Raw genomic sequence first — 142,959 nt, 5'->3', positions numbered from 1 at the left:
TACACATGAACATGGACACACACCTAGAAACACATGACACACACACAGTATATTCCCCTCCAAGTAACAATAAAGTGTAATGAGATATCACTGTAAATATACAGACATAGAGGTAGATGTGTGTGTATGCGAGTATTATAAATCCATCTTTTTGTATTCTAGAAACCCCCCCATCTCTCCAGGGGCCATGCACCCACACGCACACACACACACACACACACACACACACACACACACACACACACATTTTTGTGTATTTAGGTTTGTTTTGTGCTTATGTTTACATGCAGTTGTTGACCCTGATTGTCTAAGACAGTCACTTGAACATTTTGTTTTGCAAACAAGGTCTGCTATGCAGCTCTGACTGGCCTAGAACTCCTTATGTAGATCAGATAGCTTCGAACTGAGAGATCCACTGCCTCTGCCTCCAAGATCTGGGATTAAAGGTGTGCGCACCACCACACCTGACTCTCAAGTGGCCACTTTCATGAACTTCCAGCCTCAGGCCTCTGCAACCGGGTCCTGAGAACAGGGGAAGACCTTAAACATCAGCGTGTGTTGGATAGAGTCCCAGTGGTGACAGGTGACGTGGACTATGAACTGGAGAAGGTAAGGAATGCTGAGAACTTGAACTCCTTTAACCAGCTGGAAGAACTGTCCTTCTGAAAAGGACACGAACCCTAGAATTTGGGTATGTGCCTTTGACTTTGGGCCTAGCCCTCCCCCTTTGACAACACAGGTATCTGGCTTAGGGGGAGGGTCCAGCCAACAGTACCTGAATGGTTTCTGGAGTTCCACATCCTTGTCTGGATCTCTTGACTGTCCAGGGATTATTATTTGTCACCTGCAATCCCATGAACTCTAGGTCCCAGGTCCCCTGTTGTCCTTCATCTGTTGCAGCCACCCATGGTCTTGCTGCTTCCCTGAGGTGGCCCAGTAACTAGCCATCCAGAGTGAGTAGAGGCATTGTGACATCAGCCGTTGCCAGGCTTCCCTGCCCTGAACCTTCTGCCTTTCCTCCAGGGTTCCATTGGCTTCAGGCAGTCACTAAAGGTGACTCTTAGGGTAACCATCCCTGCCCTAGACAGAAAGCCCGAGGCCAGGCACTCAGCATAAATGACCTCATTTAGGATGTCCAGACTCAGAGAATGAGGAAGACACTGGATTTTATCTCACTTCCAACAAGCAGACACTCTGAAGCAGACCTGACCAGTTCAGAAGACAGGTGAGTTCAGGAGTCCACTTCCTTTGTGCCAGGATCACCTAGAAAGCCAATAAGGATGTGAATAGACCTGGGGTAGAAACAAAAGAGGTGGCCCCATTAATTTTGGGAGAAACTGTAGAGAGAATTTCTATCTTCAAAGACTTTGGACAGCACTTAGGAGACAGGCCAAACTGCTCTACAGTTACTCGTCTAATCCTAGTAATAATTCTGCTAAAAGATCCTCGCCGGGGCCATTCTTTCTCATCTCTTCCCACGGCTCTCGGGCCTATCCTCAGAAGGAATGTGAAGCTGCCCTTCTAAGACTGAAACAAGTACTTGATTTGCCATCAAAGCAAGTGCCCAGCCTCGCTCAGAATCATCAGCATTTTCCAGTGCCGGCTTCTGCTTCCAAAAGCCCATGCAGACCTACCAATGCTCTGCTTCCATGTCTGGACTCTCACCTCCCTGGACTCCAGTCCCTCCTCAGTGCCTTCTCGTTTGGCAGCTCCTGAGTCAGCTACACCATGGACTCACTGAGCTCCCTTTTTTGTGGATCACCATGTCCCCGTCCCATGAATCTTCACTCTGTTTTTCTCTCTTTCTTTCTTTCTTTCTTTCTTTCTTTCTTTCTTTCTTTCTTTCTTTTTGTTTTTTGGGGTTTTGGGGGGGTTGTTTAGTTTTGATATAGGCTTTCACTGTGTAAGATCTCTGGCTGTCCTGGAATTCCTTCTGCAGACCAGGCTGGCCTCAAACTCACAGAGAACCACCTGCCTCTGCCTCCTGAGTGCTGGGATTAAAGGCGTGTGTCACCACTGCCTGTTTTTGTTTGTTTGTTTGTTTTCACTCAGTGTTTCTAACAAGCTCCTTTTCACAGGGTGGCAGAGGGAATATGTTCTGACAAGGGAAGGGTCATGTGAAAAGGCGGGGAACTCAGAGAGGCTCCAATGTTAGGATATGGAAAACATTTATGTCAAGACAAAGAAGGGAGATTTGTGTTGAGCCAGCAAGGCTGGGAAGACAGTGGGCATGCTTGTGTTCAATGGTCCGGCAGAGATTGGGTTACAAGTGCAAAGGACAGGCAGGTAACTACCCTAGCAGTCCCCAAAACTTCAAAAATCACAATCCATAAGCTTCCTGTAGAGTGAGGGGACACTCGGCTGCTTGTATCTGGGTCCAGATGTCTATATAGATACAGACCATGTAAAACGGCCCAGGGCCTAGAGGCAGACAGACCACTAGATAGGCTAGAGCCACTCAGAAAGACACCTGCCTGTGCACATAGGACCTTAGGGAACCATGATGCTCATCTGGTCTGTGTTACCCCTGGCAAGACTCCAAACCAAGAAAAGAACTCTATGGCCTGAGTTGTTTGCCTCCCACGGGCTTGCCCGGCCTTTGACTGCTGGCCCCAGGGAGATGCATTGTTCCTTCCTCTGTGGGCAGCAAATTCCTCACAAGTCAGATGCTGTGTATGTGACCTCACCACACGCTTCTACCAGCTGCGAAAAGGGTCAAGCCCAGTAGGTGTGCACCGTGAACTGGCCTCATCCCTGGCATCTCCAAAAGGCAGGTACTGAGTATGGCCTTTTCCCCTTCACTCCAGGCAGAAGGGATTTGTCATTTAGAGGTTCTAGAGCTTTCTCCAGACTATTCCCCACCAGGAACCACCTTCTCAACCCACCCCACATTAAAACCCAGGAAAACCCTAAAGATCTGCTATCCTGGTTCCCGCTTTACAAGATACTAAAGCTGGGGCACACAAGAATTAAGTTATACATTGTCTTCATTTGTTTTCTGTTGGTATAAGAAAATACTGGAAACTTGGAAACCAATAATTGAAGTTCATTGGCTCTTGGTTCTGGAGACTAGGAAGTTCACGTGCCTAACATTGACATCTGCATGGTCACTGATGAGGTAATCTCCTTGCATCCTAAATGGCAAACCTATGTGAGCAAGCATATAGAGAATGGTCACTCCATAGCAAACCTTGATAGCTCTTTAATGCATTAATCTATGAGTGGACTAGCCCACTCACAAGAGCCAATCCTCATGCCCCAATTACGTCACAAAGATGCCATCTCCAAACACCATTGGGGGATCCAATTTCCAGTGTGTGAGTCCTAGAGAACATATTTCATTAGTAAAAGAACCAACGTGCAAACTGTAGAACGCAAACTATAGCAAGGGGACACCTTCTGGAGTATGTATGTTCCAAATAAGGGCAGGATGATATACAAAGCCATGAAGGGTGGAAAGGCCTTGGGGGTGGAGGTGGGGGTCATGGGAAATGCTCAGGTCAGGGAAAGTTCTACACATGCTCCCCAGACATCTTTAAGCAGCATCTTAGTGTAACCATCCCCAAAATGCACGAAGTCATGCCGAGCCCCCTATTCTACCTCTCCTCCATGCATGGCTCTTCCATCTGCCTCTCTGTGTAGACAGAGTTTCTGTCCTGCCAGGTTCCACAGCCATTTAGTCCCAAATAAACACACAGGGTTTATATTCATTATAAACTAGTCAGCCAGTGGCTCAGACTTCTTATTGGCTAGTTCTCTCTTAATTATTAACCCATTTCTATTAAATTATGTATTGCCATGAGACTGTGGCCTATCCGGAATGCTCTGGCATGCTACTCTTTTGGCAGCTACATGGCATCTCCCTTGCCTCTCCTCCCTGTGTTCCTTTTCCCAGAGTTCTCCTTGTCTGGTAGGCCCACCTATACAAGGCTACCTCCTGGCTGTGCATTGACCAAAACAGTTTTATTCATCAACCAATAAGAGAAGCATATATTTACAGCATAAAGAAGGACATCCCCCATCATCTCTGCCCCTCAAATAATTGACCAAATGGTCTCAGATATATTTCTTTGGTCTCCACACTCAAGTTATATATGAAAGCAGAACAATATCATGCGGAGAATGATTAGGTCCAAAGTTTAACTCAGCAGCTGGCTCAAGACTCAGATCCAGCCTTGGGACGTACATGGGAGCAGCTTCTGGGAAGGTCTCTGAAGACAGAGGATGTGTGACTTGTGTTATCCTTTTCCTTTCTCACTGATGGGACACAGGCTCAATAGCCAGAGCTAGTGCCATCTGTACCATACACTGACTGTGAGAGGAGAAACGTCAGAGAATGTACAGAGCTGAAGTTCTTTCACAAGGAGGGCCAGTCCCACACTGGACCATCGACAGACAGATGTTTACATGAGATAAAGTGAACTTCTGTCTGGCTTCAGCCGGACTTTCTACCACTCATGTGCTGGCTGAGGGAGCGCAGTGCTTTCCTTCCTCACATCTCCAGATCCTCTGCCTACAGTGGGCATGTAAACATTTTCCAAACTAAAGACAGGAACAGAACCCTTAACTCCCAGGATGCTCAGAAACCAATTGTGTGAACGTACCCTGGAACCAGTGCTATTACAGGCATTGGTAAGAAATACCGATTTTACCAGACTGCCAACATCAAGAGAATGGGCACTTCAAATGAAGGGAACCACATAAAACTGAAGGTATGTTGTGGCCTGGCAAAATATTCTCAAGATTCTGGAAATATCCACACTGATCAAGGGGAGGGTTAACAAATGAAATGCCTACATAATGGAAATTCTATGCCTCTTTAGTAAGTCAAAGCTGTCTGTGTGGGAGAGAAAAATGCCATGGCCTTTAAAATACTACAGCTCCTAAGGAAAACCACCTACAAATAAAGCAGATTACAAATGAAGGAAGGTGACAAAACTTGACAACCCTGGAAGCTAGATGATGGCTGTATAAGGACTCATTGTATTGGCCTCTCCATATTTGCATTCCTTTGAGAAAATGTTGGAATTAAAATGAAAATACAAATAAAATAACATGATTCACATGATTTTGAGCCTTGTTTTTAATGTTATGTGTTTTATTTTATAACTTTTTACTAAAAACATTTTCAGAACTGAGTGCACATTTCAGTGGTAAAAGCCCTGCCTAGCCCAAAAGGTTCAGTATTCCATTCTTGGCACTGAAGAAAAAAAAAGTTTCAAAATACTTGCCTTGTGAAAGGAAGGATGGCAAGTATACGTTTAAACGTTGAAATACACTTTTAAATGTGCATTTAGAATGCGTAAGATCCCAACTGTAACTAATGAGGAGGAAATGGAAGACCACCAGAGATGGAGACAGGTTTTTCACCCCGCAGGAATGTTTCCATAAGTCAGTGCAACGTACTCATTATGGAAAAACTAACCCCAAGGAAGAAGTCCCTGAAAAGTGACACCAGACATCTGGTAAGCGTGCACACACTGAAGTCAGTCAGCAAGTGTGAAATCCTCTCCACCCCTGCCTGATGCATTCTGTACCAGCCTTTACGTTCTAGGTTAAAGGTCATTTCCCACACATGGCACAGAACTTAAAGCAATGGTTTAAATATCCCAAACAAGCTGGTTTGAATCATTAAGGGAATGACAGAGGTTTCAATTTGCCTAAAGTGATGAATTTCAAAAGTCTTTGAAAGAGGATCAATAGTGGCCTGGTTGTAGATACCAGCTCTAGCAGCAATCATTAAAAAATAAAAATAAAAATAAAAAAGGTTCCCTCCCATGCAGAACTGAGAGCTCCTGCTGCTGTGCTCCTCAGCCTTTCATCATAGTCCTCTCGTGGACTGACAATGTACTACAGTCATTCATGTGCCTTTGGGGCTTGTAGCTCTTTGAATAATTAATGACCATCATTGCCAGCCTTATGGCAGGGCTATCAGAGGTTGGGCAACAGGCCAAGAGTTTTACAGCCATGCTCTCATTTGGATCTCATGGCATCCTGGAAATAAGCTACGGATTTCTTATCTCTATTTTCTAGTGAGGAGACTGAATCTGAGATGGTAAATAATTTGCTGACAACTATCAATAGGACATGTAGGCAGAACTGGATTTGAATACAGGCAGTCTGGCTCCAGAATCTATCCAGTTGGCCAGCACATTATTCTGGGAAGCCAGGACTGGTGTCCTACACTCTACCATGTGGACAAATCTCACGAACATTAAGCTAGGTGAAATCCTTTCACCAAAACATAGCCTAGGATTCCATTTATATGAAATGATCGATGTAGACACCTCTATAGGGCTGCTGGGACACAGGAATGCTGGTGGATGATGGCCACTGGGTTTACGCTGGGGTAACAAAAATATCCTAAAATTGGTTGTGATGATCATTGCACAACCTGTGAAGATTACAAAAATGTTAAATATAAGTGTTCAGCTGATAAGTATATGGGATGAGAATTTTATCTCGATAAAGCTTTTTAAGAAACCTACTGGGCCATGTTCTAAAATATGCCAAAGTTAAGATGAAACAGGGAATAAGTGAAAGACATCACTGATAAGTAGTGAAAAATAGCTGGTGAGGCCATCCATAGGCGACTGTGGATATTATGTCACTTGTAGGAAAATAGATGACCAGGACATACTGTAAACCAGACTCAGAAATACAAACATAAAATAGGGCATGGGCATGTTCCCTCTCTCTCTCTCTCTCTCTCTCTCTCTCTCTCTCTCTCTCTGTCTGTCTTTCTCTCTCTCTCTCTGTCCCAGTGCCCCCTGTGTGTGTGTGTGAGAGAGAGAGAGAGACAGAGAGACAGAGACAGAGACAGAGACAGAGACAGAGACAGACAGAGAGAGAGAGAGAGAGAGAGAGAGAGAGAGAGAGGGAGGAAGATAGAAGGATACTATGTGGGGGAAAGAAGAGTTCTAAAGTAAGGTAATGAAAATAAAAAGATAATGAGGGAGGCAAAATATTGCATGTTTTCTCTCATATGTGAAACCCAGATTTAAATGTGCATACATACATGTAACATGAAAGCGGAAGGGGAAGCACTCAACGGTGAGGAAGGAGACCTGCAAGAGGTGGGGTGGAGAAATGGGAAGGGCAAGTGAGGGGAGAGATATGAGTGAGGAACAGTGATGGCTATATATGAAAACATCATAATACAACCCATCATCCTTCATACTAACTTCTAAAAAATATTAAGCTACCTATCGGAACTGCAGAGATGGCTCAGCAGTTAAGAACACTTGCTGCCCTTCCAGAGGACCCATGTTTGGTTCCCAGCACCCACAGTGGGCAGCTTACAATGGCCTATAACTCCAAATCCAAGGGGATTCAGCGCCCCTCTTCTGGCCTCTTAGACATTTGCTCACATGTGCACATACATGTATACACATACATATAAATTTTTTTTAACTAGTTAGGTATACAACTGTCTAGATAGAGAGATGGTTGTTAGATTTAAAGACTGATGTTTGTGGATTTCTTTTCTTATGCCCTCCCTTCTATAGCAGCTTGGGAGTTCAGAAGACTATCAACACATCTTGAAGGTGACTACCTTATCAAGACAATAGCAGAGCCACCCCGACATGCACAAGCATTCCTCTGGATGCTTCGCTTTCTCATCAGCCCTGACAGCCCTAATCTTTTGAGTTGTCTGTCACCTCTCTTGGGTATACATCACATCCCCCAGCTTCAAGCTATGTTGTCCTGTTTACAAAGCCAAGTCAGACTCTCCTGACCCAACCCTTAGCTCTCAGCTCCAGAAAGAACACTGTGCTGTCGTTATCCAGAATCGCAGACAATCTCATAGAGCTTCTTTTATCTTTGGAACACATTACATCATTTATTTTGCAAGACAGTCTCATCGCTAATTAATTCCATTTTCCATTGGCAAGTTACTATAAAGTTCCACTCCCAGGACAACTCTGAAGAAAGACACAGAGCACCAAGGCTTGAGGAGTCCAGGAAGTGAGAGAATGTTTGTCCTGGTGTGTCTGCAGACAGCAGGGAATGCAGAGGAAAACACAAGACTGATTTACAGTCGCTTGCACGTAGATTTCAAGGAAGACCCAGGAGATTTTCTTTCTCTTCCCCAAGTCCATAAAGTTGCCATGCAACCACATGTCCAAAAGAGTGTATATCCTCAAAGGAAACAGTTCCCTAGGTCTCGTATCTTGGACTTTTGTCTGGATTTTCTCAGTCCTTCCTTTCAGTGTTGCAGTCTTGTGTTCCCAGTTCCATAAAATGTTCATCCAAATAACAGAGAAAGTTACGAACCCAGATTTCCACAATCTACACCAGGAATGGCTCTTATTAGCTCTGGGGAACAATCTGGGCAGCTTGGTGCTTTTGTTCATTTTTGTTTATGTTTTTATTTTTACTGATAAATAATTGTGTTGCCTGTGGGGTACAAAGTGATCAGTGGCTTTTGCTCTATGTGTACTCTATACAAAAATCCAATCAGCAATTGTCCATCAACATACCTATTTATTTTTTGCAGTAAGAATATCTTTAAATGGGCTAAGGGTCTAAACAGCTATTTCTCAAAAAGAAAGAAGATAGAGGAAGAAAGAAAGAAAGAAAGAAAGAAAGAAAGAAAGAAAGAAAGAAAGAAAGAAAGAAAGAAAGAGAGAGAGAACGGAAGGAAGGAAGGAAGGAAGGAAGGAAGGAAGGAAGGAAGGAAGAAAGAAAGAAAGAAAGAAAGAAAGAAAGAAAGAAAGAAAGATGGCCAGTAAAGATATGAAAGATCATCAAGGAAGTAAAATTAAAGCCATGGTGAGTCACACTTGGCACTGCTGGAATGGCTGTTCCCAAAAACACACATGATAGCTGGCAAAAAGATGTTGGGGAGCCTTGATGATGTTGTAAGCTCTTGATGAAAATGTGCATTAGGACAGCCATTTGGGGAGACAATAATATTCCTCAAAAAACTTAAAACCAAACCACCATATGACCCAGAAATCTCACTCCTGGATACAAAGCCAAACAAAGGAGTTGAAATGGACCTGTGGAAGACATGGCTGTGCTTCTATGTTTACTAAAGCATTACACACATGGGACTTAGGATGCAGAGTCAACCTTAGGAGTCCATCAATGGAAAAAAATATGGCCACACTCATGCAGTGCACGTGCACACGCACGCATGCACGCATGTGCACGCGAGCACACACACACACACACACACACACACACACACACACACACACACACACATTTCCTTTCTACATACATGCACATATGTACATAGAAACACTTTCCTATACAACCCTTAGAAAGAAAGAAATTCTGTCATTCATGGCAAAATGAAGTTGTAAGACATTGTGTTAAATGAAATAAGACAAGCACAGAATGACAAAGTCTATATGATCTCACTTAAATGTGAGACTGAAAAACTAAGACAGTCAATTTCATTCTGTAGAAAGGTGGTTTGGAGTGGAAAGGGGGGAGGAGGAAGGTGAAAGTAGCTAGGAGGGAGGGAGGGAGAGTAAAGGGTACAAGATTTCAGTTAGATGGAGGAACAAATTTTACTGATTTACTAAGTTGCACAGTGATCATAATTAATGATAATATATGCAGCCATGATCTGCATAACATTTAGTCAAAAACAAAGAGGGCACAGAGCAGTGGTTCTATATAATGTCACCTAGTGTATAACAGCATAGCTGTCTTAGTTTGTATTAAGTACACTCCGATATTCATACAATGAAGAAAGTCAGCTAGTGATTCATTCATCCTTGAAGTGTAACCCATAGTCAGAGGCACATGATTGAATTTGAAACTTCTAGAAGACTAAGAAGCTGATTTTGGGTTGATTGATTGGCTAGCTGGTTGGTCGATCTATTAAACTGGACCTTGCTATATACACAAGGTGGTCTTCAATTTGCTACTTGGTTGGGCTGGCCTTGAATGTTCCATCTCATGCCTCTGTGATTAAAAGCCTGGATGCTCTCTTTTTGGGCACCACCAAGAAGTTCAAACTACACAAGCTCCTCTGCCCATATGCCATACCCCAGACTTAGCAATATTCTGTAACCACCATGAAAATGCCAACTTGTCTCCTCTCCCTCTTTCAACCCATTTTGAGCCAGCTTGCAAAGTCTGCCCTCCTCTTCCCAGAAAGCCTCACACTTCCTTCGCATCCCTCGGGGTATGTGTGATGTCAGTGGCCACAACACTGAAACTTAATTTGGGATGGCCACAGCCTCTGACCTCTCACCACTAAGGAAGATTCCCCCCATGGCTGCTGGAGTTCTTTCAAACCCACAGCTTTGCTCTGGGTCCTGCTGTTCTCCACAAAGCTCCTCACCACCTCCTCCCCCAGGAACAGACAGCACCCACACCCCACCTTAATGCAGAAGCCCATCTCATCAGCTTCCCCAGCCTGCAATGCTACTCTCACATGCCCCACACAGCAACCAGGCCACAGGAGTGATGATGAATTGTAAAGTGCTAATTAGTTTATTTCCTGCATATTCCCACAGGATGCTTTTTCATGTAAAGTGGCTCAAAGAAACCACGAAGAAACCAAATCACTTCCACAGTTGAAAAAGAAATCTGGAAGCAAGTCAACAAAGAACATTTTTCTGTCCACCAAGACTAGACTGGAGCCTAGGAAGTAGAAAAGGCCCAGTGGAATGAAAATGAGCAGAGACAGGAAGTGGGGGCGGGGAGCTGATGCTCAAAATGGACAGTTTGGACCCTCCAGTCAAGGCTCTCTTCCCTCTGTGGCCTTCTCAGATTCTGTCGGCACAGCTGACCTGCCCGTCAGGGAGTTTCCGTAACAACCCTTTCCTTTGTATCACATAGCCATGTGAGTGGCTCCCCTGTTTGCACCAATGGGTCAGGGTCCTCTTGGGCCTGGCTTCCCTCCTACCGTGTGCTATTAAATGATCCATCTTTTGAATTCCCACAGCTCTACAAAATAATGCCATTACATGGCAAGGCATTTTGCATATTTTGATGGGCATTGCTTTTTCAGTGTGAGCATCAAGAATACCACAACGAGGGCTAGAGAGATGGCTCAGTGGGTAAGAGTGCTCCCTGCGCTCCCAGAAGACCCAAGTTTGGTTTCCAGTATCCACATGGACAGCTCACAACGTCTTGTAATTCCAGCTCCAGGGAATCCAACACACACACACACACACACACACACACACACACACACACACACACATACGTACATACATGTACACACAGGAACACTATACACTCACATAGATACATACAAAAAAATTAAATTTTTCAAGGACCATTATAAAGTATTTAGAATCTTCTCATTGCTGCTTTCTGCAATTCCAGGAACCTAATGTGACCTGCTATTCTCTTGCCTTTGTGAACACCAACGTCTTACACAGAAAATGCCTGGGAAATAAATACTCAGCAATGGCTAGCCCTTCAGGATGGCGCCATGCCAGAAGCTAGTGGGCTTTTATAAACTTGGGGTTTCTCGTTCCTTGCCAGCTCCATTAGAAGACATATTTATTCCATAGAGCAGGTCTCTGCCTACTGACTCACCACACAGCAGGGATTTCTTCGGAATATCTCTCCCCTGCATAACTGTTAGGGCTATGCATTCCATATGCCTGTCCCAAGCATTTGGCTGCAGACTACCCAGTTCTGCTTCCCCCTCTTATTTCCTCTGCGCCTCTTTCCTCTGGGGGAGCTTGACTTCTTCCTTTCTGAGGGCAGCTGGGATAACATCTGCACTACTCACATAGCAAGGATGCTCCCAGATGAGTCCCGGGCTACAAGAACCGTTTCGGCATTCCTATCAGGCCACGAAGATGGACGGGTTCTGTAGCTCCTACCATGTATATGGAGCCTATCCTGGTACAGAGAACATTGCCATTTATGTGGCAAAAAGAGTCAACAGAGAACATGGTCACTGCTACAGTAAGCAAGAGTTGATGATGCACAGAGCAATAGGAAGCTGATTTTATTATATGATTGGCCCACGTCTGCGACTGTTTTTTTTTTTAAACTCATCTCCTGAAAAAAATAAGTTGCAAGTATAACCCATTCTTTTAATGCTACTTTGAGATTTCTAATTAATAAAAATACTAAATATCATGATTCCAATATGACTCTTTGCCCTCTTGGGGTCATAAGCTATTTTATTTCCAGATAAAGTTATTATAATAAAAGCTAACGCCTAGGCTAAACACCTTGCAAATACTGTCTCAATAACTGTGACTCTCTAGGAAGGCTGCAGGGCCAAGCTCCAGACCCCAGTCTGCCCTAAAGCCACCCTTCAACTTCCCACACCCCAAACCAAATTCTGAGAGCGCAAGAGCCTCCACTCCCCCCGGATGACCTTGCTCCACCCTGAGTGGGCAGCAGCTGAGGGCCTTCATCTCTGGGACAGAACCAAGGTCATTTCTTCTTTCCTAAAAGCCCAACTCCCTTCTGAGGAATCAGACTCCACCCAGCCTGATGCTTCTAGAAAGCCTTTAAAACGCCCTAGATTAAAACAGTCATTACATTTCCATGTACATTTGTTCTCCACTTAGTGAGTAAACTCTGCTGAACCTAAAGGAACCGGGGCTCTCTTGACCCATGCTGATTCAGGTACTGAAACCCTGGAAATAATTTAAACTGTCAGGAGCATAAGAACCATGGCAACCAACACTGAAAACTAAAAACAACAGATCCCATGCTTTGTGGACTTTTGGAAAAGTGTCTGGCAAAATGAAATGAAATCTAGAAGAGAGTACATGGGAACTAGGGACACCAGAGTGGACACTTCCCCCTGCTCATAAGCCCTTACCCTGACAAAACACCTGAGAAGAGCTGCTTAGCAGAGGAAAAGGTTACCTAGGCTCACATTTCAGGGGAATTTCAATCCATTATGTAGATGAAGGTTTGTCAGTGGGCATCTCAGGCCAAGGCTGAAGAAGCATGGAAGGGTGGAATCAGCTTGTTCCCATGGTAGCAGACATGAACCAGAGAAAGGAGACCAAGTAAAACCTTCAAAGGCCCAAACCATGTGACCACCTTCCACCAGTCAGACCTCACCTGCTAAAAGGACCCCAGCTGTTAAATTAATGCCATTCAAACCATGAACCCACAGAGGATATGAAGGTTCCAACCGCCCATACTACAGCAAATCCTCATAGACTCAGATGAGGTCCACATGTGGCAAGGATGTCACCTATACCATCTCCAGGTACAAAGCGGGGCCTGCAGCTTCACAAACTGGAGTTTTCTTGATGAAAAAAAAAATGAGACCAGGCTGGGAGCATGGAGCTGGAAGCCTGAAAACAACAGGACAAGCAAGCTTTATCCACACTACCTTCTCGCTTAAACCATGTGGGACTGGGGCTCTGCTAAATGGAACTAACATCTCCATACTGAAATAGAAAGAAAGCAAGTCCCTTAATGTGCAAGCCTGTGCTGCCTCCTGAGCCCCTAAAATAAGGCCTGATCAGAAACCACACCAGCTATTCTTTTGTTGTCTCACAAAGAAGCCAACTGAAAGAAGTGCAAATACCGGGAGGAATAAAGTGTGTTTTAAGTTTAAATTACTGTGTTTAAGAGATCTATGAAACAAAAACGTCTCTAACCTGTAAGCCCCACTTTGCCCAAAGACAGATAACTACCTACAATGCTAGGGACTGTTGTTCATGGAAGATAACAAGCCACGTGTTTTTGCTTCTGTAAAAAAGCTTGCTTGCCCCAACTGCACAGGATGTGTTTGATCACATGTAGGTGGGAGGTACATAGGCGTAGAGGAAGTACATCTGGACGTATGCTTACCCCAGACTGGACAAAGGTGGGAAGTACATAGCCTTGTGGGTTTTTCCTTTATAAGCCATTGTCTAGGAATCCCAGGTATGAACCTGGACAGTATCCATGAACTTGATCAGTATTTAATAAAGCTTGCTTCACTGGGCAGTGATGGTGCACTCATTTAATCCCAGCACTCGGGAGGCAGAGGCAGAAGGATCTTTGTGTGTTTGAGGCCAACATGGCCTACAGAGTGAGTTCCAAGACAGCCAGGACTACACACAGAGAAACCCTGTCTCAAAAAACCAAATAAATAAATAAACAAATAATAAAGCTTGCTTCAAATTTGGCTCAAAAATTGTGGTATTGGTCTTATTCTCACCCAGTGGGATTAACAGTAACTGTTCACCCATTAGTTACCTGGACCATTAGACAAAGAAGATACCAAACAAGGAGATGAGCTCCCCTGCAAGGGTAGCTGGAGTTGTATGTACATGGAGACAGAGCCAAGAGAATCTCTAGGAGTTCAAGGCCAGCCTGGACTACATAGCAATTTCCAGGACAGCCAGGGCTACATAGAGAAGGTTTCATCTTAAAAATAAATAAAGTTCTGTTTGTAGCACATGATACAGCAGCCCCAGGAAACTGAGATCTTACACAAAAAGGGGCAATGTCAACAGAGCCTGGTCCATCTGGATTGTTCTAACTTCTGCTTTCCTTATTCTGGGCTTCACTCACAAGCCAGCAGCCATGACATGGTGTCCCACAGCAGTGCCAGCCTTACAGTCCTCCCATTTCAAGGCCTCTGGGGGAGAGAGGTTGGCGGTTTCTAAAGTCTGTGAGGGAGGCGCTCTCCCCTGCCCCTCACCTTGTTTCTGGCGGTTTTCTTGAGGACCTCTCCTGTCTCTCAGCTTGTGGAGGTATCACCCTGTCTTCTGCCTTTGTCCTCACTGCATCTCTTTTGTCCAAGTTTGCCCTGACCTAGACTGGGCATCAAGTCAACTGATTTGAACTTGAAGTGGAATTAGCTCCATCATGCCACAGGCTCTGAAATCAATAGAAAGACGTTCCTATATGGCTAGAGCATTTACTGAGTGTAACTGAGGTCCTGGGTTGCATGTTTAGCACATCATAACCCACACAGAGAGAAAGACAGACAGACGAGGGGCGGGAGATTCTATTACTAAGCAGGGGGAAGTGGATGCTGAGTACTAGGTAGGCAATCAGGAAGGTACCTGAATCAGTCACCTATGCAGTCCATATGGTCACTAAGATGTTAAGTGTAAATCACTGTTCTAGTGAGGAAAATGAACAGACCACTGTACCCCTGAAACATTGACTCTAATGGAAGGAGAATAAGTCACAAAAGGCCAGGAAGCCACAAGGGCCAGTTCAGGGCCTGCCATCTTACATGTTCTGAAGGTTTATTGAATGACTAGATGAGCAGCAATAAGAAAAGTGAAGACGTGGGGATGGATTATAGGTTCCCAACACTCTGCAGATTGGGACATCAGTGAACAAAGAGGAAGCTGGAGTCTGAGCTTCCAGAAGGCGATTGTAACTTCACTCTCAGTGGGGAGCCTGCCACCTACAAACACATGAGAAACTAACTGATTGTCAAAATGGATATGTAAGAACTTATGACAGAATAGGCCACAAGCTGCTCAGAACTTCCAGGTCTGAGTCGGTACACAAAGGACAGAGAGAGCTTCCCCCCTCACCCTGGGCTCTTGGTCTGGGGTGGCAAAATCAACCACGAGCCCACCCCCTCTGGAGCCAGACAGTCAGGTGCCATTATGGTAAGAAAATGAGAGAGAGAGATGCAGAAAGATGCATATACTGGAAAGAGGGGTGGAGATGGAGAGGTGAGGACCATAAGGAACCTGGGGCCATGCCCACCTAGACAATCTATAATGCCATCTAGGGCCTCAATGACATCTGGGCTTGGGATGCTACCAAGGACCATGTCTATGTCCATGGTGCTATTACAATCTAAGACTATATTGATGTCTGTGGCCTGTGTTGCCACCAAAGGCCACTCAGAGGCCAGGATCTTGACCACCATCTGTAGCCATGTTGGTGTCAGAGGGCTGCACTGCTACTGGGTTCTTACGGACCTGAGTGGCAACTGCTGCCGCCTGGGCCATGCTGATGGCCATGTCTGGGTCTGTGTTGATGTCCCAGGTTCCTGTCACTATCGAAAGCCATATGGTGACCTGGAGTCTAAGCCCCCTCCTTGGGCCAGGTGGGTGTTCAAGGGCATTCTGTGGCTGCGTCAATTCCAGTTTGAGTGGCCTGTGCTACCAAACAGGGCCATGATAGCATCAGAGACTGGGCCACTGCCAAGGACCACGTCTGGACCCATGGCCCTGCAGCAGCCACCATCTGTGGTGAGGTCCATGGCTCCTGTTGCCACCAAAAGCAGTGAGGATAGGCTGTATAGAGTTTTCCCTGCCCCCCACTGGCTGTAGTACTAGAGAAAACTAGTCCTGCCCCTCACTGGCTACAGCACTCAGAAGAGCCCTGCACCTCATCTGGGCAGCACAGTAGAGCCTACCTTGTTGATGGGGGCACAGGTGATCCACCCCCACAAGAGTGCATGGAAGATCTGGTCCCACCCCTCATCTGTCATATGATGGAGTGGGCAAGGGAGAGAAGACCCTCCTTCCCGCCCCTCACTGCCTGTGATGGGTGAGAGAGCTGGCGGGGGGGGGGGGGATGTCATGAGAGTAGGAGACTTGGCACTGCATCTCACCCAGGCAGCACAGTATAGCTGACCCTCTTAGCTTGGTGAGGGTGCAGGTGAGCCACACTGAAGGGCGTAAGATCAGGCAAGCTGACCCCTTCCCCTCTCATCAGTTATGTGGTGGCCTGGGTGAGGGAAGGATGCCCCCTCCCCCACCCAACTCCTAGAAACCTGCTGTGGACAGGCGAACTGGCCCCTGGGTCACAAGAGCAGGAGAGCTGGTCCTGCCCCTCACTAGCTGCAGCACAAGGGAGAGAAGGCGCTGTACCTCGCCTGGGGTGCACACTAGAGCTGACCCTCTTGGCAGGGGCACAGGTGATCTGGTCCTGTGGGTGTGAGAGCAGGAAATCGACACCTTCTCCTTCCTTGTATGCCATGTGGTGGCATAGATGGAGGAAATATGTCCCCCTTGCCAAATGTGGCAGGCAAGAGAGCTGGCCTGGGGTGAGGGGGCATGAGAATGGAAGAGCTGGCCCCCTCTCTCACCAACTGCAGCAATCAGGAGCGCAGACCATACACCTTGCCTGGGCAAAAAAGTAGAACTGGTCCTGGTGGTGGGAATATGGGAGAGCCAGACCAAAGGGCATCAAGACAGGAGAACTGCCCCTGCTCCTTGCTGCCTGCTGCCTGCTGCATTGGGTGAACTAGCTGGGCCAGTGCTGGAGAACTCTCACCCTGGTGGTGTTGATGAGGGAAAGCTAGTGGACTGACCAACACAGCTACCACCCAGGCCCAGAACCAGGGCTGTGTGATAGCCCACCCCAATATCCGCCTCATCTGTGAACTGCTGGAGTATGTGAAGGGACCAGATCTTCAGATCCAAAGCTACAGGATCTGCATAACACAGGACAACAACAGGATATCCAGGAGGAGTCCCAGTGAGGGCCCAATATTGAGAGTGTAGCAGAAGCCAGAGGGCTTGAGCCAGAACAATGATCCATTGCAATGAACACATACAAATAAAGATATATGGACTAAGGGGTACACTGTGTGACTCACTGGGTCACACGACAGCTTCCAAAGTGAGATTTTTTATTTTGCTTTGTTTGGGGGGTAAGGGGCATTCACAAGGGCAGAGGGTGGAGGCAAGGGGAGGGGAGATGAGTGGAATGGGGATGCATGGTGTGAAACCCACAAAAAATAAATACAAAGTTTTTTTTTTTTAAAGAACTTTATGGCACTGATCCTTTTATGGAGTTAAAACTTGATGTCTCTTCTATGCTGTTTTTCTGTTTGCTGAACGAGCTCTTGCCAAGCTGCCCAGCATGATGAGAACTGTGTCCACTCTAAGGAAGAAAGGAAGAAGCATGAAGTCACCAGGTTTTGCAATCTGGATCATGCAACAGCCAAATGTGTCCGGCTCCAAAATGCTCCCTCCCTGGATGAGGTCACAGGCACAGTGAGTGCCTACAGCTGCGCTGCCGAGCTGCGGGAGAATTCTGGGACACGAGCTCCCTGTAAGGGAGGCCTAAGCCACTAAGAGAGATTCCTGTGCCAAGGCAACATGGGTGACACTGACTTTAAGACACATTTGCCCCCTTTAGAGTCCTCAGTGGTTAGGTGCTGCCTCCACTAATCAGTGTATCTTTTTGAGCTGTAATTTCTGTCCAAGACCATGAGGCTAAGAGACTATGGCCTGAGCCCTCTGACACCATGAGCCAAAATAAATATTTCCTGAAGTTGTTTCTGTCAGTATTTGGTCACCACTATTCGAAAGTAACTAAACCACCTAGTTACTGTTTATACAACCTGGAAACTGGCTTCAGTCCATCTCACACAATTACAGATTTCTTGAAGCCCAAATGTGGAGACTTGACCCCATCAAGAAAGTCATAGACTTCTCTGAGGAAGTGACTCCTACGCCAAAACTTATGGGGTTGAGTAGAAGATAAGTTGCAAAGAAATGGACTTTGCCAGATGGAATAGAGTGCCTAGTAGTCAGTGGTAAAGACAGCAAGACCCCAAAAGGTATGAGACACACAAGGGCAGTGTGTAGACAGAAGTTTCTGTTCCCCCAGCCACTTCTAAGTACTACCCAGAGGCTTAATATTAACTATAAATGCTTGGCCAATGGCTCAGGCTTGTTATTATCTAACTCTCACATTTTAAATTAACCCATGTTTCTTATCTATGCTTTGCCATGTGACTTGGTACCTTTCTCAGTATGGTATGCCCATCTTGCTTCTCTCTGTGTCTGATGACGACTCCCCAGCTCTGCCCTTCTTCCTCCCAGCATTCTCAGTTTGGCTCTTTTGCCTAACCTTATCCTGTTCAGCTGTTGGCAAGTCAGCTTCTTTATTAAACCAGTCACAGTGACGTATATTCACACAGTGTAAAGGAATAGTCCACAGCAACATAGTGGAAATGAACCTAGAGAAGATGGTGAGACAGATCATGAAGGGAAGCTACTTGAATAATTCTGCCTTCATTCTAGGTGCAACGGGAAATGCATCAGAGGTTTCAAGCAATGGATGATGCACTCACGTCTGTGTTTTAGAGCTACCGTGGATACAGCATGGAGAAAAACAAGGGGGAAGCAGGTTCAAGAGGTCATTGTAGTGGCCCAGGGCATTGGATGATCACCTGGATGATGGTGAAGGACGTGGAGATAGAGAAAGATTATAGTGTTTCTTAGGAGGGCAAAGCAACAGTTCTTGCTGATTCATTAGCTTCAGAGTTGAGCAGGAGGAGACAGCAAAGTCAATGTCTGGATTTTGGATTTGCATAATTGGATACTTAGTGGAGCCACCGACTAAGAAGTGCATCCTGGAAGAAGATCAAGGGTGCGTTGATGTGTTGGAGAAATCTCTTTAAATTAATAGGCTATTTAAAAATGTACTTTTAGCTTTATAGAAAAATTGAGAGGTTCAGAGTTCCTGCATACTTCATCTCCTACTGGTCCCCTTAATGTCTTCCACAAGTGGGGTATGTGGAAGTGAATGATGTTGATGTATTACTATCATCTATTGTGAATAATTTACACTGGGGTTTGTGATGGCTCATGTTTGTTGTCAACTTGATGGCATCTGGTATCAGCTAAAAAGAAAACTGCTGGCCATGACTACAGGGATTTTCTTGATCAGACTATCTGAAGGAGAAAGTCCCATCCTAAATGTGTTTCGCACCTCTGGCAGGGAGTTGGCATCAGCTGTGTTCAGTATGCCTACAGTAGGAGTGGCCCCCAGAACACACTGGATACCTACATACATCCGTGGTTGAAGAATAACTCTGTGACCGGCTCAGTAAGAAAGCTCAGATTTCTTTTCTGAGGCCCTTTTATTTCTCCTTCCTTCTAATATTAAAATGTTTTACTTATGTACTAGGAAAAAATGTTTTATGAGGTAGGCAGGCATCCCACTACTGCCCCCATCACCTTCAGGGTGAGACTCTAAACTTCCAAAGCAGACCTGGCCTTTCAGATATCATGCCTCCCTCCCTTCTTTGTGCCCTGCCCTAGGCCAAAAGAATCCAACCAAGCTCTGGTTACCGGAGTTGAAAGATCTTTCTGACACCAAAAGAGGGAGTACCTCCCTTTAAAATTGCTAAACTGTTTTGTCTTGTTTTCTTTGTTTCAATCATGGCCTTCAATAAGTTCCCATGAACCACAGAACTCTAAGAAAGGCACAAAAGAGGCAAACTCTGAAAACTTTGACCCAAGATCCCTTTATAACGGCTCATCTCCAAGGCCTAGAGTTACAGGGAACATATCCTTTTTTTTTTTTTTTTTTTTTTTTTTTTGGTTTTTTGAGATAGGGTTTCTCTGTGGTTTTGGAGGCTGTCCTGGAACTAGTTCTTGTAGACCAGGCTGGTCTCAAACTCACAGAGATCTGCCTGCCTCTGCCTCCAGAGTGCTGGGATTAAAAGCCTGTGCCATCACCCCGGCTCCACAGAACATGTCTTAAGTATACTACCTTCATCAAACAGGACTCCTGGCAGTTCAGAAGTCACTACAAGCTCCCAATTCAAGCTCCTAGTATTCTTTCCTGTAGTGATATATTATTTATGATTTAATAAAGGTTGCCTGAAGTACCAGAAAGCAAAGTCAGCCACACTAGTTAGCTATAGAAGCTAGGCACACACCTTTAATCCCAGGACTCAAGAGACAGGCAGATGGATCTCTCTGAGTTGAAGACCACCCTGGCCTACACAAGAGTGAGGGAGGTGGAGACAGCACTGATATGCCTGGGTGGAGAAAGGAATATAAGGAGGAGAAGACAAGAACTGAGAAGCTTTTGCCCTGAGGATTCATGGTGAAACTGTCTGTGGTAGCAGACCAAATGCTACATTCTATGGCCAAGGGTGATGAGTGGAATGAAGGCAGCAGAAGAGAAAGGCCCAAGGCAATAAGATGTGAGTTGGGGAAGACACACATTTGAATTCCATTTTCTTGCAGGAAGTAATTTCAAAAGGCACAGAACTGAACTGAAGTGTCATTGAAAAGCCCCATCAACTTTACCCACCTGTGAAAGGATTGCCATTTCAGCCTGGTAGAGATAAGATCAACTGGCTTGGCTGTTTTGCTTCTCTGGTCTTTATGTTGAAGCTTGGGTTTTTATTTTTGGTGCTACATTCTCCCTTCCCTGCCAGCAGAAATCACACTCCTGCTTCAGAACCCAGCTCGGCTTCCAACCCATCTTTGAAGCCCCTTAATCTAAGTCAATGTCTCAAGTTTCAACAGAACTTTATTTACACCCTTCACCATTCCTGCCACAGTCTCAACAGCAGCACTTGTTCCGTGCCTGCCTCCAGTGCCAGACTCTCAGCCCCTTACTCATAGCAACAGCGCCTTCTCTGTGTGCCATTCCACACACTCACACATCCTTTCTGATGACCATATCACGCTGTCTTGGGCAACAAAGCTCCATGGTCCCCACCACCATCAATAAGCAAACTCAGATGGGATTGTTTATCTTCCATGATAGTCCCTTCCCACATGCTCTCTCAAGAAGCGGGTGTGCAATGACCCTGAGCCAAGTAGAAACACTCAGGCCAGGGACAACCTGTGTGTGCTTTGTACCCACCCTGCTGCCTCCCTGTGGGCAAAGCCTATATCCATGGAACCCATAAGTAAAGGCAATCTTAAGTAATCTCATGCTACCAGTGGCCCTCTAATCAAGAGAGTACATCTTTATTAAAGCTCTATCCCCTTCAGCAAAACATGGTTCATATCGTGATAGCTTCATTCCTCCTGAAGGCAAGAAGCTCATGGGGAGAATTAGTCAATTCCTTCTGCTCTGCCGGCAGCTTCTATGTAGAGAGGGGGGTACAAGAAAGCAAAAGAAACAGAAATCCCAGAGAGACTGTCAACAAGCTCTCCTTCCTTCTTTGCCATGGTGCTGTTCTTAAGACCCACCCTAGGAGGCAATGAAAGTCACCGATCTGCCTAAGAGGGAGTGGTCCTGCATGGGTGACTTCTTGGTCAAGGGAAGGCACAGATGTCTGTCTGGTGGAGATAAGACACTTCTCAGGAAGTGTGAGTCACATCGGTCCATCTTCACAACAGCATAGCCTGTAGGCACAGCCAAGCCTTCCTCCTAAGCCAGGGAACCTGTGTATTTCCTTCAGTGCTCTTGAACCAGGGAAGCCACCAGTCCTCGGGTAGATTGCAGCCACCCTCACCCAATCACTTTCAGTCTGGAATTCTTGGCACTTTGTTTCTTTATTTGTCTTGCTTTTGCTTCCTTTGGAATGTTCCAAGCTCCTTGTATCACTGTGAGCCAAGGATCTGAACACTCCCAGGGTGGGAGCCAATTTCAAATTATTTATCCCTATGTGTGATTTCCGGACAGAAGATCCAAAAACCAGAATTTTACTCCAGATTTCCAAAGAACTGACAGTCACAGTAAATGAACCTCTCTCTGTGCCTTAGTTCCTTCACATGCCTAATTGAGAGTAGGATGATGCCAGGTGGTGGTGGTTCACGCCTTTAATCCCAGAGCTCTGCAGGCAGAGGCAGGTGGATCTCTGAGAATTCAAGGCCAGCCTGGTCCACAAAGTGAGTTCCAGAACAGGCTCAAAAAAAAAAAAAAAAAAAGAAAGTAGGATGGAGTGAGCTCTTGGGGATAGCTTTTATGATTGGAATGCTACTAACACCTTTGAGGGCCCCCATACATTGCTTGCTACCACCTGCTGGCCAGTAGTGCTCCTTCATCAGATAGACTGCCACTGCCTTAAGCTGTTTATCACTCATTTACTCCAGAAGTAAAGCATCCCAGTAGATTTGTGTTGAAGGCAGAAATAATGACAAATAATGCAAAGCCACTAACCCCCTAGGAAGGTTAGAGTGAGCCCTGGAGAAGAGTTGAAGAAGGGAAGAAACACAGATGGAAGGTTCCACTTCACCCATTTGAGGGTGTGACCCAAGTACAGGGACTTTCAGAGATTAGGAAGGGGTATTTGCCTAAGCAAAGGTAAAGACAGTAGAGGTCATGACCCTTCATCCATTACCACAGTCCCAGGAGCTGGGAGATGGATGCATGGCATCTGGACACTGTAGTTCACAGCTGGCAAACCTCCCAGGTGTGTCTCCTCAACTCTCAGGTGGGGAGGATAAACAGAACTGTGAGGGAAAAATGAGAGAAACATATACTATACCTTGCAATCATGACTACAATTAATGTTACCAGAACAATTTTAATGGTGTTATTGCTACTACCATTCTTCTGTCCTGCTACCTGGTTCTCCCATCAAGTCCTCCCATCCCAGAACCACACTTCAGTGCCATCCTCCTTACCAACACACTATAGCCTTTGATGAGATTTTTCAAAAATGGAATTAATATAGGGTAGTCTTAAGAGAGTCTCACTTCAATTCTTTACATCCTCAATTTCTCCACCTGTCTTTGGTAAAGATGAGAAACCATCAGCTCGATCCTGCATGTAGGAATCCTGGGCAGGGCGGGGGTTGGGGACATTCAAAGAAGCAGCAGTACTTGTGGAGCCCCCACAACTGGACATCCAAACTTTAAGAGAAATGGGCATGGATACAATTTGAGGAACAAACTGATCAAACAATAGGACAAGGCTGGGAGAAATTAAGACTATGCATGTTCCTAAAACTTCTCACAGGAAGGGATAGACGCAACCCTTCACCTCCACCCACAGCTAAGTTAGAAGCCAATCAGTTGGAAGAGGAGCAGCTGCCGACTGGGGAGGACAACTGTGTGTCTTCTGGACAGCAACAAGCCAGCTATGGTGTGCAGAGTCACCAAGGGGCCAGCTTTCCCTGCTGAGCCACCACAGGGCAGCTTTCCCTGCTGAGCTGTGCTAAGCCAGGAGAGCACAAGCTTTGTCAAAAGAGCAGATTTGTAGAGCTAAAGCCCACAAGGCTTGGCCATTGTAGACCTGTCTGTCTGTGTTTCAGCCCCAGGCTTCAGCCTTTGGTGAAAGCGATTCTCCAGTTATAAGGGCACCAGGGCAGAACCCACAGCACCTGCTATAGAAGTGCCTAGTCTGATTTGGGTCACAGCCACATGCTGAGGGCAGTGGATATAGTCACAGGGACCACAAAACCTCTGCTTATCCTCAGGTGGCTTGTTGTCTAGCCCCAGAAGGAACTATGTGGAATTTGAACATTTATCTTTCTTGAGATATATCTTTCGTCTTTCTCATAAAAAAAAAAAAAATACAACTTCAGAACAGTAACAGTGCTTTTCTAATGGGCCCTGGAAAGCATAAGTACTTCTGCTATTTGGAATGGGGCTTTGGATGTAATTACATCATGAATGATGAAGGGACTAGAACAAGTGTGCACACTCGTCATTTCCCTCTCTGCCCCAGGAGAGAGAATGACCACATGAAAAGCCAGGAGAGTCTGCTCACCAGACACTATGCTTAGAGCCCCCAGCTTCCAGATTGTAAGAAGTCAATGTCGGCTCTGTAAACCACTCAGTCGGGGCGTTCCGGTAGACCAGCCCAAACAGATGAAGACTCTAGCCTAAGAATGTCATTACACTAATTCTTCATGACATTTCACATATTTCTTTCAGTTAAAATTTTTATTTTATTTTATGTGTCCGGGTGTTTTGCATGCATGTATATCTGTGCACTACAGTACATGTATGTCTGTGAACCACACAAGCACATGGTGCAGGAAGAGGCCAGAAGGGAGCATCAGATCCTCTGGAACTGTAGTTGTGAGTCACTACGTGGGTGTGGGACTCAAACCCAGATTCTCTGAAAGAGCAGACAGTGAGTGCTTTTAACCATTGGCCACTCTTCAGCCCCTTATTTCACATATTTTAAAGTAAAAGTATGTTTCTGGTAGTTATTAAAACCTAGATTGTCTGACTCAACAATGCCATGCTTCCAGAGTGGCACAGGGTGAGCATATTTGCAATTGGCTCAAAAGAGGCTAAAACACGCTGCCAGAATAGTGTTACAGGAGGATGCGTACCTTGATGTTGGATTTTTATCTGGGGTAAGCTAAGTTTTCTGGGTCCTTCTTCACTGTTTTGAAGGCACTCACATCAGGAGCATGTGCTGAGAGCCCTCAGGCTGTGCAGTGATGCTCTGTGTAAGGAATGGAGTCCCAGGAAGACACAGGTAAGAGCTGAGGGCCAAAGGCGGCCTTGGATTCTCTCTGAGTTTTATATGCTTTCTAAGTATTTTATTTTAGAGCAGAGTACCTCTCTTTACCCAAAACAAAATATTCCATACCTCTTGAACAGTTAGTGCATCTCCAGTTTGGTTTTGGTCTGGTCCATTTTGGTTTCTTGACCTCTGCTTCCTGCCTGTCCTGGGCACAGCCATTTTGTGTGTGAAGCTCCTGAATGCACCCACTGCATCTCAGGGCATAGCTTTTTTTCTCTCTCTTTCTTTTTTGATCTTAGGTTCTCCATTATGCATTATGAATTGTGGCTGTCTCTTACTTGCTCTATAGTATGCTCATGAAAATTAGGCATTTCCTTGATTATGCATTTTATTATTTTCATGTATGTGCTTGGTTCTATGATATTTAGCACATGGATCAATGAGAACCAGCCTGAGGCCATCAAGTCCCCTTAATTAGAATGTATAAGTTAAACATCTGGGCATGGTGACATGTTTGTAATATAGCATTTGGGAGGCAGAGGAAGGAGGATCAGAGTTGAATGCCGTCTTCAGCTACATAGCAAGTTTCAAGCTCTTGTAGGCTACATGAGATCCTGTCTTACAAACCCCTGCTGAAAACAAAACAAAACCATAAAACCACCCACTCTATGAAGCACTGACTATCAACTTTACATTTTGTGGATTTCTTGGCTAAAACCTAAATAAACTGATTATATTTTGAAAAAAAAAAAACTAGATTGTTAAAACTAAGTTCTGGGTCCAAGTTATATGAATGGCAGGGCTAACGTGCACTTGGTGAAGCACAGACCATCTCAAGGGCCATTTTCTCATTTTCTACTGCTCACACTGCTCACATTTTGTTTTGCTGACACTTACTGCAGCCTCATACTGTATTCACCCCCTCTTGCTGCAGGCCCCACTCACTGAAGTCTCATACTGCAGCCCCCATCACAAAATGGATCAAAGGTTCAGAAAACTGTCCAATGTAGAATAAAACATCTATGAAAACAGTGATAGTAGGTACATCTGGAATATTGTAATAAATAACAAAAGCTGAAATTCATTAATAATTGACCACATGTGCAAAACTGAGAATCTATATGTCTGGAATTATCAAACATGCAAATTATTTCTGTACACAGTCGCAGAAGAGAAAAATGTGTGGTTGGAATTACAACAATTTATGTCTTAGAATGGAATTTCCTTAGAATACTAGCCCATGTCAGACTCCAGAGGATTATAAGTTTTAAAAAAAAAATGTTAAATCACATATGGGAAATCAGTTAACTTCTTATACTTTTCAAGAAAAACAAAACAAAAACAAAAACAGCTTTTTCAATAAACGCAAAGAAGAAACCAAAACATAAAAGCATCATCTAAGTAACACCTGGATAACAAAATAGATCACATTATTTCTTTTTTGGTTTTTCAAGACAGGGTTTCTCTGTGTAGCTTTGGAGCCTATCCTGGCACTCACTCTGGAGACCAGGCTGGCCTTGAACTCACAGAGATCTGCCTGCCTCTGCCTCCTAAGTGCTGGGATTAAAGGCATGCGCCACCAACGCCCGGCCACATTATTTCTTTTAACTGTGTATATGAATGTTTTGCCTGTGTGTATGTGTGTGCACCGTGTGCAGGCCTGGTGCCAGAAAAGGCCAACAGAGAGCACTAGAGCCCAGGAACTGGAGTTAAAGATGGTTGTGAAGGGCCATGTGAGTACCGGTACTTGAACACAGGTCCTCTAGAAGAGCAGCCAATGCTCTTAACTGCTAAGGCATCACTCCAGCCCTCACACCATCTCCACCATGCTAAGGTTATGGGCAACCAAATAAGTATTAGGCTTAGAGTAGAACCCAGTGATTTATCAGTAATTTTTAATCATACGCTACTGTTTAGTCATATGCTATGGCAGTAGACACTTGTTGCAGCCTCCAATGTAAAAGCAGTTGCTGCTGAGATTTTTTTTTTTTTTTTTTTTTTTTTTTTTTTTTTTACATTTGTAGTTTATCTAAACCAGTGTGGTTCTCAGCCAGGGTCAGTTCTACCAGATAGGGATATCTGGCAGTGTGTGGCAATGATTTTGGTTGCTGCTTCTGGGAAGGAGGAGTGACAGAGCTACTGACACTGGAGAATTCGGGGAAGCTGCTTACGTCAAGGGAACCCCTCCCCCATTTCCATGCTGTCCACTGTGCTGGCTTGCAAACTCTGAAGTAACCCGCTGGGCAAATGAGAATCAGCTAGGGGGGAGGGCTAAAGAAGGCAAAGAGGGAGGAGACCTCAGAGGAAGCCAGGAAGGGGAGCAGGGGAGGAGGGGGATAAATTAAAGACTTGAGGATTTTAGCTATGCCTTCTGTAAAGTCTATGTGTAGAAAAGATGCTGAGCCTGGGTCAGTAGTTGTCACTCAGCTGCGCTCAGCAGCATGACGTCATGGTGAAGAGGCATCCGACACCCTTCCTATTAGCAGAGCACAAGCCAACAAGTGGGCTCTTCTTTAAGTGAGTCAGGGACACTGTGATCTGGTCAGCCTGTGGCCACTGAACAATTGCCCTGCAAGCTTCTCTCAGGAAGACAAGAGCTCCACAGCAAGACCCTCCCAGACCACCCTGAAAGATACAGGCCCTTGGGGGCAAACCTCTTTAAGGACTGGAGAGGAATGTGAGACACACTTCATCTGAACGTACTGATTCACTGATTCACTCGTTCCTTCTCTTTCTCTCTCCCTCCCTCTTCCCACCTCTGTCCTGTTAAGTGAGATCTCCACCCCGGATAGACAAGTGACCATCGAGATAGTGGCTAAACTCCGGAACGTGGTGCCCAGGTAACTGAGCTTCAAGTAACTTCATAGAGTCCTGAACATCTCCCAGGGGTTAGTGAACTGCTGCATGCTTATGCCCAATGTTGCAGAGAGAGGAGAAGAAACAATGGATAGCCATCAGACATGAGATCTGACTGCCAGGGACCTCCACAGCAAGCAGGACAAAAGGCACAGCAACAGGCCAGCGTTGACCTACAGCTCCCCTACAGCTGGTGCTTCTCACTTCCACTCACCCCACCTACAGTGGTTTGAATCAGAAATGTCCCCAATAAGCCCATGATTTCGATGGTTGACCTCAGTGGGCGACACTATTTTTAACCCTTCAGAAGTGAAGCCTGACTGGCTGAAGTAGGGTAACAGGCGAGGCCTTTGATGGTTTATAGTCCAGCCTTGGCTTCCAGCATTCTCTCCCTTCCACCCCTGCCACCACGAAAGGAGCCTTCCCACCATTCCTTCCCATCTTGGATGGACTCAACTCTCCAAAATCAGGAGCCCAGATGAATTCCTCCTTCTCCCTGAAGTTGTCTTTGTTGGGTTATTTGTCACGGTAACATAACTACTCCAACCATTCCTGCCTCAGGGTTAGATGTTGTGTGCCTGAACTCAGATATGTCCCCTGCACGAGAGACAGTAGATGTTGAAGAATCCTAGACTTGAATGTAAGCAAAAAACAAAACAAAACAAAAGAACTCAGAAAATGTTTGAAATGACTACATGAACTCACTTGACAAGGTTAGGTGTTCTACTAGCAGGTGAGCCTGAAACTGGAATGAAGATGCTAACAATGACATGGTTATGGTAAGCACAGCTCTTTGTGTGAAGCCAAACACAAACTTTGAAAATGAAATGCCATCATACACGCCGATCTATGTAGGACTCCTAAGTCTGGTGGAAAGATGGGTTTTTTATCTGTGGATTGGTCAAAGCTCCGAAGAGGAAATGCTCACCCTGGAGGCTCTTACATACCATTAAGATCCCGACCCTGAGGCCAGCCGCTCTTGTTTTGGCTCTGGTCATAACTAGCATATGAACACATGCTTCACGGCTGTGCCAGGAGCACGCTGGCCTCAGAGACATTTGGAGGCCATTGAGAACAAACATCTGTAATTCAGAACACTGCCTGGGAACAGGCAGCTTGGGCGTTGGGGTCTTTGGAAACACGAGAATTTTCTTTACAGGAAGTAGCATGGGGGCAGGAACTGGAAAGAGGAGATAGTTACAAGAAGCATTCAGAGGACCCATGGATTTCTCTCAATAGAAGAAAACAGGCCATCTCAGACAGGTCCAATCTTAAATTTTCCTTGCAGATGCAAATTCCCAGAGAGCAGCGAAGAAATGCCTCCAAGGGAGCAGCTGCAGCCAGAGGTGGGACAGAGCTGGGCTTGACCTTGGCTGCTTTAAAGGCTTAGTCTCAAATGAAGCTCACACCCACTTGAACCGGCAGACCAAGGGGTCCATCAAATGTTAGAGCTAAGAAGTGCTTCTAGAACCATCCAGCAGAGCAACCGAGTTCTGGAGATAAGAACTTGGACACCCAGAGGAAACAGCTCCGACCCATAGTTGCCAAATTAGTTAGAAGTGAAGCTTAGTCAGAAGGTGGTGGCATACACCTTTAATCCCAGCATTTGGGAGGCAGAGGCAGGCGGATCTCTGTGAGTTTGAGACTAGCCTGGTCTACAAAAGCAAGTTCCAGGACAGTCTCCAAAGCCACAGAGAAACTCTGTCTCAAAAAAACAAAACAAAACAAAAAAAACAAACAAACAAACAAAAAAACTGGAGATTTAAAAAAAACCTTCCTAGTCTGCTTTCTCCATTGCTAACACTGTCTTTTTAATGGGATCTAGTATGATATCATGATACTGGTATATAATGATTAGATAGGGCAATTGACATAAGCCACCACCTTAAAAGGCTACCATTCTTTTGCATGGGGAACATCCAAAATCCCCTGTGCTAACTACTATTTTGAAATAGCCAGCTAATTGTCATCAAACGTAGTTATACTACTATTCTATAGGACATTCTAAATTATTCCTCCAGCCCAGTTACAACCCTTTACAAAATGTTTCACTTGCTTTCTTTCTTGTTCATTCTTCCTGTACTTTCTCCAGACCACAGCTAAAAGTTAAGAGATGGCAAGGTGTTTCTGAAAGTGAAATTCGGCTAAGGATCTCCAATCTTGTGGCACTGATCTGAGTGAGGATTTAAGTCACACAAAGACAATGGACAGAAGATCCCAAATGTTCCATTCACGTGTTATTAAAATGTTGGGCATTAAATTGTAAATGTGAGTTGCTGCATCTCTCTTTCTCTATTGAAACATGTGTAGCATAAGAAAGAAAACTAACAGATAATGTTGCAAGCTAAATGTTAACACCGGTTGAGTTAGTATAGAATAATCGTAAGATAAATTTTATGGGCTTAATAGGATAAAGTTTATGTCTTCCTCAGGCTGGAGTTGTGTCTCTCATTCATCTAAAGGAGGATCCTTCTGTCTCGGTTGCTTCTGTATCTCAGGACTTTGGAGTCCTCTCCAATCAGCCAAAAGATGGTGAAGGAGCCAGCCTTGAGGACTGGATGCTACATAGGAACTTAAGAGCAGGCCTGGAAAGGGCAGCACTCTGGCATCAAAGAGGCCCTGATTACATCACACAGAATGCCTTCCTCCAAGGGAGTCTGGGAAATGTAGTGCATGGACTTTGATGACTATGCAGTAAACCCTGCCCAGAAAATCAAGTCTCCTGCCCACCCTCATATATCCTAAAAGAGTCCCTGGGCACCTGTGGGGTGCATAGCTCCCTATTTGGAAACTGTTAGTCTAGAGGGCCATATACCGACTAACACAGCCACCCACATTCCCTTTCCCATAAAACAGAACTTCCTGAAGACAACCGGTTTGAGAGAAGGGAAGCGATTAACAACAGCTACTGTTAGCAGGTGCTTGTCTGTGTAAACAACTTAGTTGTGTCAACTTAGCCCTTAGCCCTCAGCCTTGCAATGGCATAGCCGCTGTTGTTATCCCATCTCTCCTATGAGGAAACTGAAGCCATGGTAGCTTGCACAGCGGGCTCAAATCACACAGCAGAGGGCAGGATCTGACCTCTCACACTGGCTCCAGTCTGTGTTGTCAACCACTACTTTGAGTTGACCCCAGAGGGAACATGAAAGGAAGCCCTGGCAGACAGACAGCAAGAGGAGATGGGAGGGTGAGACGGCCTGAGGGGGCTAACAGTGAACATGGAGCAGGGAAACCCAGGAGGGTGGCCGGATGACAAGCGCAAGAAAGCGGCAGTGGGCTCCACGGTCAGCCTGGAGCTCATCTGTGTCGCTCAGCAACCCAGGGCCGGTTAGCAGCTGCTGTGAACATGGTGGCCCTTCTCCTTGATTAAGCCCAGCATAACCATGGAAATCAGACAGCCCGACAGGGCGGTTGTACTAGTTAATTGTCTGTGGCTAAAACAAAACACCCATGACTACATACTTTATTAAGGAAAAAAGATTCTAGTTCAAAATTCCAAAGGTTCAGGGGCAGGGCGCCAGCATCTAGTGTAGGCTTCATGGTGGGTGCCTTCATGCTTGTGGACAAACCACACCCTGGTGGCCTGCTCACTAGGCCACACCTAAAGTTTCCACATCACCTCCCAATAGTACACACTGGGGATTAAACTGTCAACACCTGCACCTGCGACTAGAGCTCAAACTCTCAACACCTTAACACCCACAGGAAGCTTAGCCTGGCCTGGTAGCTCTGTCTCATTCATAGCTCTCACCTCTTTTTTTTTTTTTTTTTTCACCTTTCCATTAAGAGAGCCATTGGGAGCAACAGAAAACGATGTGTTCATCCATGGTTTGCAGCCAGCCACAATAGGACTGGGTAGAAAGGATGAGTCAGGCGTAGAGGTACAGCACGATGGTGGACAGAGCTACACAAATCAGCCAGCTCTCTCCCAGCCTAGCCAAATGGGTGTCCGTGGTATCAGAAGTAGGAAGAAGAACTGGTTCCCAAACCTGAGACTGGTCACCACTGAGGTTTAACTGCCTCATTCCCAGATGACTTTCCCCCCAGGATCTCTGTCCTCACTCAGAGCTGGCCTCTCTATCCACTACTTGCTGGTCATAAAGCACCTATGAACATGAAGTGGTGGAACTGAGCAACCATTAAAAATACTTTTCGTCAAGGCCCAGAAGAAAATGAAACATGAAACTGAATTGGGAGCTGGAGGAATGAGAGTTAGTGACAGCGAAGGCCTAGCTATCCCCGGAATTCAACCTGCTCAGTCTTACCCATGAGTCAGAGCCTCAGTAACGACGGGCATGTCATGCTGTAAGCTGATAGGGCTGTGTGCAGAGGAGGTACCCCCCTCCCCCCTCCACCAGGAGATACCTCCATGCCAATGAGGAGGAGCTAGCGGGAGAATGCTGGGAATCCCATCCTGCTATCCTGCCTTAGACTCCTCTCCTCCCAACTGTGTCACCCTGTCCACCCAGAACCAAAATGCTGGAAGCTGGCGTGGTCAAGCGAGAGGAGGTATACCGTCTTCAGTGTGGCCCATGGGCTTCTCTGCACTCCACCCCACCCACCCCGGGTCCTCTGTTTTCCTCTCTCCTTCATCTCTCTCTCTTCCCACCCCACTCTCTTCGAAGGAGAAAATATAGTCAGCTCTGTGGGTTGTTTTTAATGCATTCCAGATGCCAGAAGAAATCTTGGCCTGGGTTCAGCGTTCTTCTGATTTCGGACCTCCCCCCCCCACCACCACCACCACCTCCCTTTCTGGCTCTCAAGGCCACAAGGAAAAAAATAAAACAAAAACATGCAGGTTGGTGCCATCTGCCGGAAGCCTCCAGAAGCCTAAAGAAGGGGAGGAGATGGTTAAGGTGGAGCGGGACTAGTTCTATAAATAATAGGCTCCGTTGGAAAAATTCAGGCTATCTGGGAGAAAAATGGTGTGTAAATCAGAACGCCTCGATCCTTGCACAGGAAGGGACTGGCGACTTTGTGGAGCGTCTGGGGAACCCTCTTGGGTTCATTTGCAGCCTTGTTCTTTGGTTTCTTTTCTCCCCGCCCCCCCATCCTTTTTTTTTTTTTTCTTTTTAATTACAGTCTGGGACCCAGCTGGGTGGTTTTTAACATCACATTCTTTGAAGGACAGAGATTTTGGCATCTGGGCTTGCATTTGCTAAAGGAAACTCGGGACTCTGCAAATTAACTTTTAAGTGTCCTGCCTGCAGACACCTAGTCAGTGGAAGAACTCAAAGGAAGGAATGTGGAGATGAAAGCGCCCACTGTAGTTAGGGCAGTGTTATTGGAAGGGTTTTCAGGATGGTATGGAGACTGTGAAGAGGGTGGGTTATACCAGGTCTTGGAAATGGAGTCAAATCGGTTGGCGGTGGGGAAGTGAAGGGCTGGGGAGGTCATGAGGCAGCCAGGAATGGAGTTCCGATGCCAGGGAAGGAGGCCCAACCTGGGGCTGCATGAGGAGCACGGAAACCAGGTCCGACAGCTGTGTGCAGCCCAAGCACAGCCCAAGCTCCATCAAGGCAGGACTGGGTGGACATCCAGGATGCTGACAGAGTATGCCAGCTGGCCAGGACCAGGGACTCTTCCAGCCCAGGGCTTCTTATGCAGGCACACACAGGGAGGAAGATTTTAACATGTAAGATTCTGTGTCCTGACACCCTCTCTCTTCTGGCTAAAGACACCTTCGTCTTTGTCAGTTCCGTGGGGGTTGGTGACACAGAAGCAGCAGGCAGGAATGTTCAAAGGCGTAAGTGGAGACCTGTGTCACAGCCCTGGAGTTTTGGTTTCTGAGTAGACTAAGAGTCACTGGAATAAGAAATGAAACTTGGGAACTTGTTGAAGGGCACAGGGTAAGCTTTCACATGGGGTTCATGTTGAAGAGTTGAGAGTGAAGAAGTTAGATGGTCTAGGAAAGCAGCGCCAATAGCTAGGGAGGAAGAGAGTGCATTCTCTTTTGACAGGATGGATGCTGGAAATGGAACCCAGGGCCTTGCAATACTGAATAAGAACTCTACCACTGAATTAGTGACTCAGTCCCAGAAAATTCAATCTTATGGTTGTTTTTTTTTTAAAAAATGTTTTTAACATGTATGTGTGTGCACCTGCTTAACTATGTATGCACCATGTGCATGCACTACCCACAGTGGCCATAAGAGGGCATCAGATCCCCAGAACTGGCATTATAGAGAGAGTTGTATGCTGCTATAGCAGGTGCTAGCAACTGAGCCTGGGTCCTCTGTAGGAACAAGTGCTCATTACACAGAGCAATCTCTCCAGCCCCAGAAAAATGTATTTAACATGCAATAAATCACCTTTAAAATCTCTTTAAAATGGAGGACAGTGATTCATTTCAATAAGGTACAGTGACTTACTGTGTTTTATGAAGGGCTTTTCTTCCCATCTCCTTCACTTATAGTGGTCTCCTGAGGGACTAAAGTATGGGAACTATTTCCATTGGCATTTTGAGGTGGGCAGAGGAGGGAAACTGTTATTCCTTTGAATCAACATCATGAATAGGTTGGGCCACTGTTGTTACTATAACAAAAATGATTGAGGCTGGATACTTATAAGAAAAAGAGGTTTATTTGTCTCACAGTTTTGGAGACTGAAAATCCAAAAAGCATAGTATCTGCTCAAATGAGAGCCCCTTTGCTGTGGAATAATTATTCTGCACACTGTTGCTCTGTTGTCAACAGAAAGCTGATTGGTCAACAGCTAGGCAGGATGTTCAGGGCAGAGAGAACGCTGGGAAGAAGAAGGGCAGAGTCTGGTGTAGAGAAGAAGCAACATGGGAAGTTCATAGATGAGGTAAACAAGCCCCGGGGCAGCACATAGATTAATAGAAATGGGTTAATTTGAGTTGTAGGAGCTGGCTGGAGACAAGCCTGAGCCATTGGCCGAGCATTTACAATTAATATTAAGTCTCTGATTGGTTATTTGGGAGCAACTGCCAGCACACAGAAAAACTCCACCTACACCTCTTGACTACATCACCTCATAGAGAGACAGATGCAAAAAGGAGACAGTGCATGGCCACACAGGAAGCCAGAACAAAGAAACAGCCAGTCTTGTGGAGTGCCTAAGCACCCCCCCCAAAGATCCCATCATGGCCCCATCACACTACTAAGAACTAAGCTTCTAACACATGGGTCTTTGGGCAAGCCACACCCAACACATACCAACATTCCATGCAGATATGTTCCCAGCACTAAAGAGGGAGTAGTAAGACATACTTAGAGCTGTAGTCTCACACCTTTTATTCTCTTGTTCAAGTAAATAAGCCCCATTAGGCAGGGGGAAAGCCCCAACTCAATTTATCAGGGCTATTAATTGTTTCAAGACATCTGAGAATGTTGGCCCAAAAGGCATGGCTACTAGTGAGCCTCCGAGTGTGGTGGGAGCTTGGGTCAGCTGGGGTAGTGTCTTAGTCAGGGTTACTATGGCTGTGATAAAACACCATGACCAAAAGAAACTTGAGAGGAAAGAGGTCATTTGGCTTTAAGCTCCCACATCACACAGTTCATCATCAAAGGAAGTCATGGCAGGAACTCCAACAGGGCAGGGCAGGAACCTGAAGGAAGAAACTGATGCAGAGGCCATGGAGGGGTGCTGCTTACTGGCTTGTTCCTCCAACCCATTATGGTCTGGGCCCTCCCTCGTCAATCACTAGTTAGGAAAATGCACTACAGGCTTGCCTTACAGCCCAATCTTATGAAGGCATTTTCTCAGTTTAAGCTCCCTCTTCTCCAGTGATTCTAGCTTATGTCAAGTTGACATAAAACTAGCCAGCACAGGTAGGTACCAATTCCCCTTCCAATCTTGGGCTGTGACTTCTAGTGGTTAGAAGCATGGGTTCTAGATCCAGACTATCTCCACCTGACTCCCAGGACTGCTGCTTCTACTCCCAATGTGATTTTACCCGCCCTGAGGATGGGTTGCATCTGTAGAAGATCCAAGGCATCTGTGGTAGTCTGAATGCATTGCCCCGCCCCCAAGCTCATAGTGAGTGGCACTACTGGAAGGTGTGGCCTGGGAATAGTAGTGGTCTTGTTGGAAGAAGCATGTCACTGTGGAGACAGGCTTTGAGGTCTCATATATGCTCAAGCCACATACAGTGAGACAGTTCACTTCCTGTTGCCTAGAGATGTAGAACTCTCAGCTCCTTCTCCATCCCTGTCTGCCTTCATGCTGCTATGCCCCACCATGAAGATAAAGGACTGAACCTCTGAACTGTAAACCACCCATGTTGCCATGACCATGGTGTCTCTTCATAGCAATAGAAACCCTATTTAAGACAGCATCTCTCTGGTATGGTGGAGACCAGCCTTAGGTCCTGCCACACTTGAATTCTTTCATCACTGTGCCTGGAATAGCTATTCCACTCACCACTCTGGAGGGGCAGGGGCTAAGAATGTGGACAGCTATGACCTTTGTCCCATTCCCACAGCCATCATCTCAGACCTGTTACTGTCCCAGCTGCCCCAGGCTAAACTGGAAGCATCCTCCTCCAGTCCTGAGGTGCTCATGTGCCTTGTTCCTACCTGGTCAGGAGCTGCACTCCTGCTTCTTGGGAAACTAGGTACCCCATCCTGGCTGTCCTGTTCCTGAGCCCTTATCTGCCTCCCTGCACTTCCATGGTACCCAAATCATTACTATGTTTTTGAGCCACTCTCTTACATTAAGTAACTTTGCTTTGGGACCAGGAAATTGACCTCAAAACAACCCATAAATTGGGCAGGACAAGTTGTGGTTATAGCATTTGAAAATATTTCTGGATCTCCTTCTTGGTCAGATCTTTTGTGGCCATTCCCTCCCCTGTTTCTAGTGCAAAGCACAATTGACTGTGCACCTCCATCAGGCTACACTTACACCCAACTCTGAACAGTGCGATGGGATTCTCCTCCCTAATGACTATCAAATTAGACAGTTTCCATTCAAACATATTCTCAAAACACCCAGGCCTGAAGGTCGAAGGGCCACACCAGCCTGAACTGGTCTTGGGTACATGCACAGTAAGGTAAAACTGTGTCCTCCAGTAACCTTTCAGGGGGCATCCCCTATTTACCATCTTATACATATGCATAATTGGGCTCACATGTGATTAAAATCAGATGCCCATGAAATCTTGGGCCATGCTCAGTGACCAAGGGTTTATGTAACCCAAGCCTCAGTCAAAGCAGACAGCCGTGCTTACTCTCCTCCTTAGTAGTGAAATTCTTTGTCTTGAACCCCAAAAAGGAAAACTCAGTAATGGGAGCCCTCAGATACCTTACCCACTGGCACAATCTTGACAGGTTCCCCCTTCAAATCTTCACTCTTGCTTCATTTTGAAGTTGTCTTGCTACTTTGGCAAATCTATTTGGGACCCTATTTCAATTGTTCAATAAGAAGAAGCCAAGAGCCTGCTCACCAGTATTCGCCCTGGGGTCTGTACTGTCCCAACAGTGCCCTAGCAACTGAGGAATGCTTGCTGTCTTGCCTCTGGCTCACTGTGCCATTGACAAAAGCTGCTCTGACTTATATTTCTGCTTGTTTTATCTCATTTTTTTTAAACATCTGGTTTTGGCATAGCATGTTAGTAGCTGTTGCCCTCTATAAATAAACACATAGCTACTGAGGATGTGACATCAAAAGCGCACTTTAAAAAGTTGATGGCTAGGATTTTGGCCCACAGTGCCTGTCTGTCATTCTCCAGATCTGGCTTCACGTTGGTTTTCATCACTGGCTCTCCTCCAGCCCAGTGTGAAAACCACTACCTGGAAAGAGAGGAGAGTCCGGCACTAGCCGGTCAGGGGGACCTGGAGCCTCAGGACTGAGGCAAGCATCAAGATTTTATTGCTTGGTTGTGGATAGGTCTGAGGAGGGGACAGTGGGAGCAGACCAGGTGGCAATGACACACATGGGAAGGCTTGAGACAGCCATTGACTGCAGTGACAGGTGCTCCTCAATTTAGGACGGGTAATGTCCTGATAAACAGCATGAGATGAAAACCTCAAGTCCAAAACACATTTGACCCACCCAACCTACCCATTACCCTAGCTTAGAGACCGCACACTTGAGCATCAGTGTTTCCCTTCGTGGTCACTGGCTGAGTGGGAGCTGTGCTCACTGCCACTGCCCATCATGAGAGGAGCTCTGAACCGGAAGTACAGTTTGTACTGAGTGCATGTCACTTTCACATCACTCATGAGTCAGACCACACCAGAGCCATCTACTACAAAGAACTCTTTCAGAAAGTTGACCAATTTCAGCCATGCTAAGCATCAACTCTGACTGTAGCCACAGCTTTCTGTTGGTGGTTTTTGCTGACCACACCTTTGCAGGTATCTAGAGGGTGTTTCACCCTCACCACACACACACACACACACACACACCAAGAGCCAAAATAAACTCTTCCATAAATCACTTTTGGTCATGGTGTTTTCCCACAGCAATAAAATAACTAGTATCCTTGTCAATATCCAAGACAGTAAGGCATTCCTCAATTCAAAGATACTGAAATCATTTTATTACATTATTTTTGTATTATTTATTTCATTTTGAGACAAGATCTCACTATGTGGCTAGCTCAGTGTCTTTAAACTCACAATCCTACTGCCTCAGCTTCCTGAGTGCTAAGAATATAGGCCTGTGCTACCACTTAAAGGCAAATGCTCTTCAGAATGAGTGACGTGTGGCATTCTCTTGGCCTACCTATGTACTTTGCTTTAGGAAAGATTCTAGCCCAGAGTTTGAGAGAAGGAGGTAGAGAAACAAGTGCGGGGTAGTGACAAGACTAGGGACCAAAGATGGGGACAAGAGTGTAAGGTGAGGTCGGATGTGCTGCCCACTACTTTCTTAGGATTCAGGGAAAGAAGTCTGAAGCTAGAAAGTTACCATTCCAACTCCAAATGGCCTGTGTGCCACCAAAAGTTGAGCCCCTCCTCTGAGAGACCCCATATTAAATAAGATAATGCTCACTCCTGTTCACCAACTTCAAGCAAACTCAGTGACTTTGTTTTGTTTTGTTGTTTTTACAGATTTATGTATCTTCCTTAAAAATGAAACTACAGAATCACTGGATGTTTTTATTTTCAAAGGATAGGAGAGGCAATGCCCACAGCTCATGGGACCTTAGACCGGAAGCTTCCTGCATCTCATAACCAAAGAAACAGGGTCATAGGAACTAATCAAAGGCTCTTGGTTCACATTGAAGACCTTTTATGATGGCAAAATAGAAGAGCAAACATCCAAGAGCTTAGAAAACCACTGAGGCAGAGAACTGTGGGCAGCGGCAACACAGACCCACCAGGGCTTGCCATCCTGTTTCACTGTGTGGTCTTGGAAGACAGTGTCATTGATCTAAAGACACGACTTTGTCCTGTTGTTCTAGCTTTGGAAATGTTGAAAATCTAACTCATTAAGTTTCTAGTTTCTGGAAACCCCAACAAACTCATGGTCCTGGAGCACATGAATGATATACATACAAAACAGCCAGATACGATCCTGTGGATCTGCAATGTAAATGTCCACACAGTAAATAAGTCAGGATGAAGAGGGATTTCAAAAAATGGTCCCCATCTCTCTGCTATAATCAGAAAATTGTTGCCATTTCTCTCCTTCCCCAGATCAGAATGGCCCTGTTGATATTAATGTGCTTGCTCTAATGGCAAATACACCACTGTTATAGCCTTTATATTTAAACTGCATATTAAAACTCTCTGGGAAAATGATAGCTATTTCCAGTGTCTAGTATGATATTATTAAGTATTGGTATCATATTAGACTCTTTAATGTCTAATTTGTAAAAGTTAATCTGATACCTTTAACATGCAATCTCAGACTTAAATTATAGAAAAGCCAAGAAGACCCATGGTTGTAGATTATGGCTTAATCCAGGGATATATAGAACAGTGGTTCTGGGAAGTCCACTTGGACTTCCCGTTCAAACACAACCTACTGTTCCTCCTCCCCAGAGCTGCTGACCTAGGGAAGTGGGTGGTGGGACAGTGTCATTTGCATCTCTAGGAATTTCCCTGGTGATGCTGAAACCACTGGTCCTGGGAACCCACTTGAGAATCACTCTTTTTTTTCTTTTTCATTCATTTATTTAGCTCATAAATAAGGTCATGCACAATTATGATACACAATACAGTATGTTCACAATGGCATGGCTAAATTACACCAATTAACATGTTCTATCACACATATTCATCATTTTTGTTTTGAGAACACTTAAAGTATACTATCTCACAACTTTTAAAATATAGTATATTGTTACCAACCATATTTATCATGCTCTCAGTAGACCTCAAGACTTCACAGAGTCCATGCCTCTTGTCCAACTGTAGTTTTATATCCTTAAACCAATCGTTTCCCCATTGTTAAAAGACCCACATTGAAGCCTAATATCCATAATTCTGTTCTCTGTTCCCATAAGTTCATCATTTCTAGGTTACACATAAAATTGAAATTGTGTGACATTTGTCTTCCAGTGTGTCACTTATTTTTTTTTTTTTTTGGCAAGCATATAACTTTACTACTTACTAAAGATGAAATCAAATTTGCATGCACAGGTGAGCACTCACTGAAACACCTTGGATTCATCACATATTTGAGTTTCAATAGCATATATATATATATATATATATATATATATATATATATATAGAGAGAGAGAGAGAGAGAGAGAGAGAGCAATAATGGCAATATGTTATGCATCAATAGCAGCAACAGATTTTCCAGGTTCTGCAGTCATTTGAACAAAATTGTAGAGACATCCAACACACTCCATTTAAAAAAAAAACATAAAAAAACAAACAACAACAACAAAAGTAAGAAACAAAATCCAAGAAAACAGCACAGTTTTGTTACTCTTGTGGTAGTTGGCACCATTTTTTTAAAAAATTAGTTTCTCAGTCATCATCTGGGAGGAAACCATTCTGAGCAACATCATTAAAAACAGCTCTGATAAAGCATGGTCGCTACTATGTATCATAAAGCAGGTCCACATATGAGTGAGTACATATCATGTTTGTCATTTTGTGATTGGGTTACCTCACTCAGAATGGTTTCTTCGAGTTCCAAGAATCACTCTTTAAAATGGCTATTGGGAGAGTCAGTGAAGACAAACCCCAGAAGCTTCCTCTCCTTTTTTTCTTGAGACATGCTGAAGGGAGGGTTTAGAATAGACTGGACTCAGGCAATGGAGCATGGAGCAAGCTGACTGTGGGCATCTGTAAAACCTTGGTCAGGTACTTTGCTGTATTCATTAGGTTTTGTTGCTGTGCTTAAAAGACACCATGACAAAAGCAACTTTTGGCAGAGTTTATTCTGACTTACAGTTCCAGAGGGAGAGTCCAAAATGCCAAAGAAGGCATAGTGTCAGGTAGCCAGAGGAGGAAGATGCCGTCACATCTTCAACTGCAGCAGAAAGCCGAGAGAGTGCATTGGTTTCTGTTGCTGTGATAAAACACCATGACCAAGGCACAAGTTGGGAAGGAAAGGGTTTATTTGACTTACAGTTTCATATCATTGTTCATTACTGAAGGAAGCAGGACCAGAAGTCAAGCAAGGCATGAACCTGGAGGCAGGAGCTGGTGCACAGGCCATGGAGGAGTGCTTCTTACTGGTTTGCTCCCCCAGGCTTGCTTAGCCTGCTTTCTTATAGAACCCAGTACCACCAGCCCAGGGATGGAACTGCCCACAATGGGCTGGGCCCTCCCTCATCAATCACTAATTAAGAAATGTGTCCTTAAGCCAGATCTTATGGAGGTATTTTCTCAATTGAGGTTCCCTCCTTTCAGATGACTCCAGTTTGTATGTCAAGTTGACATAAGACCAGCCAGCACAGACACTATGCTGTACATGAACAGCAGAATGTCTATCTTTTGCATCATCACAAAGTCAAACCATTTGTACTTCCGTGTCTATAGTGTCATGTAAGGAGAAGGCAACAGATGTGTTCATATTACTGTCATGTAGCTCTGACTGAGTTACATCTCCTGCTCCCAGCTTCTGAAGCAGTCTCTGTGCTTCGGGCTTGCTGCCTGTGAACATACCTAAGTGGACCATGGAAAGATACCCAAGTAGGGACTGCATCAAATCAGAAGGGAAATGGTCCAGCCACTCCATGGCACCCTCCCTGCTGTAAGGCTGATGGAGAGGGAGCAAATGGGACCAGTGGGACCTCATGGACATATGCCTCTCCTCCTGGGGCCTTTACTTCCTTCTTTCCAAAGCTAGGATGCTAAATTTCATTAGATGAGAAGCCCTTTGGGCCTTGAGCCAGAAGCACAGTAACTTTCTGTTCTTTCACATGCCATTCCTCGGTCCCCTTTTGTCTGTACTATGCTGGGAACGTGCCCTCTCATCACATTTGGGAAGGAGGGAGTGTCTGGGTCTTGAAAAGGCTGTGAACAGTCCCTAGGCAACCAAGGCAGACTTCAGAATATACAGTCAGTCTCAAATGGCAAGAAGCTTAAACAATGCTGCATTGTGGAGTTTAAAAACATGCATTTTTAAGAGCCTGGGCTTACTGAGTCAGCAATCTGGAACATTCTCCAGAGGCTAAAAATATCCCCCAAAGTGAACTGAATCTTACACTATGCTTTAAAAACTGTTCTTTGTGAAAACAACTGAGTGTTTCTTCTTTGAGAGTTATCCATTTCCTTTATTTAGATCGTCACTAGAATTGTACAAGCCTCAGACAAGGATGGGGTGAACATTAGGACCCCAAAGGCTTTCCTCCTAGATTCCGTAGCAGGATACAGAAACTCTTAAGTTTAAATCTCTTAAATGACTTGTATTTTCAAAGTAAATGAGGCACAGTGTTCTCCTCCTCCATCTGAAAATTTGAAGGCTCTCGTTCTTGTTGTCAAACAGCAGGACAAAGAGCATAGACATTTTCAACAAGGAGCCAAATTTATGTCTGCCAGGTACTTCAGTTCTGGGACTGCTTGACTTCCCAAAGCAAGACACAAACTTATCAGTGGTCTAGAGCATTCCAGTAAAATGCGAAACCCAGTGTCACCACCACCATCATAACTCTATGCAACAATGATGGCTACTTTTAATCATTAACTTGACACAGCCTACAATCACTGGGAAAGAGTCTTGATGAGGGGCTGTCTACATAAGGCTGACTTGTGGGGGTTTTGACTACTGTTGTTGCCTTGAGAGACCCAGCCTAAAAGTGGGTGATGACATTCCCCTGGGTTTGGGTCCTGGGCTGTTTAAGACTGTAGAAAGAGAGCTGCAACTGTGTATGTGTGCACTCTTTCTCCTGCCTACTCTTGACTGTGTCTGTGACTAGCTGCTTCAAATCCCCACTGCCCAATTTCCCCACAATGATGAGAGTTGTACCCCAGAATTGTGAGCTGAAATGAACTCTTATTCCCGAGTTGCCTTTCTCGGGGTACTGTATTACAGCAACAGGAAAGGACACTAGGACAGTGACTTCTCCCTAGTCCCCACTAATGTACCCTTGCAGGTATAAAGAAGACAAACATCCATTACAGTAAAGTAAGACTGAGACTGACTCTCAGAGTAAGGGAGGAGCTGGAGTCGCATGGTATCTGCAATGGTTTTCTCAAGCAAGCCCTGAATCCAAGGGCAGGGGTGAAGGAGGTGAGCCAGCCCATCTAACTCCTAGGACCATAACCCTGTGTGGTTGTTAGCTTTGGTGGTGGTGGTGGTTTGGTTTGACTTAGCTTTATTGACACAGCATCTTGATATGTAGCGTAGGCTGGCCTCAAATCTACTATCCTCTTCCCTTAGCTCCCAAGTAATGGAATTACAGTCATGTATCTCTTCTTGTAGCTATGGCAAAAGACCTGACATAAACAACCTAAAGAGAAGAAGGGTTTACTTTGACTCATGATTTCTGCCCATATTTCTTAGCCACATGGATTCTGGGCCCATGGTAAAACAGACATCCTGGTGGGTGAGGATCCTGTATAAAAAAGCCTTTTAATCTCATAGTGGATAAGGAACAGAGAGACAGGCAAGAGACCCATTTCCCAGTAACTTATTTCCTTCAGCTAGGTGGGGATCGAGAATAAAATAACTACTAAAGTTTCTAGCACCATCAAGTGGGGACCACGCCTTCAATACCTGATTCTGTGGACACGCTACTTTCAAACCATAACACCCAGGCCCTTTCACCAGCTTGCACAAGAATGCTCAGCTCAGTGTCTGCTCCTGGAGGTGACCCACAACAAATACTTGTGTAAAGTGGGACACCAGGCCAGGTGCTAAGGGGTGTTCTGCATCCACAGGAGCAGAACAGTCTCCTCAGAAAGCAGAGGCCTGGATAGAAGGCCAAGACACACAATGGGAAGATGTTTTATGCCAAAATGTCACCAAAGTAGTTTGGATTCAGGCAGGAGTGGGAAAAGGGCATTGTATTTTTAATTGTTTTTGCTTGTGAAGAACTACAACCATGGAGCCAGGAAACAGATTGCAAGCCTCTGAACACCAGGTCAAGGAGCTAGGACTACAGTTACCCCAGCTTTCACATACCACCTCACCAACACACACACACACACACACACACACATACACCTACCTACCTCTGATTGTCTACTGAGATGGGTTGAAGGCCTTAACAGTAGGAATTCAAGGCCCTATATGGGTTATGGTCACTGTAGCAGCGCACAGTCAAGAGACAATGTCGGGAATGGAGGAGAGATGCTGGCAATTGTCATAAGAATAACTAGGTATGAGAGTTGGGATAAAGATGCTCACTCAGATTATTAGTGTGAAAGCTATTGTATCACCCAGCACAATTGTAGAGCTTAAGATAAATTCCCATCTCCCAGTTCTGGGGACTGCAAGTCTGAGACCCAGTTATCAGTAGGGTGGTACCCCATTGCTGCTCTCCTTGGTTTGTCAGGGGTTCATCTTCTCCCTGTATTTTCCCATGGCTCCTCTCCATGTGTCTGTAGCAAAACCTCTTCTGACAAAGACACCAGTTACATTGGACTGGAGTCCTCCCAGTGACGTCCTTTTTCCTTCATTATCTCTTTAAAGGCCTTATTGCTAAACATAGTCTTATTATGAGGTACTGAGGGTTAGGTGTTCAACTATAAATGCAGGGTGTGCAAAACTGACAGAAACTGTTCAAAATATGATGATGAGTTTGGTTCCAGAGGCCAAGATAGAAACACATCATAAAACAATTAAGTATGAATGGGTCCCCAGCTACCAGTGAGCTCAGCTAACCAGCATCAACCAGCATTCGGTTCCTTCATTGGCCAAGGGAGCAGGAAGCAGGCCTCCTCAGCCTCTTTAGCCATGGTGGTTAGAAAGCATTATCCAGGGCTCAGCCAAAATTTCCTTCTCTGATTCCCAAGCTGTCTCCCAGGACTCACGCCCAGCATTACCATTTAGAACATGAGGTTTCCAATCACCTAACCTACCTGATCTCAATCTTTGGACCATTCACCATCTCCTCCCTGGCACTCCTTCATCAACTTGCCCTTTCCTCTGAATCACAGGCCCCCACAGCCTCTTGTCCAATGCCTAATGGAGGGCCATGCAGCTTGTCCAGCTTCCTAGCTGGTTAGGCCTCCTCTTTACTACATCATGGGGGAAGTGAACAGCACTGTTCAGTCAGTGCTTTCAAAATTATCTCCCAAATACTGATAACAAACAAGGGTACTCGATGCCAACGTGTTCTTACAATATTATATACTGAAATTCCAAACTGGTGTAACAAAGAATAAATAGATAAGTAATGGAAGTGAAGAAACAAATATCTCTATACTCAAATAAATAATAATAATAATAATAATAATAATAATAATAATAATAATAATCCTGTAGGGTGTGATGGTATGTGCCTTTAATCAGGCAGCAGAAGCAGGTGGATCTCTGTGAGTTCAAGGCCAGCCTGGTCTACAGAGTGAATTCTAGAACAGCCAGAGCTACACAGAGAAACACTGTCTCGAAAAAGGAAGTCTGAAAAAATGTTAATTAAAAGACATGTGCACTGATTTACATTGATACTGGATGTTCCAATGGAGAAACAGAATGAAAAAGTAAGTCCAGAAACAGGCTCCCATATAAACAAGAAATGTGCGACAGAGTCAAAGTAGGTAACCATTGTGGGAAGAATGGACACTTCAACAATTGCCTATCCTTATGAAAAATAAAAGGAAACTAGATCTTGTGTTAGCCAGTCATGTTACTGCCATGAGGGTATGTGACAAGTACCTCGCAAATCTCAACCAAGTCAACTGACATATTCCAAGTTAAATCCAGGTCCACTCTATGTGTCTCTCATCATCATCATCATCATCATCATCATCATCATCATCATCACTGAGATGGTCTCTCCAGGTAACCCTGACTGTCCTGGAACTGTGTAGAACTGGCCAGCCTCAAACTCACAAAGATCTACCTGTCCTTGCCTCCCTAGTGCTGGGATTAGAGGTGTACACCAGCATGCCAGCATCTCTCATATTCTGAAGTAAACTGAAAGAGCAGCGGCCAGCTGGGCCAGGTACTTCTCATGCTGCAGATAAGGAATCTAAGGATGGACCATACAGTCATTGATGTGGACCACGCACTGTATCTATTCACATCCTGTTAACCGAAGCAAGTCAAGTCAGGTAGGTTTATAGGCGGAAGTTTGAAGCTTTCAGGCATGATGTAAGAAAATATATTCTTAGGGCAAGAGATTCCCAGATATGAGAAATAAAAAGAAAATACATGAGCTTGATAATCTCCTTGTTCATCAATAGTTCAAAGTGATAAGACATTTGCAACAAATATCAACAGCAAAGAATAAATATTTAGAATATATAAAATACTCCTTGAGATAAATAAGAAAAATGGACACATGCACATTGGGAAATTACTAGAATGGCCTCACAAATAAGTAATGGCCACTACTCATACAATATACTGACAGCTGTATGAGGGGGAAGGTAAAATAAGATCCCTGCCTCATTCTGTATGTAAATAAATTCTAGACTATTTTAAAAGTTGAATATTTAAAAGCAATATTTTGTAAGTTAGAAGAAAATGTAGTGTATCATAATTATCTTGGAAAGTGTTTTAAATTAATACTGAAAAGCCAAGTCAGGAGAAAAAGTCCACAAATTTTGCTGCATTCTAAAAACTTAAGACACCCAGGATAAAGGCACTTGCCAATCAAGTCTAAAGACCCGAGTTCAAGCCCTGGAACCCACATGGTAGAAGGAGAGAACTGACTCCTGGCAGTTGTCCTCTGACCTCCACACATGCGCATTGGTAAACTCACTCACTCACACACACACACACACACACACACACACACACACACTAGTACACACATGTACATACAGAGTTAATTAATTAAAATATAAAACAAAAAATTTAAAGACACTGAAAACAATTAAAAGTAAAGTTGCAGACCAGAAGGAATATTTTTAACTCTTGTGACATGTCCTGCACACATGGGAAGCACTTCGGAAGTGCTCCTGGCGCTTGCCGAGAGCATCCAGGTGTTCCCTGTAGCTGAAGCCAAGCCGGTGGGAGCCATGTGCATCTGGGCACAATAGTATGTGTACCTGTGAACCCCACACTTTGCTGACGTGACTCCTGTAACTTAGTATGTCCTTTCTCCATTTTACTCCTAGAGATAGCAAAGATGCCCTGAAAATTTGCATTGCCTTCCTTGATGCTTCTCTGTCTGGCTCCTTTCTTTTTGTTTTTGGGTTTGTTTTTGTTTGTTTTGGGGGTTTGTTTGGGGTTCTGGGGGGGAGTGGGGGTGTTGCCATTTTGTTTGTTTTTTCAAGACATTGTTTCTCTGTGTAGCCCTAGCTGTCCTGGAACTAATTCTGTAAACCAGACTGACCTCAAACTAGAGATCCACCTGCCTCTGCCTCCCCTCCCCTAGTGTGGGGATTAAAGGTGTGAACCACCACTGCCTAGCTCTCTGGCTTATCTCACCATCTATTGGACCTGTTTTACACTTCTTATGGACAATAGTGCACTCCCACAATGTCTCCCAACATGAGCTCCCTGCTTTATTAGGCAATCTACAACAGCCATAGGCCCAGCCCTGTCCTGGGTTACACTACTGTACACAGACAAGTGTATGTTATTGGGGGAGGGTCTGTGTGGATGCAATCTAAAGAAAGGAGTGAAAGATGGATGCTAGGAGGCTATGATATGATGTAATCGCAGGAGGAGGAGAAAGGACACAGTGTTAAGACTCATCAACAGGCTGGGCGTTGGTGGCGCACGCCTTTAATCCCAGCACTCAGGAGCCAGAGGCAGGAGGATCTCTGTGAGTTCGAGGCCAGCCTGGTCTCCAGAGAGAGTGCCAGGATAGGCTCCAAAGCTACAAAGAGAAACCTTGTCTCGAAAAACCAAAAAAAAAAAAAAAAAAAGACTCAACAAGGGGATGTCTTTCTCTTTGATGCAGATTGGGAGCTACGTGATTAACTGCTGTTAATCCTGAGACTCCAAAGAGGAAACCCAGTTCCACAGTTTTGAGCCAAATTTGAGGCAAGTTCTAATTAAGTATTAAATACTGACCAGGTAGATGGACTTTGGCCAGGTCCACCTCCTAGAATCCCAGCAAGTGCAACAAGACATGTGTTGTAGGTGCCAAAACCACATGGCCATCGTATTTCCCATATGGTTTTGTTATTTTCCAAGACCTACAACTCCCAACATTCCAGGAAGTTACCTGGTCCTTAGGCATGTAGGGCTACAGGTCAACTTTGGCTCTTACAGTGCCTAAGAAGGTATGGTGGTTTGAATGAGAATGGTCCCCATAGGCTCATATGTTTGAATACTTGGTTTCAAGTTAGTGGAACTGTTTGAGAAGGATTAGGTGGTAAGGCCTTGTTGGAGGAACTGTGTCATTGGTAATAAGAGTGTGAGGCTTCAGAAGCCTACAGGCAACACCATGCTTCTCTACTTCCTTCCATGATGATCATGGATTAACTCTCTAAAGCTGTAAGCAAGCCTTCAATTAAATGCTCTTTTTATAAGAGTTGCCTTGGCCCTTATGTCTCTTCATAGCAATAGAACACTAAGACAGAAGGCTCTCCAAAGTATATTGATACCAAGTGGGTGCTGTTCACAATTCTGTGGTCTCAGAAGGGACAACCCAGCCTCAGAAGGATGCACGCCACAGTTACAGGTACTCTCAGGTCCATAATTACACATGCTGATCTAACCTCAGTTAGTTCTGTTGTTTGAAACCTTCAAGCTTTCGTCATGAGACAAGGATGTCCAAGATGTTTACCTACCTGCTTCTACACAAGTCCTGATGTGCTATGAGGCCCAAGAGAAAGTAATACATGAGTTAACACACTGAGACCCTGAGCCTAGACCAGGTGAGAACATGCTTGCCTTCACCAAGGTTGATATGAGGTGGCAAACACCTTCTGTTTGATGAATGCCAATAGGTGCAGTGGGCTATGCATTGATGCATAGATAACGAGGGAGACGCCCTCCCTGCTGACAGTGCTTAGACACCTGGGTGTGCGGTTTAGCTTTCTGTGTCAATATTGCTATACTGTATGGTTAATCAAATAATAATGGGCATTAATGTGAAGGTATTGTGTATATAGTTAACATCATTGAGAAGATTATACCCTACTAGGTATTGTTGGAATACATTGCTGGCTGGTTAGAGGTCACAGTCTGCCATAGCCTGGCAGCTTTCTCTAAGCTCAGCAATATGGAGACTCCCTCCCTCCCAGCAAGGCTTCCTGCTCTCTACCTGCTCTTATCTGGAGAATGTCCCTGGGCCTTGAGGACTGATCTTACCCTAAAAGCTGTCTCTAAACCAGATGCCTGATTCATCTTTAACTTGACCCTTGGCATTGATCCAGGCTAAGACCTGTGCTAGGAGCTGTTATAGGACCCTACGGCCACATACTAAGCCTTATGATAGGAGGGTGCCACTTAATGCAAATTAGGGTTTGTTCCCAGGCTCCCAAATCCTATATATTCCTTATGGTCTGGAATAATATTGAGCTAATTCATGGAAATCTGTCTCCTGGAGGGCTGTCTCTGTCCGTGCTCATGGACCACATACAAAGCTTCCTGTCACCCCTTCTGCCTCTTTCCCCTCTTGGGCTGATGGCCAATAGGCCAAGAGAGAAGGAGGACTCCCATGGGGCATAGTACTTCACACCTATAATCCCAGAACTTGATAGGGTGAGGTAGGCTTGCCACAAATTCAAGGCCATCTTGGGCTACAGAATGAAAACCTGTCTTTAAAGTTACCCCAATGTATGGGTAACTCTGGCCAGTTGAAGGCCTTAAAGGCAAGAGACTTCTTTTCCTTGAGGCTGCAACAGGCAAGTTCCCAAGTCCAGCCTATCACCTACTCTACAAGTTTTGATAATCACTGAAGTCAAACCCTTGATCTAAACCTCTTTGTGTTCACACATGTGTTTTTCTGGGGAAATCCACTAATGTGAGGAGGCTGCACAGGCAGGTCCTGGGTGCTGTAGGTTGAGGAGATCTTGTATATGGTGCTGACCAGAGTAAGCCTAGAGCAGACTTACTCAGATCTGAATCTTAGATCCATCTATTCTAGCTGCTCCATGACCTTGGATCAAGTCCTACACCTCTAAGCCTGTTTCCTCCCCCTGGAAAATGTAGATAGCTATCTCCCTCCTAGAGTCACTGCTGGAGCGTTTAGCTTACACACACACAGCTGGTGGATAAGAAGCCTACATTTAACCTCAGCTGTGTGCATGCATCTCCATGCTCCTTCGAACTTGAAATGTTTCTTAACACTTTTTACAGGCACCATCCATTGTTATATTTTCTGCCCCGATAATAGAGATGTCTTTTCCCTTTGTAGCCTTGGCTCAGTGCCAAAATTTCATTCTGCTTGATGGTGACCCACTGGCCTCCAAGCCAGCATTTCCTAAACTTCCCTTGCTAGTAGTCACCTTTCCCTTACCTTACCTTCTGCAAGCCCCAGCTTCACCTGTCTCTACTTACATGACCCTGGGAAAGCTTTGGACCCTCCAGCCAGTCTTCTCACTTTCCAGCCAGGGACTTGACACAATCAGGAAGGAAGACGTAGTCATGCAAGTTCCTGGGCCTCTGTCTGAAGCACCTCACAAGGTGTACACTACATGCAGGTAGGTGTTTTGCTACACTAAGCCAAGCAGGTACTATGTCACCACACTTAGTCACTCAGCACCTTTTCATCCATTAGCAATGATTTCAATTAATTGGACAACAGGAGGGATGGATTTAGCCCTGCCTCCTTTGAAGGCAAACTAGAATCCTACCATTTCCCGTGTAAACTCAGCAATTGGCTGCTGCAGTACCCAGCAGGTCCATGCACAGCATACACACGTTGGTATACTGCCATCTAGTGGACCACATGCAAGTTGCACAAAGAGGAACCTGCCCGCAGAGAAAGGTTCATCCGGGAGTGGTTTCAACTGCTGAAGGGAACAAAACAGAGAAGAGAATGTGTTTCAACTATAAAACTAATTAGGAGCGAACAATATTGTAAACTACCAGGATTATACCTTAGGATCTATCAAAATCTTTACAGGGCCTTTGATGTGGACCTAGCCCTGCACTCAACTTTTAAAAAATCAAATCAAGAGTGCCTTATGTCAAAATCCCACACCAAGCCAAACATAGCTGTGACCCTCTGAAAAATCAGGAGAGTTAAGGGAGCCAGGGCAGCTGACATTCACTTTACAATCTTCTTTCTTTGTTTTCCTTAATGTTTTTCCTCTACCAAGTGTTGTGAGCGCTGTTAACAGCAGAGTGCACTGGACCTCTTCTCACCGTGAAGGTTGCCCAATGAAACACAGGCTGGAGAAAGCACAAGGTTAGCTATGTATCAGGTTAACCCCAAGGCAGATGTAAGTGTTCCACACTCCACCCAGATGTACACAGTACTCAGTAATCACCATAGTTCAGTAGTGTCGGCAGGGACACTGCCTCTTTTGCTTCTGGTTTTAATCATAGTCTTCCTTTTTGCCCTTCACAGTCTAGCTATAGACAATCCACTGCATGGGTTTCGCGTTTTGACTGTTTTTTTTGTCCCTCGCTTAAGCACACTGTTATCAGTACTCCTGAGTCTTGATGTGCCATGGTCCTCTTTTCGGATTTTCTAATCCCCCCGTGACTTTTCTTTTCAGTCACTGGTCACTTAGCAGAATGTGTTAATTCCCACATCCATTAATTTCCCCACTACCCTTCTGCAGCCAACTTTCCATTAAACTCCACTATGGTCAGAGGAGAGCTCTCGGAAGCAGTTTAGCTCAAGCTGGATGCCTTCAGAGATTGTAGGCAATTCTGGTCAAGATGTTCATTTTAATCTAGAAAGCAGTAAAAACCGAGTGGTCTAAAGACGTGGCTGTTAATGCACAAGCATCGGCCTGAGCTAGGAGAAGGGACGTTTAGTCACCGTTTGATGTTTTCATAGTACCCTGGTTCCATGCTCTTTGCGTAAGGACTGTCCTTGTTCTCATCTTACTACATCAGCGACAAAGTAGCCTTGTCAAGTGTTGACAGTCTCCAAAATGGTATAGTGACAAATAAGAAAATGGCAGTCCAGCTATTAGGGCCAAGTCAGCTTCAGCTCCTCCATTATAAACAGAATCCCCATGGATATAAATATTCAGAAGTTATGAGGTGCATAATCCATTGTTTTACAAAACTGTCCTATAGGCAACTAGCATCCGTAGCTCTTACCCTGTCTGGGGTCACCACCTCATAAGAACCACTGGAGAGTCTCAATCTGACTCCTGAACCAGGTTAAAGTGGAGGTACACACTAAGAGTGAAACAGCCTTCACCTTCACAGAATCACCTAACCAGCTTGTACGTAAAAGAATTAACCTCGCTCCTTTAAAAATATTACAGCTGTCAGGATAAAAGGCTATTTGAACTATTTGTTATAGGAACAATGCTAAGAGCCACCAAGCATCAGACATCTTCCACATAAAGATCCACATGAGGAATATGGCCATATGTAGCTGCTGCTATCCTGGCCAACTTCCTCCTTAACAGATCCCTCATTAAAGGCACTGGTGTGCCTACTAAGTAACTGTTTTCCCAGACTGCCTTGAAACTGACTGACAGACACCATGTTATCAAGTAGAAGTGATTTCTGAGCCCTCTTTTCAATAGGACTGGAATGCCTATCGTCTTTCCAAACTTAAAAACAAATGTCATTTTCAGCTCTAACAGTGACCTTGTGGCTATAAGAAAAGTATGGGGACAATGCCCCTAGGAGGGAAGAAATTACATGTGTGATGCCATCCTCTAAAAAGCAGCGGGGAGATGTTTCCTCTTCCTTTCTTATTAAGGACAAAATAATGACTTTAAGGAGTGTTTCCCATTTCCCATAAGAGAATATTAAAATCTGGGCTTTACTCTGAAATGACCAGTTTGTCATACCATCAGTGTCTTCTTGGAAGTTCAGGATAAACTCTGGTTTCCCTCCCCTTTCGACACCCCAGAAAGCGGTCTGAAAACTGTGAAGAGAGCTGACAGTTTCCACCTGTCAATCTAGAACCTTCAACCCAGCTGTCACAGCAGCCACTCTGCTTAATTAATGCCACCAAGCTTTGATACAGAGGGAGCCTCACTAATGTGAAGGTCTGAAAATCATTACACTATGCCACCAAAGTTGGCTCAGCTGTACTTGACCTGCCAAGTATATTTAACTAGGTTTCATATGTGGTTTTCTCCCTTTCAAATTTAATTTATATGTATTTAAAGGTCAGCTTTCATATACATTCTCCATTTCTCTTAAAAACCTGAACAGCCGGGCAGCATGGTCCCACACCTATAAGTGATGACGACGAGAGGCTGGAATGCAAAGCTTCTTATCCACTTGGGTGGGACATGGACTTAACAGCTCTTACCTGATCAGCCTGAGCCATGAAAGTCTTTGTGGCCCCACCTGAACAGAACCTTGCACTAAGGGACAAGGATTCCAACTTTCTTGGCAATAGGAAACAACATCAAACAATGAAAAGGTTACTGAGCTGAGACTTTCTAGAAAATGTTTTCTGGGGCCAGAGCCTCGGCTCGGTGGGTAGAGGTGCTTACTGCTGAGTCTGAAGGTCTCAATTTGATCCACAAGACACACAGGATAGAAGGAGAGAACCAACTCCTGCAAGTTGTCTCTAATCTCTACAGGTGCACATGTAAACACCAAATAAATAGAGTAATTACTAGCATTTTTAAAGTTTTCTAGCTACAGCTTATTGGTTGTGCCACTGTGCTGGTTAAGCAGGCTGCTCAGCCAAGCAATGTTTGCCGTGTTGTATTAACCAATTAACCAGGAAGCCAACAGTTTATTCTCCACAGGTTTATTTCTCTCTTGCAGTCTGGCCCAACTGGACCAGGCAGAGGGACTCTGTTGTCCACATCTCCAGAGCCACCTGAGACCCCACCACCTTGAGTACTACTAGTGGCATAATAAGGGACAAAAGACTGGAGAAGCAGTCACACCCAATACTCACTTTCCTCCCAATTTCATTAGCCACAATGACATAACTGTAACTAATTAAATGGCTTGGGAAAGAACAAATGGAAAACTTGGTGAGTGTTGTGTCTCTACCACAGTAATCTCAAGTGGATTATTTTACTTTGCTTAACCTTGGTTGTGAATCTATACCATGGTACTTAATGGTCCTTTCTCCCTCTTGAGGTTATAGGGAAAATCAAGTGACAGAATTCACACAAGAACATCACTAAACACTTGTAGTGGCATGTTGCCTTGCCAGTGAACTTGTAGTAGTAGTCACATCCTTCAGGTGTGGTTTCAGGTGCAGACGTGACCCCTTTAAGGTAGGAGCTGTGAGCGTGCACTCTTAGGTTGTCGAGAGCATTGGAAAGGCAGAGACTACATCTTCGGGAGCAGGAAGGCCACGGCAGTTATTTACTCTTGTGTGTGTAAGTTGTTCCCCAATAAAGCACCTATTTATCAATTATGTTGGGTCTAGCGAACTCATTTAAACCCCGCCTTCAATTGGCGCCCATGTGGGTAGACTTCCACATCAGCCCACGAGGCTGGCTGGAATTCCAAAGCTAACCTCGTGCCAGCCTCACAGCATTCTGGGATCCAGAATGCCCAGTCTGTTAATTGCCTGCTGGGCAGTTTCTGCAACCCTGCTGGAACAGAGTGCACTCCCCTGCACTCTTCGCCCACTGGTGCTGAGGCTTTGCCCAAGAATGCGAGGTTAAAATGACTGCAGGACATACACTGTAACGGAATCCATGTGCCTTCACTTGTATGCACACACCTGTCCCTTTATTCACATGTGAGTCAAACAGCGGACACTGGGGACTAAAGGATATGGCAATGCTCTCATCCCTACTGCACCACCCACTCCATTCAGCAGGACTTGCACTGATGGGAAAGACACAAAGAAAACGCCACTTACCCACAACCTCTCCCAGGCCATTTTTCAACTGTGATGCAATGATTCAGTGCAGCAGCTTGTTAAGCATGCTGTGTAAGGAAGCCCAATAAGCTCACTGGTTCACCACACTCAACTCAGGGGGAATGACTCTTTAGTTTGCCATTGGGGCCTTCTAGGAAGGAGGTAGTCATCTGCTTCCATCTTCCCAAGGAAGAAATTCTCAAAACATCAGACAGGATGAAAATGAAGAGGGTGAGGATGTTCACACCCTTTCCTTTTTCCACTCTGTCCTGTATCCACTGGACATAACCTGGTCACATGGTCACATCAAGTCTCACTGAGGAAATTTAGGAATCAGTTGTCATGCTCCAGCCAGGAGGGAAGAAAACTAAAAGAGGGCCAAGAGGCAGATCCTTCCATTTGCATAGTCCAAAAATAAATCCATATTTGTTCAGAATTTCAGGCTGGAAAACAACCTGGCTACCCCAACGATCCAGTTAGCCCCCCAATCCTCAAGCTTGATCTTTCTGATCAAGTACAAACCTATCTTTAATAAGTACCAGCCTGCTTCGTCAGGTGGAATAATGGACGGAGCAAGGCCAGACAACCAACAAGCACTTAATGAACTCACCCAAAGGAAGAAGCAGCCTTTGGAGAAGTTTCTTCCCAAAACGGCTTTGCCCCACTTTAGAGAGTCTACAGATGGTCCTGTGGTGATGTCTCCTTACCACAGTCAAAGGTCATTTTCCTCAAAGGTGTCACAAATGCCATGATTAAACAGGACCACACACCTAATGCTTTGTAAACTGCAGTTTTATATAAATATAAAGTTATACACTGCCAAGCTACACTCTAATAAAGACCCTTATTCAATAAATAAGACATTTAAAAATGTCAAAAATGGACAAATGTATTCACAACATAATCTAAAGATTCCAACAAAATTTACAGTAGCTACAAAAGAATTCAGCTGCCTACAATAGTTTACATTTGGTTTAGTCTGAAGTATATTGCTTTTCTTAGGAAATATCCTTAATACAAATGTATGATTTATAATACCCCCATTATAACAAGAAAAAAATAGATCTTAGAATGTTTCATAGGCATTTATTATGCCAAGTATTTAAACAATTACTCCCATTATTACATAAGAATAATATTCTTATTAAAAGGTAATTATTTCATTAACCCAATGAGCACTAAGAGATTTTAGACAATTTCCAGAGTGACTTAAAAGAAACACAGCAGCAGCCCCTGGGTGACCCCACATAGCTGCAAATATCCACATATGTCAAATGGACCTGAAATAAATGACTTATTACCAAGTAAAAACAAAATTTTAGAAATCAGTTAACAACTGTCCTAATTTAGCTTTTACTTGCTTGTATAAGTCTTTACCATAAAGAACACATTAAAATTAATAACTGTTTCTAAGTCATAGATAAACTAACATGTTCACCCTTACATTGAATCAAAACTTACCTCTGAGAACAATGTACTCTGCAAACAGACAAAACAGACTGAAGGCCTCTTCCTACATTTTATGGATCAAAAAGATCCATCAGGTGGAGGACACACGAACTTGGGACATGTTGCTGTCACAGGACTATCTGCACACACATACACCACCAGCAAACTCTGACTGTCTCCAGGAACACCACACTTTCTAACCCCATTTGGTTTAAGATGCAACAAGGTCTCCTTCTTTTAAATTACGCTTTTAAGTGACAAAGTTAACACAACACCCCACTCTGCAGCACAGACTGAGCTCTGAATGTCAAGAATCTTTCTGTTGTCCCCAGAGTCCATGGCACATAGGCTCCATCTTCACTCATGAAGTCTGAGCATCCCCAGTGTTCTGCAACAGAGAAACACCACTCCTTAATGTCAGCATTACATCACTTCACATAACCATGGAGCTCACAGAACCAGACCTAGGAAAACATTGCATTTGTAGCAGTGCCAGCTCCTACATTACATTATTTCAACACATTATTATTATCATTATCATTATTATTATTATTATTATTATATAATAAATTAAATAATAATATAATTATTATATTATAATATATAATATATATTATAATATTATATAATAGTATATATTATATAATTTTATATATTATATACATAATATAATATATAATATAATATTATTAAATAAATATAATAAATTAAATAAATATAATAAAATATGTTATTATTAAATAATATTAATAAATATTTGCTTAAAACGTGAAAACAATGTAGAAGACAACCTGTGGATTCCATCATCCACTCAGACATCCAGTTTATCATATTAAGCAAAGTGTCACCATATCCAAGGTTCAATAGTAAAGTCCCTCCCAACTTAAAACACTGAAAACCATAAGGGGAAAGACTAATATATGAAAACCAAAAGCCATCACAGATGGCTGTAGTGACACACACCTCTAATCCCAACTTTCAGGAGGAACTCTGTGAGTTCAAGGCCTGCCTGTTCTACATACAAGTTCCAGACCAGCCAAGAGTACAGAGTGAGACACTGTCTCGAAAGAAAGAAAGAAAGAAAGAAAGAAAGAAAGAAAGAAAGAAAGAAAGAAAGAAAGAAAGAAGGAAAATCTTACAATACTAAAGCATGCACAACAAGTGGACCATAGCATGGAACCATGCAAAAATCCAACTGTGAAAATCATGCCACCATGAGATAGTCATCATGTGAAGGTGCTTAGTTACCAAACTGGATGATCTGAGTTTGATCTCATGACCCACATGGGGGAAGGAGAACCAGAATCAAAGTTGTCCTCTGACTTCCAAAGCATGCCCTTGCATACACATGCCACCCCCCTTTCCATGTGTGTACAAACACACCAATAAGCAAGTATAATTTTAAAAGACTATTTGTTTCCCCTACTTCTTATCTTCTATAACAGGCAACTGTGAAGTAAAATGAAGAAAAGCATGAATTTTTGGAACAGAGGCAGCCCTCCGGCTTTCCACTCGAGTAAGTCACTGTGCCTCTCAATTCAGGTAGTCAGTGTAATTCTGACACCAATTTGTTAGAAATGCTAACCCTAACACCATGCCCACATCTGCTGAATAAGAAGCCTCAAAGGGGAAGCCCAACCATCTTGAGCTGTCTATTGTGACATGCAGGAGCTTGAGATCCACTGTCAAACTTTGAGAGACCTAGTGGACTTTTCCAAGACATTTAACCAAACCTGTAACCATAACTACTTCATTATCCCACTGAAAGCCAAGGGGGCTGGAAAGATGACTCAGTGGTTTAGAACACTGGCTGCTCTTGCAGAGAGCCAGGATTTGATTCCTGGCACCTACATGGTGGCTCACAACCATCTCTAGCTCCAGTCTCAGGATCCAATGTCCTCAGCTAGCTTCTGCAGGTGCCAGGCACAAACATGCAGGCAAAACACTCATATACATACAAAATAAAATAAGGATTATTCAAAAAACAAATAAATAAACCCTGTGTTCTGGGGGGGAGGGGGGATCGAAGTACTTTAAGGCAACACCAATGATAAAACATTTTCAACTTGTTTGTGCTTATAAAACCTGAAACCATGCAATATACACTCTTCAAGAACTTGCATTTAAAGCAACCATAATTAATTAAAAGCAACTGAATTTGAGATACTCTGAGATATATGAGTGATTGGCAACAATAATTTATTTCTCTTGGTTTTAAAATAATTTTAAGAACTACTGATACATTTCTGAAATGTCCTGCAAGCCTTCAAAGAGCATGTCGTTGTCTCATGCTTACATAGTCATGTAACTTAAAAAGAGTTACAAAGCATTTGGTGGACTGCAGAGATGGTTCAGCAGTTAAAAGCACTAGTGACTCTTGCAAAGGACACCTGTTCATTCATTCCCCAGCACCCATGGCTCACAACCACCTCTAATCCAGTTTCAGGGATCCAATCCATGCCCTCTGCTGGTCTCTCTGGAGTACTACAGACATGCACCATGCAGACATTCAGGCAAAACACCCCCACATAAAAAAAAAAAAAAAAAATTAAGTAATTTAAAAACAAGCCAGTGTTAAGGAGTCAAACATTATTGTATCAGTTACAGACCATATCTAAAACACACGTACTTGTTTTAGGAACTGCTTTCCGAGATATGAGGTAGCCATGCTGGTTAAGTTCTTCTTACTGCCCACTTTACACCGAATATACCCATACAGGTTGGCACCTTGCAGCACCACACCCATGATCACCACAGCCTGAGAGAGGAGGAAACAATCAATGGTTACTAGCCCCACACTGACTTTTCTCTCCACCATTAAATGAGACAAGGTAGACAGTGATGAGAAAAGGAGGTGCTGGAAGTCAGGGGTTGAACCAATGAGACTCCTTAGCCTGCAGAAGAGACCTCACTGATGCTACTCTGTAGAAGGTACCACACCATTCACCAGGAGTTGTCATCTTCATTCATATGTGTTTCTGTTGCTGGGATAAAATACCATGACCAAGACAACCAATAGAGTTTATTTTCACTTATAGTTCGAGTGGGTTAGAGTTCACGACAGCAGGGAAGGGGCCCAGGCAGGTACGGCAGCCAAAGACTCACATCTTAAACCACAAGCACAAAGCAGAGAGCAAACTGGGAGGTAGGGTGAGACCTTAAACTCTCCAAGCCTGCCCAGGAGCATACTTCCTCCAGCAAGGTCACAACTCTGAAGTCTTGCCAAACAGCACCACCAACTGGAGACTAAGCATTCAAATGCCTGAGACTGTAGAGGAAACACCTCATTCAAACAACCACACTATCCATAGCCATTCTCATAGTCTGTCTCTCTCAAGTCAAGCACATTGAGCAGATCAGGGAATCTTTGCAGCACACTGATGAACACATGCTGGCTGGTTTATGGAAAGAGAACAGGAAGAATTACTGTGCAAAGCTGTGTGGCCCTGGGGATACCCCAGACATCTAGAACTGAGAGGAGAGAGGAGACTCACAACCACTGTTTAGACAAAAGAACTAACTAATAAGATGTCCTGCAATTAAACACTCTGCAAAAATCAGCAAATGATTTCTGGAAATAACACTATAGTTTAGATCCCGTGAGCAAAAAAATCAAGGTCTTTTTCTCAATTCTACCACTGTAGTTCCAAAGTAACACAGGCAATATGCAAACAAACAGACCAAGTTGTGTTTCAGTAGCAATGTATAGAACAGACTTGGTCTGGGCAGGCCTGAAATCCAGTGGCCAGCCCCTGCTCTACCATCCTGTTGTCAACAAGTACATGCAGTAAACACTGAAAAACAACAGCTACACAGGTTGTTCATTCTCTCCTTAACCCATGACAAGCTGAATAGCTGGTTTTAAGTAAGATTTAAATGTTTAACTAAACAACTGGTTCAAATTCTGGCAAAGGGAGTAAAAGGAAGGAGGGAGGCATCCAAGAGGGAGGGCATGAGAAGAGAATCTATTAAAGTACAAGATATATTTGAATTAAAATATCTTTATGAATCTTGGGCCATGGTGGCATATGCCTTTAATCCCAGCACACAGGAGGCAGAGGCAGAGGCAGGCGGATCTCTGTGAGTTCGAGGCCAACCTGGTCTACAGAGCTACACAGAGAAACCCTGTCTCAAAAAAAAAAAAAAAAAAAAATCTTGAAATTTATCACTATTTATCACTATACAATGAACATAGGCCAGTATATAAACCTGAAAATAATCAACCAAGTTATCTTTACTAAAATGAAAAAAATGCAGAGCTTATATTTCATGGAAATGCACAGAAGATTAGAGACAATTGCCAGGTGCCTAAGTAAACATAAAACCTCATGTCTACTTCAGTGCTCTTCAGCAACTTCCCAAGTGGATACTGGGATGCTCCTGGGTATTAAGTATGCATCCCAGCATGCCATAGGACAAATCCACTTGCAGATAGAGCATGGATCCTGCTGAGGCATCAACTGTATTAAATGAAAACAAATTCTAAAATGTATTGAGGATGGACAGTGAAGTCACACATTATGATCTCCCTCCCCTCAAGAAGCAGCAAGCAAGATTTTTAAATTATTATAATTCTGTGTGTGTGTGTGTGTGTGTGTGTGTGTGTGTGTGTGTGTGTGTGTGTGTGTGTATGTAGTGCATGTATTCGAATGTTCATGTGTCTGTGTGTATTTGTGTGGGCACACATGCAATGTAAATAAAGGCTTATGTCAACACTGGGTATTTTCTCATTCATTCTACACCTTTTTCTAAACAGTTTCTCACTGAATCCAGAACTTGCTAAATTGGCTAGACTGGCCCGGCAATAGGCCCTAGGGATCCACCTATCTCTGCCTCCCCAGTACTGAGATTACAGGTGTGCACTGCTGCACCAGCCCATTATGAGGAACCATTATGGGGTCTGACTCAAGTCCTCATGCTTGAACAGCAAGCACTTTACCACCTGAGCTATCTTGTCTCCCAATAAGCCAGCAAGCACAGAGAAGAGCTGCTGGTCAGAGAAAGGGCCAGTCTGGTGCCACTCTGCAAGAAGCTCCAAGGGAAATAAACTAAAAACTGCCTCCCCACAACTCACAGAGAAACACAAGGCCAAATTCATACATAGCTGTAAGAAAAAAATGCAGAAATTCAAGACTGGACCGACTCTCCTGGAGCTGAGACCATGGCACAACCAGAGGCTCAGACAAGTGTTCACAGCCAACCAGAAGACAGAAATGCCACTCCTTGGGAGAAGGCAAGACCCACATAAGTTGGTCAAGGCAGGGAAGCCTGACTGTGTTCCTCCTCACACCTGTGTATGCAGATCACCAATCACAGCACTCCAACTCAGACTCACAGCAGTGACTGTAAGCCTCAGTAAATGCAGGAAAGACATTAAGAACAATTCCTTACAGGACAGCAGCACAGACAAGATTGTCTACACAAGAGCTGCCAATGTGAGTGGCAGAAAAATGAATGGGGAAAAAGGAAAGCCACTCTACAAAACCACAGCAGAAGACATCAAAGCAGCACACTGCCAATGACAGGACAGAATCCATGCTGGAAAGGGCAGAAGTCACCCTCTAGAAGACCTGAAGCTGGGAGTCAAGACCTAAGATGTAAGCTAAGAACAAAAGAGGAGGCTGACAGTGAGGAGGCACAGCACACCTCTGCAGCCCCTAATCTGTGGCTGCTGCCCGTCTCCTGCAACTTTCCATCACTCCTGACACCATCATGTACCATCCCAACTCTACCTTTTATCTAATCAATCACTCCACTAGAACAAAAGCTCTGCAGAACAGTTACCTTGCTTGGCTAATTGTTATGTCCAGCTCCCCAAGCAGCTGACAGACTGAGAACTCTTAAAACATTTGCTGACCAAATAATCAGGAAAAAAAAAAATAACTATAGCAAGTAGAAGACAGTGATGAAAACACATATGAATGAGCCAAGACAGAGAGACAAGTAGTATCTCAGAATTAGACAATGGCAAAAACAGAAAAATAAATTTAAATTTAAAGGGTTAACAAAAGCCAACTTTCCTGTTAAAGCAAAACATAATCTTGCACAGTGACTGGGCACAGGGTACCAGAAAGGCTGATACACAATAAATACAGACTTGTCCAGCTTGTAATGCTTTAACATTAGAGGAGGAGGAGGAAAGGGGGGGTGAGGGGGAGGAAGGGTTCAAAGAGAAAAAAATGACTCAATATTCACATGGAGGTTAGGTTTTTTCTCTTGAAGATTCACTAGCTAAAAATAAACTGGAGTAACATAATCAAGTCATCCTTCAAGAGAAGGCAGAGATACATTCTTTGGCATAAAAAGTTAAAGGAGAATAAACCTACAAGTTATTTAAATCCCCCCCCCACACACAGTAGAACGTAGCCAACCAAGCAACACAAGAAGCTGCAATAAAGGACGTGTAAATCGATGCATGTAAAAACAGTCAGGAAAGTGCTTGCCAAGCACACATAGGGAGCTGAGTTCAAACCCCCATGTAGCGGCACACACCTGCAATCCAGTGCTGAGAGCAGAGCCTGGCAGAGCTCACTGGACTGCCAGGCCTATTCATTGAGCTCCAAGCTGCAACCCTGGGAGAAAAACAATGCAGTCCCTGGAGGGTGTGCTCTGTCTTCCACATGCCCACGTGCACGCAGCCCTGTGCTAACCTCACACAAACACATGCATACCCACAAGCGGATCAAGACCAAAGAATCAGAAAAGTACTCTCAAGGATAATTATTATCAATCCTATCAAACAAAATAACACAAGAACAAACAAAAACGGGAGCATGGGAATGTTTCTTTTCATCCATATCAAGTCTTTTAAGGCAATAAGACATCTAAGTATAGCATCCAGAGGGATAAAGAAAAGCACAACACCTAAGTTAAAACCACAAATCAAGCAAGATCCACAAGAGAGATCCATAAATGCTGTCTCCTCTACCACAGCAGCAAATCCATAAACACTGAATCCATCTCCTAATCTGTGAAAGGAGATTATGATACAAATATATAAAGACGATTACTAAAGTAAAAACAAGCAGCACGCCCACATCCTAACAGGAAGATATTAGTGTGCACACACAAAACCAAGTTTTCACAGCAAACCAGGGACAAGAGATATAAAGCATGGGGAACAGGGATCGAGTGAAGGCCAAGATACATGAAGAAGCCAGTGTATGTCAAATGCGGTAAATTCAACTGTTACACAGTCAAGACTCAGTTTGGCTCAGGCGACAGACTGCATCTTTCAAACACAGCAGCAACTCTATTTCTGTTTCATATGCTCTTCCACATCCTCCTAATTCCCAGAAGAGATCCCAATTCCCATTGCCTTGATCATGTTGAGTGGCAGCAACAGTGACAATGAGTTCAACCGATGACTGAGCCCGTTGAGCTGGACCACCTCAAGGGTTGCCATGAACCAACCGTCGTGGCACAGTTGACAGTTATTCTAAACTCCTGAGATCTGGGGTGATCTACTAGCCCAGCAATAAGTAAGCACAAGAGGTTACCGTAAAAGACCACAACAACCACTGACACCACAGGAACTGCAAGTGGCTGTGGCCAGACACCCAGGGAAAAACAGAGTTGGGGACTGGAACTCAAAACCACAAAATGAGGCCGTCCAGTAAGAACGAACCTGATGCACAGGTCAGATGATGACTACCTGCAGTCACCCTCAGACTCTGATACTCACCAGCCACTTCACTCTGAAGGAGAAGAGCGCACTAAAGGCAAAGATCACCCACAGGATTGGACAGGCAATGAGTCCTAACCAAAAGATTCTTGACTCAGCCTCAGAAACAGTCTTGTTGTCTTGAGGAGTTGACTACAAAAACAAATAATACAGAAGTCAATACAACCACTAATATCAGGTTCACCAGTAAAAGTCTCTTTTTAAACAGAAAATACATTGTGCTCAAATTCAAAGACTAATAGAGATGATCCACGTCCACGCTGGAACCAAAAGCACAAAACTAGTGGTTCTACTACCACAACAACTTAAATAAATTCGTGCACTTCACTGCATGTTTGCAGCAGAACGGAAAGACTTGGCCTTGCACTAGCACTGCTTACTCATAAGAAAGCATTGCATGAAGCCTTTCTAGGTTAAGAGTTACAGAAATCAAAGAGTCATCTAGGAGATTTCATGTCTCAGCAAAACCCAGGACTTGATAAATGTTCTGAGTTGTTTGCATGGCAGATTTGATGCCAGGAACACAAACTCTCTGAGCACAGCACTGCTTTCTGTGAAGTACTACTTGGAAAGGCTCTTCCAAGCACAGGGCAAGCAATTTAACTGTTGCCAAGATTTTTATCCCCTGTCTCCAAAAACCTTTCCACAAGGAAATGGAATGTTCACCATTAGGAAGCAGGGTGAACCAAAATAAACAGGCTCCCATGGTTCCTGAGGGCACTGGTTTAAAGACTAGACCTATCATTATTCTGACCTTGTATCCAGGGTCAAATGGGTACAAATAGGAAATGACACTGGAAACAAAGACAGACAAAGATATGGGAGGAAGTGTCTGCTGAACACAGAAGGATCCAAGGTGATACCCAGCAAGGCAACAAAGCCGGGATCACCGTGAAGACTTTCATCAGCAGGCAGACAGGCAGCTTAGTGTGGCCTGCTCTTAGGATTCTGGCCTGTGTATGCCTGTTGCCAGACAGAAGAAGCAAAAGCATCGTGCTTTGGAGGCTGTCTGACTTAATACTAACAGGGCAAGAGATCTGCAGTAGTGCTGTCAATCTTGACTCCTCCTTCAGTACTCAAAAGAACCTGTATATTCTTTATCAGTTTACCTTTCTGGACTCAAACACCCAGTGGCTCTTCCCATCCTCATCAATATGATTCCACCAACGTAGGCCAACCATTAGTCTACCAGTGACATTCTGGGAAAAAGTAATATGAACACACATTTTTAAGCATCATTTAAAGCATTATAAATCCCATCTACTATAGTGTACTATTTCCTAAAATTCTTCACCTCTCCTCCAGAATAACCAATTAACCCCTATGTACCAGTCCTAGCTAAAGACTAAAGAAAGTGGCCATGTCAAGGCCAGGATGCATGGAGCTCACAGGATAAGCAACAGGCCTGCCCAGAAGCACTATCCTTTCTTCTCACTAAGACAGAACACTGTCCTTCCTCTAAACCTCTAATTCCTTCCTAGGTCTTCTCTTCCTTCTATTTTTAATTTTTAAAATGGGGTTTGTCTTACAGTTACTATTGTTGTAATAAAACATTATGACCAAAACAACTTAGGAAGGAAAGGATTTATTCAACTTATATTTTCACATCATAATTAATCATCAGAGGAAGTCAGGGCAGGAACCTGAAGGCAGAAGCTGATGCAGAGGCCATGGAGGGGTACTGCTTACTAGCTTGCTCAACCTGATTTCTTATAGAAGCCAAGACCACTAGGCCAGGGAAGGCACCATCCATAATGGGCTGGGCCCTCCCTGAAAAATTACCAATTAAGAAAATGCCATAGACTTGCCTACAGCCCAATTATTTTGGAAGTATTTTCCCAATTGGGGCTCCCTCCTCTCTGATAACCCTATCCTGTATAAAGTTGACACAAAACTAGCCAGTACAGGGTCTCATATCATAGCCCTCTCTGACCTAGAACTCACTATGTAGACCAAGGTGGCTTGAATTTGTGATCACTCTGCTCTTGCCTCCCAAGTGCTAAGATTACTGCTATACAATAACATACCCGTCCTGGGCCCCTATTTCTTCTAATCTTATACTGCCAAGTTCCTTTGTTGTGGAATATTACTTTAACTGTGTGAAGATGTGTTACACTTGTTTATGCTGCATTTGTTTTAACAATATAAAGATGTGTTTCTTTGCCTGCCTAAGGCACCTGACTGGTCTAATAAAAAGCTGACCAGCCAAAAGCTAGGCAGTAGAGGGACAGGTGGGGCTGGCAGACAGAGAGAATAAGAGGGAGAGAAAGAGAGGGAAACTCCCGAGGCCAGACAGCCAGGCAACCACCAGACACAGAGTAAGCAAGAAAGTAGAATATATAGAAGGAAAGAAAGGTAAAAGGCCCCAAGGCAAAATGTAGATGAAAAGAAACAGGTTAATTTAAGTTTAAAGAGCTGGCAAGAAACAAACTTAAACTAAGGCCAACCATTCATAACTAATAAGTCTACACGTCATGATATGCGAGCTGGTTGGTAGCACTTTTAAAAGAGAAAGACTGATATATTTCTTTGTGTTTGAATTCATCTGGTGTTATCTGTGCTACTTTTATTTTTATCTAATGTCACTGTTTCAATTTAATCTTTTCGGACAAACTTTGTTTTTTATACCAATCTCAGAATTATCTTCAGAATGGGATTTTAACCAACATCTATTTCCTTAAAAGTATAATATTTACTACTGAAACAAATGTGCCCTTACTTCCAACCCCACCTGTACACATCAAAAATGCTTCAGACACTGAAAAACCCACAAAAAAATATATAGGGGGGTGGTGGTAAACGCCTTTAATTCCAGCAGAGACAGTGGATCTCTGAGTTGAGGTCAGACTGGTCTACAGAGTGAGTTGCAAACTTGCCCTTGCCCCTGGTTGAGAAAGACTGATCCCAAGTACCCTGTGGTTTTTGAAAGAAAAAAAAAAAGGACACTTGCTAAACATTTGTAAACAAACTATATTGGAACTTCACATAGAAATTATACCCAGAAATTCATAAACAACACTGGGTAAAATATGGAGATCCTATGGTTGCTAGATATATTTTGTAGCTTGGCACATGGCATCGCAACTGAGCAGTGTCCATGTAATCAAATATACCCAGCACTTTTACACAGGGAAGGCCTAAAGTAACAGGCAAATTAACACCAATCCAAAATGTTGTCCTGTTTCTTTCAATTCATTCATTACTTGAATTCATTATTAAGCATAACTTTAAAAACAACAGAACCTACCTTCACTGCCCAAAAGTCACATGACAGCAACAAGATAATCGTCACCATACAGGCAATGAAGCTGCTGCTGAGAAGCTCACAGAGGAGATAGACTACAACCGCACTGACTCGAAAGAACAGATGGAAGAAGGATGCCACTGGGTGTCTGAAAATCAAGACACAATAAACAGCATTATATTTCACCAGAAGTCCAGCCAACTCACAACCATGAAATAAGATTTGGGTGCCCCGGGAAGGACAAAGATTACCTCTTTAAGTCCCCACCACTTAACTAGGTTCTATTGTCATAAGAAAATATATTTCATGGCTGACTCTGACACCTCACTGAGCATAAACTTTCAAAGCACCTAATCAGAACTATACCAGCTCAGATTATCTAATCGCTTCTAGCATTATGTCAAAGTCACCATAGGGAGTTGTCTCTTCCTTTCCTCCTCCTCATCCTACTTGTTTTTTTTTTTTCCTCCTCCTTTTTTAAAGATAAGGTGTCACTAGGTAACTCAGGCTGTCTTCAAATTCACAATCTTCCAGTCCTCACCTCTGAGATTACACGCATGCATCATCATACATGTATGTATGCATGCTTTTTGTAAAACAGCTTTAGAGACATGATTCAAATACCACACAATTTGTCTACAAATTAATGTTTTTTTAATATAGTCAGTTGTGTGACCACTACCAAAATCAATTTCACAGCATTTTATTACATCAAAAAGCAAGTCTGTACCCACTGGCAAGCATCCCTCTTTTGTTCCCAACCCTTTCAGCCCTAAGCAGTCAATCATCTTTCTGTCTCTGTAGATTTAGCCATTATGGATGGACATTCTGTGTAAGTAAAATCACACAATACGTTGTCTCCTATGACCAGCACCTTTCACTTAGCACAGTGTTTTCAAAGTTCAAGTAGAATTTTACTTAAGTGAATTTCTTTAGAAAGAATACATTTAGTAGTACATTGAATTTTATTACTTATACAAGATATATATAATTCTGAAAGTTACAAAAGAAATCAAAATGTATTTACAGAAATTATAATTTCCTTGGTTTTTGTGACTTATGTCTTTTTGTTAAACTGAGAACTGAACCTAGGGCTTTAAGTTCTACCACTGAGCTAAAACCACACTCCCTATAGAAATTATATAAAGAAATGGTGCATTCTCAGAAAACAGCAGTCAGCACATACTTTAAAACATCAGTGCTCAAATAACTGATTTTACAAATTTGCTAATTTTAAAGCTCAGTGTTGAACAAAATTCTACATGCTAATACTCCTAAGAAAATCTCAAGTTACCTCTGCCTCATACTGCGCCAAACCAACAACATAATTCGCTTGCACAACTAACCTACTCTGCCCTGGATACTCCCATGGACTCCTTCTGAAGACCAGGCCCCAAGATGGCAGTACTGCTGTGGGAGGTGCTGGAAACCTTAAGAGGTGGGCCTGTCTGGATGGAGTGGGTCACTTAGGGCAGGTATGGTTCTTTCTGTTTCTAGTCTGCCATGAGATGAACCGTGTTTCTCTACTACATCCTTCTGTCAAAATGTCCTGCATCACCATGGGCCCAGAAGCAGCCAAACAAACACAGTGCCCATGCACTGAACCCTCCCAATACACCTCAGATAAAAACATTTTTTCTCTTTGGTTCTGTCATATGTTTTCTCACATCAGAAAGTGGGACACTGAGCTGAGTGCGATAGCCCACACCTTTAATCCCAGCACTAGGGAGGCAGAGGCAGGCATATATCTGAGCACAGCCAAGACTACATAGTGAGGCTGTGTCAAAAAAAAAAAAAAAAAAATCAAAGCAAAAAAAAAAAAAAACAAAAAAACACAAATCCCATCAGCTGACCCCAAGGTGGACACAAGAGATTAGACAGAAACACAACTCTAATTCAACCTTGTACCTGATTTTAGATTTTCTTGGTCTATTGGTTGTCTCCTCTTCTGCGTCAAACAGTGAGACATCTTCAGTGTCATCATTGCTGTCCTATTAGGAAATTAAAGATCTATGATAAAAATGAAATTCAGTGTTTATATGCCTACTGCATATACACCTACACAATCCTCAAAATGGAAGGTGAAATCATGAGTTTCAACTATCAGGAATTCACAGCTTATGAAAAGAGGCACCTGCAGATCCTCCACTCCCAACTCTACTTGAAAACAGACAAACAAAAACTGCCCCGTGACAATCTAATAATCAGCTAACATCAGCCAGTGCATTAGCTGCAACCCAAGAATTAAGTACCACAGAATCCACAAAAGTGGGTGGTCATGAGCGAAGATGCAGACAGGAAGGAAATCATATAAAAATCCCTTTGGTGGGCTGCATCTCAGTGAAACAAGCATCAAGGCTATCAGACACAAAAAAAAAAAGACAAGGGGATAAATATTTAAAGTTGCAGAAAAGTTTTAATGGAAAGGCTGCCTGGGGAAGGGAAAGCGGAAACTACAAAAATGTCAAATGTCCAGCAGGTGGAAGAGTTTATCCACAGTCACAGGCTTAAGAGTAGGAAAGGAACAGTTGGCATGGTTGTCTGTCCCCAGCACCCTTCATTATGGGTGCACCTTCAGAGAGCTGAGATGAAACCACCAATGGATTTGCTCCGCTCCATATTTCCCCATAGCAGACTTTTCTGATCACATATTCTATCTAGTTAGCTCATCCTCAGACACTCAAGTCACTACCAGGTCTTTACTATTATGTTCCGAAAATATGTTGTTCCCCAATCTAATCTCTCCCCTCCCCATGCCCTTTATAGATGCCACCTCCACGAACATCCCAACCCCAACCTCACAATTCAGGGCAAGAAACCTGTCTGTGTTATTCACTCCTATTCTGAGCCTGGAGCAGTTAGTTGCCTGAGCAATGGTAATTCCGCAGGATATTACTTACAAAATAAAAAGAGAAATCTAAATGGGAGTTTATAGTACTTTTTTAAAGGAAGGAAATATATTACGTTTACTAATCTCTAGCCGAAAGTCAACTGGCTACAACGATCCCTCCCAGCACAAATGTGATACCCATCGTGACTATCAATGTAACAGCAAGGTAACATCTACTCGAAACCAAGGCTCTAGTACTCTCCTCTCCCTACAGGACCGTCCCGCACTTGAGTGTTTGGGCAGGAGAGCAGACGACGCCTGCAGGCCGTTCCCTCATCCGGGTGGACTGCGGGAAGCCGGGTCACCCTGACTTCACCCCCAGAACTTCCTGCAGCCAGAGCTCCACGCCCGCTGGCGACCCGCCTCTACCTAGCATCCTCAGCTCTACTCCTCCTGGGTCCCCAGTCCACCCGACCCTCGGAACGCACAGAACCCTCTAGCGACCACTGGCCCGGGCCCTACACGTCTGCCCACCCAGCCTGCCCTTCCTCCAACTCAGGCAGGGGACAAGCACACGAACACAAAAGCCTCGGGGACTGGGCAGGTCCCCCGGCCCCAACTCAAGCGATCGTACCGGCTCCAGACACCCGGCCGCCCTCCCTCACCTGCGACAACATGACGGCCCTGCGCCAACCCCACCCCCAACTTCCGGGATCCACGTCAACGCAAGCCGCTACCGGGTCTGGTGAGAAACTGACGCGGATTGGTCAGCACAGTCCAGGAAGCCAACGTCCACGACCAACCGGAAGCCACTTGCCGGCAACACTTCCTTTTCAATGAGGCTCGTGGGAGGGAGCAACTCCCCGGACCGGAAGAGCGGTAGGCGGGTCCATATCTACCATAGGGCAGGGCCGCGTAGTGGGAGGGGCGGGGAAAACGAGTCCAAAAATGGAGAATGCGCACAGTAGGAGGAGGGGCGTATGGGCGGAGCCAGAACTGCAGAGGCTCTGTAGTGAGCGAGGCAGAGGTGGGCGAGGCGAGCGTTACCGGGGCGAGCGTGGGCGGGGCAGGAGCTGCACCTCAAAGCAGAAGCAAAACACCTGGGAATGAATTGGTCAGCATAGTAGGTTCTAAGGGAAGCTTCATGAGTTAATGAAGGAAAAATGGTTTTTTTCTACCTGTGAAGTACAAGCTGTGAGTCATTGCCACAAGAAATAAATGTGTCTTAGGGAAGGAGTGAAAAAAAAATGATTAGGAAAAAGGCAAGAGGACTAACATAAGCGGTGGGTGTTCTGCAGTAAAGGCAGAGGCTGGTCCCTAACATTCAGGCACTTGGATTTCCGCGTCTACCCCCCATATGTCGATCATATAACCAATCTCTGTGTATGCCTTTCCTCAGTTGTAAAACGAGGAGGATAGTGATGGCTTTACAGGGCAGTTGGCAGTACAATGTCAGGCGTTGTTTTTCTTTTTTAAGTCAACTGCTGATTGTGTGATCCTGCCTAGATCTAAAATTCAGAGAATGTAAAGCAATCTTTGAAACTGTGATGACAGCAATACTCTGTTTGCTCGACTTCTGTCAGATTGTTGGAAGACTCGTGCACTGTCCACCCCCCACCTTTTCTTAACTGAAGGGACTCTATTCACTGAAATCCAGATTTTTATCTGGCACTTTGCCAGCACTATTTCAAACCTGCTGTCAGAATAGTGAAGAAACATCAACACAATTGCCAAAGGAGAGAAAGTTTGGCAAGGTCACACACCTATGTGTGAAGGTGGGCAGATGACCTATGCCCTAACCTGCTTGAAGAATATTTTCAGTGGCCAACCCTGTATTGGGGGGTGTATGTAGTTATCTTTTGGTTGTTTTCAGTTTTTTATATGAATGCCATTTGAATTTGTTACCATATTTTTGAAAATTTAACAGGAAAGTGAATTTCTGACCTGTTTGGGGGATTTTTTTTTCTTTTTGGAGGATGTGGGAGGGTGGTGTTTGCTTGCTTTTGAAACAGGGTGTTGCCTTGTAGTGCCAACTGACTTAGATGCTCAGACATCCTACCTTAACCTTCCAAGAGCTGAGACTTAATGAAGGGGATGGTCTGACTGACTCTGTGTAGGGACTATACTGTTTATACAGTTCCTGAGGCCTTCAGTGGGCCATATCCCTGCTGGTGAGCTACTCTTCAAAATGACCTAACTTGTCCCTGACACCACCCCCTAAGTATTTAAATAGGAACCTCAGTATTAGAGGCTCTTTCGTATAAAATATGAATGTGCTTCATTTTCATCAGATGTGATATGTTCCAACCAGTGAAATCACATACAGTGTTCTAAATACAACTCAACCTTTTGAGCTCCCCACCCTCCTTACCAGAACTGACCTTTATTCTATGCCAAAATACCAGGAAATTTCTATACATCCTGATATTCACTTAAAAGTTTGTGGAGGCAGTGGTAACCCTAAAGTGACAGTGATGACACCCATCAGTGAACTTGCCTACATCTCACTAAGTGGAAGGCAAATGGCACTCTCTCCCTGTTTCCTCTTGTCTTAGTGTAATACTATCTGTTCTTTGAATCCTAGGAAGGTTCACGTGAATTGCCAAAGAAATGTCGAAAAGAAAAGAAAGGCCCAGACACCAACGCTCACTTGGTTTTCTGTTTATTGTAATGGTGCTGTTAAGTTCCCAAACATGGTTTAGATAAACACATTTTGTCCAAGTTCGGGGGCCGCTGTTTTCCCTTGCTTCATGAAATTATCAATAGGCAGGCCTTTGATCTTACGAATCCACGCAGCTTTGCTGGCTTTACCTGGGTCAACTACTTTAGTGGATTCACTGGTTTGATATTCCTTCATCTTGGCTTCTCCATATTCTTTCTCCTCCTTCACAGTCAACAGCATGAACCCCGTGTTCATTCTGAGAGGATCCAGGGTTGTGTAGAAACGTGGCCGTTCTTTCTTGAGAGACAGGGTAGCTGTGCCACCTCGGGGAGCAAGCATTCGGTTTGGTTTAATGACCTGCATGCTGGTCAGGGGGGCAACCCGGGGGCGAATCTCCCCATCAATTGAACTGGTGAAGAAATCATCGCCCTTTAAGATATCAGAGGCTCTGGAACGGATAAGTCTGGGCTGGGGTATGGTGGACTGGACTCTGGGACTATGCAGGGATTTTTTCAAGTTGGGTTGCAATTTTTGAATTTCAAGGGGGATATTGGTTTGTTTCATATCAGTAAGAATATTGCTGGATCGAAGCTGGTCAACAGCATATTGAATTGATTTTCCTTTGAAATTTAGGACTTTCCTTGGATATGGAATTGAAGGTCCCCAGGCATCAATGACTGGAGTTTTGGGCCTGCCGGGATAGGCAAATTCTTCAGAATTGTGGGCTTTTTGCAAAGCGTTGACAGTCAGCAGGAATCGGTCAGGTGTCATAGGAACTTTCCAGAACTTTTTCATTGGCTGACTGATTTCCTCTCCATGACTTTCTACATCATCTGATTCTTCAAAAAGAAAACAAAGGCATATCAGCAACCCATGGAAAATAGGGACCATCTATACGTAAAAGCCAGAGCCATTTTAACTGCTAGGTACGCTGAGGTTTTGTTGCCCAAAAGGCATGCCATCAAACATCCCAGATGACATCAGAAATGATGACAGCAGAAAGGGCTTGTTTTTAATGACTGTACAAATATTCATGTAAGGTGTCATATTTCCAAGGCAGCCTGTGTAATTCTAATGTTCTACACATGCTCAAAAATTCCTGTGAGAATGACTCACATCTCATTCATGACTCACTTGAAACAGGTCTTGCAGATTTATAGTATACCTACATTGTCATCAATAATCATACAACAAAGATCAAGTCTCATTTTATTAGCCAGCTTTGGTTTATGTTTCCCAGAATTGAGCCTGGATTCTAAGAATGTCACTCCTGCTTAATGCAATCTATCCTAGCATGGCTAAAGCTAGATTCCTAAAGAGGAGTCCCCAGAATATTTTGACCAATAGTTATGAATCCAAAATATTCAGCAGAAAAACAGAGTCGTTTCTACAAACCACTTTATAGTCGAGGTATCTGTTATATGATAAAGCAAGGAAAGAGAAAAGAGGTAAAGAGACACAGAGACAGTGAGAGGACAGAAGAGAAGAGGGAGACAGGAAAAGTCCTGTCTGCCCCAGGGGAACAGCAGGAAAGAGAGTGGGAAAGAACATGAGTGGGTGGGGGTCTTTCTTTTAAAGGGGGCCTTTGCACCTGCGCACTGACCAGAGTATTGTCTGAGTGCACTCTGCCAGGTGACAGGGGCAGGCGCTAGCATAGCGCCTGAATCCTTAAAGTATCTGAGACCGTTAAGTTAGCAAAGATGCAAAGATGTCTTCTTGGATAAATGCATCTCTTACAGCATTCCCATTTTGCCTTTTTCCTCCCTCCAGAAAAACAAGGCCCTTGTTTTAAAAAACATAACAGAGAAAAGAAAAGGAGAACTCAGTTGCCTAATCTGAACCCAGAGTGCTGCCAACAAAGGAACAGCAACCAGGTATCGTGCATATAATTTCCCTTGGCCACTGGGTGGTGTCCCAAAGTGACAGATGGGGGTAGGGTGAAACTCCAAGTGTTCCTGATCTTTGCTTTGCCAATTAAACAATGTTTTATAAAAAAATAATTAACTGGGATAGTTAGGTTGTCAAAATCATTCCTTCTCCTTCCAAATCCAGAAAACATGGATTTTTTTTTCTTTTTCATTATTGTGGATTTTTCTGTTTTGTTTTGTTTTGTTTTTTGTTTTAGATCTGCAAATTAATACACATACAGATCTTCATGGTATGAATCTTGGTTGTTAGATCATATCGATAGTGATGGGTTAGGGTTACTGTTTACCATGGCCCACTCTGATGGACATTCTATCTGTTAATGAGCAACCTTAAGGAAATGTAAATACCATTTTTATTAATCACACAAGCAGTTATGATGAGATAGGATGTTCCCAGAGCTAGCTTGCATATGGTGAGGGCACTCACAGTGTTAATGGAGTATAAATTCATTCTGTGGTTTTTTTTTTTTTTAAGTTCAACCATGACAATAACTCTCTAGTTTTTGAGTGTCTTTGTTCTATGGCACAGCAGGGTTTTTTTTGTTTGTTTGGTTTGGTTTGTTTTTTTAAGACAGGGTTTCTCTGTGTAGCTTTGGAGCCTATCCTGGCACTCGCTCTGGAGACCAGACTGGCCTCGAACTCACAGAGATCCGCCTGCCTCTGCCTCCAGAGTGCTGGGATTAAAGGCGTGCGCCACCAACACCCGGTGGCACAACAGTTTTATTCCTAGAACTTCACTCTATGGGTACACCTGTATGTGTGCACAAATGGAGGGTACCCATGGTTAAGGTAGACCATTAAATCTTACTTGTTTGGCTCACTTTGAAACCAGTCTGCATGGGGAATTTGTTTCAAAAGGAAAATTATTACTAGTCAAAAAACATTAGAAGTGTTTGCCAATGCCTTTCAAAAACGTCAAAGAGGCATTCTAGCCATGGTATCTAACAGTACTTCTTAAAATCTCATTCCTGTCACTCTCTCCCTCATCTGCTTATCTCACATATAACACACACATACACACCCCCACACCCCCACACACCCCCACACACATATACACATACACGCGTGCAAACACAAATTCACACACACGTACACACACACCCCACACACCCACACATGCACGCACACACACTCACACACTCACACACACACACACACACACACACACACACACACGCACATGCAACACGCACATGCAACACACACATGCACATGTGTGCATACACACACGCGCACACACACATGCACACACACCACACACACACATACTCACACACGCACGCGCACTTACACATACACACACACACACACACATGCACATGCAACACGCACATGCAACACACACATGCACATGTGTGCATACACACACGCACACGCACACACACCACACACACACATACTCACACACGCACGCGCACTTACACATACACACACACACACATGCACATGCAACACGCACATGCAACACACACATGCACATGTGTGCATACACACACGCACTCACACACACACACACACACACACACACACACACACACTCCACTCACACTCAGATCTCTCTCCTCTCTCAAGAAACCCCCTCCAACCAGCCTGACCCCTTCTTCCTTCTTCTGATGTGCCCATTACTCTGAATAATGCAATGCAAGAGGGAGCCAGCTGGGAAGCAGAAATAAGAAATGGGTAAGGGGCTTAGAAAGGCTTAGTTAGCCTTGAGTTAGTAATTAGACAAGAAACTGATCCCTCTTAGGAGGAACTAGTGGGAAACCAGTCCTTCTTTGAAGAAAGCCTAACTGCACTGTTCCCAAAGAAGCAGAAGTTTAGGCTGAAAAGAAAAAAAGGAGGAGGAGGAGGAGGAGGAGGAGGAGGAGGAGGAGGAGGAGGAAGAAAGAAGAAGAAGAAGAAGAAGAAGAAGAAGAAGAAGAAGAAGAAGAAGAAGAAGAAGAAGAAGAAGAAGAAGAAGAAAGAAAGAAAGAAAGAAACAGCAGCAGCAGCAGCAGCTAGGGCTTAGCTCTTATTCCAAGTAAAATATCACCGTTCATCTTCTCTTCTGCTTCATGTTTTGCTTCCAGATTCTCTAGCCCATCTTCCAAGCCACCACCAGCTTTCCTCCTGACATCCTTCTGGGGTGTGCTTGGTTTTCCTTGTTCAGAGGCTTCTTTTAACATGATTAGGTTAAGATGGAAGAAGAAACCACAGTCATTATGTAATTTGATTAGACCTGAGTAGTGGGGATGCAACAATAATTCAACTGGTTTTTACTTAAGCTACCACTGTAAGATCCATGTTGCTGACACTAAGCCTGGCTCCAAGATCTGGGTTCTATCATGGTTCCCCTTCCTACAGATATCAAACTTTCAGCATCTGACACTCAGTTTCTCCAGAATTAACTGGTCACTTGCAGTGTGTTGTGCTTGAAGGTGACCTACTAGTGTTCTCTGTAGATCCTGAGTCCAACTTCATGCTGCAGAGGACAGGTAGCATGAAAGAGTCTTGCGACTCTAACTCACATATGACTTGCTCTTTAGATGCCATACATAGCATGGAACTAGGTACATACCCCCACCTACACATCCACACACACCTGCCTTATGACCAACATCTTCAGGTATATGGATTCTCTCTCAGAAGTCTAATGACAACACATTCTGTATATAACAATTTCCTTTGTATAGTAACTCTGTGCATCTCTCCTCAGGACAGAAGTAATAGTTTAATTAAATGTCCATAATAGTCCCCTCCTCCCCGCAGTCCACCTCATCTGTCTCTGCCAACATATGCACAAGCACACACACACACACACACACACACACACACACACACACACACACACACACACACACTGCCCATCCCCACTCACTGAAATCACATGATCTTGCTGTTTTACCTGAAGATAGCTTCTTGTGTGGCTTCAGATGAACTCGGGTCTTCTGAGTTTTATTTAATATGAATTCCTGGGTCATAGTCTGTTTACTAGACACAGAGTCTCTCAGGCTGTGAACCTGAGTGCTAGACTTGGAATGCACGTCCGCAAGGCTGATTTCTTCCTTTTCCTCCTCCTTATCCTTCATCTTCTTTGTTTTGCCTCTGTCCGAGGAGTACTGCCACTTTACGTTTTCAAACTGGAACAGGAGAATATTGCTGTCCGTCTGGACCACCATCCTGGAACCAAAATGAGAGTGCCCACAAAAAGGAGTGTGGAGGCCACCAAAACATACATTGCAGTTGTATCTTATCTGATCCCTAGGCTTGGGAGCTGGGGCGAGGCAGTGACCGTAGGAATGGGCTGGTTTAGGGTGTGGCCGGGAGAAAGAAGTAGAGCGTTGGACAGGGATAGGTAGTTTTGTAACTGTGTTCTTTGGAAGTTCATCATGAAAGGGACACATGTGTTCTGATTGCTTCACTGCTCAAGTTGGAATACCTTTTCAGTGAACTTCCAATTCTGGGGTGCCAAGTACCTAGGATGCCCAAGATAAAAGCTTAGGTACTCCACACTGGAAATTCACTGTTCTTCTGAAGCTCAGTGTCTAGATTGAGTGTTTCTATTTTTACCCTTGGAATAAAAACTAGCAATGGGTAAGTCTTCTCTCCTCTGCTGAGCTCCCACACAAACTCCACACAGCTTCACAGCATCCTCCAGGATTTCTGGACATAGTGGGGACATTTTATAAAACATGGTGATTTCTGCTGCCTCTAATTCTCACTGTCACTCCCCAGTGGACAAAGGTTTGGAACTCATATTTTCCACTCCCTCAGCACACTTCCCGTCTCTCACTCATATCTTTCACTTTTTTTTTTCATTTGCGCAAAGCAAGCTGCTTTCCTCTCTGTGTGTCTATATTTCCTGAAACTATAAGAAGAAACTGAAATGCATGCATTTGTATGCGTGCGTGTGTGTATGTGTGTGTGTGTGTGTGTGTGTGTGTGTGTGTGTGTGTTTTCTCCCTAAATACTGTAGTTTCACGACTTTAACTTGGCAGTGTAAACTCTAGGGAAATGTCTTGTTTGGACTGGAAATGCTGAAATGGAGTTTGAGGAATCGGAATCCGTTAAGAAGTCTTCGTCAGGTTTCCATTTACTCAAACCCAATGGAAATCATCCAAGCTGGGCATGCTGTCACAGCTCTAATTGTGTTCCGATCACTAAGTCTGGGGCAGAGGTCAGTTAATCCCATAGAAGATACTTCCCTCAGCCAAACTAGAGGGAAACGTGGCCTATTCTGCTCTGCCAATAAATCCAGAGTCCCAAAGGAGGAAGGAGAAAATCACAAAGAAGTGCTCATGGTCTGCCTCACACATCTACCTACCACCCACCTGTTGCCCTGATAAAAGAAGGATAGCACAGGATCACCTCTGGCATCGACTTTTATCACCTTCAGACAGTTCCCATTGAGGAAATTATAAATTCGGATCTTGCCATCTCCACAGGCACTGATGACCCGGAGGTAGAGAAGAGATACCTGCAGCACCTCCCTGGAAGGGAACAGAACAAGAGGCAGCACCTGCCTTCTGGAAGGTGCTTGGATTTGCTTGTGGTCTGTAGTGTCTGTGTGTGGTTGGGAAGTAGGAGCCATATCTATCCTTGAGGTAGTGTTTCCATCTTTCATTATCTAGATTTAAGGCATTAACCATCAGCTATACCCTTCCCATTTGGCAATTGTTTGCAATTTAGTCACAGGATGCAAGTCGCCAAAGGAGAAAGGGCACTGCTTCAGGCTTTTAAGGGGGATTCGGGGAAAGAGGTCTAATACATCAAGTGGCCATTTTTTTGTGCAATTTGATTCTTAGCTACTTATTTACACCGAGAATTGTTTGTTGGTTCCTTTTAGAATAGTGTTGTTATGTGAGAAATATCAGTAGAAGGCTAAGGATTCGTTTTATATGAACAGATGTCTTAAATTTATAGATTCTCTCTCTTTTAGTCTCTAATGAGGACTCATTCCTTCCAACAATGAATGTCCATAAAGGAAATTATACCTTGGGATGAGACTTGTGTCTTTTTGTGATGGCCAATAGGCAAGGATGGAGCCAGGGAAAAACCCAGATAGATGCCTCCAAAGCAGTCTTTCTCCAACTATAGGGTTCAGATTGCTTTATTCAGTTCTGACAAACACAATGCCTTTTTTATTGATGGTGTTGCCAAGCTGAATGTAATCACATCAACTTGCTAAGCAAGCCTGTTGGTTATGATCTAGCCACCAAGATCTGCTATGGCTTGTGTATGGGTTATGTGTGTCCCCAAATGGTTTGTGTGCTAATATTGGTCTCCGGGCCAATTAGAGAAATGTTAAGGAAAACTTTTAAGAGGCAGGGCCTAGCAGAAGCTGGTTAAATCACTGGAGGCCCTGCCCTCAGCAGGGATGACCCAGTTAGCAATTTGTACACATCTCCAGTTAGCAACTGAGGAAGGCACTGTTCAAAAGCAAAGCCACTTCACACACTCCGTTCTTTCTGCATCTCTGCTATGTTGAGATGCCACCAATGTGGCCCTCATCACAGGCTGGAAAGACAGGGTGCTGGTGTTCAGCACCCAAAATCGTGAGCTAAATAAGACTCTTTTCTCTACAATCCATCCAGCTTTGGGTGGTTCACTCCAGCAACTAGAAATTGCCAGCCAAGGCCCAATTCATCTGCCACTTTGTTCAATAACAATAATAAGAAGAAAACAAAACAAAACAGATCTCCCTCAATTTCCTCCCCGACTACGTATGTATACTAACTTCATATACACTGACAGATTCTCTTGGGAATAACTCATGTCATACTTATCACTGAATACTCAACACATAGCACCATAGCTAGCCTGTAGCAGGTCTTAAATATATATTTATTCTAAAGGTGACTTATATTTTCAGAATATGGCCATTGCTACAGAAATACTAAAAGAATGAAGTCTACCATATTTGGCCTTAAACTTGGTTGATCTCAGGGACAGATGAAGATTCTTCAGTGCCCTGGCAACTGTCAAAAGAGAAACAGCAAAGACCTCGGAAAGCAAATGCATGCTCAGGATATCTAGAAACAGCAAGGAGGCCAGTGTGGCTTGTGTTCCTCCTTAGGTGGTGGTGGAGATATCAAACTAAGCTTTTATTCAAACATTTAAGCAACCAACAAAGTTCTAGTGCTTCCATACCTTAAACACCTCTTAGTCTGCCCATGCAGTACTCCATCACTGGGACAGAGGTGTCCTATTCAAAAGGGCTTGCCTCACTCTTGACTTAACTGAGCTGGACCTATACTTGCCCCAGGTTCCTGTGACATTTGGTGGTTCAACCTGTACAATGATAGCCTATGTTTACAGCAGAGGCTTCAGAGTAGACACCTACTATGAAACTGGCACCACCACATACTCTCTGTACATCACCGAGGAAGGACCTCAACCTCCCAGTCTTCCTCACATCCCCCTATACACACCTCACACCCCATGGAAAGGAATCATAATTTCTACCTCAGTATTTCTGTGACAATTCAATCAGCTGATTTGTTTTAAGTTTGCCCAGTACCTGACACAGCGGAGGTTACTGGTCCTAGACAAATTCAAATGCCTTTCAGGTCTTATCTGCCCTGTAGGTATCTCGTGCTTTGCTCTTTCTTTCTGAAATTTACTCAGAGAGTGACATCAGTGAAGACGGTGGAGGTGCAAACTACAAAATTCCGCCCTTCTGTAACAGCAACAAAACTGAAAAAAACTGCCAGAATTCACTTTTTCAGGGTCCTGGGAAGTTACAGAAGGTTTGCGGCAGCCTAAGGAGCATTAAGACATGAGTTATTAAGAATGCTGTGTGTTGTACCATGTCCACTGACCCTAGTCCATTCTTCACTTCAGTTGTGTAGCTATGAAAAAAATAGCCACATTCTTGGTACAAGAAAGAACCAGACAGGTTGTGTTCATGATGAGTTACTTGAGCTGTCTAAATGATGTCTTGGAAGACTGTCACAAAAGGTTTGTCTTTGTTACCTAAGAATTCTTTCAGTGCTAATCTGCCACCAGGGGGGCATTTGCTGGAAACAGACTCAGGTAGATAATTGGGCTCTTGCTACCTGAGAAACTAGGAACTCACTGGGGCAAATGATAGATTAATTAAAAAGCCAAGGAATAAGAGGTCCAGGAGCCTTTAAAATATCCAGCATTTCCCTCGGAATCTAACATCCATGGTATCCAACTCATGCTTAGGAAAGGTCCGCCTTGAGCTCTCACCCCCAGCTACCCTTGATGTTCTGTGCAGGCAGAGGAGGGTGCTGAGACAGGTCAAAGGACAGATCAGAAGGGAAATGAGTAAATATTTTGCAAGTGAATGACGATGAAAATACAGCATGTCAAAACATACCTGCAATCCCAGCACTCAGGAGGCTGAAGCAGGAGACTGCGAGTTTGGGGCAGCCTGAGCTACATAAGGAGACCCTGTCTTAAAATCAAAACAGCTAAAGAAATGTTGGGGAACATTTTATACCACGAATGTACACAGTTCTCCAATCAGTATCTGAGCCTTTTACCTTAAAACTAGAAGAAAAAAAATCAAAATCAAGCAGAAGGCCAGGAATAATAAAAACTAATAGCATAAGTTATTTGTTTTGAGAATTAAAGAAATAGAGCCAGTCATGAAACAAAAGCTAATCCTTTGAGAAGATCAACAAACATGGATAGTCAACAACAAGTCGTTACTAAAACTGACCAAGGAAATAAGAGAAGAAAGGTCATGGGTGTGGCTTGGGGTGCTTGCCTAGGCTGTGAGGTCCCGCTCAGCTCCTAGCACTGAAAAATAAATGAAACAAGAGAGAAGGGTCAAGAAACTAATGACAGGAAGGAACTAGGGGGCATTTCTGCTGATGGATGGAATATTCTATAGGTAGATAATAATAACAGCTATACAACATTGTGACTATACTATAACCTGCTACGTATTAATGTAGTCAATTTTATAGCATGAAAGCTATGTCTCAATTACAAACTGCAAAAAGTTAATTATGGTATGAGTTGTGGAAAAGACACTGAGGATAGTTAAAAACAGAGTATAAGATCTTTGACCAACTGTCAAAGCAACTCTCCATGCCCAGATTTCTGCTCTCATATTCTTCTCCACACTGTAATCGAAAATCAGAATTTTAGTTGAAAACATGATTGAATTTTTTAAAAGGAGATGCCTTTCTCTGGCTCCTCTTCCAGATAGTAATTGTCTACCACATTCAAAAGAAGAGCATCAGTCCAGTCACTAGAACTCTCCAGAAAAGCAATCTCTAAGTGAATGCTTATAACCAATCAAATATTTTTGAGCACTTGTATCTAGCCATTACAGAGGGCTGGAGGGGGCTATAAACAAAAGCATTAGCCACATCTTCTGGGTAGCTGTGGTTTCTCTATGTTCATGCCAGGTATCAAGAACCAATATGAAGCTGGAGAGATGGTTCAATGAGTAAGATGACTTGTTGTTCTTGCAGAGAACTGGCCTTAGTTCCCAATACACACATGATGGTTTACTTTAGCTCCAGTTCTAGGGGATCCAGCACCTTTTTCTGACCTCCACAAGTACCAAGTTCACATGATGCACAAACTTATATGCAGGCAAAGCACTCACACATAAAATAAATCTAATTTTAAAGATTAAGATGACAAAATTAATGGTATGTTGGTAATGACATCCAGCAAGAGTGGCAGTATCAGAAGTTCTCTGCTAGCAGTCAGAAGGCCCATGGGTTAACGAGATGACAACCAAACTATCAGTTTTACTAAAACCATTGTCTTCCAGTCACCAAATCTTACTATATAGAGTTTAAAGGGGTGACCAGACTGGCTTCAAACTCACAAGAATCTGCCTGCCTCTGCCTCCCAAGTGCTTGAACTAAAGGCATGCACCCACCACCACCGTCCAGCTAGAAGGTTTTTAAAAACATACGGTTAATAAATTTCAGGAGACATCATAAAGTTAATGTCCTCCTTGAAGTCCAGGTGCTACACAAAAAGGCTTGCTCAGAGTTCCCTGGGAATTAGATCAATTCACCGAGCATAGGTATTTCCCAGCACCCACCTGCTAATAATGTAGTCATGTGTACCACAAAGAGCATACCCTTATATACACATATCTTCTACCCATATGCCTCTCACAAGGCTACTGAATAAGGAGTATCAGAAATATAAAGCCTGACTTATTAAACAGCTATCCTCAGATAGATTCCCCTGGGGAATCCACTTACTCTTTTAATCAAGTAATATAGCATTGTGTTTCTTGGCACTTTAATGCACCAAGGGTAAAAAGCATTATCCGTGTAGTCTGCAAAACCATAGACACAGCAGAATCATTAATTGGCCACAATAGCCTTTCCAAGTGAGCCCAGCTGTGACCTCAGAAAACTTCTTAATAGGCACCAAGCAGCCATGAGCACTGAGTTTGAACTGGAATGGAAAATGAACCCATTTGCAATCCTGGAAAAAAAAACCTAATCTATAGACTTTGAAGTATAAACTTTTAAAATGTCTTTCATTATTTTTTAAAACGTTGACATGTGGATCATTTTAAGGTTTCTAAGTTTAGAGTTGGCATCATTTGGAACAATCTGTCAGTGTGCCAAATAGCTAGAAGATGTGAGTTTATCGTGTGTCACATGATTTCTGTAATCTCAGCAGTCAGTAGACCAAAGCAAGATCACAAGTTCAAAGCCAGCCTGGGCTACATAGGGAGACCTACTCTCATTCCACCCTATTTTCCCCAGCAACTTCTCAAAATGTGTATCTAGTGCTATTATTTCAAGGGATAAACAAGCTAGGGTAGGAAAGAATGTCCAGAAGGGAGGATGGTGATAGAAATGGGAAGGTGGGAAAAAAGCAGAGAGGAGAGAGAAAAGGAAGAGCCGGGAGAGCAGCAGTACACAGAGTGACCCGTCCACAGGGCTGGGGAAAGGAGGGAGCGCCATATTCACCACCCCACTCCCCCAGCACCTACTTAGGATGCTTGAAGGCCATGAGGCACCGCTCGTACTTTCCCACCATGCTCCAGGCCATGACCAGGCCATCAGCACCTCCAGAGACGAGATGCCATTGGTTAAAGAACAGGCACTTCACGGCTCCCTCGTGCCCCATGAGAGTCTGCAAGAAAAGATGCCACTGCTTTCAGACCCTCTCAGTTCAGACTGTTAATCCTCCACTGGCCAGAGCTGGAGATATATATATATATATATATCCTACGGTTCCCTGTGGTCCTGTGGCCCCAGTACAAGCAAGATCTTGCTAATACCACTAAAGCCAGGAGTCCAAATCCAGCAAGAATGCTTGTGGACACATGCTTGGTTTCGATGCACCCCCACAGAATCCAAGTGTTAGAAGGCTGAATCCTCAAATTCACACGTCAATGTTGGGCCTCTAAGAGGGTTAGCACTGTAATGCTCTGCTCTTGGGAATTATTGATCTGGTCAACGACTTGTGGCTTGTCCCGGGAAAGACTTCGTTCTAAGAGCAGTGGTCTCCACCATGCTTTCATCATCTGATGTGCTCCACCATGGCAAACCATGATACGAAGGCCTTTACTAGATGCCAGCACTGTCCTTAGACTTCTCAGCCTCCAGAACTATGAGCTAAACAAACCTCTATGTTAGAGTAACAAAACATGTACTAAGACAATTTCTAATGACTTTCAAGATGTCTCGTGTTCTCTTAGCATTAGTAAGGACAAAAATAACTTTTCCAACACTCACTTTTTTTTTGCCTTACTAAAATAATTGGTGATAAGGCTTCCTTAGACAAAAGAGAAAATGATTTACTGGGAAAAAAAAAAAAACATGTGTTCATCCCCTGACCACCACTCAGGCCAGGGAAGATATTCCATAGAGGAAAGGTACTTTACCTCTGCTTTTGTTACAAGGCTCATAGATTTATGCAGCCTTCATCCACCCAGGGGGTGGGAGCTATGATACTGACCTATCCTGAATGTCTTTGGAGACCCTTCCTTGAGTGATTCTGAGTTTCCCTGGTTGCTGGCTATCACTCAATTGCTTGAGGATGGTGTAGGGAGCTGCGTGGAGTGACAGACCTTCGTATCCTTTTAATCATTCACCAACGTTCCTACTCACTGACTACTCACCTTTAGCAGCTGAGCTGTGACAGCATGCCACACCCTGACGATGCCTCGCTCACAGCTGCTCACGATGTAAGTCTCACTGATCTTGACAGCCAAGACGGCATCTTTGTGTTTAAATGTCTTCAGGCACTTCCCTGTCTCTATGTCCCATTCTGAAGGGGAGAGGATGACAGGAGAGGCAAAGGGAAGCGGAGAGGGTTACAGTGAAGTTCTGCTTCTTATCACAAAGCTGAGCTTACTGAATCTTCCCCAGAAACCATCACCTAGCTAGTATCCCTTCATGCTCACCAGCAATGACAGAGTCCCCTGAAAACCAGCAACACAGAGGGTCTTCACCCTTGGAACTGTCATGCTGGACAACCGTTGTGCAATAAGCCTGAATTATGCTTGCTATTGAACATAGTTCATGAAAATCAAGGCATGTCTAGTGTCATGACCCTTCCCAAGTACTCTCTTCCTGGCCCACACCTTCCATCAACAGAAGGAGAGTTGTCATCCTTTCTAGGTATTTCTGACTCTGACCTTGGGATTTTGTGGCATCATTTTCACTCTGCAGACTGTGTTAGAGCAACTGCACTATTGAGTTCCCAGGGTTAAGTGGGGATGGGAGGGATGGATATATGAGCAAATAGAGCTACGAGATGCTTCAATAGGGACCACAGATTCCAGGATGGATGCTGAAAGACCTACTCCACCAGCCCCCAGAGGTACTTTCATCCTGAAGCAGCAGAGCAAGTAACCTAAGAGGAAAATGGCCATATCTGAGACTTAAAAACCATGGTGGCAATGGCATTCATTCAGATGACTAAGGACATGGCAGTTGAGAGTGTGATTCCTTCAATGGATATGAGCGCTGTTGTTACCTATGTCCTTGCTCTCTACCTATTTCTGACAGGCAGTGACTCCCCAGATCTCTGCTTCAAAGTCAGCAACGTCCCGTCTCCCCAACACTCTTTCATAGTCATAACACCATTAGGTCATAGTCAAAAACACTTCTTTTTATCGGACCACATGAATACATTGGCCCACTATCGATAATCCAGAATAATCTCTCCATTAACTTAATCATATCTGAAAAAAATCCTTTTTTGCTTCCCAACATGTTTTAGTCTATACGTCTTTACTTTAACAAAATACCTGACATATGTATTTACAAAGAGAAGGCTTATTCAGCTCAAAGGCTTGAAGGTTCCAGGGCCTGGTACTCAGCTCTGTAGACAGATCTCTTGGTTGTGTCACTGCATGGTAGAAGTGTGTGTGTGTGTGTGTGTGTGTGTGTGTGTGTGTGTAGAAACCTTGCTGAACTGGATACCAGAGAGCAACTGGAGCCCCATAATCCTTTCTGTGAACAGTGTCCCAAGTTGGTCCAAAAACATCCCTACCAGGCCCTGTGTCACTTCCATCCCCCACAGTTGTGACAAAGCTTCCAAAACATGAGGCTTTAGGGAAAACACAACCTAGCACAAGATAAAATAGTCACTAGTTCCAAGGGTTAGGGTGAAGACATTTTTGGCTTGGGCGTTGCTCTGCCTGCCATACTTGGCATGCCAAAACTGAACCATGGCCTTCTCTCTATTTTCTCCCTACTTTGTTCTCTCTGTGTAGTCTTTGTTATTTCCATGAATTATATTTTTATATGCCAATCATTCTGGGTTTTTAATGGCATTATTTCTTGCATTTATAGCTTTCTTTTTATATCCAGTTGTTGAGAGAGTCCTGGCAATTTCCCCTCTGGCAGTCTCTCACCTGGGCCATTGAATAGGAAGCTACATCCATCTGAGTTTCCTCGTGCTTGTTAGTTCTCAAGTATTTTGAAGACACTGTGGCAATTTTCTAGGGTGCAAGGTGTCTTAGTTTGTTCCCCATCTCCACATAGTCACCCTCTTCCAAGTTCTTCCAAACTCTCATCTGAGTTATCATCTAAAGTCCGTACTAGATTGTGTCAGGTCCACAGGTGAAAACACACCTGTGGCTTTAAGGTTCAGTTTTGCATCATGATACAGAAAGCTCTCTATAACTGGTCCAGCCACAATGAACAATGGGAAGTACTCACTACCCAGTCTTCTTCATCCTCCTACACATCTATCTATCCTTGTTCCCTCTGCTTGGATTATTTTCCACTATCTGCCTATGAAACTCATCCTTAAGATCACCCTCAAGTGGCATCATGCTGATGGAGCTTTTCCTAATTTACTCTTTTTTCTATGTTTCCTTTGCTCACTGCATGCAGCTAGAAGCATATGACTAAGAGCCAGACAGTCTTCAATTCAAATCCCTACTTTTTATCTTTGTAGCTCTGTTTGTGGCTACTTGTCTGCCTCAGTGATTATGATGGTGGTCTTAATTATCAGCTTGACAAAATCTAGAATTACCTGAGTGATGGGCCTCAAAACATGTATTTTTGGAGATTATCTTAATTACATTAATTAAGGTGGCATGATTCACCCACTGTGGGTGGTACCATTCCCGAGGCAGGGGATTCTGAAGTATTATTGGATTGATAGTTTCACAGATGTAGAAATATATGCACAAGTAAGAGAATAAGGACTGGTTATAGAAATAAGTAAAGCACAAGCTGAGTGAGGTTGAATGTGCCTGAAATTCCAGAACCCAGGGGGCTAAGATAGGAGGATCATGAGTTCAAAGCAGCCCAAGCTATATAGGAGGGAAAGGAAGAGGGAAGGGAAGGAGGGGGAGGGAGAGAAAGGCAGGGGAGGGAAGAAAATTAAGGCAGATTTCTCACCTTTTACCTGACCATCTCTTGCTCCAGATGCAAGCCTGTTCTTATATAAATCCAGGCAAGTGATTGTCCCCTGGTGGCCATAGAAGATTCGTATGCAAGACCCAGTTGTCATATCCCAGTATCTGCAAAAATGGGGAAAAGGGGTAGAGATTTTTCTGGTCCAAAGGATTCTACTATATAGGGTTCCTTTAGATAGCTAGATAGTCAGTAGGCAACAGAGCCTAGTTACTGTTAGCATTAGTAAGATCATCATCCTCACTGGAAAACCAACTCAGCAAGTGCAATGTGCACTTTAGGACTAGTAACAGAGGTGAACAGGTCTACTGGTCACAGATCAGCCTACAAAACTCAAAACCATTCCTCTCTGTCAAAAACCAATGTGAAAACACAAGGCTGTGGTGCCATTCAGAATTAAATATTATGAAGTTTAGTAAGAGTGTGCAGGACTGTTATAGAGTGTTTAACAGAACAAAGAAGGGAGCTGAGGAGATAACTCAGTAAGAAAGACAAGGGCCTGAGTCTGATGCAAAGCCTGATGTGCTGATCTGTGTTTGTAATGTGAGTTCTGGGGAGGAAGTGGCCCATTACAGGCAGCTCATTTCCCTTTCCCCAATGTCCAGAAACAAACCTGAAAATAAACCAAACCAAAGTCAGAGAAGAGCCACGAGATGAATGAGGTAAAGGACTTGCCCTACCAGATATAAAGATTCAAAAACCAAAGTAACTAAAACAATGTTGAACAAGGACAGGCAAAAAGAAAACTGAAATAGAACCGAGGGTCCAGGAACAGCAAGATAGAGATTCATCTCTCAGAATACAGTCAGTCATATAGATCAGTGGGGGAAGGACATTCTTTTTCATAAATGATGCTGAGACAGTTGGAGACACAACTGAAGGGCCTCTTAAAATAATAGGAGGTCATAACAAAAATGAGTTTCAAGTTGACTGGAGACCTGAAAATGAAAGGCAAAAATAAAATAACATAGGGCTTTAACACAGACACCACAAAGCCAGACATGATGCCACATGCCTACAATCCCAGCATTCAGGAGGCTAAGGCAGGAAGGTGGCCTTGAGTTCAAGTCTAGCCTGGTTACATAACTAGAGGCCTAAGAAAAGCATAACCCAAAGGTCATGCACACAGGCACCAGATAGTGTAGCCAAGATCATCTGTTCTAGAGCTAAACACCAGAAATAACACAAATATTCATCTGCCCACACACAAATAAGCTATGACTGCTGTGCACATCATATGGTGAATCTTAAATCCAGTCCAGGGCAAGAACCAAGTTGTTTTCAAAGTACAATTCCATTTATTTTGACTTGAAACATGGGTCTAAATAAATAGTTGATATTTTTGGAAATATATAAACATGAAGAAAAATCTATAAAGAAATACAAGAGGGCCGGGTGGTGGTGGCACACGCCTTTAATCCCAGCACTCGGGAGGCAGAGGCAGGTGGATCTCTGTGAGTTCGAGACCAGCCTGGTCTACAAGAGCTAGTTCCAGGACAGCCTCCAAAGCCACAGAGAAACCCTGTCTCAAAAAACCAAAAAAAAAAAAAAATAACCATATAAAAGTTTGAGCAACAGTATCCCATCTTAAGAAAGAAAGAAAGAAAGAAAGAAGAGAGAGAGGGAGGGAGGGAGGAGGGGGGAGGGAGGAGGGAGGAGGGAGGGAGGGAGGGAGAGAGAGAGAGAGAGAGAGAGAGAGAGAGAGAGAGAGAGAGAGAAAGTCGGAAATCACTCAGAGGTCAGGTAAGGGCTCTTTCCTAGTCTGAGAATGGGCACATAAGTGTTCATTACATTCTTTAAAGTAGAAGTGGCTGAAGGGATGGCTCAGCCATTAACCCAAGTTTTGTTCCCTGCACCCATCCCAGACAGCTCACAATGGTCTGTGATTCTAGCTCTGGGGCAAACCACACCTTTTCTAGTCTCCAAGGGCAACTCTGTGCTCATATCCATATACCCATCCACAGACACACACATATATACATAATTTTTTATTTTTTTAAATAAATCTCTAAAACTAAAATATATGATTATGTACAGTTTAAACATGAGTTTGCTTCCACATTGCATTTCACACCCATAAAAAAAAACTAATTTCCTTTGAAAGAATTTTTTTTAAATATAAATTACATTTTTAAGAATATTTTAAAAAGACAAGAAAAAAGAAGGAAAATTTCTGATTTTCAATGCCAACATCTGATAACTTACAAATCTATTTCAAAGTTTAAACAGTAAATATTATCTTGGCTTTTATTTTGCAAAAAATCTACTTTTATAAATATTCTAGAACTAATGTAATTCAAGATAACCTATAAAGTAAATACAAAAAGAAAAAGGCGTGTCATGCAATGCTTCTCACAAAAGCCTAGTTTTTGCTGGCCAATGATCATGACCTTGTACTTCTCTCTCACCTGATACTCAGGTCGTAACTCCCACTGAAGAGAATGTTCTCCTCCTCAGACACATAGAGAGCCCTGATGCTGCCAGCGTGTCCTCGGAACTCAATGGGCATCTCCCTAGCCTGCATGATGTTCAGAAGGTGGATCTTCCGATTGGATGATAGAGCCATCAGATCTCCCCCATTATAGTGGATGATCCTGTTTTGGTCCTTCCTGGGTTTCAGGATGTGGAGGGGTTGGGTTGTAGGAAAGAGGAGTTAGTGACCTTCCTGGGCTTCCACATTACTTGACTTTTGCCTACACTAGTAGAATAACAGGAAATGTAGGGCCTTTCAGAGGCAAGGCCAAGTGATAATGGGACCTGATGATCCCTGCCTCACACCACAAAAATCTATGCCAGAGAGGATTAAACCCTGAAGACACTTGTTAGTGTGTGTGTGTGTGTGTGTGTGTGTGTGTGTGTGTGTGTGTTCTGCTTATATATGCTAAATTGCCCAAAGATAAACTAAACTGAGTGACAGTTCCCAAACTTGGTTGACCATGGAAACCTGTTTTCTCATAGGAAACTTTAGAGGTATATAATTAGGAAGTTCCATGTGCACTGAATTTCCTCTTCCTGTCTTTGCCCATTAACCAGTATCCAAGGAGCAGTTCTTAGGATTGGAGTTCTACACTGACAGTAAACGAGAATGTGACCCAACCCTTGTTCACAGTGAGTTTTATAGTCAGTCCACCAATGCCAGGTGACATGAATTGATTTCCCAATCATAAAACTATTATAAAACTGGGTATAATGAACAGGATGACCAAATAATTTGTCCAAGTAGAGCCATCCTTCATTGTGAAAGAGGACACTGTTATTAAGTAAGGAGGCAATGTTGCAGCAAACAGGAAGGCAAAATCACTTTGAACAGGAGAAATTCTTGCTGACTCCTTCTGTCTTATCTGTAGTGCAACACCACACACACACACACACACACACACACACACACACACACACACACACACACACATCTGAAGAGCAGCTGTCACCAAACAATTTGTAAAAAACTATCCCACACAGACTAAAAATACGGGCAGCCTGCACAAAACCTTGTGAATAAAGAGAAAGGACCCAGGCCAAAAGTATGGCAAAACATAAACTATTAAAATCCTTTATTGGGACTGGGTTGATGACTCACAGGTCTAGCATGTGAGAGACCCCATGTTACATTCACAACCTTACCTAAATAAATAAATAAATAAATAAATAAATAAATAAATAAATAAGCCTTCTTGTGGCATACCCAAATGATGTCACATGATTCGATTATTGTAAATACATTTTCATATTTAGAATAGATACCAGAGTGTTTTGCTGTAATGTGTTACAGAAGTGTATAATATAATCCCATTTCCTTCAAGCATGTGCTATGTGTTCAAAGACACTATTCTGGAGGTTAGAGGTCAATATTGTGCTTACTAGGTTTATGTCAGGTTGAAATTAGCTGGAGTCACATGAGAGGAGGGAACTTCAACGGAAAGCCGGTAGGGCAATTTCCTAATTAGTGATTGATATGAAAAGGCCCAACCCATTGTGGGTGGGGACACCTCTGGACTGGTGGTCCTGGGTTCTATAAGGAAGCAGGCTGAGCAAGCCATGAGGAGCAAGTCAGTAAGCAGCTCCCCTCCATGGCCTCTGCATCAGCTCCTGCCTTCAGGTTCCTGCCCAGCTTGAGTTCCTGACATGACTTCCCTCAATGGACTGTAATTCAGGACATGTAAGCTAAATAAACCCTTTCTTCCCCAAGTTGCTTTTGGTCATGGTGTTTCAATAATAACCCTATCTAAGAGAAATGTCAGTGGTGGCAGTCTCTTAGCAACACAATTGCAAGAGACTTATATTTCTCTGTACACCGGCTGGGATTTATAGGACTTTTCTCCATGTATTAGTTCCCAAGTTGGAGAAAGACAATAGTGAAATTTCAAAGAACCAAAGATTTCTGTGTGTAACATATACAAAAGTGTTTTGGTCAGAATACCTAAAACTAACGAAGTTGTTCCGTGCTGCAGAGAAGGGTGCAGATTAAACAGATGTTGTTCAAACAGGACCTTACTCTAGTTCAGACCTGGAGCCTAAGTGGAGGAGCTCTGCCTTCCCTCATCAGTGAAGGTCCAGTGGGGCCTACAGATCTAACTTCTCACGCCAGTGCTTACGTGTCAGAGAGAATGCGAATGTTGTAGGTGCCACAGAAGACATTCCTCTCCTCCATCTGCACCAGCTGAGTTTCCTGGTTCTGGTATGCAGTCCACAAGTTGTAATCATTCTAAAGAAGAGATAGTTGGTGTCAAAAGTGGCATGGATTTACCTGGAGTCCTAGCTGCACTGCCGCCAACCCCGGTCTCCTGAGGACTCTTCCCTTCAAGGATGCAGCTGCTGTTCAGGGTCGATGGGGAGATAAACAGACACAGAAGTTACCTGTGAGAGAAAACACTAAGATGAGGGTGCCAGTTCATGTTTCACCTCTGACTTTTCTACAGTTCAGCTCTATGTACTTGCATGGCTGAATTCCAAGTGTTTCCTGGAGTGTAACTTTACAGAAAATGAGTTCACAGGAGCAAGCTCATGTGGACATGCACACACAGGCATGCTCACACGGACAAGCTCACACAGATGTGCTCACACAGAAATGCTCACATGGGCACGGTCATACATCAAATTACAGCTGCCTTTGACCAACCATCTCACAAAATTGAGATATTGTATTTATAGTCCAGGTACCCAGTAGCACAGAACACACCAAAACATCAAACACATGTGACACAATGCTGCACTTGGTACATTTGAGTCCAGTGCTCATATACACCTGCCCATCATTATCCTTGCAGCTGACTCACAAGGTGGACCACTTGCCCACATGGTAACTCTCATCACCTTACAGGTGACATATCTGAGACTCAGAAATGGAAAATGAGTTTCATCAAGTCTCAGTAGGGGTGATTGCCTTTGCTTCTCATTTTTCCTTCTTCTCTTCTTACCACCGTTTCTTTCCCCTTTCCTCCTTCCTTCTCTCCAGCCACTCACCTTTCTGAATGGCTCCAGCCTGTCGAGCATGAAAAATTCTGGTATAGAAGACTGAACTGAACTGCCACATCCTTTCCTCCCCCAGCCCTCAAAAAGCTGGAAGCAGCCACACCAGACTTGTAGGAAAGAAAGTGTGAGACTGTCATGAGAGCAAAGACGACAACATCACTTGTGCACCAGACAGGCCTGAGAACTTCCCCTTTGAAGCCTCTTTCAAACTCAGCGTCCTCCCATGTCCTGGACTCTTTCTCTGCTCGCTGTCCCTGAGCTTTAACCACACAGAGATGCTCACCTAACAGTTTTGCTCCAGAAGAACCTGCACACTTGCCTTATCTCCAGGGCCCATGAAGCTTGTTAGACATAAAAGAGAAATAGCCTTAGAAAAGAAGTGTGCGTGCCTCTGTGTGTGTGTGTGTGTGTGTGTGTGTGTGTGTGTGTGTGTGTGTGTGTGTGTGTGTTCAACATGTGTCTCTGTCACTCAACTGGCTAGAAGTCCTTGAGCTTTCTGACCCTGTTTCTTTATTGACAAAAATGGGACAGATGAACCAACTTGGAGTTGAAAACTTGCAGGTAAATAAGATTTGCAGACATCTTTTCTTAATTTACGTAGATTGTGAAAACTCCCTTTAACTGGCTGCTATCGTTTTTTTAAGAAGGCAAGAGGTTCCCTTTGTTTTTGCTTCTGAGCCAGCTCAAGCTGGCTTCGAACTCACTATGACTATGTTGCCTAGGCAATCCTCCTTCCTCAGCTGAGATTTCAGATGTGTACCACCACACCTGGCAATGCAAGAGATTTCACATAACTCTGATTTTTCCCCCTTATCCTGAAAACTCAGATTGTCTGGAAGGTCAGATTACCCAGTCCTCAATGGCAGAATTAGCTGGAGTTGCATAGCAACCAGGCCCTTTGGGAGGGCTGCAGGCTCTCATTTCATCACAGTCTCACTATCCCTTACAGCCCATGCCACCACTCTCTTTGCATTCTCTTCCTGGCCCTCCACATACATGAGATAAACCATCTCTAAATTATACTCCATGGGTTCCCTATGGGCACCCAAGTCAAACCACCCCTCATTAAAGTATCCTCTTAGTACCAACTGGATAGATTTCAGAATACATGGAACTTCAACAGAGTGGCAGGACTCGAAACCTAAATGCACGATGCTCCAAATGTCTTCCCTTTGGTCCATGTTATTGCCTAAGAACTGATGAGGAGAGCTATAGGTAACTTATTCTCCCCTCCATCAAGCAGCAGAAGGAACTGGATAGTGAGGTGAGGAATCTGGCATTCTAAGCCTTAGCCCTCTTTATGTCCTCATCATTCTCAAGTAGCCTTGAGATGTGTGGTCTCCTAAGACAAAGGGGAATCTGAGGTGTGGGTGACGCTGCTCCCAGCCTCTGAAATCTCCACTTGGATGACTTAATGCTATTGACACAGACCACTGAGAGGACAACCCAATGAATTCCACTCATCCAGCAGATGATAACACCAAGGCTTATGTAGAAGGAGTGACTTATATGTGAGTAGCCACACAGAACTTTTGTCTCCTTCAGAGAGTGGTACCTCCCACAAGCCTATGTCCTTGTTTGTGGATGTCAACCTTCAATGGCCAAGAGGGACACTGAGACACTTTAAGCTACTTACCCCAGGAATCAGTGAAACCCACCTTTGTTCTCAGTTTCCACTTCTGGCTTTTTGACCGCATACGCTTCCCTTCATCTAAGAATTTAGGGACTGGGACAGAGACTTTGCTGGCATAGTTAGGGTCTATTCCCCTTGTGTAAGAACCCTGTGTGGTTAAGAAAAAAAAGACTACACTTGCACATCTGTATTCTCATGTTTATCATCATTCTATCCACAATAACTAAAATATAGAACTAAGTAAATATCCTTTAGAGAAGAATAAAGAAAAAAAGTGTGTGTGTGTATGTGCACCTGTGTGCACCCACAATGGGATACAACAAAGCATTTGGAACAATGTGCATGGAAGTAGAAGACATTCTGTGAAATGAAATAAGCCAGGCACATAGAGACAGATAGGTGATCTCAGTTGTGTGGACTCTAACAAAGTTGATCTCATGAAAAGTGTAAAGAATAGTGATCACCAGAGACTGAGGTGGTTCCAGGGGAGTAGAGGCAGAGGTTGTGGTCAAAGGACACATAATTAGAGTTAGACAGGAGTTCGAGAGATCTATTGTATGGTGAGTTCACAATAGCTAATGAAGATTACTGTATTCTTGAAAATGCAAAGCTAAGTGTTCTCTCTCCGGGTGAAATGATGCATTCATTAGTGGCATTTAACCTTTCCACGATGTACATATACTTCAAAATATTATATCCTACATGATAAATAATACAATGTTATCCATCATCTCAAGAAAAATATTTTGTGGTGCTAGGGGTTGAAGCAACCACTCTATTACTGAGATACATCCCCAGCCTTAAACATATATTCAAAATATACAACACACACACAGACACACACACACACACACACACACACACACACACACACACCCTGCACGCATGCACACACATAAGTATGAGCACACACACATGCATGCACACACACATGTACAAGCACACACACACACACACACACACACACACACACACACACACACACACACACACGGAATGACTCCTCATCATTTCTACCCTCCAGGAGAAAGGGGGAAAACTAGTTCTTGGTGAAATCTGAAGATGATCAAGCTGTGAAGGCCCAGGCCTGGCCAGTTAAAGCAAGATTGTATATGAACAAATCAAGAAAGATGGTGAATGCCAAATGTCTGGAAGGAAGCCAGCATGAGAGGGGAGTGGATCCTGACAGTGGCTTACTAACTGAGCCTGCCTCTCTTCCTTTGTCACCACCTGCACTAATGGTTCGGGTTAGGTTTCAGGTAGAAACATAGGTAGAAATGCTAGAGATGCTTACTGTTGGAGAAAACTTCTATTAACCTAAACCCTATGCCTTTGGGCCTTGTAACTATGTGGACAGCTCAAAGTGGATTCAGAAGTTCACCTGTGGCTTTCTGGTTGTAGAAGCCACTATAACTCTCTGTGCAGAGGGAGAATTTTAGGCCTCTCTATGTTTGGTTTGGTTTGGGAGCTTGTGGTTCTAGAGATGGTAATTCAAGAGGTCTATTGTCTGATAAATTCCCAATAGATAATGACAGTAGATTATATTCTTGAAAATGCAAAATATTATGTTCTATATTCTCTCCACTATATGAGGTCAGCCGCTTGAGGGTTAGGAAGCCCCTGGGCTCCTTGGAGAGTTCTATTTAAAAATGATTATTTCCTACATTTGTGTGTATGTGTGTATAGGGGACAGGCACATGTACCACAACACACGCGTAACCAGAGGACAACTCGCAGAAATTTGTTCCCTCTTTTCATCACATGGGTTCAGGAAATTGAACTCAGGTTCCTCCACCCGCTGAACCAATCTCTCAGGCCCACCTGAAAGGTTTCTGTATGTGTCCCTGCTGAGTACAATGACAATGGGAAGACAGGTGTTGACCCATGGGGAGGTCAGAGCACCAGAGAGTGGCTGCATATGTGGATAGGGAGCCATTTGTGCGTCTAGCAGGGAGACACCAATGTTCACTCTTACTGTGGAAACAGAGCTAGTCTCCAGACACACCCACTTTCAGACCCAAAGTACCTGCAGGAGAGAAATCTGGTTCTGAAGGAAGGATTGCATGGACAGGTCCATCTTGACCTGCTGGGTCAGAGCAGCCCAGTGCTGGCTCACAAAGGCACACCTGGTCAGGCTGTTCTTATCCAGCATTCCTGGGAGAAGAAGAAAGAAGATGGACCCAGAACCCCCCAGAGCTGGGCCCAGATGGGAAGTCTCTGCCAAGTCCCCGAAGACACCCAGCATACTTAGAATGTACTTGGAGAGGTGGAGGGGCAGGTAACGGATAAAGTCCCGATATTTGCTGGACCCAGAAGACAGGGCTTGAATATCGTCCAGGCTCAGCAGCAGGTTGCACGGATCGTCTTCCAGCTTGGATATGCCTGCTTTTCCAGAAAGCTGTTTATTCAACTCAGAAATACACTGGAGTGAACTCTTCCCTTTTTCCTCTAAAGCAAAGCCGGAGAAAGGTAGATGGTTGAGTTGGGTCTGTAGTAACTGTAGTCCCCAAACAAATCCACTGCAAAGCTTGCCCCCAAATAAATCTTCATGTCTACCCTGGGCCACTGGATCTTCTCATCAATCTCTTTGCCCATTGAAATAGAACCAAACATCCAAGTACTTCTCCACTCCAGATGTTTCTAGTAGTGAAGGCTGAAATGGCATCTTATCTGGAATTTCCTATGAAATACTCCAGTGAGGGCTGGGGAGAGAGATCAATCCAGAAAGTGCTTGCTGCACAAATGTAAGTCTTGATCTCAAGCACCAACTTAAAAGCCAGGTGCAGCGGTCCATACCTGTAATCCCAGCACTGGGGAGGCAGAACAGAAAGATCCCTGAGGCTCACAGTCTAGCTATTAGTGAGCTCCCGGTTCAGTGAGAGATCCTGCCTCAAAAAATAAACTGCAGAACAATTAAGAAGAATACCTGATGTCAACCTCTGACTTCCATGTGCACCCACCCAGTATCTACACACACACACACACACACACACACACACACACACACACACACACAGCTCTAGTGAAGAAAAATGAAATAATTTAAAAAGAGGGAAGGGTGATGAATTAAAATTGCCAAATTAGAGGTGTAGCCCCGTGGTAAAGCACTGACTAGCAAGGATGAGGTCTGAGGTTCAGTTACCAGCATTGCAAAAATACTAAGATTGCTAAAACATTGATCTTTGTTGGTCATATGACTATCTATTAGGCTGTTCTGTGTACCTTTAAATTTTGAAATTTTCATTTAGAAGGTATTTTGTATTTCTCATGCTTATTTCATGGATGGTCATGAATCACACAATGTTTCAGACAATGATGGACAGCATGTATGACCTAGCCTTGGTGTATACTAGGCTATACCATGCAGATGTGTGAAAGTACACTTCATGATGTTCACACAAAGGCAGAACCAGCTGACAATACATTTCATAAAACACATCTCTGGCTGGGTGTGGTGCTGTACAGCGGTAACTCCACCACACTGAAGGCTCAGTTCAAGCCCAGAGTCATCTACATAGCAAGTTCCAGGCCAACTAGAATTAATGACCCATGAGTTCCTTCCTGTACCTCACTTCAAAGACCAACTTGGGAAGATCTTCATGTCCGCAACCACATTCCCCACTACATTATTTTCCCTCACAAAACTGAATCCAGTGCTTCAAACACAGCCGCTGGTGAGCTGAACTCTAGAGGGCCACCATGTACCATACCGGAGCTCAGGAAACAGAGAGCACACTGTGGCCTAGGACAGAGGGAAAGATCAAGGTACATTCTAGAAAGTTCCTTTCTGGTCTCTGTTCTCAAGAGTATCTTAGCCCATGGAAGCAAAAGCAAGGGCATTAGTGGTAATACTGACCCAATCTTATCCTTCTACCCTTACCAGCTGTAAGAACTAAATGAGAAAAAAAAAAATCCAAGAGCCCAACACATTATGCTAAGTGAAGGTGAGTCTTAACAGCTGATGTCCCCAGCTTCTATGGCCTTGCCAGTGCCTCCAACTCCACTGAGATTTCCCAGCCTCATATACAGAAGCTCTTTGACGTCGTATGAGGTCACATCCTGGAAAAGTCATCATAAGTAAAAATAATGTCACGCCACCACATACATGCCTATTGATTGTGATAGGGAGGATCATGGGTTCAAGGCCAGCCAGGATACATAATAAAACCAACCCAAAAAGCCACAACAAAAATTTTTACTACCCCACAGCCATTAAAAAAGAAAAAGAAATCTTAAGTCAAACTATGTAAGTGCAGATATTCTCTGACACAGGATGCCATGAAGTCACAAAAACCTACCAAAAGTTAAAAAAACAAAAAACAAACCTGTAGGCTGAGCCATCTAACTCACCTGATGCTATACTGGATTTCTTGGTAGACCTGACTCACCTGTAATAGTTGTTTCTCTCTCCACACTTTCAGTCTCGTCTTTATCTGGAAAATCTCCAGACATTGGGAGTGACGTGGTTTTGGTTTTAGCTACCCAGTAGATATATGAGGTGTCAGATGCAGGGTTGTAGTTTTTCTCTGGGTAAAACATTACATCATTGGAGTCTTGATGGAGGCCTGACGAACGAACAAAACCCAAAACAAGTTTGCTCTTGAAGTAGGTGTATAGAGGAAAATGAAGTAGAGAGAAAAGGCCTGGTTTTTCCTAATTTGGTTTAAATATAGCCAGTTTCCTGAACCTATCAGATTCAGTCAGCTGCTAACTGAAAATTAAAAAATAAAAGTTAAAAAGCCATACCTGCTGCAGACAGGCACAGAGCTTTTGTCACTAGTCTCTGAACAATACAGCATAGCAACTACCCACAGCATTTGGTCTGTCATCGGTTTTAGAAATGAATTAGAGACAATTTAACGTTCCTGGGAGGCTTACATAGGATCGGTGCAAATATTAGATTATTTTATATTAAAAAGAACATGAGCAGCTATGGATATTCAGGTCCTGGAATTGACGACCCCCCACACACACGTACACATACACAGAGAGAGAAGCATACATACAGAATAAACCAGAGGCATATTGGTTTTACTCAAGGCCTCTGAGTTTCCATGTAAAAATCTGGGGAAGCCTCCACCAGGACTCTGCTGGCAAATCTAGGCTACAGATTTTATTAGCATTCTGTTCTTGAGGAGAGAGTGGTGGAGCCATGGGAGGAGCTACAGGAAGGATGGCTCTCTGAAGCTCTCCCTAATTTCCTTCAACGCATAACTGCCTTGTAGCAGATTAGAAATCTTAACTTTTGTTTTTTGGTTTTGGTTTTTCAAGACAGGGTTTCTTTGTGTAATAGAAAGCTTAACTTTTAAGAAATACTTATTTTTATTATTTTTAACTATGTGTCTTGTTGGAGATATGTGCACTAGAGTGCAGATGCCCTTGGAGTTCAGAAGAGGATGTGGTGTTCCCTGAACCAGGAGGTTTGCACTGTCTAGTATGGGACCTCTGCAAAGCAGGGCCTTCCCTTAACTGCTAAAACATCTCTCCAGCCCCAGAACTTGTAACTTTTTAAGAGAGATGCTCTCCTAGGCAAAGAAATTTGCCTTAACTTATAACTAGGCTTAAACAACCCCAATAGCCAAGTCTTACAGCATGGGATGGGCTGTAGAAAGAGAACTACCAGCATTCATGAACATTGAAGTGGAATGTTCTGGGGGCAGGAGACAGAGCGAGACGGGGGGGGGGGGGAGTAGCCTGTTGACAAGTTTAAGGATCTAATTGTATCCTAGTAAAATTTCTTTCAAAGTCATGAATGGTGGTGCATTCCTGTAAATTAACCCCAGTTCTTGGGAGACCCAAGGAGGAATACTCTTGAGTTTCTAGGCCAGCCAAGAAAAGCAGACCCTGTTTCTAAATCAGGGCAGGGTTGTTCCATTAGCCTACAGATAGGATCACAATACCAAATATCCTTTGGGGACAGGAATTACCCACCTTCAAGAGCTCAAATTCCAAAATTCCTCTGTGAGACCAAACCTCCGGCTCAGCTCCCCACCCCTGGCTATACCTCTTCTCCATTACCTAATCTCCCTAAACCTCTCTACTCTAGGACCCCTCCTAATCCATAGACTCCCTCCTTTCTTCTGCTTTATTTGGCTTCCAAGGCTATTCTGTCAATACTCATGACCAAGAAGGTTCTCAGCAAAGTCCAGCAATGTCTGCATCAACCAGATGCAGACACCTGGCTCCTCAGGCTTACCGGACACCACCTCAGACCAGCTGCTGGGCCAGGCTGTGGCAGAGGCCCACAGTCTGTATTTTGTCAAACCCTGTTGGAGATTCAAATGCAAACCACTGCTTATGAACTAGCGCCCAGGGCAATTTTGGACTTTTAGCTGCATTTTGGCCTCTAAAACATCTTATTAAGATTTGGTTCATACTTAAGAAAGAGACATGGTAAGATGAAACTTTTTTAAGCTGTAAGTTGTGTCGCTCAGCTTGGCTTCTGCCATCCCAGCTAAGAAGCAAATCACAGTTTTCCTACCACATCCCTCCTACGCCCAGTCAAATCCCAGTGCAAGAAGAAATGACACCAGCTTGCAGTGGTCAGAGCCTGGGACCAGCCATTCCTGGCCCCAAGACAGACAGAAAGCTCTGTTCAGTCCCCAGGGTTGAAAGGTCTGTCCTTCCGTCTGTGTTTCAGCTGATAGTTTTCTAGAATGAGATTGCACACCAAAGTTCCTCCTTGGGTAAACGAATGGGTGTCAGGACAAGGTACAAGAACCACACCCTGCACTGTGGGCAGTCACTGCCCTCCCAAGTCAGCCTGCACCTGTACCCCCTAACAATCCTGCATTCTGGTCTCTGGTCTCTGCTCTCACCTGCGATATTGTTCCACTCTTTCAAAAACAGGACTCTGATTACATTGGCGGCAGTGAGCAGTAACTTTGTGTCACACATCTGCAGCAGCAAGAGAGTGTAATTTGCCTTAGTCCGATGGGTGCTGTTGCCAAACCAGTACAGGATTTCCTTCATCTTCTGCTCCACTGTTTCATCTAACATCTGGGTCAAGGAGGACTTCACAATCTTCTCCTCCTTCCCCTCCTTCCTGCTGTATTTGATCCTGGACCTGTTATAGATGAAATCCTTCCCCTGGGTGGTCTGTAGGATATTCTGGAAATAGCGTAACAAATACAGGCTATTTAACTGCCCCAGGATGCTGACTAGAAACCTCCTCTGGGATATGTCACTGACCCTCCGGAACCACTCTTTGGTAGCAAAGATCTTCCATGCTAAGACACAGGTTTCACACTTCTGGCACACAGGAACCCAGTCGAGTCCGCTTTCACAACGAAAAAAGGGGGCCTGCTTAATTCTTGGTTCCATGTTTTCCATAACTCTCAGATGACCAGTTCATTTCACCTTGCCCGTTAGCAACACCACCAAACACCGGAGGGAAAGGGTAAGCAGAAAAATAGCCTTTTTGGATCCTCTTCGTGATAAACATCTGGAGAAAACAGAAGCCACTGCGATGGATGGTAAACTGGTCTGACCCAGAAACTGCCTGTAGAAGTCTGGCTTTTTGTACTGACCTCCTTGGAAACATTGTTTTACCGTAAATCTTCTAAGACTGGCACTGCAAAAGTAGAGACAGTTGCTGTATATTCTGGAAGAGCTGCTCATCTCATTTCTAGAGCAGATATGCCCTTAACCAAACATAAAATATACACAGCTCCTTTTAAAAATAAAAATGTCTGGAGCTCTCAGTTGTTGTTATTAAGAGCTCTTAAAGAGCTCTTAAATATTCACAAATATAAACTTAGATGTAACATCTGTAGCCTTTAGATGGGCTGATCCAGTATACTGCAAGTTGTGGCCACAGTAAATGCACAAATGTTTAACATAAATGTAAGTTATTTTATTACTTCTCGGTACTAGACAGAAATCTTCAGGGAACCACTGTCTGGTCCAGAAGTTTCACTTGTCTCAAGGATATGTCGGGAGTTGATGTTTAGCCTCAGTCACGTGCCCACCATGTAGTTGGGAGGTAGTGTGGGCTTGGTAATGAAGATAGTGAAATCGGGGGTAGGACTTCAGAGACTGGGTCCCAGCCCAGCTGCTGCTTGCTCTGTGGACTCCACTAGGTTGTTTATCTTCAGTTTCCTCATCTGAAAGTGGAGACAGTGATGGTTTCTACTTCACAGAGGTGTGAGGAGGATTGAGTGAGCTACTGTACACACAACACTTAAAAGACTGCTCAGCAATTAACATTGCCCTCAGTACACACTAACTATCACCCTATTGTCGTTGTCATCATTGCAGGATGTTTATCCATGGGAGATACAGTCTGAGACCCCAGTGGATAGCAAAAGCCACAAGAAAACATCAAACCCTGAATAATGTGTTTTCCTACACACACACATACCAGTGATAAAATTTAATAAATAAGGCTGAATTAGAAAAGTGCAACAATAATTGTCTTGGTGAGGGTTTCGATTGCTGTACTAAAACACCATCAAGAAAAGCAACTTGGAGAGGAAAGTTTCTTTTGCTTACACTTCCACACCACAGTTCAGCATTAAAGGAAGTTGGGGCCAGAACCTGGAGGCAGGATAACATGGAGGGACACTGCTTACTGGCTTGCTCTCATGACTTGCTCAGCCTGCTTTATTATACAACCTAGGACCAGCTGCCCAGGGAAGGCACCACGCACAGTGAGCTGTCCCCTCCCACATCAATCATCAGTCAAGAAAATACCCCAGTACAAGCCAGTCTGTTGGGAGCATTTTCCGAGTCAAGAGTCCCACTTTCCTGATGACTTTAGTGTGTGTCAAATTGATATAAAACTAGCCAGCACAACAGACAAACATGAAACGGAAAATTTTTCCATAATATATGATAAAAGTGTGTGAATGTGGCCTCTTTTTCAGAACATTTACATTGGATAGGAGTGTACTTTATTCTTTTTTAAAAAAATTATTATTTTGAAGATAGGGTCTTGCTCAACAGGCCAAACTAACCTGAAGTGTGTGTTCCTTTGTCTCTGCCTCCCAGCTGCTGAGATCGCAGGCCCTCCTGTCTTGTGATGATATCACCAATGGTTCAGACTGATGTTGAAGGGTAATTGAAACCTCGGGACCAAACTTCCCATTGAACAGGAGCTGCTATATTGTTATATGGGATTATGTGAGTCAATCAATGTGCACTACAATGTGTATAGATCCTACACTCAGATGTATGCAAGGAAATTGTGTGTGTGTGTGTGTGTGTGTGTGTGTGTGTGTGTGTGTGTGTGTGTGTTTGTGTGTGTGTAGATTTTAAACAAAAAACAGCACGAAATGTATGTATTATCTGCTATCTGGGATAGGTTTCCTTTAGCCCTGACTCATGATACCCCCAGAAACAATGACTTGGACTATTAGAGCCAAATACGAATACATAGATGGCTCCTCAAGGAGACGTCTGCTCACCCTGACATCCTGGAAGGTTTTCCCTGAGCTTTGTAAAATATTCAACATCAAGCATAACCAAATTCTAAGAATTGGTGAGTATGAATGAAGAGTACATGAGTGTCCACTGTTCTAGTCTTTCAGCTTTTCATAGATTTGAATTTTTTCCAAATGACTAATAAAGATGGGGAATGGAATCACTGGAAAAGGCCTAGCAGCAGTCACTGAGGGGCGCTGAGATAATTCTCCTTCAGGTTTATGTCCTAGATATGTGGTCTTGGGCAAGCCATGCAGCTCCTCGGAGCTGACTTCAGTTTCTCTACTTAGAAGGACTGAAGGGAGCAAAGTAGATGTGTTATAGCTGATGCATAGGTCTAGATAAAACTTTAGGCTCAGCTGATGCTATTATTTTCATTACTGCTCTGGTATATAACACTAGATGATTTCCAGTGCCCTTCGGAAGGCTAGGACAGATGGAGGAAGACAGTGGAAATCATGACCTATGGTTTTGCTGGAATTGGTGGTCACATATTGGGTCTAGGTCGGGGACAAATGAGGTTAGTTCTAAAATCTCACCCCCCTTCTGTGTAGAGAGAACTGGAGAGCAGGCAAAGGGCATTGAGATCTGACTAACAATAGAGGAGGCAGACAGGAAGAGAGAGGCCCAAAGCACACTGTGTGAATACCCAAGAGCTGGTGGATTAGCCTCACAAGTGGCACAGTTAAAATTACCTTGTTTCTAAACGTTTGACTACATTAGAATTCTAAACTGTTAGCCTGACCTACATCCAGAAGCATTTAGAGTCACTCCAGTTTAAAATGTAAGCATGCATTGCTTAATTCCATCATGATTTCTTGCTGAATGACCTGGGGCAAATTACTTAACCTCTCTCACCTGGGAGACATTTCATCTTCCATCCATGTATTAGAGAAAGAAGTATCTGTGTCTCAGGCCTGCCAGGATTGGGTAAGAGACGAAATGAGAAACAGTGTTCAAAAATAGCACTTGTGGCAGTTTGAAAGAAAATGGCCCCCAAAGGGAGTGGCACTATTAGGGGGCGTGGCCTTGTTGGAGTAGGTGTGGACTTATTGGAGGAAGTGTGTCACTGTGGAGGTGGGCTTTGAGGTCTCATATATGTTCAAACCATGAGAGACAGTTCACTTCCTGTTGCCTGTGGATCAAAGATGTAGAATTCTCAGCTCCTTCTCCAGCACCATGTCTGCCTGCACACCACCATGATGATAATGGACTAAATAAACCTCTGGAACTGTAAGCCATCTCAATTAAATGTTTTCCTTTATAAGAGTTGCCACGGTCATGGTATCTCTTCATAGCAAGCTAACTAAAAACTAAGATAGCACACACACAGAGAGAGAGACAGAGACAGACACAGAGACAGAGACAGAGACACAGAGACAGAGAGACCAAACTCCTTTCTACTTTGCATTAATTTTCAAACCAATCTGACTATTTGGGAGGACACATAAAGACCCCTTCAGAACCTCAACAAAGGTGTATTTGAAGATAGATAGGAACCCTGAGCCTGAGTGTTTGGCCAACTGAATTTACTGACAGTTCCCACTCATGGTGATCAGAGGTCAGGAAGCTTTTGGTGGTGGGTGTCTGGCTGCTGTTAGTGCTGTTCAGAGCACTAGTGCTCTGCTCAGTATAACACATAACGGGGAGCTGGTTGGCTGTTGAGAGATCTGTCCTCTTGCAGGGAGTCCATTACACCCCCTAGTTTCTGGATAAACTAACTCCCAGGAAGCTGGACAAAAGAGATGAGGACCCTGCCTCTGAATGAATGCCTCTCTACACAAGGGGCCCCTAAGCCAATCCCTGTCTACTACTTCATCTGCCTTCCCTCAGCATCCAGGCCCTGCCCACATTTCCAATACAAGATTGGAGTGTCCAGGGCAGCGTTTAGCTACACCACACCAGTGGCATCAGCCGTAAGAACAGCACTAAGCCCAGGTCATCCCATTGGAAAATAAAGCTTCCCATCAAACTTAAACTTTTGATTGAATAGGATATAAAGAAAAGAAGGAATGGAAGGATGGGTCTGAAGGAAGGATGATAATGATTTTATATTACCCCCCATGGTTTCTCTGTGTATTCATGGCTGTCCTGGAACTACCTCTGTAAATTAGGCTGGCCTTAAACTCACAGAGATTCGCCTGCCTCCAGCTCCTGAGTGTTGGTATTAAAGGCATGCACCACCATCACCTGTCTTTATGTAAACTTCTTGAGAACATATTCTTACTTGAAAAGACTAGCCAGACGGTGGTGGCGCACGCCTTTAATTTCAGCACTTGGGAGGCAGAGAAACGCAGATCTCTGTGAGCTCGAGACCAGCCTGATCTACAAGAGCTAGTTCCGGGACAGGCTCCAAAGCTACACAGAGAAATCTTATCTCAAAAAAGCAAAAAAAATAAAAAAATAAGAAAATAAAAAGCAGGCAGCGCCTAAATTACATCTAAGTGTATCAAAGTGAGTTCCTTCTGAGGTCTGGCTTGCTTTTTGCTTTGTTTTTTTAGGTAAGGCCATATAGTGGGAAGGGGGGAGACAGAGCACAGTAAGATATAAACAGTTGGCACACACTTCCACAAGCTTGGGGAAGGCCCACAGCTTGTTGAAATACAAAAATAGTCTTTTGCTCACTCTCTTTTTTTGCCTTTGCTTAGTTTTTATTTGTGTGTTATAGCTAATTTTTAGTTTTCAAAGAAAATGAAAAGTAATTTGTCCATCAGTTGAGGCAACCACAGAAAGCAAGCAAATATGTGAGACTCTTAAACTTTGCTTTGATCTGTTATATCAAAAGGAATCTTAAACCTGAAAAATAATGGGCAAAAAGCTGTAAGAAAAACAAAAGTTGGAGCCAGCTAAAAGAGATAGCTAAATGGCTCTTTTTATATGAGCCTGGATATTTTGGCCTAATCAAATAGTGTTCAGGACACTGAATTTTTGAGAAACTGGAGAGAATGGTAGAGATGGGAACAGTTTGATTTTTTTTTCTTAAGAACAATCAGGTTTTGTGGTGCTTTGTGGTGCTTTTTTCTCACTGAGGTGAGAAAGTCGTAAGTTCAAGTCAGCATGGGCAAAGAACAAAACTCTGTTCCAACAACAACAAAAAAAAGAATGGCTCACAAGTTGTCTTCTGTCCTCCATATGTGTTCCATGTTGTGCTCTCCTCTCTGTCTCTGTCTCTGTCTGCGTCTCCTCTCTCTCTCTCTCTCTCTCTCTCTCTCTCTCTCTCTCTCTCTCACACACACACACACACACACACACACACACACACACATATACACAGTCAATAAATAAACATAATTTTTTTAAATAAAGGGCTGGAGATGTGTTCATTTGGTAGAGTGCATGAAACCTCGGGTTCAACCCTTGCACTAAGTAAATCAAACACAGTGGCACACACCTGTAATCTCAGCATTTATGAGTCCTCTGTCTCAAAAAAAAACAATAATCTCCTGGAAACAACAGACTCACAAATGTGGCATTAATCTAAAGCAGAATCCCAAAATTGTTTATTAGATAGTCTGTGGCAATTAAAATGGTAACTACCAGCAATAACAACAATTTTTTTAAAGGCAGTCTTATTTCAAAACATTTGGAAGACAAAATTTGTTCCTACAACAAATAAATAAATATTTGGTGTGGTAGACATGTTAATTGCTCTTATTGGTTATTATGCATTACATACATGTATTGAAAACCACACTAAATTCCATAATTATGCATAGCTTTTATGTGTCAATTAAAAACAAAAAAAAATAATTTTTTTGGTTGTTTGAGACAGGGTTTCTCTGTGTAGCTTTGTAGACCAGGTTGGCCTCAAAGTCGTAGAGATCCACCTGCCTCTGCCTCCCGAGTGCTGGGATTAAAGGTGTGCACCACTACCACCCCACTTAAAATAAATTTATTTTTTTAAAATGGGTTTGGCCAAGATGATATGATTTCTCTTTTGAAAAGTATTCTTTAACAGCTAGATCCAAGAAATTCAGACATTGGTTTTTGCTACTGAAAAGGTCCTTCATGGAGCTGAGCATCACATTGATACCTCATGCTTATAACTCCAGCACTTGGGAAGCTAAGAAAAGAGAGTCTGAGACCAGCTGAGGATATGTAGTACATCCAGGCCAGCTTAGGCTCCATAGTGAGGCCCTATCTCAAATAAAAAGAAAAGAAAAAGTGTTTCACTGTACTCAGTGGGAAAGTGAGGCAAAGAGTGAACCATGCCACTGCACAGCTATGCCACCGAGTAACTAGTGTGTAGCTAAGCCCAGAAGTTAAGCAAGTCTGCCACATTCTGGATTTGGCCCCGTCGTAATCAGTATATCTACCGACAAGGTTCAGACTTAGGAAAAGACCATTGATTCTGCAAAAAATCTATTTCTGCTAGAAGAAGGGGTGATGTACTCCATGACAGATCATGAAAGTATCTCAGCACAGCAAATATGAAAACATGAAAGCATTGAAATACCACACTGCCCACGTCCTGAGTGACAATGGTACAGAGTCTCTTTATAAAGTTGAAAATCACAAGACTGGTTGAACAGGAAGAGATTTTGCCTTGACACGGGTCATGGGAAAAGACAGGGAAGTAATATTTCTGGTAAATCCCACCAGGGACTTCAGGTTAGGCCCATAGAAATCTAGTTAAAGACGGTGTGCCTGAAGGCTTGATGGATGTTTGTCATCTGTCTAAAGAGAATGGAGTAGTCAACAGAGTGTCGGGGAGAAATGGGAACAATGGAGGAAAGTATCAGCTTAGCATCAAGACAGGAATAGCTCCTAGGAGAGTGGAGCACTGTCCCCCAGACTCTTGAAGAACTATCCCTTTGCACAAGATAATAGACAAGTCCGGTGAAGCCTGGGTAACTTTAGAGGTAAGGACAAAGAATCCTCCCCTAAAAGACCTCACTAGAACATTTGTTCTAAACCTTGCTGTTCAAAACCATGTGCTGCTGCTGTGTGAGGGATGAGGGATGAGGATGGTGGAAGGCTGGATGACCAAGTTGAGCCTGGCACATGCAAAAAGATGAGCAAACTCTAAGAGGGACGCTGAAGACACAGTTGGTTGGCTGTGCAGTTTAGCATGTGTTTTACCCCTTTTACATAACGTTCGTGATTGTCTTAGTTAGGGTTTGCTATTGCTGTGAAGAGACACCAAGACCACAGAATTCTTACAAGGAAAACATTTCATTGAGGGGGGCTGGCTTACAGTTTCAGAGGTTCTGTCCGTTATCATCATGAAAGGGAGCACGGCAGCATGCAGGCAGATGTGGTACTGGAGCTGAGAGTGCTGCATCTTGACTCAGAGGCAACAGGAAGTTGACTGTTTGTCACACTGAGGGAAGCTTGAGCAAAAGAGACCTCAAAGCGCACCCCCACAGTGACACACTTCCTCCAACAAGGCCACACCTCCTAATAGTGCCACTTCGTTTGGGGGCCCTTTTCTTTCAGATCACCACAATGATCTAATGAGGTAAGCATAACACATAGTCACAAGTTCAACAACAGCCTGTTCCGGCTTGAATCCCAACTCTACCCCTCATATACTGAGTGACCAGCCTGACCATAAACAAGTTAGCTAACCGCCCTGGCACTGTCTCTTAATATGTAGCATGAGGACAATATAACCGGTTACCCCATGAAGATGACATGAACTAACCCAGAGAAAACACTCCAGACACTGTCAAGTATGTAAGAAATGCACAGCAATATGTTTGTGATTTATTATGATCCCTTATGCAGTCCTGTTGTGCTCTGAAGAGCCCTAGTCATAAATTCTGGGTAAAGGGTTACAGTCACCTAAGCAGACTCATCACTAGATTTAGGGAGAGGCTTGAGTACCTTAGAGTTTCTGCATTTGCACAAGAACTGTAATGATAAGCAGGCGAGAAAGTTCGTTCAGGACTCACACAGTTTCCAGAACCAACTGTCTGCAGCAGATATTTCTGTCTACCTTAAAATACCATCTGCATTCCAGTTGCCACAACTAGCAAAGTCTGGGAGGTAGATCCTAGAATCTAGGGTGTAGCCTCTGCTGTGAACGAAGCAGGCTTCTCAGGCTCCTCTCCCAGATCCACAATCCGGATGGCGTTTTCTTTCTTAGACAGCCAGAAGGCAGCATAGACTGGCTCTGAGAACTTGCAGTCAAACTTGTGTATCAGAGTCATGGTGTCATACTCCACACCATAGAAGGAAAGGGTTCCTCCTGGGAAGTTGATGTAGATCCCGAGCCTCCGGAAAGGGCCAGCCTTGAGTGGGGTCTCTGTGTCACTGTGCCAGGCTGTGAACTCCTTTCCGTTCCAGTGAATGCTCCAGGAGAAGTTGTTTCCAGAAATGCAGCTGTTTCGTTCCTCCCCTTTACGGTCAATGCCTTTACAAGTCAAGCCAACGTAGGTGCCTCCTCCAGTGATCTCCACCTCAAAATAATACCTGTGCAGGTACAGACTCTGTTGGGACAACACCTGCCGCCAGTGCAAAAACCTGCTGGGAAGGTCCGGGTAGGGGTGCTCCCAGGGCGTGGTGTTGGTGACCTTGCGGTTGTCCTCCTGCAGGCGAAGGTATCTATGTGCCGTGTCTGGGTCAAATGTGATGTCACATGCATCTGAGGAAACATAGAAGACAGTTTTAAACCAGGCTGACCCCCAAGACATTCATGAGAATACACCCATCTTTTGGTTCTGTTTACCCAGTCTATGCTCCCCTAGGACAAGGAATAGGAGAAAACCAGTGGAGAGAACACACTCCTTTCTGAAGCTCAAGGTGTTGGCACTTGCTGTAATACCTGAACTGAATAAAGAAATTAACTCGCTCATTCATTCACAGTCTGTATACAGGAAGTCAGGAGCTGGTCTATGAATCTGGTGTGAGTTCAGAGACCCAGATCCTCATATACCTACGTTTGATCTACTAATTCATTCGTCAACCTAGCATTTAACATGGTTAGCCTTAGACACGCTATCAAGCGCCTTCTATTCTCAACCCCAAAGACTAATAATAACAGCACCACCATGCACAGCTACTCAAGTCAAACACATAATTACTTCTCATATTTCTTTTGCCCTCCTACAGTACAGACAGCAGGAGCTCCCAGAGACTCCAGTCACTCCTTTCAAGCTTCTTGCTTCACCTGCAGCTCAGCCATAAGCAACTCTTGCCTGGCATAGTGTAATAAGCTGTTAATTATTGTCCACAGTAGTAGTATTTCAAAAGGTACGTTGCAATATTACCCAAAATAATATTCAAAAAGTTTAACACATGTAAAAGCACTTGTAAAGAAAGACAAATTGGATTAGGATATGCCTAACTTTTCATTTTAAGACCAAGTGGCATTTAGTATATGGTATTATGTCTGTCTCTAAAACATAAGTATGCTTCCAACAGGAAAACAGGAGAGAACAGAGTGGGCAGAGGCCAAGACATTTAGAGTTGCAACAAGAGCAAGACATAGTTGTAAGTTTCTGGGGCCCATGTAATATCCAGAGAAAAAGGTGGGGCAATGGTTGCTCCCCAAAACCACACAGAAGCAGGCCTCAGTTGCATGTTCCAGAAGGGTGCCACAAAAATGGGCACTGACTACAAGGGTTTCTTGTGTTGGGAGGTGAAACTTGATGAATTGTTGATGACCATGAGTACTTTCTCATGGTTCTGAGTTGACATATAAGAATTTCTTATGTTTATTATACATAATATGAAATTTTGAAATAAGTATATACCATGGAATGGCTAAATCATGCTGATTAATGTTTAACTTCACATATGTCGTGCACATGACTTTTGTATATGGGTGGTGGGGATACTTGCTTTTTTCAAGTCTATAGTATGTGTTGTATGATAGGTCTCTTAAGTTATTATATCGCAAAGCACTGCTGAGAAATGTGGTACTTGTATTTGTTGTGTATAAATGTTTGCTTGTATGTATATCTGTGTACCACCTGCCTACCCAATGCCCTCAGAATCCAGAAGAGGATGTTACATCCTCTGAAACTGCAATTAGACAGTTGTGAGCTGCCACCTGGGTTCTAGGAATTGAACTTGGGTCCTCTGGAAGTGAAGCAAGTATCCTTAACCACTAAACTATCTGTCTAGCCCCTACAGTGCTCTTATTTGTGCTTAGTGTGTTCATTCATTTGGTTGGTTGGTTGGCTGGCTGGCTGGCTAGCTGGCTGGCTGGTTGGCTGGCAGGCTGGTTAGCTGGAATGCTGATTAGTTAATTGGTTGGCTGGCAGGTTGGGTAGCTAGGATTCTGGTTAGTTGGTTGGTTGGTTGGTTGGTTTTTTTGGTTGGTTGGTTGGTTGGTCAATTGGTGTAGAGTTTCACCATGTAACCTAAACTGGCCTTGAACACTCCATTCTCCTACGTTGGCCTCGTGAGTGCTGTGCTTAGAAGTTGCTAAGGTTATAGGCATGTTCTACCATGTATGGCTAGAAATACAGTGCTTTTTGAAAATGGTAACAGTTGGGCATAGGCACACATCTCTAACCATAGCACTTGAGAAACAGAGACAAGAGAAGAAAGAGTTTAAATCCAGCCTGGGCTACATACATACTGAGACACTGTGTCAAAAAGACAGTGTTCCATGGGAGGAGGCAAGCATGGGCCTGTTTCCTGCCTGCCTTTTGGTGCTCTGTTTGGAGCCTCCTGAGACCTGGGGACTGTGCATGGAGAAGAGGGGGGACACCTGCCCTGATTTTCCTTAATGATAGACTGTGTCCAGAAATTTAAGATATTTAATAAGCCCCTTTCTCCCCTAAGTTATTTTTTGTCCAGAGTGTTGTATCACAGCAACAGAAAGGAAACTAGAACACACATCTGTGTTCCTGAGTTCAGCTTTGCACCAATGTGATGGTTTGAATGAGAATAGCCTTCATAAGCTCATATACTCGAATACTTGGTCCCCAGTTAGTGAAACTGTTTGGGAAGGATTGGAAGGTGTGAGCTTGATGGAGGAGATGTGTCACTGGAGATGGGCTTTGGGGTTTCAAAAGCCCTCGTTATTCCTAGTGTCTCTTTCTCTCTCGCCTCTAGGTTATATCTCAATATGTAAACTCTCAGCTACCACTTCAGTACCATGCCTGCTTCCTGCCAAGCTCCCTGCCATGATGGCCATGGACTCTAACCCTCTGAAACACTTTATTTTGCATTTTGTAAATTGCCTTGGTTATAGTGTTTTATCACAGCAATATAAAAGTAACTAAGGCCGCCAGAAAAAGAAATCTGCAAAGTTGTTAATAACATTGCAGCAATGCTAATTCCTTGCATCATATATCATAGTTATATGTGATGTCAACATTTTAGAGAAACTGATAGATACAAATATATGATTTTTTACCCAAGTTTTACATTTTTTAATTTATTTCAGAAAGAAATTTTTCAATTAAAAACTTTAAAATACATCATTTAGGAATAGATGAGAGGCTACAAGAACCTAAATCCTCTACAAGATACCGTGGTTCTTGTTTTGTCAAGCATTCTACTGCCATCAGCATGTCAGAAGGGGCTACCTTTCACAACTTACATTGGAGAAACTCATCCCGGGTTCTGGGATCAGGTTTTGAGGTCCTATACTTGCGCTGGACAACAGCAGACACTTGAGTTCTGATGTCATATTCCTCTAGAAAATCAGAGAGTTGTGAATAGCACCTGTCCAGATAGCTGGGAGAACCCAAGAAACAGGCCACCCTTCCCCAGGCTTCTGGAGGGTCTGGTGCCTGGGAACCCGGAACCTGGTCACACTCCATGTACCAGACAAACTCTGCTGGTGAAGACCCCAGACTGACAAAGAATCGACTTAAAACCCATACATCAGCATCCTGAGAAGTTAGTCATAGAAATATTGATGCAATATGACAGATGCACCTCCTTCAGGTTGCAATTATAAATTAAAGCCAAGATAACAATCATTAATGGCCTAACCAAAGAATGGCTTTGAAATGGGTCCTTTACCCTCCCTTCCTAGGTTCCCTCTTTCCTCATGACCATTCTAGAAAGCCCCTCACCTTCCTTGGCAAACTCCTGGAGCTTTTCCTTATAGCCCTCTAGCAACTGGATTAAGTGCAGGGTTGAGTCTGTGATGACCTTGCGGATGCCTGAGAGTTTATCCTTCAGCCCTATGTAAACACTGGGGAAGGCAGAATCTTCCATCTTCTTAAACTTGCAGTACTCCTGCAGAGAGGGGAACAGAACCAGGCAGCTCTTCTCATCATGTCTCTCTCTGCATCTGTGAAATGGGCTGATGGCAATGCGTGCTTCACTGAGAAAGTGCATATAAAGTGTTTTTTCTATGCTTCTAGACCCTACAAAGGAAGCAAGTCTTCTCAAAAATCAAGTGGAAAAGTGGGTTTCTTAATATCAAAAGATGTATGACCACAGTCAGCTCCCATACACAACTTAGACTGGGGAACCAGAGAGTGAGAACATTCTTACCTCGGCCACTCCTTGAATTCTTTCTCTTTCCATAGCTTAAGTACAAGTTGTGGTGAGCATGGGAGAATTGGCTACTGCTGCTGTGTTCTAAGGATTCCCGAGCTACACCTCAGTCCTTGTCAACCCAACATATACATTTGTTATTCTTGCACTTTGCTTTAGAATTTGATATATATATATATATATATATATATATATATATATATATATATCAGTAAATCGAATTAAGCTACTTAAGTTCCAAACCCAATGTAGGATCAGGGAAGATTGTTTTTATGTGTAACACAACATCCCTACCCAGGTGCAGATGAAGCTTCAGATAGCAGACCGGATAGATCTGGAATGAAATCAGTCATACCACGGCAGACCTAGAGAAGTCCAAACCAGAGCTCTGTAGACAAGCACTTTCATATTGTATATTGATTTGGTGCCATGCAAGATAACAGTAATGCAAATAGGTGAAGCAAAACATAAGTCCTGTCAGTGTAAGTTACAATCCATGCCAGTAATCCCAGCATTCAGTAGGCTGAGGCAGGAGGAGCCCAAGTTTAAGTCCAGCCTGGCCTATATAGGGAACCCCTGTCTAAATAAATAAAGAAATGTTGTCACTTTGACTGAATTATTTGTGGGAAAATAACTTATCTTTAACTAAGTTTTATAACTGAATTACATTATGCTAAAATATATCTTATGATTATTAAAGTTTTTAATCTTCAAAATAAAGTTGCAAGGTCTAGAGATGTAGTTCATTTGGTAAGAGTGCTTGCCTAACATGCATGAAGCCCTGCATTTGACCCCCAGTATGGCAAAAACGGAGTGTGGCGGCTGCTGCTATAACCTCAGCATTTTGGAGGAGGAAATAGGAAGATCAGAAGTTCAAGGTCATCCTCGATGCATAGTGAGTTAGAGTCCAGCCTGGGATATATGAGACCTTGTCTCAATAATAATAATAATAATAATAATAATAATAATAATAATAATGCTAACAAAAGGAGAAAAAAGGAAAATGATTCCTTCACTTTTTAGAAGAGATCTTATTAGAATCTCATGGAATGGGGACTCAAATCTTCACATTTTCTTTGTGTTTTGGAATTGCAAAGCAAAACAATGGAGAGAAAGAATGGCGGCCCACACTTTTTGGTCTTTTTGGTATGTTTATTTCACTGGCTGAAAGACTGGCTGGCTATCTTTGGGTACTGAAGTTATAAACTTTTTTTTGTTTATTTTTTCTTTCCTATATTTCTGGTTTCACCCTAAGTATTTGATTTTCTGTAAATAGAAGGAAATTGTTTAAAAAACAAAAGCAAGAAATTGATTGTATTTGAATAGTAAAACTGAAAGAAAAGTTGCAAATTATTTACTCTGTCTGACCTGTCGGTTTGGCAAGTGAGGAATTTGATACCCTTGAGAGTTTGGGTGAGTTTTTTAAGCACTACACAGTGATATCTAGTGACAGACCCAAGACCATGTGAGTGTCATCCTAGAAGAAGGCATGTTCTGTAGACCTAGGGCTAACTGGTTTATGCCTCCCATGCACGTGATACATTGTGAGACGGAAAGTTCCACTCCCTTTGCTAAGTCCTTCTCAATTGCCACAGTGGACACAGCCCGCTCTGAAAACCAGCCATTCTCTCCCGCCTCACGCTGCCACTCGAACCTCCACACAACTGCTGCAGTGTTTCATGAAACCTATCTCTATGCTCTAAACTTCCCCACGCCGGTCTGGCCCTGCCAGGCTCATCTTCATCACCAGAGACCCCCACACCCACTCCTCATCAAAGCACCTTGGCTCCTTTGAGCCAGCCGTGCTCTCTCACAGTCCTCTGTCTTTGCATATGGTGATCTCTATCTAGCAAGTACAGAACCTGGAACTTGGGCCACCTTCCAGGATCGTCCCCACTCTGAGCAGTCCTCCCTGTCCCTCCTGGATTACTGGTTCCTGATGCATCAAGACCTGAATTCCCCCTGCTTTTACAGCTCTCTGTATGAAAAGACAGTCCCATTCATGGTGTGACTCAAGCCAGGTGGATCGAGGGTCCCTGCAACCCCCCCCACACACACACACACACAAACACACAGCCTCAGTACCTCCAGGAAGAGCACAGTGTTGCTGACGGTGGCCAACTTCTCCAGCTCCTGCTTGCTTTTCTCCATCTCGACGCTCCTGTACTCCAGGTGGGTCTTGATGCCATTGACCTGATTCAGTGCAGTCTGTTCTTTCTCCTCTAAGAAAAGCATGACGTCGGCCTGGGCCTTCCTCACAGCCGCAAGGAGTTCCCCAAACTTCTCTTCAGCCACCACCTTCACCTCTGACACGGACATCTGGTGGGGGTGGAGTGGGAAGCAGGCAAGACTCCGTTACAGAGGTCTCTGACATGATCAAAGCTCAACATACATAACCAGGAAGCTGAGAAGTCCAAAGACTAAGGAACATCAGACTGTAAAAGGCAGTTTTGTTCTTGTGGGAATTCTGGGTTCCTGGGAAAATAGATGTACTTTTCTAGGTATATACTGATTCAGTGGTTCTCAACCTTCCTAATGCTGCTTTAATATAGTTCCTCTTGTTGTGATAACCCCCAACCATAGAATTATTTTTGTTGCTACTTCATAACTATAATTTTGCTACTGTTATGAATCATAATGTAAATATCTGTGTTTTTCCAGTGGTCTCAGGCAACCCCTGTGAACAGGTCGTTTGACCCACAGGAGTCATGACCCACAGGCTGTGAGAACCACTGTACTGATTGTCATAAGGGCAGTACCAGTTTTCAGTATATTTGATAAATATATTTCAAGAGAGAGAAATGATTGTGCTGTTTTGGGAAAGTATTCTTAGCATTTCATTGTGCCTTGTTTAATGACCATCGGCTAAGCCAAAAGCACATCTGATATTACAATGTCTCTTGCAGGCAGTCACCACGAAGGTTTAGAGACTGTTGGTGACTGTAGTACCCAATCAATTGTACATCACTGAGTGCACTTCCTGAGAAAGTCTTGGATATAGATTCCTTTGCCCTAATCCCTGTATCCTCACCCCATAGCCCAGGGCCCATTCTCTGCCTGCCCCAGCATCTTTCACACCCCCACCACACACATAGCCGAGATCTCTCTCCATGGTCTGTTTTCAGTTCTTCCTAATTTAGAGCCAAGACTAGGCCTACATCAGGCTTCCAAGGGAAGTGAAAGCAGCTGATGTCCTCAGTGAGGCACCAAGCACCCCTCTCTCCAAGGAGGCAGTAACTCAAACTGGGTAACCTGGTAAGGAAAGGGCTGTTCTGGTGCCTGTGGGAGCCGACAGCTTTGGAGAGAGAAGGCAAGAAGGAATGGCAGATAGGAGAGCCACTGCCTAGTCCAGGCTGGGCCTTAGCATGCAATGCTTGGAGAACACATAGTCTCCAGTCAGCCTTTGATCTATGGCTGCTGGCAGAAGGAAAGAGCCAGTGGCATCCCTCCTGGAGAGGGTCCTGAAGAGTGTATGGGATGCCCACATGCTCACTGCATGTCAGATTTTCCATTATCTGCTGGTTTCCTTAGGCTAGGGCAGCTGGTTGGAGCAGGAAGCAAATACACTGTGGTACCATTAAGAAAGAGGGCAGAGGGCAGATTTTCTCCAAATTCTTCCAGTCCAGACTGAGAAAAGCCCTGGGAGAAGTGGTAGTGTGCAGGAGGCAGGGCAGCATGAGGCGGTCTTGGATCCTTGCTGCCTATCTGGTTACTTGTACAATGATATGAAAGTATGAGTATGTGTTACTCTGTTGCAGGCACCGGGGCAAACTTCCCATCTCCTCGCATCCAACCTCACAAGAAGGCACCATTATGCTCCCTATCTCTGAAATGAAGAAAATGAGATACCAGCAAATTCAGTGATTTGCCCAAAATCACAGGGCTATGATCAGAACCCATGTGTTTGATCATGGCCATGGTTCAGATGAGGATTGTCCGTGTGCTGTACCACTTAGTTCTCAGCATGTAAGGTGTTGCAGTGGAAGGAAATGAACGTCTTAGAGAGCTCTGCCCATATCCTCAGAAGGAACTGAGGTAGTTTTCCTAGGCCCCAACCCTCATCATTTCCCGTGAGAGAGTTGTTATAAAAAAAAAAGTGAGTCTTGCTCTCCTTGCCTCTCCTGCACCCATTCTTGACACTGTGGTGCTAGCCACCATGAGGCCCTCACCAGAACCCAGCTGGCACACATATGATCATGAACCCCCCAAAACTGTGAGCTAAACAAACTTATTTTCATTTACAAAGAACTCGGCTCAAGCACTTTGTTATAGCCATGGAATATGGACTCATCGTGACACACTGTCTCAGAATATGGCTGGATTTCAATCTAAATGCTAAATTATATTTTAATGATGCAAATAGAGAATGAAAGAAAAGATAGAGAATCTACCTTGGAAGACAGGTCAGTTTTGCTTATAGCCTTTGCTATTAGGTGTTGAGATGGGGGCTGTGGAGCTGCTGGTGTCTCATCCAAGCTGCACATAACTAACTCATTCTAGCTCTCTGGCTCACTCACCCTTCCCACCCATCAAGCAGGAGACATACATGTTTCATGAGCCATAGAAGCATGGAGGGACTCCCCACCCTGCCCACTCCCTGTCCAGACTGGCTTTCAACTCTCGGCAATCCTCTGGTCTCAGCCTCCCTCGTGCTGAGATTACAGGTCACCTTAGCAAGCTTGTGACTACTTCCTGAACCAGGTTGTGTTTGCACGGGAGGGGATGTGTGGAGCTCTTTGCTCAGAGCTCCAGGAGTTGCACACACCAGGGCTTCTTCTATCATGGGAGGGTGCTCTGTCTGAGCAGATCACTAGTCCTACATGCTGGAGGCTGGAGAAAAGAGTCAAGAATTCCTAGACAAGTAAGTGGTGTTGATAAAACCAATGCAGTGTCACACTGCTTGACTTGGGCTTCTCTGGCTTACAGCCACTTTTTAAACAGACTCTAAAATCCAGGAACAGAAAAAGACATGGAAATCATATGAGGATGTCATGGAAAAAGAACATAGTCCACTTAACCTCCATAGTTACAGTATGTAGGTTCCTCATAAAAGAACAATTATGTGAGTTTAAATGGCATTAGTCTGAAGACAAATTTCAAGGTCATATCCCCCCCTATCCCATCAGAGGTCATCTTGATGAAGGCTAGACTAAAGGAGGCATCTGAATGATGGATGATGTTGGTGGATGAGACTCCTGCTTCTGCTGGGGCATCTCCTTCCTAAACCTTCCCATTAAGAAATGTTTATTTGCATATGAATGGAATGTGTGAAGGATGTTAATAACTTCCCAAACCATGCTGAGTAAGCCATGCAAAGAGAGAGCCATGAACAGATCAAAGTAGTCAGTAGGTAGTGGTTTAAAAATCTGAGGATGGTGCACAGACCCAGTAATGCACTGAATCATTCTTGGGACAAGAAAATAACAATCCCAGATTCCCCCATCCAGTCAATATGAAGAGTCCAAGACAGTCTTAACAACTCTCTGTGTCTCCACATTCCTGGTATGTGAGGGTCATTACCATATCTCTCTGATCACCATGTCATTGTGAAAAGTAGGGCCTATCTTACAGCTGCAAGGGATAGGCTTGGCTTATCAACTCTGTGTCTTAAGAGCGAGAGACTTCAGGAGTGTTCCCTGACTGCTGGGAGCTACAGAAAACACAGTAATTAGAAGGCCTGTGGCTTAATTAACAGCTGTGGATAAGGAAGGTTTTTATCCTTCAATAGCTAGTTGGTTATAAACACTCAGGAGACAAAAATTAAGTTGGATACTAGATTAGAATAAATGTATATGAGCGAGTGGATGGATGGGTGGGTGGATGGGTGGATGGATGGATGAATGGGTGGGTGGATGGATGGATGTGTGGGTGGGTGGATGAGTGGGTAGGTGGATGGTGAATGGGTAGATGGATGGGATGAATGGATAGATGGATGGATGGATGGATGGACATGTAGATAAGTAGATGAGAAGGTAAATAGATGGGTGAGTAACTAGATAAAGTGTGGGTGAATAATGGACAGTCAGATGGATAGAATAATTCACTCTCAGGATGCAGACGATACTTCCAAGTCACTGCCATAGGGTAGGTATCTTTCATTCTCTTCTGAGTGGTGGCTCTTGTCTTGTCACCAATGAGAGGTATTTATGAAACTTACTATTGGAAAATTAATATCAAACCAGAAGAGACTAAAGGTAAGCTGCCTGTCGTACCTTTATGCCACTGACTAATCTAGGAGTTCTTGATTCTTTTTTCCAGCTTCTGGCAGACCACCCTCCAGGGATAGAAGAAGCCAGGGGACACATAATTCCTGGAGCTCTAACTAAAACCTCCAATCACAAGCACACACATACAAACACATTTCCCTTAGTTATGAAAACATATATAATCTTGATGTGGTGGTGTGTGTCTGTAATCCCAGCAGCACTTAAAAGGCTGCTGCAGGAGAATTGCTAAGAGCTTGGTGCTACCTGATCTACATAGTAAGTTCTAGGCTAGTGTGAGCTACAATGTGAAACTCTGTCAAAAGAAAGATAAAGATAGTGTATTGATATAAGGATGTCTTTATTCAAATGAACACCAGCCAAACACAAGCCGGAGAAAGTGCCCTCAGGCAGCAGGCTAGGGAGCCCAGAAAAAAGAGACTGCTCCCACATCTGTCCTCTCCTTAAGAGTTCCCCACATGTCATCCTGAACCTCCCCTGACCACACCCTCCCCAGGCACACCTGTAGCGGCTCCTAGGAGGCGGGGCTACAGTGTCTCCCTACAACAGTGAGTGTGTCCCCCAGAAGGAAGGAGAGTGGGAGAAAAAGAGAGAGGATATGCACAAATAAAATTAGGAAATCTGCTAGTCCAAGACTAATCTGGGTCTATTTCATATTATTAAAAGATGAATCACTTACCCAATTTAAAACTTTAGTCAATTTAAAAAATATTCTTCTTATTTATTTTATGTGTATGGGTCTTTGCCTGCATTTATGTCTGTGTACCACATGCCTGATGCCCATGGAGGCAAGAAGAGGTCATCAGATCCCTTGGAACTAGAGATACAGAGAGTTTTGAGCTGCCACATGTGTGCAGGGAATTGAACTGGGGTCCTTCAAAAGAGCAGCTAGTACTCTTAACTGCTGAGCCATCTCTCCAGCCTGCTTAACCTATTCTATAAGAAATCCTGACAAGGTGAAGGCACCTCATAATGTAGCCAATTGTGCCTGCTACTTTCACTTGCTGAGACCCCTGCTGGATTTTCAACCCACATCCTACAGCCCCAACTGGATCTCACTAACCCTGCAGTGGCAGCCAAGTATGTTGAAGCCAAAGAGGTGACCCAAACCCCTCTTACCAAAACAGACTTATGGTTGGCTTGGAGTCTGGCAATGGCATTTTCATTCAGCTTGAGCTTCTGCTCCAGGTCCAACTGCATGCACCGAAGGTCAGCCTAAAAAGGAAGGAGAGAATTAAGGAGCAAAGAGTCTGGTATATACAGATAGTCCCCAAGGGCAATGGTGCTTTCTGCCCTTCACATCCCTGCCTTTCTTCCCTGAAATGAGAGCGTGATACAGCCATGTACCTATGGGGGTCAGGGATAGGCAGAAGGTTGTGCTTTGGATATTAGATGTCTCCCAGAGTTGCATGTGTTTGAATACTTTATTCGGGTGCTGGGACTCAAACCTGGGTCCTCTGAAAGAACAGCAAGTGTTTTGAACTATTGAGTCATCTCTCTAGTCTTTGTTCTCTGTGATTGTTGATGCAATGTGACCAGCTGCCCAACCCCCTGCCACCTTACCTCCTAAACTGTAAGACAAAAACTCTACCTTCCTTAAGTTGGCTTTGTCAGGTATCCAGCCAGAACACCAAGAAAAGCAATTGACATCTATGCATTTCTTATTATTTCACAACATAATGTCTCTAAATATCCATGTCTTTACATGGATATTTAGATATCCATGTATCTAAATGAGAGGGAGATAGGGATAAAAATGCCTACTTCTCAGGTTATGAGATAATAAACTAAATGAAATTATTAAGAACTCTATAGGGCCAGATACGCTATAAGTGAACCATAGTGTCAATAATTTCACCCGTCACCACCTGCCTCCTATCCATACTCCATATTTGCACCTGGAGGCAAGCTCTGCATTCCCCACCCCACTCCTGCCCAAGCCAAAGCAAGTGCCTGCCTGAGAATCTTAGGTTTCCCATCTTGACTCTTTACTCTTGACTCCTGGGCTCAGAGGACGCCACCATCTGCCAAAAAGACAATCTGCCAACATAGAGAACCTAAGCCTTTGCAAACCTCAGAGGTACTGCAGCTTTCCTGTGTCCACAAGGGCATTATGAGATAGATAGAGAGGGGGATCAAAAAACAAAACACACACACTTAATAAACAGCTCTCTGTGCTTTTGATAGCTTCTGTCTGTGTTTCAAACCAAGTCATTATGCCCAATAGACCTCAGAAGTCATAAATCTAGCTGTTTTCCCATAAAGCCTGGGGGAGTTTCACACATCCCTTTTATTCCCTTCCCCCGACACACACACACACACACACACACACACACACACACACACACACACACACACACACACACACACACAGCGAAGGAACATCTGTAGGCAGAGCACCTGGACATTGAGGAGGGCGAGCAGGAAACTTTGCACAAGCTCTAGGTCACTGGAGTGAAGCTGCGGGTACCTCGGTGATCACACCCTTGACACTTGAGACCTGATGCCTAGGAGGTCCCAGGGTCGAGGAGGGAAAGGTGAATTGCTGTTTTGAAGGAGTTGGAAGACACACAGAGCATGCCCTAGCAGCTTGGATCATCTGAGTAGCGGTGCCACAAGTGTGTTTTAAAGTGGCTATCCCAGCCAAGCTTTCAAGAGATACCCAGGGTGTCCAGCAAGGGACTTCTGGCCTCTGCCCTCAGACTTCCATAAAAGGGAAAGGGATGCCTACAGAGGAGGACCCCTCTGAGTCACCACTCCGGATTACCACAAAAGGTGGGGTTGCCTTGGAGTCTTGTCTCTCCAGTTATTCCTGTTCCTAGAAAATGATGGGCTGCCTTAGACTCTGACCTCAGAGTCCCCTAAGACAGCAGCCCTGCACTCATCTCAGGCCCTAGTGCACCCAGCCTGAAAGCAGGACAGTGCTGCCAGGGAGTACAGACTGCTGTGTCTTCTAGCAGAGGGCACAGAATGGGAGAACACTGAGAAAGGACCATACTGGGGTATGAAGACCTTGTTCTTGGCTGTAGGATCTTCTCGAGTTATTTAGTTTCTACTCTGCTATAAGACTGACTTTGCCTTTAGTATCACATGAGTTAGACCTGGATTCTGACTCCATTCCTCCATGGCTGGACCAGCTCCTAGTGTATGCCAAATAAGATCACACACACTCATGGCTCTTGGAAAATGTAGTGGGATAGTCTGGTGCTTGTGAGTAAACAAGTTATATAATACTGACCCCACGACATTCATTTGGGTCTCTGTGAGAAGCTATTACCCCCAGTGGCCCCAGACCACCTATTGACTACCAGCAAACATCTGGGTAATGCCGGGTGACAACAGCTCTCCAGACAATCACAAAACCTTCCAGTTCTCAGATGGTTGGTGCCTTCTCTTCATGGAGACTGTGTGCAATCAGGATCCATCATGTCCTTCTGGCATCAATACTAAGCTTGAGCAGGTGACCTGGCACTAGTGGTCTTCAAAGGCCTAAGGCATGATTTAACTCAGGCCTTCCCTCCTCCAGGAGCATGGTCCTGATGTCACTTCCAGGCCAGCTCCCCACTTCAAACAGCAATTGTGTTAGACCAACCCTTTGGCATGCCATGAAATCATAGTATGTGTCATAGCTTCCTGAGCCCAAATTCCCGGAGGGCACACAGTACAACCATCGAACCACTTAACCCATCAGATGCACTCTGAAGAGCAGGAAGGAACCACATGTACTTCATGGGGCAGAGAAAATAACAAAAGTAGTCCTGGGAACCTAAATCACACACACACACACACACACACACACACACACACACACACACACACACACACACGGGTTGGGGATGACGTGGAGGTGGAGATCTCATTTCCATGCTGGCAGGCCTGCAATTCTGACAAGGGGTCTCAGGATGCTGAGCTAGAGCTGAGAGGAGCACCAAGGTCTCTGTGAGGAGCAGCTGAGCTCTGGAAGTTCATCAGGATGGTACCAGTGGTCAGGTACATCCAGCTCTCAACGCCTGGTTTTCATCCGTCCATCTAACAGGTGGTAACCATGGCACTTCAGAAAGGGCTCGTATGGCTGACGTCGCTCTGTGCCCGCCCAGCTGAACTTACTTTGCAATTTCCTGTACACAACATGCTTGCATGAGTTATTAGCCCTTGACTGGCTCCAGAGTGACCTTCAGAAAGCAAGTTTGCTTCCAGGAGGTGTGGGCTAGCTGAACGGAACACTGGGCCTCTGGAACCTTCGATATGTCAAATAAGTCTTTCCCGACAATCCTAATAGTGCTTGTCACTTCAAGATACTGTCTCCTGGGCAGGGCTCTTGGGCACCTTGCAATAAGTCTTTTGACTTCTAAGACTTGGTGGAGCCACTCAGAGTGTGGCTGCACCTACTGAGTAAACTTGTTCTCTGGGCTGACAATAAGGACATAGGATGGGAAGGACACAGCTCTCTAAAGCAAAGCAGAAAGAGAGGGGCCCATGACACAGAGTTGTGGCACGACACCCCCATAGCCTCTCAGCCAGCATTTTGTGTTGCACAGCTGTCTCCTAGATGTGTACATCTGGGGCTCTCTGTACATGCTCTACACTGCTCCTCCTGCCCAAAGTGCTCACTCAAGTCTCTGTGGTACTAGGTGGTCTAGCCTTCGCTTTGTATTGCATCTGTGTTGATACAGGCTCAGAGCATTTCTGAGGAAACCAGACATAGATGTTTTGAGCAGAAGAAGGGGATGTGGAATCTGGAGTTGGGGTGGAGAACTTCCTCCCTACTCAAATCTGTTGCCCTGTTTGGTAGAGATAGGTTTTCTAGTTAAATTTTCATAAAATTCAGATTATATATCCAAAGAGAATAGCAGCATGCTATGTCCAAATGTCTCTAATGTATGTACACAAGATCATGGTTGGTTTTTGTTTGTTTGTTTGTTTGTTTGTCTGTTTTGTTTCATTTTGTTTTTTTCAAGACAGGGTTTCTCTGTATAACAGTCCTGGCTGTCCTGGAACTTGCTCTGTAGACCAGGCTGGCCTCAAACTCACAGAGATCTGCCTGCCTCTGCCTCTGCCTCTCCAGTACTGGGATTAAAGGCATATACCACCACCTCCCAGCTTTGTTTTTCTGTTTTAATGGTGTTTTGTTATTCTTTTTAAGTACAGATAGGTCTGGGGAGAGAGTTCTGTCAGTAAAGTGCTTGCTGTGCAAGCGTGAGGACCTAAATTCAATATCCAGAACTTACATTTGAAAAAGCTGGGGGTGCTGAAGGGATAGCTCAGCCATTAAGAGCTCTGGCTCCTCTCCAGAGGACCCGGGTTCAATTCCCAGCACCCACAGGGTGGCTCACAACTGTCTGTACTTCTGGTGCCTACCATGCAAGTGGTGCATAAACATACATGCAGACAAAACATCCATATACATAAAATGAAAATAAATAAATATTTTTTAAAGCTGGGGACTGGAGAGATGATTCAATCATTAAGAGCACTTGCTGCAATTGCAGAGGACACCTGGATTTGGTTTTCGGCACCATTGTGATAGCTCACAACTGTCCATAACTCTGGTTCCAGGGCATCTGACACCCTCTTCTGACCTCCACAACTACCAAGCACACAGGTGGTGCCCATATTTGCATGAAGATAAAACATACACATAAAATAAATCTAAAAAATTTTTCAGGTTAAAAATTTAGGCATAGTGTCATGTGCTTATAACCCAGTGCCGGGGAGGCAGAGACAGGTGGATCCCTGGATCTTGCTGGTCAGGCAGCCTTGACTGTTTGGTTAACTTACATCCAAATGAGAAGAAGCCCTGTCTCAAAACACAGGGAGCTATTGGCAGTTGATACTTGCTGGGGGGCAGGAAGAATCACTCTCTTTTGAGGATATGGCCTGGTAAGGTTCCCACACTCCCACAGATGACACCACACCCATGCTCAAATAAGCAGTACTAACTTGACTTAGTGGGTTATAAAAAAAAAAAAAAGATGATGAGTTGGGAGGGGACAGATTGGGTGTAACTGGAATAGTTGGAGGAGGAAGTGGGGAGGTTCATATAATCATATTTCACTGCATACCTGAGGTTGCAGTTAATGGGACAATACCTGAGGTTGGCCTCTGCCTCCACATGCCTGCACACATACATGCACCCACTTGAACACACACCCACATATAAAATAAATATTAAGATTATAATGTTGTGATTTGAGCTTTCCTTCATTTTTCTCCAATAAGGTGGCATTCCAGAAGCTTCTGTGTCTCGCTCATCAACTGTGTGAACTTGAACAAGCACAGTAGAGACAATCAGAGCCCTCATATTGAAATTTTGGATGGGAAAATCCATAAAAAGTACTTTGAAGTGGTAATGTCCAGCAAGGGCTGTCTCCCTCCATTGGGTAGGGCCCTTTCCTTTTATGTATTTGTTGATTTCTGTACTTTCCTTACAGGACATCCTTGATAATGGAAACACTAGAAACAGTCGGCAAGTAGCTTCCTAGGCCGGAAATGGTGACTCACTAGCATCTGGAATGCAGAACTTTCCAGAACAACACCTACCAGGACTAGAGAGAATCTATCTACTTCTGGCATAGGTTCAGGGGAAGTAGCCTGGTGAGGAAAGTCCTTTACCCAGGTACCTCTTTCATTAACTGCCCAGGAACACGTGCCACAAAATGACGGTGGCCCTGTCAGCTGTGGGCAGTGCAAAGAGGGAACTGCCCCAAGTGGGAAGCAGGACCTTTAGGAAAAACTCAAAGTGGGAGAAAGAACCATGTAAAGCTGTGGAATCATCCCCAAAGTCTCATCTGGGCTTTTTGGCTTTAGGACAAAGGTAACCAGTATTCCAGAAATGGTTTCTTTAGCTGACGGAAGTAAAATTTCAGACTGTGAGCACGGTATTTCTTAGCCACTCCTGATAGCGCTATCAGGTAAGGAACTTTTATTTTCCAGTAAGTTAAGTCGTCCTTGGCATTAACCTCAGTGTGTATTTCAAATTCTGTTATCTTGCCTTTTTTTTTTTTTTTAACTCTAATGCAGCCTTTTATACTGGCTTCTTTTTCAGTAAAAAGAAAACGAGAAATGAAGCTTGAGGTTTATTCTTTTCCCTTGGACTTCTGCCAAGGTTTATATTTCGTGGGTTGATAGTAAATATGCCTCACAGATCTGTCAGAGAGAAATACCACCTTCCTGAGGCAAAACTTCTACAGCCCACACCCAAACACACATTACCAACACTAACAAGAAACAGGAGGAAATTCCCACGGAGAGACAGAGACAATAGACACTGCACAGCAACAGGGGCACAGAAATAGGGACAGTGACCTGCTTTTGTTTCCAAAGCCAACAGCCATAGATACTTACTTACACTATAGATATTTACTTACACCGGACCAACACCCAGGCACTACAGACTAAAGTCTTTGTGAACTCAGAACACGAAGTGATATCAGCAGATCCAGGAGTGGTGGCATGTCTGGCCTCTCCCTGGGGACACCATATCCCACTGCCCTATCCCATGTGGACAGACCCCATCACTCACCTCTTTGTTCCTGCGGGCTGCATCCAGGGACACAGTGTTGTGGCCCCTGTGCTCACCCTCGCTACATGCCTGGCAGATGCACTGCTGGTGTGTGTGGCAGAAGGCAACCAGAGGGCTGTGGTGGGCAGGGCAGGTCCGCAGATCCCGGTCCTTTGCAGGTTCCGTCAGCTGGTGGCTGTGCAGTCTGCTGTTCTCCTGGTGTGGCCGTAGGTGCTCTTCACAGTAATTCACCATGCAGGTCAGACAAGACTTCACTGCCCTCACTCTGGTGGCCCCAAGACAGAAGTCACACAGGATCTCCTCTGACCCCTCATCACCAGGAGCCCCGACTTTTGCAGGATCACAGCCCTGTCCCTGGGTTTCCTCTCCTGGCTTCCCCACAGAGTCCACATCCTCTTCTTCTACTGGGATAGCTGACCCAGGGTCTGGGCCAAGAGGAGCCAAAGGATGAACGGTGACCCCGGGCAGTGGCCCTGGGGCAATCAGATCCAGTTCAGCCATCTGGAGGCTCTGCGGACTAAGGCGTCCTTCCTCTGCCCCTTGGCTCAGGATCTGTGTAGCCCAAGTCAGACCAAAGAGCCACGCCTAGCTGATTGCAGCTGCCCTGAGACATTAACTGTTTCCTCCCTTCCGAGGAAGCTCAGCTACTCAGACAGGACTGGGCGCCTCCGGATTGGAGGAGGAGCCAGCCACAGTGACAAGGCAACTAGACACTCAAGCTCGGGATTGCCCTTTGTCTCTGAAGTCTCTTGGCTGGCTCAGACTTCTTCCCATTCCCAGTCCAGCCCAGAAACTTCTATTCTTATAGAACTCGTTCGTCTCGCATAGGCTTTAAGGGAGACCACATGAGCCTCTGGGTCTGGAAAACAGCAAGAGATTCCTGAGCTCTGTTGTAAGCCTGTGTGGCTTGGTGTGTTACCACAAGCCATATTTTGCAAGGACCTTAACAGCAGAGCAGCTACTTAGCCTAAATGAGCCACCAGCTAGGTCCCCCCCCCGCCCCGCCACTGCAAAAACTACGATGTAAATAAATAAATAAATATCATCTAGCTGTTAATAACTTGCTTTTAGTTGACTAGCTGATTTCTATTTTATTTTTGGTTTTGTGTGTGTAGGTTCATGAGAGAGAGAGAGAGAGAGAGAGAGAGAGAGAGAGAGAGAGAGAGAGAGAATAGACAGAGACAGAGCTCAAAGTCCAGTCGGTGTCTTCCTCAATTGCTCTCCACCTCATTTTTTAGACGGGCTCTCTCAATGAATCTGAAACTTGCTAGGTCATCTAGAGCGGCTGGCCAGCAAGTCCCAGGGATGTTCTTGCCTCTGCTACCCAGTGCTGGGCTTACAGATGAGCACCATTGCATCAAGCCCGGTTGCATGGGTACCAGTGATCAAAACTAAGGTCCTCGTGCATGCCTAGCAAGTGCGTTGCCCCTGGACCATCTTCCTAGCCCCACTTCTAATTGACCTTTAAGAAAAATCTCTCGTTTGAGAAGCCACACAGCTGGGCAGGTTCTTGGTCCTCCACTCTCTGCCACGAACACCTCTTGCATGTGGGTTCTGGTGATAATGGTTGCCTGGGTCAGTTCTCTGAAACTTGAAGGCTTTGTTGAAATTGACTCATCTGGATCTGAGCAAGTTTCCAATGGGTGACCTTTTGGCATCAGAGGATCAAAACGTCTATCTTCAGAACATTCTAACGCTGGTATGTTCTGAACACGCATCCCGTGTAAGAGCCATGAAGACCAATTACATCACCTTGACCACCCTGCTTCTTTATCCCATAAATGTCATCAGACCCCATCCTCCAGAAACTGGACTTGATTGTGCTTCTCCCTTTCTGTGCCCACCTCAGCTGCCTTCAAATACGATTTTTCTCTTTTGCAAAAGTCCTGGTCTCTGTGTTTGTCATCCTGTGCAGCAGCCTGCTTCCATAACTGCAGGACATGACGCATGTTTCTACTCCTGGTCCCCCAGGGTCAGCTTCTAGTGCATTCCAGAGGCTAACAGGGAATAGATGGTGGTGGGGAAGAGTCAGAGAAACCAGGGAAGACACTGTCCCCTTCCATAGATAGCTCCACACAGCCTTTCCAGGCTGCATATCCTACTCTGTGGTTTTCAGGGAGAGACAAGTGCTAACCTAGCCCTATATCCATCTAATAAAAGTATTCCTAGATAAGGCACCCTCATCTTCTCAGGCTGTCTTAACAAAGTGCCACAGACTGGCTGACTTTGACCACATAAATTAATTTCCTGACAGTTCTGCAAATGTGAGATCCAGGCATGGAGATGGCTGTAGTGGCCGTAGTGGCCGTAGCCTTCATCTGAGACCTCGTTCCTTGGATTGTGGTGTCTGCCCCCGTTCTTCGCATCATCTTCCCAATGCTTATCTGTGTCCTGATTGCCTCTTCTTGGAGAGACGTCAGTGAGGCTGTATTAGGGGAACACCTTATCTCATTTTGCCTTAGTTACTTGCTCAAAGACCTACTTTCAAAAGTAGTCATGTTCTGAGATAGCAGGGGTTATAACCTAGTGTATGAATTTGGAGGGTTAGGAGGGGAGTAAAACTGCTCATGGCACAGGGACAGAGGATGGAGTGGGAAGCAAGTGGTTCCCGGTGGAAAGAGCTCTCCTGGATATGGCATGCCCATAACACATTGTTTAATAGTGCCAGACTAGGGCACAGGGACCCCAACTTCTGTGTCCAAGAGACGTTCCAAGTTTCTCTTTGTCCAGATTTGTCCAGATCCCTATATGGACTCAAGTGGATTTGGAGAACTTTTGGAATAGAGAGAGAGACAGGGTGGGGAAGAAAAGTTTGGGTCAGTAAACCCTGGACTTTAGGATTGGGGTTGTTCTACTATGGTATCTGCCACGCAGTTCTGCTCCCTTGGGGTTAAAATTGAACACAACATGTCAAGAACCCCAGAAATCCACATGCTCTTCAGGATCAGAGCATATGAGAGGCTGCAAGCTCATCCCAGGTGCAGCCCTGTATACTTTGAAGACACCATAGAGCACCCATGCCATGATTTCCTAGCGTCTGTATTTTAGCCATGAAAAGTCACCCAAGTGTCCTTGTTCCTAAGTGTCCTACCCTGGGAAGATCCCCAGAAGACACCCCCCAGAACTTAATTTCATGTTTTTTCTATCTCCAGCCAGGAGAAGAAAGCTTGCCCAACCAGCCAGTTCATTCTCAACACTTCAATACCAACGGATATTTCCAGCATGACCCAGTACTTACCAGAAGCTGAACTCGTTTGCCCACATGCCTCTGATCTTTCTCAGAAGGAGGATGTGGTTGCCCTGACTAGCCCATTCTATAGCCTCTAAGGTGGAGGAGAAAGAACAGAATCTTCTGTCTCCACTTAATTCCCACTCATCCCTCATCCCTTTACTATCTCATTCCCACCCTTCAACCCTCACTAAGAGTTATCTCCTGTTGGGTCCCCCTTTCTATGACTAACACTTTAATGCAGCCTGTGGGCAGTGCTTGTCCCTCTATCAGTGCCCTGAGTTAACACATACCACACAGCCATGAAAATGTGTGAAACCTAACGGTGGGTCCCAGCTTCACCTGGCATATCATCTGCCTTCTCCAGACCTCTTAACTGAGACACTGGCCTAAGCCAAAACTGACAAACAGCTTTGGTTCCTGGAGAACTGTCAATAAAAAGGTCTAAATTTGTGCTAGAGCTCCCTGGGAATGAGAGTGGTGCAATATAGACATGGAGTGGAAGACGGCAGTCTCTCTAGAGGCTCTTCTCAAACCTCTAGGAACGCGGAAGTCATCAAAATGTCTGAATCTCCTTCAACATTAACCTGCAAAGCAGAGTCTTGTGGGGAGGGGTGGCTAGGCCCAAGCTCTGACCCCTCTACCAAGGACTGGAATATATCTCTCCAAGCCTTGGGTGTCCTTCAGCACCTCAACACCAGAAGATGGAAGACATAAAGTCATGGATTCTAAGTTTCTATTGAGCCAAGGGCTCTGTAATGACTGCCCCCTCCTTTCCATGAAGACCCAGGACATTCTGACAATTTTCATCACTTGGTCAGTTTCTTTTGCCTCCTTACACATTAAGTGAAACTTGAATGTCCCCTGATGTCTCTCTGTTTCTCCTGCCACTTCTCAACTGACCCTAACCGTTTTCTTGTCTCTTATAAAGGATAGGAGTCTTCTTTCCCCACTGCAACATCCAGACACCATTCCCCAGCCCTCTTGCAAATGTCACTTGTATTAGTCTATTTTGTTGTTATAAAATAAAACACCCAAACCTGGAACTTTATAAAGAAAAGGGGGTTTTTCAAATCGCATTTTGGAGGATAAAAGCCACAGGCCAAACAATCTCGTCTATTTGGCTCCTGGTCAAAGCCCCCTTGATTATATTCCCACATAACAAAGCCTTATACAGAAAAAGCCAGACACATAGTCTAGTTTCTCTATATAACAATCCATTTTTGCATGAGCTAATCAGGATTCCAAGAGAATTACATTAATCCTTCTGAGGGCAGCACCTTCTAAAACCAAACCATTACCAGTGAACTCCACCTCCCAAAGATTCTACTGTCTCCCAATATCATACATAGAAAGTAAAGTGTTCAGCACACAAATCTATAGGGGACACACTCACATAAACCATGGCACTGCCCCCAATACCATCTCCCCCCTCTTCCTGCCTGTCTTCTGCCAGCTTCCCAATCACCTTGCAAAGTAAAGGAGGATTTAAGCTCTTAGGTCACAGCTTCCCTTTCCACCCCAATACTGTCACTATTCTCAGAACTTCTCTGAATGCTTCTCACCAACTTTTGATTACACCTAGGTTTTTTTTTTCATTTTAAATTATTGCAAAGTGCCCATAGCATAAGACACAAATAATAAAAACATGCCCACCTCACCCATTTTTCACACATGTTTCAATGGTACCCAGCATCAGGCATCTCTGGAGCACTTCATCTTGCACACCTGACAGGCTGTGCTCACTAACTAGTAACTCCCATCATCTCCTTTCTATTCCTATCAGCTGCACTATTTTAAGTGCTTTGTAGCAGAGTTCACCTTTTTTACAGTTAGCTAGTTCTGCTTGGCGCAATATTGTCTGAGTTCATCCATGCTGTAGCATGTGTTGGATTTCCCTCCTCACTGCTGACTTCACATCCGCTAAGAATCTTCCCCCTCAAGATGTATGAGCTGATAATCCTGCTCTCTGGCCACATCTAAAGCTTGATTGTCTCGTGGGGGAGATTCCTCACATTCATCAGGTGTTAATTGTGTCTCCTTGGGTTCATAGGAACCCCAAGCATTCTGCCTTCTGTAAAGTGAAGTGCCTCTCTCATCCAATCCAAGCCACTATCATTTCAGCTAATTCCAAAGACAAACCTGTCACCAGGACTGTGAGAACCAGGTGCCGTTTACTATCCTTTACCAGAATGCAAGGAGGTTTTCCAACCCAGAATCGTGCTGACTCACCTAACACACACAGCCAATGACTGGTAGGCGGGTGGGTGAGAAATGATGACTTTCCTTGGGTTGAGCCCCTGACAACTGATATTCCTGTCACTGGTGGTGAGGATCTGGGCGGGATGGTTTACTCAGGAATGAAATAAAAGCCCACACAGATTGCAAGGTGTCGAGGAAACTTCACTCAAAAGCAAGGCAATAATAGCACAGAATAGAAAGGAACGCTGTCAAGATTGACAGTTGGCTGTGTGGAAGAATCATATCTAAGCCAGTACTCTAAACTAAATCTTGCAGTTTTTCTAGTAAACCCCTCAAACTTCAGAACTCCTGAACCTGAAATTGTGTCACCCTTCTGGAAAACAGCCTTGAATATTCTGGCTTTTACAGAGGTGAGGAAGGGGGAACTTGCCCCTGGACTAAGGCCTCTAGCCCAGCTTTCCTCATATATCAAGAAGGTCATGGTTGGCTTTGATATCTATTGCTAGAAAAGCCAGGAACAAAATGAATAGAAGAACAGAGCATCTAAGGCTTAAAGGATCATTGCTCTAATTTCAAAACATAGATGTTGTAATTGCCCCATCACCAAGTTTCCCTTTCAGGGACAGTGACGCATACTCTCAGGAAGGAGGGGTCACCTGGGGCATTGCACATGCTTCCCTCCGCAAACATAGAGGACTTTCTTGTGGTGCACGGGACAGCCTGCGAGTAGCACAGAAAGAATAATATGGCCTGCCTGTCTTGCTCAGCAAATAGAGCAGAGCCTGGAGGATGCTGGCTATGGGCAAAGAAAACTGGCTGATGTCAGCTTTGGACACTCAGCTCTTTCAGGGGCACCCACCAGCCTCAGAAACCACCAGGGCAAGTTTCCTCCCTGAGTGGCAGAAGGTCTCAGCCAGGACTTCTCTTGGTTTCCCTGTTATTCCCCAGGCTCAGCAGGCCAAGATTAGCAGAAGTTTCATTATGGATCCTCCTGGGGGTGGGGATCCATAATGCCCTGGGCTCCAACCCCACTTATACATTCCAGACACAAGAACATGGCGTTTAAGCAGCACCCTCTTTAGATCATTTGAATCATGTTTTATTTACTCTCCATATTGCCCTCCACTCGGTACTAAGAGTTATGGTATAAATCTCAGAGTAAGAGCCCAAATTAAACTCTTCTTATCTTCATGGATTATGACTAGAATGGCAGAACACTCTACACACAGGGAGCAAAATAAATCTTTAAAATATGTGAGAAATGTTCTCTCCTGCCTGGGACATAGCGTTACCTTCAAGTTTGGCTCAGACAGAGGTCCCAAGTCACTGTTGTTGAGACTGCCAGTCTTCTGGAACTTGGGCAGCACCCAGCACCCAGTCACAGTGCTTTCCTCAGACATTACTGTTTGCTAGGTGCCACGAATTCCAGGAAGCTGCACTCACCTTCATAAAAGGGAAAATTATTTTAGACCAGCCAGGGTGTAGTCATCAAAGTTCAACGCCTCGCCAGCTCAGGCAGCCAATAGCCAGGGCAAGTCAGTCTTGCTAGGCAAGGGCCTACAGGTGGATCTGGATATGGGTTCCAGGGTTTGTTTGGGTTTTTTGTTTTGTTTTGTTTTGTTTTGTTACTAGTGAGGTCTAGACCTTCAGAGTAGCAAGGAATCTCGGAGAACCGTCTCCATGCTACTCTTTCTCAACAACTGTAATTAGAAAAATTCATACCCATCTCTTACACTGAGTAGGGACTACAGACTCAGAGCCCTCAGTGCATGCACACACACACACACACACACACACACACACACACACACACATATGCACACACATACACACACATATACACATGTACATATGCATACACGCACACACAACTTTTTTTTCCTTCTAGGTCCAAAAGTTTAACATGTGACCAGGGTCAGAAAACAAAACATCATTTTCAAGATAAACAGCATATTCTCTCCCCTGCCTGAATGCAAGGGTTTCAGCCCCAAATGTATGCAAGGTGGGAGTGCAGTAAAGAAACTGCTTGTGTGACCACTCCATGGTATGGTTAAGATTTTTACTGTTGATGTGAGAGAGAGAAAAGGTCCTGAGGCATCCGGAGGAGTCCAGAGCAGAGAGAGAAAGAAGCAAAGTGAACATGGCCAGCAGACTGGACAAGGCCAGGGCTGTCAGTAAGAGAGGGGAGAATAGCAGGGGATGGAGAATAGAGGAGGAAGAGTGAGACTGGCAAGTGCAGAGGACAGAGAGAATAGCCAGTTTATAAGAAGGATGAGTAGCTGGGGGGGGGAGGAAGCCCATGAGCTGGAGGGAGGTTAGGATAGAGAAAGGGGTGAGAAGGGCTGGGATGCGAACATGGACTGAAATATATAACAAGTACTTGTGAATAGGGACTGAGGGAGCCTGGAAGCTAGCATGAACCTTGACATACTGATGACACTATAGGTATGTGTTCATTGGAGAGCCATATGTCTATTTTGTAAGAGTTAAGGGAAATTAATCTTTTTGGAAGAGGGGAATCAGCTTCATGAGTTCCTGATGTTCTGGCTTTTTTCTAGTCACCGGAGATCCTATAGTTCAGGTTGAGCTCCTTTCTGGGTATCTGGACTGCCTTTTGGAGTTTGGGTTATTGGAGTTTCCTTTGGACCTGATACTGCCAAAGTCCCCAAAAAGATGGCTTATATCTCAGTAACCATAGAAGCTCCATTCTTACTTCCACATCCCCTGGGACACACATTTGCTCAAAGAATTTCTCTTCACTGTTGAAAGCCAGGTAGTCAGACTGTTTCTGTATTCCTGGCCTTCTGTTGTGTGGGGGAGGAATTATACACATGGGTTTCCTAGGGTGGAGAACAGCATGGTGAATAGACTTAGGGAGTGCACACAGCACCAAGATGATCAAAAGAAACAATGGGCATCCTGTTTCACAAGACTACAGCCACCCTGGTTGTAATCACCATTTGGCCTACCCAGTGGCCCTGGTATATACTCCAAACCATACAGGTGTTTCAAAGTCACAAGATACTCAGCCATGTGTGCAGTGCAGAACACTGATAGACTGTTTCTTAACTGCTGTGGAATATATTGCCTGTAGATTACTTTTGTCTACTTAACATGAAACCCTTTCTTCCTTCCTCCTGGACATGCTGCTACCTAAGGCACTTTTACCAGGAAGTCCAGGACACTATACTTTGTGCAATTCCAGTTGTTATGTACGGGGAGCTCACCAGAGATGACCACTAAGACACAGTGTATAGCCAATTCAAAGTCTTTATTCCAGCTGGCTGGGACTATACCCAAGTGTTCAGGGACCTACGTGTGGCCCAGAGTGTCCAGAACGTGGTATTTTTAAAGGAAGAAACCACCTTCTGGTACCTTGCTCAGCATCTGCAGGTGGGCTTCGCAGAAGTAAGGCATTTGAAGCAAGCAGTTTTAATAGAAGGTAAGAGAAGCAGTTAGGTGGGGGGGCTCCTCACAAACAGACAGTTTTAACATAGGCTAAGATAAGTCAGCTAGAACACCCTACCTTTGCTTTCTGGAACAGAGTTGGATAGTTTCCCATGGAATTCTCCTCAGGGAGACCAGATTCTAGTTAAACCTGGAATGGCCTCAACAAGAGTACAAGATGGAGGAACCTCTGCACTGTTTTGCCCCATCACAACTTCTTTCCTCCATCACTTGGCTCCTCATGCCTTTGTGGGCCAGTTCTCAAATACCATCACGGGGCTTTTCCTGAACAGCAGGCACACAAGCACTGTCACTTAAGAGTAAATGGCCACTGTCTCACAAATGGCAGTCTAGTGGGGAGGAGGCAGGCTTGTAAGCATGAAATTTGACTCTATGCTATGAGCACATTTCAGAAACACTGAGAAAGAAAATATGGAGTTAGTAGTGTAAAGTGATCAGAGTCCCTATTCCAGCACCTACAGCTATGTGACCTTGGTTTGTTCACCTTTGGGGAATGTGTGTGTGTGTGTGTGTGTGTGTGTGTGTGTGTGTGTGTGTGTGTGTGTGATTTTGATCATCTGTCAAATGGGAACACAGTGTTCTTACACTGGGGTTTGTGAGAAAACAATAATGAAGACATAAAAATGCTGAGTGAATCCATATGCTACTAATATTATGGTCACAAACCCAGCAAAATTTGATGAGCTGACGCCTTCTTCAAATGAGTTCTCTTAAGATAGAAAAGAACAAACTGACCAAAGGCTGGTCACTTGCCCCTAAGACATAATGAAACCTGAATTCTCCAGGTCACCAAAGCCTATGAATATACTCAAGAACACACATACCATAAATATTCACACCTCATGGCTTCTCTCCTCATTTACTAAGGCAACAACCCCAGACTGAGGCAGGGTAGAAATGTTACATAAATTATTAGGGTTAAAACCTGGACCCTAATGACTCTAACAATCTAGTCTTGCCTTTGGCCAAGTTTTCCTCTGGGTTGATGTGAGATCAAAACAGGAACAAGTTATTGGGAGAGCAAACCAGGAACAATATACCTTGCAGATTAGGGGTTCTGCTTGCACTTAAGACAGTTAAGAATAAGTTCCTGAGCTGGGCAGTGGTAGCGCACGCCTTTAAAACCAGCAGTTGGGAGGCAGAGGCAGGTGGATCTCTGTGAGCTCTTGGCCAGCCTGATCTATGGAGTGAGTTCTAGGACAGTCAGGGTTACACACAGAGAAACCCTGTCTTGGGGGGAAGGTTCCTGTTTGCCCTTGCAAGTTAAGGTTTCTACTTATAATTAAGAATAAGTTCCTGTTTGTCCTGTGTTAAATCCTTGCAAGTTAAGGTTTCCATTTGTAATTAAGAGTAAGTCCCTGTTTCTTAGATGTAAACTGCTTTACACTTCTCTATCCTTGCCTTTGTTCCCTTCCTTTCATTGCATCCTTCTAACAATGTATAACTCTCTCACCCGGGGAACACCTTATCTCTCCTATAAAAGGGACTTCAAGAGGCCAGCAGGGACTGCTCTCTCAAATCCAGACTTAGGGTGAGACAGCTCAGTCCCAGGTGCACCCCAAAATACAGCCTGCTTTGATTGAACAATCATGGATTTGGTCTCCTCTCCTGATTCTCAGATTTAATATTAACTCCCTCCCCCAGTCAAAATTAGAGCCAGACTGCCTGTCTGAGACAAACTCTGCTTCAAGGACTTTTAAAAGTCCCTCAAGAGACTTTGGCTTTGCTTGCCTTCTTAATGCAGGTTTCTGTAACAATGTTTGTCTTTAACATTCTGTAGACTGCAACAGTTCTCACAGACGCTCTTCCCCAAGCAATGGCAACACCAGTGAGCTGTGGGAACTCAGCCTTCTTATCTACTGGACAAGGGGCCTGTGTGTCTAAGGGACATAAGAGCTGCCTCCCCTTTCACCTGTAAAATTTCCCTTTGCCTGGACTGTGTTGAATGTGCCCATAGCTTTATAAGCATTCCCGTCAAATACTGTTATTCCCAAATAAATATCCTTCATTATCTTGGATAATTCCTTTAACTGATATTAAATTGACTTTTTTTTAAGTGTTTACATTAGAGCTGCAGATAGCCTGAAATTTCCTGATGAGGAATATTTGCACAAAGTCCACATTCCGAGAGTAACCAAATTATTTTGCCATGAAGTCTTCACTTCAAGCTGTACCCCCACACTGTCATTTGCCTTATCCAGGAGGAAATGACACCTGCCAGGAAGCTTGGATCACCCTCACTGAGTCTGCACTGGATGGCTCCTCAGCACATGGCCCTCTCCACTTACAGACACGGTTTCTGCTGCTCACATTCGTTGGTCCTCCTACCTCTCCTCCCTGACTGGCTTTCAAAGTTTTCTGCCTTCCTCACCAGACTTAATTCCTGTTGTTCGCTTTGGTTCTGGCTGCCTGTCCTCAGATGAGACAGTCTAAACAGGTTCCAGCATTGGAAATGCATCCCACTCTCTTCCGTGTCCCTGTAACCTTGTAGGGGTGGAGCTTGACATTATTACGGCCATGTTGGTTGTAACTGCCATCTTGCCCACTAGGTGGCCCTGTCAGGCTGTCTAACGCCTCTAAGACTTTATGGAAGAAACATGAACAACACTACCCCTGAACTAGCACCTTCTGTTATTCCTGGAGCATCCTCCCTCGTTCTAACTTTTTTCTTTTATTCCTCCAGAGCATGTACCTTTGTCCCTGAGGCAGGTCTGGCCTGATAGAAAATATTGGCAAATATTTCCAGATGTCTGTCTCCTCTCTGCCCATTATTTTTTTCTGCATCTGAGTGGTGCTCAATGATAGGTAAGATGGAGACACAGAAGTCAGTACAAGACATGACCCAGTCCCTGCATACTTGCCATCTTGTCTGGGCAATTGCCACCGTCTTTCTGTCAGGCTGCAGCAGCCTCATGCAGTCATGAAGACCAACCAAGTCAGTAAGCTGAAAGTCATGGAACAAAAATCACCGTCTTTCTAACTGATGGAAATTTGTCAGGCTGCAGCAGCCTTATGCAGTCATGAAGACCAACCAAGTCAGTAAGCTGAAAGTCATGGAACAAAATACGGGAAGAACATCAATGAGGCTGTGAAACAGGTAAACTAATTCAGCCTTGAAAACATAGGAAATGTCCCCATTACCCCAGCTGGAAGCACCCTGAAGTCAAGGCCCAAACTGTATCCTGACAGTACTGAATTGTGAGTCCAGTAAAATTCAGCTTCAGAATGGAGTTGAATGCCTACCTCTTCCTCGGAGATGATCCAGGAAGGCAAAAGGGTTCCCTGGGTCACGGTCCCTACCTCAGTCTCCCAAGTGGCATGACCCATGAAAACCAAAGACAAAAATCCAACCTTCTGTTGACAAGTGTCCTATGGTGGCTCAGAGATGGTTTTACAAACAGAACCTCCATGATCTGGGAGTTGAGACGCTTGGGTTTGCAGCCCAACTCAGCCATTTAAGAACCATCCAGACGGCACTTGCTTTCTCAGACACTGTTTTTCCACTTTTAAAGTGAAAGTACTATCTTTGTCTAATTCCCAGAGTTTTCAAATGAAAGTTTTTAATGCAAGTGTGTTGGGAAACTAAACAATGAATGGATAACCTTCAAATGGTACCACACTGGCTGTCCTCGCATACACGGCCATTGCTTTCAGCCCATTTCCCTGCCCCCCCCCCATCTGACTGTTAAAGGTGAGAAACTCTTTGAAGTTCAACCCAAGAATGTTTCTCCTTCACAACCCACTCTTTCTCCCCAGATAAGCTCAATCATTTCTACAGCTCCAGAGTCCACCTGTACATAACTCACAAATGGATACTTTCAGATCGGTACATGCAAGGACTAAGTGTAAGTAAACAGTGAGCTTGAGTCACATCCCCAGAATTAAACTGAAGATCTTCCCTGATCCTTCCCTACGTGATCCACTCACGTTTGTCAGCGTTTGCTGTGGGTACCTCAGCAGATATACAAGTAAACCTGGGAGCATTCCTAACTGTCTTTAGAATGAGAAGTTCTTCCCCAACCCCACAGGCTGGTGGGTTTGAATACTTGCTCCCCAGTTGGTGGAACTGTTTGGGAAGGATCTGGAGGTCTGACCTTGTTGGAGGAGCTGTGTCACTGGGGGTGGGCTTTGAGGTTTCTAAAGACTTGCCATTCTCAGTGCTCTCTTCTCTTCACCTTGCGGTTGAGGATCAAAATGTGAGTTCTCATCCATGCCTTTGCTCTGCCATCATGGACTTTAACCTCTGAAACCATGAGCCAGCTAAATGCTTTCTTTCATAAGTTTCCTGGTCATGGTGTTTAGTCACAGCAATAGAAAAGTAACTAAGACACTAATCTTCCCTTTCCCTCTTAACCTGATTCTATCCCATCACCATTTTCCATCCCGACTATCTCCCAAACCTTCACTGTTATACTTTCACAGCCATTGCTACAGCCTACGACATCACTGCCTCGTGCCTGAATTATGACAGCATCCCCCACCTACTCACTGTGTGGCAAAAGAGTAGGGGAGAGGGTGAGGTCAAGATTAG

The 142,959-nt window shown here is 44.2% G+C and overlaps 3 protein-coding genes across 4 annotated transcripts; all 3 read right to left on the bottom strand.

Moving 5' to 3' along the window:
* Positions 1-56,008: 56,008 nt before the first annotated feature.
* On the bottom strand, positions 56,009-71,138 carry Tvp23b (trans-golgi network vesicle protein 23 homolog B). Its single transcript, NM_001281883.1, has 7 exons — positions 71,101-71,138; positions 69,514-69,596; positions 67,609-67,753; positions 65,471-65,560; positions 64,362-64,493; positions 59,307-59,435; positions 56,009-57,065 (listed from the first exon to the last, which is right to left on the bottom strand). The coding sequence occupies exons 1-7, from the start codon at positions 71,110-71,112 to the stop codon at positions 57,039-57,041; spliced, it is 618 nt and encodes a 205-aa protein (NP_001268812.1). The 5' UTR covers positions 71,113-71,138; the 3' UTR covers positions 56,009-57,038.
* Positions 71,139-73,133: 1,995 nt separating this feature from the next.
* On the bottom strand, positions 73,134-103,279 carry Cdrt1 (CMT1A duplicated region transcript 1). 2 transcript variants are annotated; one of them, XM_035448206.1, is made up of 13 exons: positions 102,766-103,279; positions 100,336-100,512; positions 98,195-98,395; positions 97,974-98,101; positions 95,973-96,095; positions 93,438-93,547; positions 91,254-91,454; positions 88,831-88,952; positions 86,091-86,239; positions 84,957-85,099; positions 79,312-79,494; positions 77,910-78,184; positions 73,134-73,930 (listed from the first exon to the last, which is right to left on the bottom strand). In XM_035448206.1, exons 1-13 carry the CDS (start codon positions 103,277-103,279, stop codon positions 73,134-73,136), a joined length of 3,123 nt encoding a protein of 1,040 aa, XP_035304097.1. The 2 variants fall into 2 exon arrangements, with proteins under 2 accessions (XP_035304097.1, XP_035304098.1); XM_035448207.1 differs by having other exon boundaries at positions 79,336-79,494.
* A 5,569-nt stretch (positions 103,280-108,848) lies between these two features.
* On the bottom strand, positions 108,849-130,164 carry Trim16 (tripartite motif containing 16). The gene is made up of 6 exons (XM_027427160.2): positions 129,530-130,164; positions 123,127-123,222; positions 117,869-118,102; positions 115,354-115,519; positions 114,873-114,968; positions 108,849-111,959 (listed from the first exon to the last, which is right to left on the bottom strand). Exons 1-6 carry the CDS (start codon positions 130,028-130,030, stop codon positions 111,376-111,378), a joined length of 1,677 nt encoding a protein of 558 aa, XP_027282961.1. The 5' UTR covers positions 130,031-130,164; the 3' UTR covers positions 108,849-111,375.
* Positions 130,165-142,959: the final 12,795 nt, after the last annotated feature.

Source organism: Cricetulus griseus, chromosome 7 (assembly GCF_003668045.3).
Source record: "Cricetulus griseus strain 17A/GY chromosome 7, alternate assembly CriGri-PICRH-1.0, whole genome shotgun sequence".
NCBI lineage: Eukaryota > Metazoa > Chordata > Mammalia > Rodentia > Cricetidae > Cricetulus > Cricetulus griseus.
This window is presented reverse-complemented; position numbering and strand designations above follow the sequence as displayed.

Excerpts from the sequence above, each read along its gene's own strand:
- Tvp23b (NM_001281883.1), bottom strand. Across the intron at positions 65,561-67,608 it reads GTGACTTTTGGGCAGTGAAG|AATGTCACTGGTAGACTAAT; the intron begins GTAGGTTCTGTT and ends ACTTTTTCCCAG. Across the intron at positions 57,066-59,306 it reads GAAAGCAGTTCCTAAAACAA|AACACTGGGGATGCTCAGAC; the intron begins GTACGTGTGTTT and ends TCTCTGTTGCAG.
- Cdrt1 (XM_035448206.1), bottom strand. The coding sequence starts at position 103,279 with ATGGAAAACATGGAACCAAGAATTAAGCAGGCCCCCTTTTTTCGTTGT. Across the intron at positions 98,102-98,194 it reads CCTCTCCAAGTACATTCTAA|GAATGCTGGATAAGAACAGC; the intron begins GTATGCTGGGTG and ends TTCTTCTCCCAG. Across the intron at positions 85,100-86,090 it reads TCACAGCTCAGCTGCTAAAG|ACTCTCATGGGGCACGAGGG; the intron begins GTGAGTAGTCAG and ends CTTTTCTTGCAG.
- Trim16 (XM_027427160.2), bottom strand. The coding sequence starts at position 130,030 with ATGGCTGAACTGGATCTGATTGCCCCAGGGCCACTGCCCGGGGTCACC. Across the intron at positions 115,520-117,868 it reads ACACTGTGCTCTTCCTGGAG|GAGTACTGCAAGTTTAAGAA; the intron begins GTACTGAGGCTG and ends CCCTCTCTGCAG. Across the intron at positions 111,960-114,872 it reads CCGGGATGAGTTTCTCCAAT|ATGCATGTGACATCACATTT; the intron begins GTAAGTTGTGAA and ends ATGTTTCCTCAG.